The 133,690-nt window shown below is 40.9% G+C and overlaps 3 protein-coding genes across 7 annotated transcripts; 2 read left to right on the top strand and 1 right to left on the bottom strand.

Annotated features, from left to right (window-relative positions):
- Positions 1-25,213: 25,213 nt before the first annotated feature.
- Positions 25,214-82,677, top strand: ppargc1b (peroxisome proliferator-activated receptor gamma, coactivator 1 beta). Of its 4 annotated transcripts, none has more exons than XM_066716496.1 (12): positions 25,214-25,363; positions 66,655-66,840; positions 68,055-68,243; positions 71,964-72,086; positions 72,633-73,557; positions 74,014-74,059; positions 74,665-74,729; positions 75,230-75,869; positions 76,060-76,111; positions 76,563-76,681; positions 77,052-77,228; positions 77,331-78,060. In XM_066716496.1, the coding sequence occupies exons 1-11, from the start codon at positions 25,283-25,285 to the stop codon at positions 77,221-77,223; spliced, it is 2,598 nt and encodes an 865-aa protein (XP_066572593.1). In that variant the 5' UTR covers positions 25,214-25,282; the 3' UTR covers positions 77,224-77,228; positions 77,331-78,060. The 4 variants fall into 4 exon arrangements, with proteins under 4 accessions (XP_066572593.1, XP_066572592.1, XP_066572594.1 ...); XM_066716495.1 differs by lacking the exon at positions 77,331-78,060 and adding an exon at positions 78,067-82,677 and having other exon boundaries at positions 25,215-25,363; XM_066716497.1 differs by having other exon boundaries at positions 25,215-25,363; positions 77,098-77,228.
- A 3,643-nt stretch (positions 82,678-86,320) lies between these two features.
- pde6a (phosphodiesterase 6A, cGMP-specific, rod, alpha) lies at positions 86,321-110,485 on the bottom strand. Its single transcript, XM_066716493.1, has 22 exons — positions 109,760-110,485; positions 99,490-99,642; positions 99,214-99,303; positions 98,958-99,098; positions 98,525-98,599; positions 98,083-98,147; positions 97,713-97,779; positions 95,563-95,610; positions 94,747-94,896; positions 94,122-94,265; positions 93,224-93,289; positions 92,535-92,681; positions 91,970-92,077; positions 90,965-91,074; positions 90,552-90,639; positions 89,974-90,074; positions 89,349-89,456; positions 88,963-89,026; positions 88,440-88,514; positions 87,912-87,995; positions 87,619-87,787; positions 86,321-86,821 (listed from the first exon to the last, which is right to left on the bottom strand). The coding sequence occupies exons 1-22, from the start codon at positions 110,327-110,329 to the stop codon at positions 86,778-86,780; spliced, it is 2,667 nt and encodes an 888-aa protein (XP_066572590.1). The 5' UTR covers positions 110,330-110,485; the 3' UTR covers positions 86,321-86,777.
- A 3,907-nt stretch (positions 110,486-114,392) lies between these two features.
- slc26a2 (solute carrier family 26 member 2) lies at positions 114,393-125,544 on the top strand. Of its 2 annotated transcripts, none has more exons than XM_066716492.1 (4): positions 114,393-114,575; positions 119,724-120,325; positions 121,070-121,809; positions 122,237-125,544. In XM_066716492.1, the coding sequence occupies exons 1-4, from the start codon at positions 114,509-114,511 to the stop codon at positions 123,021-123,023; spliced, it is 2,196 nt and encodes a 731-aa protein (XP_066572589.1). In that variant the 5' UTR covers positions 114,393-114,508; the 3' UTR covers positions 123,024-125,544. The 2 variants fall into 2 exon arrangements, with proteins under 2 accessions (XP_066572589.1, XP_066572588.1); XM_066716491.1 differs by having other exon boundaries at positions 119,721-120,325.
- The last annotated feature ends 8,146 nt before the right edge of the window (positions 125,545-133,690 follow it).

The following is a 133,690-nucleotide window of genomic DNA, read 5'->3' as shown; positions in this document are numbered from 1 at the left end:
CACTTGACGGCATGTGTCTGCCGAGTGTCACGAGTCCTGCTTCTGACCTTGATGCTTGTCATGCAATCCTGGCCTGATATAATCCCGGAGAGCTAGGGCCCACATACATTTTTCCAGCCACATCACTGCAGAAGGTGGGTCAGCGCTTTGCCAGTGTAGTTCTGCAGTGTGGGACAGAGTGTAGATTCTCCCATAGGAATTCCTCTCTCCAGTCAGATGGAAACAAAGTAAACACATGCGTACACACACACACACAATTCCCACAGTTGAATTCCCAACAGAACACAACTGTTCTGCTTGCTATGGATGGCAGCCATCTCACGGTCTCCTTTCTGTAAAGAAGTGCATCCCTCATTAATTACTCATCTCAGTTCTACAGTTTTAAGAGGACAACAGCACCACAATTTGCCAGCTCTTTAAAGGCAGTGTCAAAGGGAATTTGTCACACTGTCTCTGAGAGGGTTCAGGGGAGCAGCACGCCTGTATTTCCCTGCTTGGAACACAACTCAAAGCAGTTCAGGCAGTGATAGAAAGACAGCGTCCAACAGCCCTTTACCAGGGAGGAGATTGAAGGCAGTCATTTAAAAATGTGATCTCCAGAACTTCATATCACAATTAACTGCTGCATCCTCTTAAATAAGCAAACGTTGGCATAAAAGTAGGCATATTGCATAATACATAAAAATTGCCACATGTGTCCGTGTAATGCCTACAGTGAAGTGATCTTTTTATAAATTTCCTTGTGTTTTTGTATATATAAGTTTTCTCTGGCCTCTCTTTAGCCTGATTGGGTAAATGGTGACTCCTGATCTGGCCTGCATCTCACTCCCAGCGCTAATCCCTGATCTTGAGTTCGTCCCGTCACGTGGTGCGCACTGTATCTCCTGAATGGATTACCAGCAGCATCTGATTTAGCAGCTCAATCTGTCTTCTGATGGCAGCGATTCCAGCTTTTAACCTTAAAAGTGGAATGCAAAACTAAACCAGTAACTAAAAAAACATCTTGTATTGGAATTAAATGGAGAAATGAACTTGGAGTGGTTTTGTTTTAGATTATTTGGGGGTAGGGGGTGGAAAATTAACCTAAATTCATAGTGTTTAATCTTGCTGTTGTTAAGGAGGGCCCTGTGCCTTCCCCAACGTCTTCAGGGAAACACAAGTGAGGGATAGTGAAAGGGGGAGGCAGAGGGGAACTGTGACAAGCTGAGAAAACACAAAACAATACCATGGAAACCGTGTTCGTCACAGCCAGCCATAGTGACAGAACTAAACAACTGAAGCGATGCAGAGGGAAAGCTAGAGAGCAGTAGAAAAAACAGGGGGAAAGAAAGACTCCATCCCTGGACTCCGAATTCAAAATGTCAAAATAAGGTGCCTCTGTGCAGCAGGCAGGGGAGAGGTGGTGGAGGTTTGCAGGTTAAGCACTAGTGGCTGCGATCAGAGTTGCAGTGGTGTATTCATTCAAGCGGGTTCGCTCCCAGCCACAAGAGGGAGATTCTGACAGCTTTTACATCTTATTCATTGACTTGCACAACAATATGTTCCAAACACCTGTTTAACTCGTGCCATAATCAGCACGGATTAATGGATTCCAGGGTGTAATCCTGCTATTTAGACTGGGCTTTGTCGGACAGGTGTTTTACTACCCCACTGTGCTGTGGATCAAGGGAATCCATTTATGACTGCAGTTTTGGAAAGAATATCTGGACTGCATTGGGGAGTCCTGAACACATCAATGTAACATTTGGTTTAATTAATTTTATAATTAAATAACTAAAGAAGATTCACTGCTGGATGAAGGCCTCCCCAAGATGTTTCCATCTGCTCCGATCTGCAGATTCCATGTCACGCCTGCAGATTTTAATCTTCCCATCTTCTGTGTGGTCTTTTCTCATCTCTTGGGATCCATTCAATAGCTTCTTTGGTCCATCTTTGATCAGTTCTTCTTGCAGTGTGTCCAGTCCGTTGCCATTTTAATCTGTTCACTCTTTCGACAATGTCACATATGTTGGTTTGTCCTCAGATCCGTTCTTGTTAATAGGTTTCACAGGCAAAAGTGAGCACTGGTAGTCTGCATTTTATAACCAAACTAGAGGAAACTGGAGCACCTGGAGAAAACCCACATGGACACATTTCTGAGCATGGGATTTCCTTTTATAGAACGGAACTTTGTCTAAGAATTGCTATCTTAGGAGTTTATCCTCTACTTACATTAGGAAGCATGACCCAGCTCTGTGGATTCTGATCCCTACTTCTCAGCAAATACCTATCTTATATGATCTCTTAAATGCATCTTATTTAATGTGGAATGCTCTGATGGGGAAAAGGCAACAATGGCAGTTTGCTGTGCACAATTAACATATTTGCCATTCTAAATATAATGATATATCTTGCAGAGCAGTGTGAAGACGCTGTACGATTAATTGGAAGCCAGTGATGACATGCGGCGGCTCTCTGTCTCCCCTGCTTTCCATTACAATTTGCCAAGTCTGCAAGGAAATAAATACATTTAGAAGATTGCTACGATCCAAAGAATGCTCGTCCTACCTGGTGAATATTGCAGTTCAAAGCTTTCACCAGTAGAGGGAGCTTAACGCCTTTTTTTCCCCACCCTTTGCCGATACTGATAACCAATGCACATGCTGCCACTAATGTGCCAAATTAGGCTTTACAATAATCTGTACTTCAGAGCATGACAAGTTGTGAACATTTCACAGGCCCCTGTTCAGCAACATTGCAAGTACACAGATACACAGTTCTTCACGCAGCTGCTGGAGAAATGCAACTGCTGTCATTGAAATCCTTATTAAGTACTGTGCAAGCTGGTCGGACTTGATGTTTTCTTACTGGAAGAGGGGTTTTGCCCCCAGTAACAGGAAAATCTCTTCTCTGTGCTTATTGCATGTGGGTGTATCTAAATTTGAATGCAGCTGGTTGAACTATACTTCCTTCCAACTGTCAGGAGAGCATGGTGCCACAGCAAATTACTAGAATCTTTTTTTAATTAAAATGTTTGATGCTACAGATCAAATGTATCCTGCATCATTTGTGTAATGAGTCTGATGGTGTATGAACATGTTGCGGTGATGTCATTTCTCTCCGGCATCAGGGGACCAGAGCGTGCATGGCCGCTGCACACAGTAATGCAGTATTGTAGCCTTTTTACTGCATCGCCCTTTTAAATGATTTATACGGAGGGTATTGCGCTCTTTCTGCTATCGACCCCTGTGTGGTACACTGCAGGTCTGCTACTGTACTACTGCCTTTGTTTTTCTTAAATGGATTGGGGGAAAAAATCTCTTTTCCTTAACAAACATACGCCTCTTTACCATGAGCAAATACAGAACCCAGTTAGCAGATGTGAATTTAACTGTTTTTTATTTCTTTATTCATGTCTAAAAACCTCACTGGCAATTTGAAGTAAATGTGTAGCAACAGCCCCCTCAAATACTGGGATTTAGCACAGATTACGTCCTACTTAGGTCCTTCTGTCTTCTGCTCTGTGCCAGGTATTAGTGTTAATTTAATACTCGCCCAACCCTTGGGGTCTGAATGCAGCCCAGCTTCTCGGATTAAGACCCAACGGTTCGGGCTAAATCCAGGTAGGCACAGTCAACGAGGGGAAGAGGTCTAGTACGAAGCCTGGCTGAGGACCCATAATCCTGATTTGATAACATCATGACAATTCTGGTTTTGGAAGGCAGGGTTCAAACTTTGTGTGTGTGTGTGTGTGTTTAAGTGAATTTATTTAACAATCACCTTTAATAACCAGCTGCATTTCTAGTATATGCTGGCTTTGAACCACAGCCGACTGCACAGGGAGGCGAGAGGCTAATGTCTGAAAAGGCTATAATAAATAATAGACATCTATTTTAGGCCCACACTTGATTTCACTACAGAGCTTCAATCAGATGTCCCCAGCAAACATCAGACAGACTTGCACACCAAACTGGCTGTAATTGAAAGGCTCTGTTCTGTTCAAAGGCCCATGTGATACATTTTGTAGCTAAATTTAGGCTTCAGTCTGCTTTATTAAACATGAGCCTGTGTCTTTTAGCTTTCAAAGCCCCACACCAGCCCTCATAGCTATTGAAAACTGGCACAGACAGGTTTATCCTCATAGCAGGTAAATGAAATGTGTGTGAAATCGGTCCCTGGCACAGAAAGCCATTGCTTACAATTAATGACTGGATGGGGACACTTCTTCTTCTTACCAAACCTGAGATATTGTAGCTCTTGTGTCAAAACGAAAGGCAGACAATGTGTTCAGTGTGATCAGAGGAAACACACTGCATCTTCCCATCCTGTCAGAGCCAGGATGGATTAATTGTATTAACTGGTGTATGGGGTCAAACCTTGCCGGCATTCGAACCACCTGCTCAAGGAACCTCCCCCCATGCCAAAAGACCAACCGCCTGACACGAGGGGTGGGGACTGGAAACCTCCTCCGAGTAATGGGCGTAAATCACTGTAGCAGGCGTATGTACACAATGCACCCTGTTCCACATGGTCTATCGATCGACGCTGCTGGACAAAGAGTGCAAGATGATTTATTGTCATATCTGCTACACCGCCCTACCTTTTTAACTCATTCAGCCTTGACAATGTGCTGACACAAGCGCAGATAGGAGAACGCCTGCTATGCAACATGCAGGGCCTGGCACAGACTGGTCACACAGGAGGGCATAAGCATACGAAACAGGTGATGTTAATATTGCTCTTCTGCTGACATCCTTACAACAGCTGTCATGGTGACCTTCAAAAAGCATCCGTAAATAGCCCCATTTAGCTGAAATTAAAACGGCAGTGTAAGCCTACAGGTACTCCAGGAGTGAGACTGGAGCCCTTTCTGTAACATTCAGAGCCCCCCCCACACACCAGTGCCATGGTTGTGTGTAGCCGTGCTCTCCAGAACTGGCATGCTCCTGCCATCAGACGAGTATTAATCCTCTAAGATGCAGCCCTCAGGATGTGAATAATGGATGTGAGGCCTCGTCAATCCCACAGCCTGTTAGTCACAGGGCTGCGCCGGCTCTCGCCCAGCCTGCTGCCGCGAGATCAAATCATCATTATTAACTGCTGTCCTCAGGTGAAATGAAATCTTGCCTAATTTATTTTTATTTTTATTATTATTATTATTATTATTATTATTATTATTATTATTATTATTATTATTATTTTACAGCGGCTTATATTGAGCATTTAAATGAAATGTCGAATTTACGGAGATACGGATAAGGGTGTTAAGCTACGGAACCCTGACTTCGTCAAATTAGCAGCCTTTTGACACAACAGATATGAAGTGTGCAACACTATGCCTGGCACCAAACCGAATACAACATTGTCTAGTCGCTTACCCATAATGCACCTTAAAAGACAATGACTATACAGTGACATTTTCACCACAGGGGAGGAAGTTTTGTAGGAAAACAGGACAATCAGGGCTGTTATAAGATAGTGTCATTTCAGCGGCTTTTGAAAATTGTTCTCATGTGAAAGTACCAAGAGCGTCATAGGAAGTGACATTTAATCCTCTAACACAGACAGGTTTAGATTACAATTTCCTTGTTGACTTTTCCTTCAACTTCCATAATAATAATACTAATAATTATACCACTACTAATAATAATTATAATAGAAATAATAGACCATGTATACTTTTATAAAGGGCTGAATGGTTGCAGGGTCACATCTTATGACTTTTTGGTTATCTTTTCAGTACGTTTCCCGAATAACAGGTGCATTACACTGATAAATCATTTCTAATGGCTAAACGGAATGCACATTTAAAAAAAATAATTTAACCATATTCAATCATTTGGAGTCCTGATAAGTTAGCAAAAGGTTTTTTATCAGTATTTCTTATAGACTGATGTCTATAAGACACCCATGTGGTAATGACAAGACCAAATTCTGCATTTTCCCCTTTTGATAAAGGAATTTGTTTGCCATTTTGACACATGCTAGTCATCTGACACTGATGTAAACTAAACTAAATGTAAATATAGTAGATTAAGATTATATAAAAATCTGCAAAATTAAACAATGTAACACATTTTATTTAAATGTTCCCTTTGTGCTAATGGCTTTCTGTTCCAATAAACTATTTACTTTCCACAGCACACAATGATACTCGGTGATACTACAATACTATTATCAAGATGTGTTGTTTTGTTTTCTAGATTAGTCCTATAATCTGTGCAAAAAGTTTGTAAATCATTGCGCCTTAAAAGGAGGAAGCGATAAGAAATATTGCATTATTCTGAGTACAGTGACTTTATCTTTACTATTACTTCTGTAATGATTTACCACCAGAACAATAATACATTGATTATGGAAGCATTAACATAAAAATAATAAACAAAAAATCATGTCCCTTTACCCAAGGTGACCTACATGAATATGCAAACACTGACATTCAACGCACTACAAATACACAAGCTGAATTAGGTCCAGCGCTGTGTTCTGCAGCTCAGTGTTAGTGTATTGGGCTGTTTTACTTGAGACATGGATGTGGGTTGGAGAAGCTGTTCGTATTATGCAACAGGAAGCCAAAATCAATTGCTAAAGAAGCTATATGACCATAGTGAAGAAAGATTAATATTCGAGAATGAGGAGTGAAGTGGTACCATGACTGTATATTTCATAATACATTTTTGGTTGATCAAGATTGAAAAAAAATATCTTGTTCATGGACTGCAGGACCTTATAGTAGGGAAGGCCAGATAGTAAATATTCAAAGCTTGAAGGTGTATTGTGAACAAGGCATGTGAAGTCTCCATAATGTTCAAAACCATAGACTTCTCAGTTAGTCTAGCAATGTATACAGAAGTCTGAATCTCGTAAAATCTGTAACCTTACAAATTTACAAACAGGGGGAGTCATGTACGTCTCAGTGCTGTGCATTCTGTAAATACTCTCCCTTTTGTCTTTTTATATAGGCGCTTCTTCGTGTTTCTCTACTGAGTCACAATCATGCAACTACCGCCCACCGTTCAAACAACACAAGACGGCTGTGAGGACTGTTGGGCGTTGAGTGGAAATTAGTGAATCATGTGTTGCAAAGCAGAACCAAAAAGCCACAATCATCCTTTGAATGTCTGTTGTAACTGGAATATATATATATATATATATATATATATATATATATATATATATATATATATACAGTATACATATTAGAAAACAAGGGTTCTAGATCCAGAAAACAAATGAAAAATATCTGTATCTGTGGCATATGACAATTACATCACCATGATATGGTGTTAGAATGTTGAATTCTGTCTCCATTTCTCAATTCACTTTCTCTAAGCTTGTGTCTGGTCGTTGTATATTATCACTGTGCGTTACTCTACTGTAGTATGCTAATACCCTGATATGCCACAGCCAATATCCAAACGAGGAGCCCTGCAGCGGTACCATACAGAGCCTTCTGCCCTGGCTCTGTGGCTGCCACTTTGGAATTTTAAGCCTGTTCTGGAACGCTGTTTTTCAGACCCTGGCTGTTCCAATTAAATGAACAAGGCACAGTGGGAGTCAGGTGTCTCGGTTTGTCAATAGACTTTCAGCAGGGGAAGCGCACAGGCCTGGGGTGCAGCTGAAATGAAATCGGTATCTAGGCCTCTGATAGGTTCAAGTGGAATCCAGGGCACGTGTTACCTTTCCATCCTTATTAAACCCGCCACATTATGCATTTCGGGAACTATTTTGCTCCTCCGTTTCAGCTCGTATGCCATGGAGAAATGCTGCTGGTATTTCACTACATACATAGTGTGTCCCATTAACTACTATTGACTGCTTAGGTTGTCATTATCTGGTATGTATTGTGAGACCCTCAAATAGTTTATTGTTTCTTTTGCTGATTTAAGAATATGTTCGATACAGAGAAATAGGGAACTTTAGGAAAAAGCAATCTTGCTAATATGGGGAACCAGACTATTGCCATATACAGCATGTAGCTGAACGCTATATAAACTGCATGAATACTGCATGACTTTTTAACTGTCATAAAGAATTCAGCAGCAATTCATTATGGTTAACTTTTCCTACACCTAATTGATTCTACATCTCTTTTTTTCTGTATTTGTGCCGCATTGGGATTTCCTATTCTAGCCCTTTGTAAGGTAGTTTAGTAAGCGTATGTAATGCAGTCACATGAACTGTTCTTGGGTCCAGTCAGTGTACATGCTCAGGGCGTTGACAGCTTCACGAAATTGAATGTTTTTTTTTTTCAGTGTACAGCTAACACAAGTGCGATAGGCTGTGCTGTACTTGCAGAGAATCAGTGCTTTGCACAGGCCTGATGGGAAAGGATGTGAAAGGCTAATAAATCATTTAGAGGCAACATCTATTCTTATCCCATCTCTCACCTTCTACCTACCACTGCCTGCCTTCCTACCAGCTGCAGCACAGAGATTTATTCCACCAGATCTTTAACAGGCCCAGGAATGGTGCAGAACTAAACACAAGATCACACTTCAAACCTCGTGGCGGAGTTGGCATCAGGCATCGGTTCGTAACCAAAGCAGCACCTAACGTATTGTATCTAGGTTGCTGTCTGACAGATTGCTATTCCAAGCCTGGGTCACATGAGGATGGCTACAGCGTTCCCGGCTGTCTGTTCCCCAGCAGTCTGAGTGGAACCAAGCCGCCCTCACACACCTCAGAGGCCTTCAGCAGATATTGCTGTGTGTTCGGGTCTGCGCTACGTCACGGCAGCCTGCCAATTGCAAACACGGTGTCTCACTCCATCAGCATTTCTGATTCGCTTGTGAATTGTTTTTCCTTCCCAAAACAGGAAAAAGAGAAACTCATCAAAAGCCTGTTCAGACTACACAGGCTATGTCTCAGATCACTTTATATATTCCCTTTCACTCGTGGATTCCACCACTGGGATGTGTTTCTCAAGATCAGTCAAAACTCCTGACCACCTGAGGTTCCCGACAGGGGGGAAATCAAATCAGTTAAAATTCCTATTTTTCGTTGATAGAAAAAAGAAAAAGACAAAAAGACACAATGTTAACACAGATATCCCTCTGGCTAAAACACGGCTCTGCTCTTCGTTAAGTGTTTCAAATACTAAAGAATGAAATTGCACTAGATTGGAAATTATAAACAAGCTGGTGCTGATGTAAATGTAGATATTTTCTCAGCCAGCTCAGTTAAGGCATTTCCACATATTAAAATATATATAAAAAGGTGACTGGGAACTAGGCCTGGGGCTGGACGTTTGCCTGAATTTTTAATTTGTTCTGATTGGATGTTGTAACAGGACTGTGATTGGTGCAAATCTGGTTTCTTTGCAATGTCTAATAAGTTGTCTCCAATCCTTGTCCTGGAGGGTTGGGTGAGTGTCTTCAATCTTCAAATGGGATCATTGGAATGACTAATTTTGACAAAAACTGGTTAATTGGAAAAGTACAGCAGAAGGGTAAGAGATGACATTGTTGTGCATCAACTGTCTGTCTGGTTTACCCTTAAAAAAAAGGTAATTCAGTATCGTAATCCTTCATTATTAGAACTATTCAACAATAAAACAACATTTGACCACAGTGTTCCTCTGCATTTCATGCTTTTACCAGACTGTGACATTACTACAACTTGCTTACAAGGAGGAGTAATCCTGGTGAGGGTTTAACATGGTTATTGTAAGAAAGTAGAGAAGATAGTTCCCTTGCTCCCTTTCCCGTAGCCCTTGTCTGTAACCCTACATCTTGACAGCACTTAGCTTTCACCGTCCAGGATGTAGGAAGTCTCTTACTGTACTTGTGTAAATTGTAAATTGGAATTTTTAAAATGTATTATTTTGAATTGCTATGTTTTAGCTAAGTTTAATTTGTAATGATTGATGCCTTGTACTTCTCTGTATTTTTGCACTTTGTTTGCACTTATGTTGTAAGTCGCCCTGGATAAGGGCGTCTGCCAAGAAATAAAAATTATAATAATAATAATAGTGCCAGCCAAGCGAATGGGTATAAAATGCAGCTGGTAAGAGTGCACAATTGCCATGCAGATTTATGGGGGTAAACGTCCTCAAGAGTTGGATGATTTGGGGAGTTGCCTTATTGACTGAAAAGATAAGGCCCTTGCTCAATTCAGAGCCTGTCTCGCAGTGCCCTTGAGGTCTGTTGGTTGGCTGTGTGCTGGGCCGATAAGAATAGCATTCATTTCTCTTCCTGCCGTTTGTTGTTTCTTTTTTGCCAGCTAAAATAAAGCCTGCCTTGGATTGTAACTGTGCCTCCTCCTGTCTCACACACCCGATGCCTGAGCTACAGTCTTCTGTCCCCATTTACTGTTGATATGATTATTATAATGATTAGTATTATATGTATTAGCAGAGGTTTAGACTTCCTCTCATTGGTGGGCGAAGCTATCCGCCTTTAAATACCTCAAATGTGCTTCTTGCTTGCTTGACAATTCATGATGGATCGAGAGGAGATAGCGTGCTCTCTGGCTCACTCCTTGGTCTCTGCTCATATTTTAAGCAGACAAGCATTTTGCCTGGCGCGGATTACGCATGTGAATGATGTTGACCTTCTTAGACACTGTACTGTGAAACAATTATCCTTAAATCAAATTGACCAAGGTGGTAGTCCGATGATAATCTAAACTTTCATCTATATATGTACATCTATCTCCATCTCCATCTCCATCTCCATCTCCATCTCCATCTCCATCTCTATCTCATAGTCCAAGTTCATGAGCAAAGTCCGTCACCATAATCACTCCAATTGTCTTCCGTACAGCTCTTCTCTCTCCCAACTTCTCTGGTACTCCTGCCTGCCTCTCCTCAACAGAAAGCTGACTGATTCCTGTTTTATTGTGTCCAGGAACCACTCACAGGGAGTCCTCCCAAAATATTCTCCCCCTGCTCGTTTGCCTCCCCCAGAGTCAGGAAGAGGACCACCCGCACGGCCGCACAATATAGATCAAGTTCCATGCAGAAAGAATTTAGCTACCCTTGTAATACACAAACACTGTATCTATGATATGCAGTTGCGTCTTGTAATAAACCCACAGGAACCACAGGAATGACACCTGGGTATCTCTGATACTTCCTCCTGAGCTACGGTTGGATAGGGTGGGGTTTTAAGGCTTGTGCATGTGACTAGCATCAGAGCTCACAGGATGTGCCGATTTCACCCAACTCAAACTTTATTTCGAATTGTATTGTTTTATGAATTGTCTGGACAGCTTGCAAGAGTCACCGTTGTCTGCATTATCTGCCTGCCCTGTAAGTTATGCCTTGACAATCGTTCATCTTTCCACTGTTGCTCAACACAGACCATGCTTGGACAATGATGCTAATCGACTGTGGACGATTTTGTGTTTGTTTGTTTAGCCCATGGGAACAGAGCATACAATGTATTACTCCCTGGGGGTCCAGAGTCAAGCTAAACGACTATCGTGACTCTGGCAGCCACCCAAGATCTCCAGAGGATTCATTCGATGCTCAGGGCTAACAAGGTATGACATAGACCATATTGCATTATTCCTGTAGGTGCCACGGCTAAGGCCAAGCAAAAGAAGCATGTTACCCTGAAGCTGAGGAACTATTTAGACATCCGTTGACCACTAAAAATAGAGGAGGAGGAGGAAAACAAATTAAAAAAGCTTTTAAACTTTGATTTTCTTCAGCAGTTCCGATCTTAGATCCTTTGGGATGTTGTTTCGCCGATGTTCTTTTGTAGATTTACAGCACGAAGGGGGTTGGGGAGGGGGCGGGGTGGCGGTCATCATCAATGGCTTGACATCTTTGGTGTATTGATTGATCGCTCCTGGGGTTAAACTTCAAAGAGGCATGTAAAGCATCATCGATCAGCTTCTGTAACGTCTTCCCCCTCCTTTAGTGAATGGATCCATCTTCAAATTGCTTGACTGTACAGGAGAATGGAATGTGCATACTTCCTCCAGCTGGGCTTTCACTGCTAACTATAGCAGGAAATAAAGGTTTATCAACCCCTCTCTCTGGCGATGGCATATTTATTCAATAACTCAACTTAATCTAGACTTCAGACATCCCTAGGATATCAATGAACATCTAGTGCAATAACAGGTAACTGCAGTCTTGGAGGGGTTGTAGGATCTTCAAATCAGATCCTGCTTACTATCTGGGATCGATACTAACTTTCTTCAAATTAGCAAACATCTGTTTCAATTATTTAGCATAGGGCTCCTACACAACCAGGAAATGTACTGTTCTGCCCAAATTAGTCAAGGTCATTGAACACTCAATTCCTCATTTTTCCTCAATTCAACACAATAGCCTCTGTGTGTTCATTTCAGATCTGTACCTTTCTTTAAGTATTTTACTATTAAGAGTTATTAAATATTATATATATATATATATATATATATATATATATATGTGTGTGTCAGGAAGAGGTCTGCTGTATTGGTATAATTGTTGTTGAACCTGTTAAATGTTTGTGACATATACATCATACTTGATTCTTAAGGGTTAATCCAAGCAATATATTTAAATTGCTTTGACATGCTTTCAGATCCACTGTTTTAACAGGAGAGCAAGCGCTGGTCAGTGTGAGAGAGACCCTCACCCCCCACACCATACATGTGAATGATCTGAGTGGCAAGGTTGCAGTGTATTTAAATGTAAATGGTGTTTCAAGGTCATCTTCCTAGCGGCTGCAGACTCCTGGCTTTTCTTTGAGAGAAAGAAAGAGAGAGAGAGAAGGAATGTCAGGTCACTCAGGTGGAACTAATCTAAATGCTGGCAGTACTTCCCCTCAACACAAAAACAGGTGCACACAAGCCACGACAGCACGGGCGTCCACAACGGCACGCTCCGTAAGAACCGTCTGCTTAACCTTCGAACTCCCAGAGCCTGTAGAGATTACACGATGCACGTAAGCTGCAGTAAAAACTGGTCCATGTTCTCAGATGCCTGGAATACGTAGTTGGGATTTGAAAAAACACAACAGCAGCAACAATATAATAATATAACAATATATAATCAAGTGTGGCCATGAATGGGACGCTTGTGATACCTGGTACAATACAAGGCATGGGACTGGTTTATATTAGGGGCTGAAAATGAAGGGGCTGATGCATTTGAATACTTAGCAGAAGACAGAGTTTTTAATTAAATAAAAGTCAATAGCATAGGAGGCTCAGTGACTGATGGGGTTTGTTCTGATATATTCTCTTCACAGGCCTGTATTTTATAATCCTCCTACTTTTACATTTGAATTTAGATGGTTTGGTAGGAGGCCCTTCTCTGGCTTGTCTCCTGAGCTCCCCTAGCAACAAGTCAATAAATAACCTAACCCTTGCAGGGGAAGGGTTAACAGTGCCTAATAATTAATTCCTTCTTAGAAGAATTAAATGCAACCACAAATCATCAGTTCTGTATTCAGCCTTTTGGGTGAATATATATTTAAGTCGTAAATGTCTCCAATATGTAGAGTAAAAGCTCTGTCTAGAACATATTTGAATACAACTAATGTTACAAGAGATACAACTACCTCCATTGTTACCATACAAGCAGTTTCTTTCTGTTTATGCTGCTTTGTTACTAATGCTACAGTTTTGGAGGGTGACCCATAGCAACCCAAGTTGGAGAGTTGGAACTGTTACTACTAGTTTCAGGAGCGGTAAAAGAATACTACTGCATTCTAAAGAACAGATTGAGAGATATAAACTGTGTTTAAACTGAGGTTTGTCACAAGGAAGTATAGAATCAAGGAAGAAGATGGAAAAAAACCAGTATTACGTAATATTGGATAGATTGCCTGAAACCGTCACTTATTTCCATAAATCCTTTAAAAATCTGTTACAGTTGGGCTCAGAAAGTGTAATGCAAATGTTATTCTCCATATCTCCTTGATCTGATATTTCAGCTACAGGCCAGTGTCTGTATTCTCTTCTATGGGATCATTCTCCATGCAGTTATATATGTGTTGAAGTCAGATAAAGAGTTCACTGTTGTGTGTTTTAGCAAAGCTCATGTTTTTTGTATTCGTTTAAGCTAGTTCTGCTGTCAACAGTCTGTACTAGGAACCAGCATAGGGACCCAAAGAGCTAGCTCATTTTCCCAGGACACGTGGACGTTTCTGCCTGCATGACACACCAGACCAAGTTTCACATGTGAGAACTGGTAGTATGCAAATAAGGTTCTCTTCAGGCAAATGGGTAGATTTCCTTTCAACAGCATGCTGTTTCTTTCAAATGCGCTCCATCCCATTTGTACTCCGTGACTCTCTGTCTGCTCTGATTTGTGAGATAAACTTTTAACTGCTTCGAGTATCTGTTGATCTACTTCAATTTCCTTAGATTTAACAAAAGTGTTAAACATGACTGTTGTTTTACTCAGGTTCTTTTGAAGTCCAGTTTTCTTGCCTGCATCTGTGAGTTTCAATTTCCTTGCTACCCATTCCTTTTTATTTTTTACCATGGTATACAGGAAACCATTTATAAGGGTACAGGGTTTGCCCCAGCTTCCTTTGTGGCAAGTGTTTCCACTCCTGTTTGTGACGATCCCCTTTCCCTTTATCCAACCCCTCTGATTAAAAAAAAATCAGTGTAAAATACTCAGAGAACCAGAGCACTCCAGTTGTCAAAATCAGGAACTGCTTAAAAATGCTCCTTACTGTGATGAAGAAAAGTGGTTATGAAATTGGACAGGGGGAAGCATTAGTCCATTGCCTGGGGTCCAGATATGGATTGAACTTGAATATAAATTGATAGATCTTGGTGTTATTATCTGCAAAACAGCTGAACCACATAGCTGCTGCTACAGATACCACTGTTACTCTTTATACTAATATTAAGACTGTTATTTCATTGGCTGGTGCCTTTGTCCAAGGTTACATAATGCTAACACTGCACTTTGCATTATAGAACAACAGAAAAATCCAAAAGAAGATATATTTACAATATAAATATTTGTTTTCATTAATTTGTAACATATATTCATATGTAACATATATTTTCACATATATTATAAGTATATGAATCCCCCAAATGGGAAAACATTGAATATTTCAAAAATCCAAATCAGGACAATAAGCTCTGAGAATAAATAATTCTCTGATTCTGATTTTCTACAGTTGGTTGTGATTGCTCTATACAAAGGAAGAAAAATAACAGAGCAAAGGGTATTTCCCTGTGTTTACTATATCAACACCTTTTCCTGCACTGACTTTGAAACTCTCAACAGACTGGTTTCTCAGCATCAGGAACTTGATTAGTGAACACCTCATTAAAATGCCAGATTCCACCTAGTTTGCTAACTCTCCTCTCTTTAACACAGCCATGCCATCCTCACGACAGCATCTTAGTAAATCCTCAGTTAGTCACCAACCCTTTTTTTCACATTGTATACAATCAATGCAAAATTAAACTAATGCTGATGGACTAACAAAAACAGCTTGGAAATGTGGCACACACAGTAGGTAAACAGACATAGACATATTTCTTTTTTTTTAGGTGGAAATCAGATGTATAGTCTAACAGTAGCATTCTTCCCAAGTGAAAATACATCAGTCTTTGAAAGAGATTTAATTCTCTGTAGTAAGGGTCACACTTCCTATGCTAGATTACTTTCCAAGCTTATTGCTTGAACATTTGCTAATTAATTGAATGGTATGCATTTTACGCCAGTCCACAATTTGGTTTGCATTTTCATTTTATTCAATGGTAACACTTTATAATAAGGTACCATCATTTCTCATGCATTAATATATGAATACCATAGGATTTAAACATCAATACATCATGAACACCATCTGAGTTCTGATGTTGAGCACATGAACCCTAACCCTAAAACCTAACCTTAACCCTGTTATACATGTGAGGCATATTCATGTGTTTATCCTGTGGTATTCATATATTAATTCATAAGGAATCATGGTACCTTATTGTAAAGTGTGACCTATTCAACGTAAAAAAAAAAATCTATGTAAAAATGATAACAAAGGACCACAGCTAAGACAAATAAGATAATAAAATAATAATAAGGTTGTTTTGTGCAATGCTTCTAGCTGCTTCAACATCTCCTCTTGGGTTCACCAGAAAACAGATCCAAACTTAATAGTGAACTCTGCATGGAAAGAGCACACGACCCTCTTGAGAATGAGATGGTGCAACTCCACTGTAGCTGTACTCCGACATCACGTGTCGGCTTACTTTCAACTTGTGCCTTTCAACTAAAAAAGTGCTGACCTTCCATAAGAAAAGCCCCTCCTCTCCTCCTATCGCTCTCTCTCTGAAATAGGAGCTGAGGGTCAGTGGGCTGACCTTGGGAGATTAGCGTGTGCATATTAATTGTGTCAGGAGAGCGGGCACTTCCACTGAGAGGAGAGCGAACGGGCACCGCAGTGTTACCCGTGCCCTCTCCTCTCAGTGGAAGTCAGTGTGGAGGGTGGCACTCCAATAACATGAGCAGAGACCATGAAACAGTGTCTCTTGTCTTGAAGTGTTTTACAGGTTTGGGCCTGTTGATTAAAAATCAATTGGCTCCCCCATGGCCCTCTGAAAGATTAATTGTCACAGGGACGAGCAATTTTTCCCACTCTTACCCTTGGTGGTGCTTTCTAACCATCAATAAGCCTACCATAAATTAAAAAGAAATAAACAACAATCTATATATTATATTACATATTATACCTTTTATCCAGCCATGCACAACTGTTTTGTTCATTTCTGGCCGCGGTAACTCTTCCCTTTGCCCTTTCCCTGCAATACAGGGAAGATATTATGGTGCAGGCATGTATATTTAGCTCCTGTTTTTCCTCCCCTACCACGAGTTGGAATCCAGTAAGACACAACTGTTGTATAATCCCCATATGACTAACAACTGCACTGCAGCAAAGCCACACTTCACAAGCAGCACTAGAGTCAGAGAGGTGTTTTCTGTGTTTTATTTTCCTTTTTATTTTTTGTATTATTTGTATTGTATCACAATTCAGCACAGGGGTGATTTAATAATAGACGGGTAAGATGGTAAAAGAACAATGCCCCACTTGTAATATTGTATGTGCTTTTAGTGGTGAGGCAGGGCATTTATATTCACATTTTTCTCATGGATTGGAACCATGGAACCTGTTTTTTCTTCCCTACCTGATAGCAGTTTTTTTGTCATAGAGCATGCACAGGGTAACACACACTGTGCCAGCAGCTGAGGTAAAGCTTGGACCTGCCCCCTCCCTGTCACAAGGCCTTTATTTTAACCACTGGCATCCATTACAGGACAAAGGAGCTATTAATGTAACTGTTACAGAAATACTACGTCACGTTTCATTGCAAATCTGGAAAGCTGACCCGAAGGAAAAGAGGAAAAGACTGAGAGGACACACAAACATTAAGAATAATCAAAATGCTATTGAATGCTATGTTTTAATTTAATTTTAAAGGGCTATCTGGATCCACATAAATATGACAATAATCACAGTGAAATCATGAGCGTTAAGAATGTTAAGGGTAAAAAATTGTAGAATCTATAAAAAAGGCAAAGCAATGCACAGTCTATGGACAAAGGATGAACATCTGTGAACTGCACAATTACTGTGTTGCTATACTACAGATTTAGAACCGAAAACCCCAGGTTATGAGGCTCACTGTTCACCACATGTGTCAGTCTGAAAATATCACCCATCTGGCTGCATGCCATCCGTGATGCCGACGCTGGTATTGTAGTGCAGTGCTTCTCAACACAACCTAATTTCAATGGTTTCCATCTCTGATCCATTCAGTGCCTGACCATTTAATTTGAAATCTTCATAAATCCTAATCATGTAGAACACGGGAGAGACGGATGTGCATTGTAAAGTAGTGTAAAGTCTGAAATGAACGAGAAAGCTGTTGGTTGCATCAACAATTGCAGTTGTGAAGGGCTGAAGGACTGGACCTTCTCCTGCTGCAGTGTGCTTTACATATTGCTTCCAATCACTGGGATGTGAATTGTGAAATGGTGCCATGGAAAAGTGAGCCATATGGCACCCTTGGTAATAGTTTTCTCCACAAATCTGTCCCTCTCAGCAGAGAAGCCTGACAGAAGTGTGTGGTATTGAAAATGAGTAGCACAGCTCTGCTTAAACTATTAATCTGGCTTAGTTTTTTGTATTTATTTGTTACCACATCTGGCAGTGTATTCTGTTTATCGGCAGGTGGATACTAAACACAAGGTCCTCTGCCCCAGCTGTACTAATTCCCAGTTCCTGGAATTGTTCTCCAGATACTATTAGGTTTCAGCCAGCAAGAGATAATATTGACTCCTATTATATACCCAAAGATGTATCCATAATTTATGTACTCTTTCTGTTTTTGTTTTTTTTCCAAGTCCTAAGCCTGCAGGGTTCTTTAAAGACAGATTCACTATAAATAAATAGATAGATAGCAAACAATATATATTTATTATCAAACATTGTTTAAGAAAAATCTAAACTACAGTATGTTCTATAAATTATGTCACATATTTTGGTTTATTCTTGGATCCATTTATTTATTTTTATATCTCTTCTTGTTACTCAAAGCAAACATCTTTCCATGCTTCTCTGCATTGTCCATAGTTTCTGTAATATTTTGGTTTATAGGGGTGAGGTTTCAGAGTGAGCACTGGTCATATATATAGATCAAATTTCTCATCAAGCAAATGGGTAGATTTATTTTAATTAGCATTAAGTTTCTTCCAAATGTACTCATGTACTAGGGTTAATGTGCTCAAATGTACTCCCATTTGCTCTCCTGTTTTTGTCTTGTTCAAGGCATCATGATATATGAATAGCAGAATATTATGGTGTATGGTAATAAGGTGTATGGTAATATTCTACATGATGCATTGCATTCTCACATGTCTTTCAATCGTTTATGCTATAAGGAGTTAGCACTGAATCATAAGTGTTACTTTAATTTTGTTCTGGGGCTTTTGGTTGATGATGTATTTGAATTCATGGATGGGTTCATTTGTCTTCTTAAAAAACAGATAGGATGTTTTGTGTACTGAAGCACAACAGCATACAACATCAGAACACATTCATTTTCCCAGCACACTTTTCAAAGGTTTACCTGCACCTGGAATGCAAATCTAAGCCCAGAGTACCGAGCTTCCAGGATGGCGTGGGAAGGCTCATTTGCACATTGTGGTATCCGCTGGGGCAGCAGCATTGTGTGTGGCTGTTTTGAACTCATCATTCACCTATCAGAACCACCTTATCTTCTTTCCTAGGTCTATTGCAGATGATAATTACAAGGAGCATGATGGATTGTGCTGCTCAAGGTCTGAATTGAAAGAACCACTGCCTTAGACCACTGCAAGAACTCTTGGGAACATGCTTTGGTTCTTCTTAAAGCAATTAACTAGTCCGTGTTAACATTGTTCCGGGGGTGCTTTGCAAGATACCAATGAACTAGTACCTATCTATCTGTGAAGCAGTGGATATATCTCTAAGAGTGCAGTGAAGACGAACACTGATAGAGAAAGCAAACATGTAAATACACACAAATTACCAGTTGCTTAATAAAATGAAAAGTAGATTATGGTAGGCATAACTAGGATACATTTTAGCAGGGAAAGGCTTATGACTGATGATATGGACTAAGAAAGGCTGAACTCAGTATTTTCCAGGAGGGGGATTTGTTAAAGTAACAACGGGATCTTGTTTTGCAGCAATTATCTCAGATCAATATAGGTTTTTTCTTTTTGTTTTTTTAGGAAATTCTTGCCTTTTATTTTGCAACATACAGAGACTAGACATAAGTAAATATGTGCACAGTTTATGATAATACCTGTTTTTTTGGAACCATACCCAGCTTTGGCAGAAACAGGAGGTTGGTAGTTTACTGAGGGATGACCCCACAAGCTCAGCAGGTTCCTGCAGATTGGCCAGGATGTGGTCGTTCTGTGATGTTGATCCCTGACTGTAAGGTGGTGTCATGTTAAAAATTTGCTAACTGGGGCCTCAGTCATCGAAAGAGCTTTGAACGTCTGCCCAAGACATCCAGACTCTCGATGAGGGACTTTCGAACTTGTACCCTCTTCCGACACATAGTTAACATTTATGCCTGATAGAGGTTGGTGTACACAATTGTATCCACAGTGACCGAAGGGGGTTATACAGCAATGTTTTAGTTTTTTTATAGAAGGTTTAAGTAAACATGCTCAAATAATGTTGAACAGTATTATAAAAATCATGTGTTCTGTGTCGATAATACCGAGACGCTGAGACCCGGTGTGATGGTAAACACCCCAGACAGACAGCGCAGACTTACAGGGGATTGTGCAAAAAAATGTCCGGCATGCAGCAAGAGTAAACTTTGCTCCATGCCCGGAGTGTTTGTGTAAGATCTGATGACTTTAAACCCTTTAGTACCTGAACGATTCAGTGCACTAGTTTGTTTAGCTAGCACAACAATCAAATTAGTTCTGCATAATTGAGCAGCCTGTACACAGAGCCTAGGTCATGTGACCGAAAGGCACGTGTCCATTAAGGGTTTGGGTCTTGCGGTGAGAGAAGGCCTACTCTTTTCTGGACTCATAGAGCACAGGAGCAAGTTGGTTTTGGATTAGATATAAGCAAAGTCTCTTTTCTTTCGTTAAAACTGAAGCACATTGTTTGGGGAGTTTATATCATGCTGCTGTGTGTCTGTAATAGGGTTCACAGGAGATCACTGCTGTGAAAGTGGAAGTGGAAGAAAATGGTAGTATCCGCAATTTACATGCTGGTGGCTGTGATGAAATCCCTAAACCTGCGATTTACACACTTCCTAATGACTTCAAACTAGCCCTTTCATGATCTGCACACAGCAATTGATGTTTGAATGCACGTGTACTCTAACGCTACTGTTATCTCAAATTGTTATCATCCGCTGGGATGCAACCACTTCCAAGACCAAAAAGGGTTAAATTATTTTACGTCTTTGTGGAGGTAGGTGTTGGGGAAGAAACCAACCATCTCCATTACTATAAAAGTAAAATAATAAAGAAAAGCAAAATGATCTACAGGAAGCAGGAATGCATCTGTGTGAGCCAGAAGATACCCCAATAATAAAGCCTTGACAAGCATAATCCTCAAAGGAAAACGTGCAGATTAATTCTGAGTTTGAACTGTGATCACAGAGAGCAGACTCACGTTTCAGCGATCAATGTAGCGGAGAAAAAAAGCAATTGTTATTTTATTTTTAATGTCTACTGTTGATAGTCGATTGGTGACATTTAGGATACCCCTGCGGTATGCATGTACACATGTTGCCTCTTAAAATGTGTTTTTTTAATTCTCACATGCCAAAAGAGGGAGAAGTCTAGAGTCCATCCTCATGAACACTGAGCTGTTTTTTAAGCAAAGAGAACAAGATTATTCACACAACAACCAAGTTGAAGATTACCAATCGACAACGAAACTGGAGCGAAGCCTTGCAGCAGGATTTGGGGGAATTTCTAGCTCTGATTTTCCTTCCTTACTCAACTAGTTTTGAGGTTTATGAATCAGAAGCCCAGACTGCTTTTCTTCTTCCTCTTTCCAAGTTGTGTAGTAACTAATTCAGACATATCCTTCAGAAGAGGAAAACACAATTCACTCTTGTTTTGGCATGACTCAATGACTTCATCTCTCACATGGCCAACTACTCGCTATAGCCAACACCTGAACTGGAAAACGATGCCCCTCCACACAATACTACACAACTGATACTGGTGGAAAGCAGAACAGGGAAGTAAAACTGCTTCTAGCCCCATACCATTGACCCAGTTTCCATCAATGCTTCCTGTACTCTGTTGTTAATATTCCCGCGGTTCATTGAGAAAGATACATTTAAAGAAACAGAGCCTGAGGTCTGACTTAACAGCTTCAGAAGACAGATGGCGAAATATTTGACAGCAGACTTCAATACTATTAGCATTACTTAAGGGGAGACTTTGGGATTGCTGTGTATTTTTTCCTTAGGTGGAAGGGGAGGGAGGTGGTGGTTGTGGGGGCCCAAAACTTGACATTTGTGCCCCGCGAGGGAAAAATTATTGAAAAGCAAATGTTCAGTACATTGCTCTAATTTAGAGGCCTACGGCTCAGGGAACCAAGTGGGACTTTGAATGAAAGGGGGTGTGGCTGTGCGAATGTGCACACAGGGTCTAATTGAAAGGGATGGGACCGCAGACAGGAAACACATTGGATTCATTATCACAGCATTGATCATTCCCAGAAAAATGCCTCCCGTCCCCCTGCCAAAAACTGTGCGTGATCCTTTGAAAAGTGTGAATCACATCGATCGCTGTCCCGTTATGACTGGGGCTGTGTGTGGCAGCAAAATTGAACCCCTTCCAGTCGGATCAATGTTGACACATGACTGATGTCAAAAGATGTCCCACTGCTGGGCAATCAATGGCTGCGCCAAAGCACTTTCCACGGCCGGCCTAAGGAAACGTTCCTCTCCGTGACATTAATGGATCTCGGTCACTCCGGTAGGTGTGCTCCTGTAGGTGGGATTGGGTGTGTCTGATCTAATCCAGTCCAACCAGTCAGTGTTTGACATCAGAAGACCCTTGGCGATCCCAGGGTAGGCAAATGAAATGAACACTTGAAAATCGGTATTTTATATAGTGCCACACTGCTTTTGAGAAGTTGTTTTCAACGTCACTATTATTTCAACTATGTTTCAGCATGTGCATAAAGTCAAGTCATTATTGATGAATGAAACAAATGCTATATCATAATTCTTGAAATCTTTAAATCTCAGATGATTTTCTGGGAGCACTAACCAGCCCTTAAACTTAAATAGCATGGTTGGCTCCTCCTTGTCTGTTAAGATAGGTAAGTTTGGGGAGAACATCAAACTGAATAGACTAATGAATATCACACTACATCTTTTCATTGTACAGCTGTGTTTATTACTTTTTCCTAAGGACAGGTCCGTTTCTAATTATGGTGTGCCTGATTTATAGATATCTCAATGAAATGCTTGACTGTTATATTCCCCAAAGGGCTATTGCACATTGATAGCAGTGAATTCAATCAGAGAGTGGCGTTTGAATTCTGTCATACTGCTTCACACGCAAAGAAAATACAAATAAAAAAGACTTGGACAGCTTGAAGACATTGACCTTAGAATGTCTGACTTTTTAATTGTCATTTATGTTTTTTAGATTGCTGCCAACCAAAAATGAAACTAAGCCCACAAGATTTGAATTGACATCTTCAAACCCACTTCTCAGTTCCAGTCTGAGTCTGGGAAAAGGAACAGCATGCACATTGTCGAACACTGCCATCCCCTGTAACCTGTAAAAGAGGTTTGTGATGTTATTCTCCATATTAAAAGAATGAACCTCTACCTTGGCACCCTTTAGATCTTAATCTAATATGTATCCTAATTAACAAAGCAATATACAAGCCCGGGAGAAAGGCTTTTAGGTTTGACAAATAGGACTTCGATCTCACAGTACATTTCTTCTTTCTACAACCCGCATGTATACAAGCCAGCAGCAGGGGTTGGATATTCTTGCCTTGTTTGTCACCTTATATTGAGTAACAATTTAAATCTATACCTATATACACATATGTGGCAAGGTGATCCAGTGAGTAAGGAAAAAGCCTTGCCAGGACATTCCCTTTTTGTTATACAGTTCTGCCACTGACTCTGAGAAAGTTGTCCTTTGCCTGAGACATCAGCTGCTGTTCATGCATAACTCACCCACCTTTCCTCTGTAAGTCTCTTTGGATAAAAGCATCTGCTAAATTATTGATTGTCATTATTATTGGCTTTCTTCCCCCTGCTTCATAGGGACAGTTTGAAAGGGATCTACTACAGCCTTAATTCCAGCTGAGCACTCAACAGACCTGTCGGCAGAAATATGATCTCTGTGTTTCAGGCTCCTCTTCCATGTCTAGGCTCCCAGACAGAACCGTACACCAGTTCCCGTCTAAGTGGGTCATGTTTGGAAGATCCTACAATGCTCAAGAAGCAGTGGCCATTCTAGCTTTGGCAAGAGTAGGGCTTCTGGGTAAAGAATAAGTCCCAAGTGCGCTGCTCTTCCTGACAAATCCTATAATTCAGATCCCAGCTGTGGGCATTTCCTATTGTGGCTTTAGAGAAAACGCTTGACATGTGATCAGCGAACAATAGATTGAGATGTGACTCAGGGCATAGGTGAGCTCTTGGCACGTGAGGTCAGTCTCCTCACTCAGACTGCATCCATCAACAGGAAACGAGAAGAGAGATGATTGTGATCGCTCTTGTGCCTGCCCTCAGGTGTGGGTTACAGCTGGGTGATGCAATTAAGCCGGAGAATTTGAAAGCAGCAGTTGAAAGCTGATTACCAAGCAGAGTTGTTTTTTAGTCAATTTGGGTGGAGTCTGTGGCTTGCTTTACCTTTGACCTCCAATTTAAACACCAACTCAAATCAAGTTGCATCACCTACAAGAACTACAGCCTCTGTGGAGAAGTGTAATAAAAGTAAGGCAGAGGGCCAACAGTTGTAGGCGGTTGATTACTTTGACACTGTGTTGTGACCGGTTCCAGGCTGTCTGCTGCCTTACTTTTAACAGCATGCAATAAACACACTCGTGGTTTGCATATCACCTGTCATATTTAGGGTCACCTGCTTGAAGCGGGACTGAAATCATACGGAGAGTGAGTATCAAGGCTTCGGCTCTTGAGAGGGGCCACAGTGGGTTTGCCTTTATATTGGAATTGAGTCTGAATGAAATGATACCCTCATCCATCTCTCACTGCCCCACGATGGCAGAGGACCTACTGGGAAAGTGCAAAGTGTGCAAAGTCATTAACCCAGAAAGCCTGAATGCCATAGGAAATTATAATCATTATTATAATTATAATAACCCCTCTAAAATACAAAAAGGAACACACCAGTCAACAAAAAGACCGAAAATAAATATAGCTTTTCTATGTCCCATTTGATGAAACACGATCTTCTCATTATTCCTGTGTTATTAGCTCCCCTGAATCCATGTGGAGTAATGGATATATGACATGGTAGTGGTGCTCTGTGCATTGCTTGCTGTATAAATGAGTCATCAGCACAGGCAGCACTCTGCAGCAGACACCATCGCTTCTCCTCTTGGGTCTGTGATGCTACAGACATACAGCAGCAGAAGACAGTAGTGTGAGGCAGAAAGCGTCCTTTACCATTCCCTTAATGCAAGACTTTCACCTGCGCCGCACGTCCAAGTGTACGAGCCATTATCACACCAGTGAACCGTCTCTTGCTTTCCAGCCGGTTAGACGTGGCTGCGCCCTCTGCCGGTCAGACCTGCCCATTTGCCAACTGTACTCTCTGTATAGTCCGCTCTCTGGCTGCTCGGCGCTCATTCGCTAGAAGATGGCGGACTGCACATCGCTGTTGGATGAGGAGCTCTCTTCCTTCGTCTTCAATTACCTGACAGAAAACACCGGGAGCCAGGTAAGATGAGCCCCGGATCTGGCCCGTGCGTCGCCCAGCCTTGCAGGAGGTGGCCGGTGCTCTCCCGCTTTAGAGCCGGTGCAAAGCCGGGACGTGAGCTGTACAATGCAGGTGACAGCCGGTGTGTCCCGCTGAGCGCCGCGCAGCCAGCCGGCTTCCTTACGGGCTCCTTGACGTCGCTCTTCACGTGGAGACCAAGACGTGTGATCTGTGCTTTTTTGCACCGATTTACAGTTGTTTTCTCCCCCCTGTCGGCTTCCCAATTGATGCGGCCGTGTGCGATCGATTACCCGGGCGAATGTGAAGGTGGCAAATATTAATAACGGGAAACAACCCTGTGCAGCGGCGTGATCGGTGCAATGTGCAGTTACTACTCGTACTGCTGGGGACTGTAGACACGTGGGTAGATTTGAGTAAGAACTTGCGGATGATATACTTCATTGTGCGCCTTATAATAGTGCTGTGCACACGCCGGGCTATGGTAAATGATTATGCAGAATACGTTGAAGGCAGAATCTGGGTATTTAGCTTGTGTGCATGCGGTCGTATTCCGGGTTGTGTAGGGTGCTGGAGCAGGGGGAAGTTGTGTGCATTTGTGTTTCTGCTGCTCCCTAAAGTGTCCCCTGTGCCACGCTAGCCGGAGCCGGGGCTAATGCCGTGCTGTCCAGGTACACCTGAGGTCTGTGCGGGTGTCTTTGCTTCACAGACGCCCCGGACTGAGTTGTGGTTTCGCTGTGGTGCAATTGCGCACACGGTACTCCGGCAATGTGTTACACAAACGTGTTCGGGGGATGATGACATGATTCATTGTGTTATTACATGATGTGTGTGTGTGTTTTACAACTGCTTTTATAATAACGTCTGCGTAAGCACGGCATGGTGTTACAGAACCTGGCGCACGGTCATGTATGTAACACACTTATTTCCACGGATTGGATTTCGTAACGTTTGTATAAGCGTATGAATGGGAGAGCTGACTTTTACTTTGTCATGTGAACAATGGCACACATATTCGTTATGGGAGGTGTTGGCAGTTATTTACAGACACGCTTTTATCAGAAGTAGGTTTGTGCACGGTTTAATTTGCAGTGTGGGGGGTGTATTTGATTGAGCTGGTTGCAGAATTCGTTTTCTGATATTTCAATGTTCAGAAGCCCCTGTCTTTTCTCCCCCTTCACAGACCGTTGTGGGTGCATTCATTTGAAAAGGCTTTACGTTCGTGAGCACACTTCCTCTGTGCAGTAGAGTTCAAATGTGCATAGATTTGCCAGCCCATCATTAAGCGCTTCCCGATTCAAGTCACATGCTGGCATGATCGAAGTTGGCATGGTGAGCTTATAATGTGCTTCCGATTTGTACTTCAAGCGCACACACACAGTCTAATAACCGATACTGCGATTGTGCTCGGGAATCATGCTGCTGATTGAAACGGATATATACACGCTTTTGCATGTGTAATAACGCTGGGGTGGGACCGGGCAAGTCAGTGCACACGGAGGAAGTTGCAGTGTGTTGTCTTGAGTGCAGTTGCCGGGCTGCTGGCTGCTCTTTCCACGCACTGCCACACACACCCGTGACTCGGGCGCTGCTGCAGTCATGTGCTCTGGAGTACGGAAGGGGGCGGCTCCTGTGACGCGGGCGTGACGTCAGCCGCACTCCCCTTCTTGGACTGCATGTTGCTGCTGCTCTTGCGCTTTTGCTCTAATTACTACTAATACACTATGTGCTCCAGTCTAGCTCGGCCAGAGAGATCCAGGAATCAATCCTTCCTGCACTGACGCTCTGCCAACGAGAGATTTGCTGACCTCGGACGCTCAGCAGTCTAAGCTGTCATAAGATGCTAGCTGGAGCTTAGCAGATGTACAATTTTGCATTGCATTAAAAAAAAACAAAAAAAAAAAACACTACCCTCACCACTTTGTCCACTGAAGTTGTGCCTTATATTTACCTGCATTACACAGTTGCCTTTGTTTAATTCATGCACATGGATTTGATGGTGGATATGTCTAGTTTGCATATTTTCTATGCTCTTGATCTATCCCTGCCAGCCAAGGTCTGTGTGGATGACTTCTGAGCTGTACTGTTAATGACGAAGTGCAAAAAAAAAAAGAAAAAAAAAAAGAAAAGAAACAACACACTTGGGAGCTGACATCTGTGCTGGAAAAGGCAGCTGTTCATTTGCCAGCGCATGGGTAGAGCAGATCCTGTTGCTTTGCATTTGGATTTCAGTTTTCCAAGTCCAGTGGTGGACATGGAAACAATGTGGTAGATTTGAGTGTAGTAGCCCTTCTATAAGTGTGCTTCTCCGGTGAGAGAGAGAGTAAGCGCTGTCTGCTGCAGTGCTATGTGTTTCGTTTCCATGATATGGTCTGAGTCACCTGGCTGCCAAATGTGCTATCCAGGCATCTTCGTGGTATTAGTGGGTCACGTGCTGGCCTTGTGGTACTAAAACAATGTGAACGGTTTGCTTGGCAGCTTTTGATGGATGCTTTTTCTGACTTTGATTATAAATAACATTTTTGTATCAACTCTTCTTCTGGATTGATCTGCCTGCCTGTCTGTCTATATATGTGTTTGTGTGTGTGTGTTGGATCATGACAATTAAGGTAATTTTAGAAAAGAAAAATAACCAGATTGTCCCACCTTTCATATTGAAACAACAGTTAATTGCAGAGGTGAACAGGAAAACGACTGCAGTGCATTTATGGGAGTTTTAATTTGTTTCAGCTTATAAATAGATCTATCTGCGCATTCAGCTGGCAGTTGGTGTGTGTTTCAATAGCAGTATCTGCCCCTTGTTTTGAATTTGTCTGTACTTGTGTTAGCGCAGTGTTCAAACTGAAAAAGCTGTAGCTCTTCCAATATAAAAGATTTACACTGAGACTGGCTGTGAGATTTGACATTTTTAAAATCAGGCAGAAGTAAGTTGTCAAAAGCATGGGTATAAAGTTATTTTTAACATTAATCATCAGAGTGTATTGTTTGTAGATTTTTTTTTATTCCCGTCAAACTCCAGAGGCTTGATGCCATTCTGTTTGTTTCCCAGTCACATTGACATGAGATACACAATTTTGTAGATCTGTGGTTACTTAATTAGGGAGAGGTTGTGATTATGAAAATGCGTTCTTCCTTGAACAAACCTCTGGAGATCTAGCTAACAGGCTGATCTCATGGGGAAAAGCTAGCATGTGAAAAAAAATATTACTTACAGGATCCTCAGCTTTAGTTTCCAACTAAACTGTATGGGGGAAAAAAATTGTTACCTAGGAACTGGATATCAATAATTGAAGGGAAATAATCCATTGCATGTTCTAGAAAGGATTGAACCAAAGGATTAGCCCACAGCTGGATTTTCTGCAGTATTTAATTAAACTGCTGTTTATCTTCAGGCAATTTAGCCCTGAAGATCTGTATTTGTGAGTCCCCTTTCTTTAATGGGTTCATGCTTTCTTGTTCTGAGTTTTGAGCTGAAGCATTAAATCAGTTGTAGCTGCACTGGTTCTGCCACTGAGTCTATTGACAGCAATCTCTTTCCAGATGTTTGCTATAAAAAAAATCTAATCAAATCTAGTAAATCAAGTTTAAGTGGCTAGATGGTGCCTGATGCCTTTTCAGCAACATTCAAGTTGACGGGACCCAAACAAAGCAAAACAAAAGCATGAAATCAATAGACAAGCAGGCCTAGCACTTTGTCATCAGTCTTGTACGATCGTAGTTGTTATTTTCTGCCCACTTTCTGAACTTGTCCTGTCAAAGCTACAATACCAATCTCTTTTGATATCGCTCCAGGGGTCTTTGGAAATAAACGAAGCTAAGTGAAATTCTCTTCAGCTTTACTCTTAAGTAGCATCATGAAACCTGGTTGCTATCTTTGTTTTCTTTCATGGAAAAGGTAGTGAATTTTTTTCTTCTTCTTTTAAGTGCTGTTGTTAATAGGTATTTGGCTATAACATCAAGGTAATTGTAGTCCTAATCAATTTCCAGGAACAGCCTCCTTCACAAGCTCAGATAGACATTGGTCCTCAAAATTCCTGAAGACTAACCATGTGCTGTAGATAGTGGCCTTCTCACTGCCATCTCCCAGGTGTCACACACACATGTTCCAAACAGCACTTTTTTTGGCCAGTCACCTATTTGCGTTGATTCAAATCTCCATTCATTATACAAATGGTTTGGTTAGAATCTCTGGTGGCTGTAATAGCAACCAGGAAGATTAACTGGATTGCTATCTGACAGGAGTGAATAACATACAGAACAATTTGCAAAAAGAACTCGTAAACATTCAGATGGCACACTTTTATGTTTTTGTTTGTTTGGTTTCGTCACAATTCAATGTGAAATGCACACATAAGCAGGATTTTTTTTCTTCTTCTTCTTCTCCCCCCTGGTCCCCAAGACGTAACTGGAAGCTCATGATTTCCAAAGCCAGATAACACAGCTTAACACGCAAGGTCAAGTAGATGACCTGTATTGTCCATTGGTCGTGTTTCTCTGCCTCCCTGCTTTGAGCTCTGCCTCTGCTCAGCAGAAACAGTTTGATGTCTCCTGTCCTTGACACTCTCCATTACCATTAGAACGCAGTTGTAAAGCTTTTACACTTGAAAGCTATTCGTTTTGCATAGCCATTTTTTTTTTCACCTGCATTTGTATGACCTAGTGGGTTTTCATGGAAGCACAGGTGTGTTGGGCATTCAGCGGCTTGTATTTTGTCAACTTCAAAGACTACCAACACCTGAGAAGTCTTCAGAATTATTAATGTGAAGGGAAATAGGGTGAGACCATGGCCTAGTCATGTGCAACAAAGCAGGTTTTTTGATTAGCAAAGTTAGTCCCATTTTGTAATAACTGTAGCCATCCATCTATATGTCAGCATTAAATCCTATGGAATTTATGATAATACAGACTTTACAGAATTATGTAGGCCTGCATCTGCTTCATCTCTGCTTTTTGAGTTAGGAACCAAAACATGAGCTAACCGAGTCATAATACTGCTAAATGGATTCTCCTGTCCATTCATGACAAGAGTTTACTGGTGTTATCATCGTGGTTTGATTTTGGGATTTGAATTATTTATTAAGTGCTCGTAGCAGGAGAAATAATGGTACATTTTGGTACAACCAGTAGTAGTTGGATAAAGTCTCTTTGGGGGAGGACGCTCTTTTCAATATGATGTTTTAATCCTGGCACACAGCAAGCCACAAGGAATACTATGCTCAGGAGGGGGGGAGGACTTCACACTTCTGTAGAAAGTGTGAAGCCTTTTCCCCACTCTTTCGATTTCTGTCTGGTGTGATAGGAAGCTTGCTTCCCACAGCCGGATGTGTCTGGAGTCCACCTGCTGTTTTCATTACGTCACGTCCACAGCCCCGCTTGCAACCATCAGTAAGCAAAGTCCTCTGCATAGGACTGCAGAAGATCGGAAGAAATTAATAAAGGAGAATACAAGAAAAATCTGGATTCCTCACAACATTTTCCATACCTGCCCAACACAAAAATATTCCACTTCTGTGCAATATAATAGTATGGAAGCTAACAATTACAACATCCCGTTATACTTTGTTTGCCAATTTTGTACTGTTTTTGTATTCTATGTTGCAAGTAGTCATTTATTGTGAGTATAGATTGGTTTCTTTGTGCACCCTATAGTCTTGTTTGTTAACAGTGTATTCATGAGTTGTGTTGTGTTCAGTAATGCTTTTCAGACAAATCCCCAAGCTTCAGAGACTCGCCTGAGACCTGTAGGTGCTCACCCTTCTGAGAGTCAGTCTAAACGACCAGTGGGGGTGGTGAGGTCCTTTTCAGTGTATGTGGGCATTGTGACCAGGCCAACCATGTGGGAAGTCCTCTTTTAAAATCTGAAGTATCCTAAAGCTGAGCAACCTCATTTCGATGTGTTGGCTACATTATTTGTGCATCAACAGTGCATCTGAACTCAGTTTAATCTATGGTACTAATTCTATAGAAGTCCTATTTAATTATAAGTTTCCTTTTTTGGGGGAATCTGTTTTCTTTTGTAGACTACAATGCAAATCACCTCTATTTCTAGGTAGCATTGCACGAAACTGATCAATACATGACATGAATAACTACAGGGCTTTTTGTGGACAAAAGAGGAAGACGGTTAGGACTGGGTGAGGTTTGGTTTCAACACCTTTTCTACAGTTTGGTGAAGAAAGCATTCCAAATGTTTATTATCTATCATAAAGGACATCGGTGAATGTCAATGCAATTCCTTAAAGCTGTAATCTAAGGTCCTCAGGCAATGTAAGGTCCTTATGTGTTTAGCAGCCATACTCCATTTCAAAACCTGGACAAACAGTTGGAGTCTGTCCCCAATGTTTATTTTTAATATCTGTTTATACAATACAGCTTTTTTTATCTTGTTTTTTTTGTATGCATTACCACTGGTGTGGTATCAAAAAACGGCCATACTTTAATTATAAACATAAACAAATGAACCATTTTTGATAGTAGCGTTCACCGGACAACCTGTCTAACAAGATCTCAAGGTCACAACTGTCCTCAAGAAAACGAAAACATAATTTTTGTCCTTCCAAAAAGAGACAACAGGGTTTGTTGAAATGAGGAAATACAGAAAGAGACCTGAATACTACTGACTACTACTACTACTATTAATACTAATTATTAAATGAAGAAGAAGAACAAAGGTAACAAAAGTCAAATGAATCCATAAATATGATGTATAAGATGAGCAAGTCCCCAAGTCCTGGAGTGGCAAAGTGTCTTGGTGTGGGATGCAGGGATTTCATAAGCATTGGCAGAAGAGCCTGGGGAAGCCATCTGTGAGAATGAAGGCAAGTCGTTACCCGTGTGTTTGTGTAACTTCCAGTCACTCTTCCCGAGTCTGCACCCTCGCAGCGTGGGGTGGAGACACTGGAAGACAGTTGGAAGTATTTGGGGGAGGAATGCAGCCCCCGCCTTCTCGAGAAACAAAAACAACATATTACCTTTTGCCAGAAGGAGTGACTTGACTGTTTATTTCCAAGTTAGTCATATTAACTCCTGTCTTTCTTGGCATACCGCCAGCCCATGTACACTTGTAAATTTCCATTATCACCAGCAGCATGGTGTGGCAAGGAAATTAGGTGCATTGACAATAAACCGCCACTGCGAGTAAGCAGCTTCACTTCCTCTTAAGTGTGGGTTTCATCCCTCACAGGCAGGGCTTCTCAACCCTACCCTGTACCTCCCCAGGCTTTGGATGCAGACTCTACCTCGTCATTTACTTGAGTATTCTTTAGGCAACATAAACAGTGTCTATTACAGTGACCCTTCACTCCAGTACTCCAGTGGTTAAGGAAGAGGGCTTTGCACCAGGAGGTTCCTAACTAAAGACCCAGCTGTATGCAGTGTCACTGTGTGTACCCCTGAGCCACCATGGCACCTTTTTGTTCCCTGTCCTTTTCCTCATGATGGATCCTGTGATCGGTGACTCCATGATTGTCTCTACAAAGTCCAGCCCCCGGTCTCTGCAATGCAAACGTGTTTGAAATATTTTGACACATGACGATGTGCTGATGCTTGTATCAGATGTATGAAGCTTGAGCAGGCCTGTGGTGCTGGGATAGAGGCAGCCCTGAGCTACAGTCATTGACCTACTTGAGCATTAAAACTCTGCAGACTTGGGCCCTGATATCCACGCAACAGTTCCATGGCTTTGCACGCTCCTGCCCAGCAATGACTGGCTTTATTCACAACTCACTGCCTTCCCTCCCTATAGTTCAGCTATTTAGGTCACAGTTTAGTGAGTCCATCTTATTGCCTGCCACTCAGCGGTCCAGTGGGCTTCGGCTTCACCCTTTGCCGAATGCTGTTTGGAAATCATTGCTTGTTTTCAGCCTGCCGTTGGGATAATTCTTTTTTTATTTTTAAGTCTGCCCTATTGCTTACTCCTAACCCCCAGAAACGAATAGGAGGTGTTGTCCTTCACACTACAGCATTATGAGAGGTAGAAAATTGTATAGTTTTGGTGCAGGGAGACGTGACTAAGTTCCGAAGGCAGGCCTGTGTGTTACCTTTATGTAACTGAGCAACAAAATAATTTTAATTAATTACCAAGTGTGCTTTACAAAAATCACAAGTGTTCTAGAACTGTTTCACCCACTAGTTCAAGTTGAATGTACAGGGCTTGTGCGCCCATGATGCTGCTCACTCCAAGCTCCCTCCTCTGCAGAAAATGTTGATGAAAGAATCCGAGATACCCTTCTGCTCATTGATTTGCCTTCCTTAGTTAAATTCCTCCGTGGCGTGTTCAAAATGGTGCTAGTTAAAAATACAGTACTGTGATTGTGGAAATTAAGTCTTGCGTGACTGTGTCCTTATATAGGCAAGCTTATATGGCCAGGAAGACAACCCTATGACTTACCCTTAAATAGGGTTTCATCAATGGCTTTCCCTTTCATTATAGATCCCTACTCTGTCTGTTCCACGCTAGCGGAAATATAAGGAACTATTAAGTGGCTCCACTCCAGCTGACTCACTACTAACGACGATGCAAAGCAATACACAAGAGCAGGGGTGTATTTTTGGCTTTAGTTATTTTTGTTTTTGTTGAAAAGTTACCATCTCTTACCTCTATGTACCCGATTTCTGATAAAATCAATTATATATGCTCCTTTTATACAGCTATGTAATGCAGTCCCCTCCATTAGAATAAAATGATCTGATTCATGTCACCCTCATTCACATGCACCGTGCGGCCTTCTCATCAAAATTAATATGATTTCCAATCTGCCTTCAGTTACACTTGTACATCTTTGAGCACAGCAGGGGATAGCTTGGATTGGAAATCGAGGCCAGCGAAGATTTACCCTAAGAAATTAGATAGTTTTTCTCAAGTCAGTGTGGAATTAATGCGTTTTCAGCACACACACCAAACATAAAGTTTCAATCCACAAGATTGAAGGTGGCGAGGGTAAGAAATAAAATGTCAAAAAACAAAAATCCCTCATTAGAGTTAAATTCTGGGTAGATTATCAGAGTTTATTTGTCAGGTATCTGATAAAAGTGTCAGTGTGTACAGTCAGGTAAACACTGGGATGAAGAACAAACATTAGGAGCAAGTTAAGAAGGCTCACAGCTATGCTGCTGATTACTTATTGATTTCTATGGTGTTTGTCTAGAGAAGGCGCTTTCAGTGGTAGGGGAAAAAAAGCATACAGAGAAATGCTATCTTTGCAGTGAGGCTGAAGAGGACTGAGAGTTTAAAAAGGAAACCCCCAGTTTCATGTGCAAGCTGAGAGCATGACAACCAGCACGTCAACATAGCTGAAGCGTGTTCAGTATTAAAAAAAAAAAAACTACCTCGGCTTGTGGTGAACTGAAGGCTGTTCTTGTTCAGTGACACTGAGCCTTTGCACCAATTAAAATGCTGCATCTGTACAATAGTCCAGTAGCTTCAAGTGCCACTAGATTGGCAATGATCAGCTTATTTTTATATTTAGACTCAGTCCAGCTCTTTGATATTTGTACATTGACAACACATTGGGAGTACATTGTGTGAGTAGAGAATACTTTTATATAGTTACATTAGAACAGAGTTGTCAGCCCTCCATGGTCATGTGCCAGATGTGTAGGAGGTGTCCATTGGAGTAATTAAGACTGCGACAGACACTGACTACTGTTACTTTCTGCTAGTAGCTTAGGGTTCAGAGTTGGTGGTGATAAAGAGCTCCAGGAAACTCCTCCAGAAGGAGAGGATGGCAGAAGGCCACAAATGCAGAGTTTTGGAGGAGCACCAGACCTCACTTTAAGATAGTAAATGCACAACAATAAACAAATCATTGATTTATGGACCATGTAATGGCTGTGGCTGCTGTAAAACATGAGCTAAATCCAGGTGAAATTGAATATCTGTATCAAAATCCTGGGTGTTTTTAGTTTTTTCTCCCCAACATGTTCTTTCAGCACATTTCAACCAATCTCCTACTATACGAAGTCTCTTTTGAATAATGTTTCCCACCAATTATGGATAAAGCCATTGTTTTCTTCCTCCTTTTCACTTGATCCACATTTAAATACTCTGCAGGTCATCTGACTAAACCCAGAAGCATTTGGTTGGATGCCCTCTTCCTTTAGCTCTTATCTAGGACTTCACTGCATCATGTCTGCACCTTTTACCTCTTTGAACTAGGATGTATACGTTGTATTTTTTATTAACTGTACTTCTGCACTTTTGGAAATTCCTAAATTGTACTTAATATTAATGCTTAATTTGAGTTGTATTGAATTGTATTGCTACACGTTTGTATTGCTTCTGTGACCTGGATTAGGGCATCTGCCTATAAATACATAATACTAATACTAATAAAAGGCAGTCTGGCAAATGATGGCCAAATGTGATAGCCAGTGCATTTTCTGACAATTGTTTCTCTAGTTACATTAGTCCATTACACACCTCCAGACAGACTCCCACACACACACAGAGAGACATAAACCCTGGCACACACAGGATCGGCAGACACCCACGGTCGTCCACAAATAGGCTCAAGAGGCTTTGCCATTATATGTCAAGTGGAAAACGAAAGAGGGAGCGTTCTGGTACGGCAAGGCACACACATGTGATTGACTGTTTCTTTTGGCTGTCCCAAGAGAGAAGTCACAGCTGTAGAATCTTCCTTAATTCCGAATTCCAGGCATTTATCAAAATCGGGGGAGGATGTGTTAATTTGGGGTTCTGAGTTCATCAGTAAGACTCCAGTTTCAAGTTTGATTTTAGGTTCTTGCCCAACAACTGATATGAATGTGTGCACTAACTTACCAAAGGAAATGGTGGGAAAAATAAGCACCCAACCGGTCATGTGCTTTATAGAGGTTATATTTCATGAATAGTGACACGAGCGCCAGAATGTATTTTGATATTCTGCACAATCGTGTACCGCTAGCATTGATGGGATTTTATAAGGAGAACCCATGCATCTACCAGCACAATAACATTCCATGTCACAAAGCAGGGCATTGTAATACAGTTCAAGGAGAAGAGAGTTGAAAACATTTCGGGGGGCCTATTGCGAGTCCTGACCTCAATCTCGTAGAACACCTCTCGCATGAGCAGGGATGATGAATCTAGAAGGGACCACAAAGACCCAACTTCTCTCACTGCACCTGAAAGTGAAGTATGGGAAAAATGGAACAGTATTGCTCCTGCCCTCTGCAGCCTATTAAACACACCGCCGAATAGCTATCATTCGTATCTCTCTAGTCCGCTGGTCCATACTTTTCAGTGCAGTCCCGTGCTTTTCTGCTTCAGCTGTATAGTGTGCACAGAAACCTTGACACCTTGAATTGGATTGAATCGCTATGCAATCAAAACCTTTTCCTTGTACAGGCTGAAACACACACACACACACACACACACACACACACACACATTTTAAGAAGTGTTGTAAGCAGAAAATTGCTGGGGTCTTTTAACACTTGTGTGGAGCCTAGCTGTTGAGAGCCAAACGGCACTGTTGGTTCCAGTGAGGAGCCAAGTTGAGTTAGCATGGTGAAGGACACTAACGTTGTGCGACTTTTTATGAAGAGAGATGTGAATTTGCCTCTGACTGCCGTCTGTAGGGATTTGTGAAACCGTGCTCTTGGGCTGTAGTAGTTGTGCAAGGATTCTTGCTGCAATATGGGAGAGAGCCCTGGAGAAGGCAGATTGCCTCAGTGATTTGCAGAGGGCTTTGTCTTGGCTCTAGGGAACTTGGCACAAGGTCCATTTTTAGTGCTTCATCACAATGTTCCTCCTCTCCTTATCATTTATTCAAAGATAAAATACAAAACTAACTTGTACAGTATGCAGTATGCACAGTAGAGAAAATCTATGTATGTTATGTGTGCTAATTGGTTTGAAGAAAGTAATTGTACTGAAAGACAATACAGTAATGTCCTTTTCTTAATAGATTCTTACCATCCACAGAATGTGAGGTTTCTATACTGATGTAAGGGGCCTTTTTGTGTCACTGAAAAGGTTACGCTGTGTGCTGTTTTGACTGGAAGTGTGGCCGTGTGTGTGTTTGTCAGTGTCTCCTCCTCTTTTGTGTGTGATTCTGTATTTGGCAGTTAGCCTGGTTATAAAAGTGTCTCTGGTATCTCACAGAGATTTTATACCCTCCATTTTAGGTCAGCTATCTGTTTCCTTGAAGGGACAGTTTTCACAATGATATTTCTATTGTGGGCATTTTCATCCCAGGTGTGGTGATGCTCATACAGATTTTGATTCAAATTAAATCTTTAAGCCATAACAAATTTCTTTTACTTTCAGATTGTGGTAAAATGCAGTAACATATGATAACTGGATGATGGCTTTAGGTCTTACGTTTGTAGCTGCCGGTACAAACTGTTGTTGCATTTGAGAAAACATTAAGTTCATTAAATCCTATCATGTAACAATAAAAATCTAGTACTTAGCGTGTCTAAGCACAATTAATTCTATGGCTTGTAACCTATATTGGGGATTTAAAGGAAGACAACCTCTTTTAGGTCAAATCGAACTGCAACAGGGTGAGCTAGTAAAATTCCCACTTCTCAGCAGTTTGATCCATTTCGACTTTTGCAAGCTACAGACTTTCATATACGCAAATGCCAGGTGCTCGATATGTCATGCCTGCTGCCTCATTTTTTGTGCATAATGCATTGCATTGAAAATGTATCCGGTTAAAGAGTGCGAAACACACCTGCTGCTAAAGTGCAATTCGTACAAGAGCCAGGAGCTTGTTTACCTTGAAATGGGTTAAACTCATATGTGATGGGAGTCTTTCGTGCCTTGGTTTTAAGAACACAGAACATAAAACTCCCGATGGTTTTGCTACTTCGTACAATAAGTGCTTTGCTGCTCAGCAGGGGTTGACAGGTCTGTGCAAAAGCCTGAGAGGGAGAGCAGGAGAGAGAGCTAGTATTCTATTGACCATTACGGGTCTGACTTTGGAAATGGGGATGTTGTGGTGCCTTTCCAGCCCACAAAATTACAAAAAACATTGAGTCACTCCCACTGACTGGACACACAGGGTCACAGTTGTACAGACTGTTGTACTCTGCTTTGGCTTATTTACTGCGGCTCAACTAACTGGCTTTTACTGCACAGTACTTCATTCAAGGGGACTTGATCCTGTTTTGACTTGATTGAAATTGGTTGATGCGTTGGAAATGTAAAAATAAAAGAAAAGAAAAAACAGTCAGAAATGCTTACCTGATTTGGGGAGAGTGGCGGACAATAGTCTGAGCCAAGTGCTCTTTTAAAAAAATGAAAAATAAATAAATAATTTCTTCTGCAGGTCAATTGATTTGAAGGGCTGTATAATTGCTATCTGGTTAATGGCATTTTTATACTGAGCATTCATAGCACAGAGGAACATGCTTCCCATTTAATGACCTAATTAACAATTGCCTTAACAAGAGCATTAGATTGTGTAGCCCAGTCTCGGGATTCCTTCCCAATGTCTATAACTTATCATTTTTTAATCAAGGATTGATTTTCACAATCAATTTCTTAGCTCCAAATATTTTAGACAGAGTTAGCCTTGGCCAAAGGTAGAGCATGCATAGGAATACATGAAGGTCTCTTTGTGTAGATGTCGATAGTGAGTGTGTGTGTGTGTGCGTGGGTTGTGTGAGTACTTGTAAAGAACATAGATTTCTGATCAAGGTAAGATAAAAGTAGAATAGCTTTTGGAAAGGCACGGAATTGCTGTGATGAAAACACCAATATCTATATTTAACACACACACTTCACTTCCCAAGAAAGGGCTTGGCAGTCACTCCTATAATCCTGTTTTTCTCTTTCCTTCCTCCCTCAAAGATAGTGTTCTTTTTTGCAGAGACCAAAACACTTTTTTTTTTTAATCAAAAAAGGTTTATCATTTTCCAGGAGATATGTGTTTGTTTGTAATCCGCTGGAGGAATACAACAAAATCAATATTCTCTTAAACACTTCGCCATAGAACTCCGCTAGAGTGTGTGGTATACAAATCAAAGGGAAGACAGGGTTAGTACTCCAAGCTGTTTTACAGATTTACTGTGATTTTTGAACTAGGGGCAGAGATTGCACTAGTTCATTTTTCTACCTAAAAAACATATATAGGTACCCTTAAAGAGTTGGGTAGGTAGTGATATCTAGAAAATAAGAAAAGGCAGCTGTGTGGGATGCTTTGAAACAGATCCTATGACCAAAACATAGGCTTCTAAATGGCTCTGCATTAAACATCATTCAACACCATGGTGCACTGATCTGTATTGCCATTTTATACTGGTGATTCTACAGTTGGAGTTTACCATTTCACTGCTCCGTTTCTAATCCCTTCCTCCGATGTCTCGGAAAAAGCGAACCTCATGATAGTGCTTCTATATTTACTATAAGATCTCCAAGTTCTGACCTACTACAGCTCCCTTATTTGCAGTCACGATATCACCACTCAAGAGCATTGTCATTCAGTGCACAGCTTCATTCGGCCCCTTTATTGGCTGTCTTTGAGTTTGAGCGCTGAAATGCATTAACCATTTCAGTGCACTCCCTGCAAATCAGCACCGTGTGCAGTTTCAGATGCCTCTTTCCTCACAGAGCTTTAAAATCGTTTCTTTTCTCCTCCTCACGTTCTGACATCATTTGCTTTTGAACAATTTGGAGATGTGTAATGTTTTGACCTGATATAACCCCTTACGGACATTTACATTTTGCATGCAATGTGTTCACCTTAGCTGATGAATAAATACTATACATATAAGGTGTAGCTAGACTGGTTAGGGAGAGACACGAATACATAATCCGTACATGTACATGACACAAGTATTCAGAATGTCAAGTATTTTTTATTTCTTATTTTGAATGTTCTGTTTAATCAGAATTATTGATATTCCACTTAAACATGGCACTATGCTATAGTAGGAATGCACAGCTTGTGGCAGTGTCCAGATCTGATCTATGGTGTATTTTTCACAATCGTGTTGCGTATTGTGTTTATGTTGTGTGGGTCTCAATTCAGTGCGATGCATTGATGTAGACCTTAGTTGTCACTCAGTGCACCTTTTTTTCCATCTAACTGCTTTGCAATTTTCATTTTTCAGTCCTTAACAAAACTGGAGTTTCATCATCTGTCCAAAAGGAGCTGCTCTTAGTTGTCCTCATGTTTTAATTAATGCCTGCGTTTTTGTCTTTTAGTATTCACAAAACTAGAGGAATATTCCACCCTCAATATTCGAGGTTTCAGGGCTATCATATTTGAAGTGTTCTGATACTTTCTGAGTGGGGATGTGGGTGTTTGCCTGCGTAAATGATTGAAGCCTTCTTAATGTGCCTGTACCATAGCTGCGGGACATGGGACATGTTGGCCACGAGCATGATTACTGTATAGCAACGTTTCCCCAAATTCATAGTGATTGGGTTTATAAAGCAGTTTTTCCTTGTATTTTCCTCTCTGTGTTGTGTGCACTGGTATAACTCCTACCTGCCCTTTCACCCAGTTCCCATAGGGAGCTCGGATAGGGCGGTGGGCAAAGGAGCATTCTGGAAATCCCAACATTGTGCGGTCGGACTCCGGTGTCTTGGTATAATGAGGCACCAGTTGGGAATTATTCCTGGAATCCTATAGGCTGAACAGGTGCCAGCCACACATGGGCCTCTGAAATAGGAGACCTGCAAACACATACCTCCCTGACCCCACCCCAGACTGAGGTTTTATTCTCGATCCTGAGGATGGCGATAACCCCATGCACTGGTGACCCCTGTTCAGCTGAGCACAAGCTACTTGCAGTCTTGGCAAAGCACACACTCTTAGATTTCCCCTTAGAAGTCAATCATGAAGTACAGTTGTCATTTCACAACTTCTGCTTCCATTTCTTGGTATGTGTGTTATCCATAATACTGTGCATTTATACAACCACCTGGCTTTGTTCAAATGAAACTTAAGGAAAGCATAGATGCCCTTAAAATAAGCTCAAACTAGCTCTCCACCTGACATTAAAGCATTAACATGGCAGCCACGTGAAAAAGCCAAAGTAAGGCAATGCAATTTATTAACAACCGAAATGGACAACCCCCTCCTAAGAAAAAACTGCAAACAAACCAAAAAAAAAAATCAGGTGCAATATCTACTGCCTTCAGTGTGCTGGGAAATAAAGCAGATATAGTGCGTTTGTGAGCGTGTTGTTTGCACATGGGGGTGTGTAGTGTAGAGCAGCTGTCTGTGTATGATTTAAAGGGGAAATGGCTGATGGGAGCAGTTGAAGGAGACTTGAATGATGCTAGGCCAAAGTGGCTGTGATGTGTCGGTGAGGCATCCCTCACTCGGTGTTTGGCTCTCAAGGACAGTACTACTGATTGGATTGGCAAAGACCCAGGGAGGGAGGGAGTGAGAGAGAGTGTAGTATTGTCACAGTGAGTGCAGTTTGAATGTGATATGTTTGCAGTTGTGTTTGCGACCCAAACTGTAGGCAGTACAGCTATGCCCGGATTTTATGGGTATTGATGTTTTACTTGTCCAAACACATTTAATGCACTTCTTATAAGGTGCGTGCTAAATGTAGTATTGTGACATTGTATCAACCACCCTTTCCCTAAAATGAAGTCTATTCTTACTAGATTTATATCCTGGAAATGTAGCACCCAAACATATTTGGCACACTGTGGTAGGTATGACTCATTATTGTATGAGTAAGTATGTTAAAAATGATCGCAATTCATATTCACAGTTCAGAAGTGAATTATGCAGAGTTGTGTAGGCTCTACCAAGAACAGGGTAGATTCTAATGTCTGGTCTGAATATAAGTACATCTTTGCAAAGTGTGGTCAGGCCCATTTGGGAGTAAAATTCAGAGAAACACTGTTCGTTTGAGACAGAAGGTGGTTTTAGGAAAGACAAACACTCCAGGTTGTCAAGTTCAAAATGTTGTTATGACGTAAGGAACCCATCCATTCAACTGGAAATGACACACACACACACACACACACACACACACACACACACACACACACACACACAAAATCCTCAAAACATGAAGTAGGCCTACTTTGTAAGTATGCTTACTTGAAAACAAAACTAGTCAGTTGACTGTGATGGTGGTGGGAAAAATATCAGATATATAATCACAGAAAAATAAGCCCGTAATTATGCAGCTGGTAACCATAGAAAGTAAAAAATAACACATTTTGTTAAGGAACCCCCCCCAAGGGAAAGCTATGATAAGAACCTTAATGCTCTCAATTATACAATTCATCCAACATAGTATTATGGTGGGGGGGGTTACAATCCTGCTATGTGATTCAAGCAGCTAACTGTCAGTTTTGCTGGGAAGTGTGGCCTTGCCTGAGGTGAGTTATAGGAAACACACGTGAAGTGGGGTCATTCCCTGTGTCCTGTGTACCGACTGAACCCATTAAAACGTTGCCACGACATGCTTCATTGCTTCCCGGGAGCAAGCACGCACAGAGCCATTGTAATTCTCTTTGCAATATAAAATATGCCTCTGAAGAGCCCTCAGAGGTGCCTATACAGTACAGGCCACACCCTAGGGCCACAAACCCTTATTTGCATATAGGTCTTGGCTTGGACCTTGTATTGTTTTTAATTTTTTTATAAATGGCGTGATTGACTAGATTCCACACTTAGTTGAGCCAGGGCAAAGTTTGCTTAAGATAAAGTTGTGTAAAAGGGGAGAAAGTGAAAGCATACTGTAGCGTGTACAAAATGCCTTAGAGCTTCGTCTGGAAAGGAGGGGATGTTTCTATCTGGAATGCCGTCCGTCCAAAGTCGTTCACAGACAGAATCCCTTAATCCTATCAAGCAGGGATATATATTTTTTGTTTTGTAGCACATGTGCATGGCTGTGTCATCACAGGAACGTTTCCCAACAGCACCCCGCTGCACCAACTATCAGCCTTTCTGAATAAGTATGCCTCAGTGTCTGCACAGTGCTACTACTAGGGTGTGTGCATGCTCCTTTTTTGTGCATGGTTCTGTGCCACAGGCAAATAATCTGTATTTTAATATAAGCAAGCAAGCAAGCAAGCAAGCAAGCAAGAGAGTATAAATTCAAAGAGGGCACTGAAGTGGAAATGTATTTTTAAAAATGCTTTGTAATGTTTTCTTTTTGTTTGCCCTTTGAAATTGTCTTAATAATAATAAAATCAAAGCAAATAAATAAAAAATACCACTATATAAAACACAATTTGCTGCTTAAATGGTCAGTGAAATACAGTTGTGAGAGTGATGAAGTAAGCTAGATCCCTGCAGACCTTCTGGGAACATGCAGGACGGGGAATAGAAAGCTGTAAAACACAAGTGAACGATAAGGAAGAGCAAAGTAAGCTGCAGGGCCCGGCACAGCACTTAATTAACTTAATTCAATTAATACCTGAATGCTAACTCTTGCAGACTGCGAGCTGAGCTGAAGGGAGTCAGTGTACCGCCATGTCTGGACTATGGAACACATACGAGATTTCATCCAATTTGGTTCAATCAGCCCTTATTTTGGGACAATTCCTTGAATGTATTCGTTTTTCCCCATAGTGCAAACAAAGAACTGTAGGCGATAAAAGCACGGCATGATGTAAAACAATGGAAATCAGCCCATGTCACATGACCACCAGGATCAGTCGTTTTCTAGAATATTCTCTGGAGCTATATGATATTACTGTGCACTGTAATTGCTGCATAAGAAGGGGTTGTACATACTCTAAATCACTTTAATAAGGACGCACCCCCCAAAAAACTGTTATTAAGGACATGGAAAATGACAAAATAGATCTTAAAGGCATTTGCTCTATTTTAGAATTTAAAAAGCTATTGTTTTGAAGTATATAATTTTGAAAATGTTTGGCTCATCCCATTACGATTCTGTTGTGCAGTAATTTGTGAGAAGCAACACTTTAACCTCAATGAGGCTTAGCCTACGATTGAATGAATACACAAGGTTTGCTATTACAATGGTCGATTTTATTTGTCCCCATAGCAAGTATGACTCATGAAATTACATCTTTTTTGGGGGGTTTTCCACAACTATTGAAAGCTAAGGTGGGTTGTGAATATTGTAGATGGTTCGGCAGGGTACCATAGAGGGAGGTGAGGACATTTAAAAGGGGCAATTATCTTGTCTGGAAGAGGACTGGCAATACATTCAAAATAAAGCCACACTCTCCGCTGATTTAAACCATGAACAAGGTGCACGAAAGCCTAACTTGACCGAATCTGGGTCATGCAAGTGTAATAGGCCTTGGGGGACGAGGAATACTTTCCTAGCATTTCAATTACTTCCCCAGGAGGGTCGGTGTCATTGGCAACACTGCTTTGCGGAGCCCAAGGCAACCAAATCTGTCCTTGTGCTCTGAATGGCCTTGATGAAGATTGTGTCAGCATTTTTGCAGCCAAAGTGACAAGGTGTATGTGTGTGTATGTGTGTGTGAGTGTGTGCGCACGTTCATGTGGTTATATTCAAATGTCAATTAAGTACGCAAAGGCCTCAATGTGTCTTGCTTAGCCCAAGCTGAGCTGTCTGGTTTAAACCCTGCCTCCCCTTTCCTAACTTATACCCAACCTTCCTCGTCTTCCCCTGCAGACAGCAATGGCAACGTAGCTGAAATGGAAAGAGAGAGAGAGAGAGAGAGAGAGAGAGAGAGAGAGAGAGAGGGAGGGAGGTGGGAAGAGAAAACGGCCCCTTTGCACTGCACAGCAGATCAGAAACACAGCGAGGGTGCACTGAGCCACGAAAAGAACAAACATGACGCACTTATACTCATGCAGAAAGAGGAGAGAGAGAGAGAAAATGCAGGCTGGCTTCTTTGCAGCAGTAAGCAATTGCATTTGAGAGAGAAAATAAAAAAAGCAAAGCTAGCAGCAGTGGCCACCGCAGAGCAGAAATCAGTCTTGTGCTCATGGGCTGAAGTCACAAGCAGGGTCATTCCAGGGCAAGTATTTTGAGTTGTTTATGTATTTATTTATTTTATTTTTTGTTGTAAGCAGTGAAATTTAAGGAATGAGAGACACATTGGATTACTGCCAGAGGGCTGATTGATTAATGGCGCTTTTCAGTTCAGCAACGTCACTCCTCCGTAACGCTGTCACAAGCTGATGCAGCCCGTCGATGGAAGGATTGAGCAGTCGACAGGAAAAGCCTGCCCATCTCTCACACAATGCAACCGGCTCTAGAAAAGAAGGAGGGTTTTTGGTTAAAAGACACTGGCATGGATAAAAATATATAATTTCTATTCCACCAATTTGTGTTTTTTTTTTTTATAACATTGCACTTCATTTACAATACTTCAGCAATCTGACTTCCACATATTGTTCCCATGCTGTGCCAATGACTCACAAGGCTAGGTGGAGGGACGACAATGAAAATCACATTTGTCTTCAGCAATAAAACAATTAGGGTTTACAATTTGATGTTTTTATTGTTTGTTAATCTATTTTCATGTACATGTTCAACTGCCATGGCTTTATTATTGTTTTATTATGAATGCCAGTTAAATCGGAGGAAATCGGAGGCTACCTATCATAGATGTTACAACAAGCAAATCAGACACAGTCTTGCATACAGCCTTTATTTATCTTCCGAATCTCTCATGTATTGTTACGTTACATTTAAAAGACATTTATATTAAACTTCTTGCCTTTTTAGCTCCTATGTCATTAACCTCGTAATGGATTCCATTGAAATACAGTCTGTGGTATTTGGCTCTCGTACTATCAGTGCTGAGTACACAACGGTATTGGGAGCCGTCAGAGAAAGGAGGTGTTTTCTTGCCAACCGAAAGGCGAGGCTCCTCACACTCTGCACTCTTCTGTTTAGAAGTTCAATTTCATAGTCTGCCAATTCACACCTAATCACTGCCAGTTATTACCATTGACCAGCGCCCTTTGCACTGCTACTCTCTAATTTCAGGACCAGCAACAGAGTGTGAAATTAGTGCCGTGGTCCTCTTTTAGGTTGTCATTTTGCTTTATGACACCAAGCACAAGTTTAAATCTGGGGAGGGCACAGGCTGCAGTAGCTAAGTGTTTCAAAACAACGCCTGGCACCCAATAAATGTAAGGCTCTGATAAATAAAACAGACTTGCTCTGTTTTTTTTGCAATGCAGCCTGAAGTCCTGAATCGATATGTCTAAGACGTGGGTGATGGTTCCCAAGAAAGGACTTTTCTAAAAAGACTCGGACTACGACTGAGGTTTGACAGCCCAATTTGTTATCTGAAGCACTGTTCTCCAGCGGATTTGTGTGTCATTACTGCGAACCTGCTGTCCAGGTCCCTAAAGTTCAAGTTAACACTCCAGGGTCTTTGCTCATCGGGCACTTCAAAACACCTGCAAAAGATCCAGCCAATGAGAGCTGATTCAGGGAGGGACCCAGCGTGGGACTTCTCAGTAGTTGGAGATGAGATGAGGAGATATTTAGAGCTGAGCAACAGAATGGCCGGGTCACACGGGGGCGGAGGGGTGTGGAATAGGAAAAAAACAAAGGCATTTTCCCATTTGAGTTGAGAAACTGAGCTGCAGGTGCAGTTTGTATATAATCCCTTTAATAGATCTATTGAAAGGTTAGCTTCACCTTCCCTGCGTGAAACGGCTGTTACAGATAATGATTTTCCTGCGTCTCGTCCATCCCGGTGCTTGGTGTTGTTGAATACATTATCTCAGTCTCAGTTCGCTCATTTTATTGTCTGTCAATTATCGATGGCGGGAGAAGATCGTGTGCATGAAGAGCCAAAGCTTGACAGTGTTCCCGAAAGGCCGCGAGGTAGCTGTTCTTGGAGGTGTCACTCTCCTGCCTGAGGGCACCTGTTTTTTGGAGGCGTTTCTTTTAATTTTTTTGTTGCTGTGGCGTACGGGCTGCTCTGGGAATTGCACAGCCCTCCTGCTTAGGATGCCAGCAGCGTGCCAGGATTGAAGATCCTGATATTTACCCCTTTTCTATGAAAACAAAAACGCCTGACCTTTAGGAGACAGAGACGCATGCTGGGAGACGGAAACACAGGCCTCCTTAGAGAGGTGCGCAACCTTTTCCAAAACAGAGATGTGCCACACTAAAGCTCAGTGGTACATCTTGATAACATGGTGAAGAGACAGCATCTCTTCATTGGCAGCTGTGGCAGTATTCAGGAGTACGTTTCATGTGGCATAACCATACAGGCACCGCTGCAATGTCTGCTATCTGTTTGCTCCCATTAATCCAAGGAGAATTACAGCGTTGTTGAGCGTGGTTATGCAGTGTAAGCAAAATGCAGCTCTGACCTAATTCAATAAATCAAGAGGAAAGAACCTGCATTTTTTGAGGCATCATCCTGTGTGCAGTATATGTGCAGTCCTCTCCATGGCTCTTCATTGATTTAAGTGCATTTCAATTGTGGAATTTAATTAAAACAATTCACCCGTGGCAGAACCATTGCAAAATTTACTTTGACGTCAAAGGTCAAAGTCCTTCTTGTACCTATGAAGTTAATATGTACATAGCTTATCCCAGTTTCTGTAGCATTGAATGAACTGAGTTAAAAAAGAAAAAAGAAAAACGTAAATCTCGGGTTAACCCTTCAAGCAAATGCTGGTATGAAAAAGCAATTTGGGGGAAAGGATGAAACAATGAAACAATTGCAATATATGAATTAGGGATTTTAACTTCTCGTCAATGGATGCCAAGCCTTTATCTCAGTTCCACACTGACCATTTACTCCATGAATGCTTAAATGACTATTAAATTGCTATTCCTCAATATTATACACATATCTGTAGGGTCAGGTAATGTGTTTGGATTGGTGATGTTTTATTGAAATGAATAGGAAAGGATTTCTACTGAAACTCAGATCTGAATCCAGAAGAGATAATGTTTAAATCAGATTAAAATATCACACCTGATCTTGTCACTGTTGGCACCAATATAGATCTGAATGTAACGCAACATGAAAACATCAAGATGAGCACCACAACTGTAAAAAGTTGATCTGCTTCTGCTTTCTCTTTTGTCTACCACTGGGAGACAATGGTGCTGAGATGAGGTCTAGACCGATTAGTTGCTGTTAATGTTGCTTTTTGGAAAGTAAAACATACTGCCAGAGACCAGAATGCAATTGATTTGATTTGTATTTATTGCTGTTGTGTTAGCTGAGATGTACAGGAATCTGTGAAGAGGCTGGAAGTCAAGTAAAGGATTTATATTTGGTTCCCTATCCTGAATGCAGAATGAATGAATCATCTTCTTAGGCAGGATGTTGAGTTCATTGTGTTTGAATTAGTGGCGATCTGGACTGCTTTGGTTTACAGGAGGAGCAGACAGAAATGACAGTATGCATGAAGGAGTTTGTTTTCTATTGACCTTACTCATAATGTCCAGGTAATACAGTCAAATATTTATTGGAAATGTATCTTGGAGTTGTTATCTGTCTAGAATGTGAACCTTTGGCCAGTCACCTCCTTCTTCTATGGAACTGCATAATGATTAAAAACAGATGGTCTTGCATATGCTAATTTTGAAAGGTGACCAATTTCAGGCTATCAATCTTAAGTAAAGTTTACTGTAATATATCTTAGGCAAGCAAAGAGAAATCACGGTAAACATGGTAACTTTAATAAGTGACGATCTACCTTTTTCACACAAAAAAATCCAGGAAGTGCACCAGTTACATAATCAATTTATTGATATCATCAGACAATTGGTTGCCTGTTTTCTAGGACTGTCAGTCACACTGGCAGTGGGGCATTTTAATAGATTTGCATAGCCCTGTATCACTGTACATATGCTCAGAAGGGGAAATTTAAATGATGCAAGGTGCGAAAGACAAGTTTGGCGTGAGAGAAATGTGTTTTTTCGCCAAGTGTGTTACGTGGATCAGAGATTTTCACATCCCCCTGTCCCACTGCTGTCAGCACCTTGGAATGGTATGTGTAATTGGATTTCAGGTGGCTTTAAGAGCATGCTTAACCGTCCATCACTGTTGGTGTCCAATAGGGGCAACATGTCACCCAACATGAAGGAGGGGAAAAAATGCCCCAAGGGGGCATTTGATAAACGACCCTGAGCCCCCCCAAGCTGCATCTGCGCTGCACTTTACACTTGCATTACGTAGGTGTGTTTGTCCTTGAGGAGACAGTCAGTCACCTTGCATAGACATGGAGCAAAAACTGAAGTGGGGGGGAAAAAAAGCCCTGGTTTAATTACCCTTAACGACCTTAACTGATGGCTTATCCTGGCAGATTCATTAGGGCCTCAGAGCTGCACTGGTTGAGTAACCCTTTCTTGGCACGAGAGAGGATTCAGTGGAGACAGACTGAGTGGTCACTGAGGCTTGTGGCCAGGTTTTTTGTGTGTCTACCAAAATATTGTGCTGCTGCCAAAGGCTAGTTGACTGTAAACTGTTTTGTAGGGATCTGATGTGAAACCAAACAATGCAAAAATGTAAAAGCTACCAAAAACGAATAGTCATAAGATCGATATTCCTTTGCCAGCCTGAAATGATTACAGTGCTGTTTTTCAGCTCCCAAGTATCATCCAATAGCAGTGAGTGCTGAAGGTTCTTGTCATTAAGGCTAATGCCAGATTTAAGTGCTTTTCTGACTTCAACCTTATCTAAATTATACCATGTACAGTTCCTGTGTTGTAACAAGCAAAAGTGTCTTTCTCTCTCTCTCTCTCTCTCTCTCTCTCTCTCTCTCTCTCTCTCTCTCTCGCTCTCTCTGTTTTGATATAAAGAATTAAAGGGGTCTGCCAACTCTCAACCAAAATAGAGAACCTGCACTGTGTGGCATCTGTAACTTATCTGTGTGGCATCTGTAATGTATTGGACCTGCTTTGCTTTAACTGTTCTGCTGATATTGCCTAATGACTGAGTGCAACACAGGATCCAAGAACTGGCATTAGTTGTATGACCTGGAGGGAGTGTGGTTAGTGCTAAACCTGAAGGTATGCAGTTGGCAAGGTTGAGAGAAGAAGGTAATTAGTGTATCTAGAGAGATTTCAGAATCTAAAATCATATTCGTGCTAAACTGACTTTGACCTAATAAACGTAACCAATACTGAAACCAAGAGTGGCCTATGCAGCGTGCAAGGTGGGGCTTCTTCAATTATTATTCTAAATATTTAAAGTGGAGTTAAAGAGCTATAATTAATTCATGGTAGTGTTTATCAGCGGGAGGAATGCCGTTTTGCCTGCTGGTTTTTCTTTGTCTAAGAGTGAGATCGGGTTGCTCTTAATCTTATTAAGACCTCCAAGTGAATTCTGCGGGAATTCATTAGGCTGCGTTTTGAGACGTGAAGTGTCCTCTGCATTGGTGAAACGCCGTTCTGGAGACTTGGGGCATCTCGTAGCTCTGGCACAGGGCCCATGGCAACTGTCCAGCTTTCCAACCGACCACCAAGCTTAGGAAGTTTGAATGGCTTTAGCTTGTGTTGTTGTTGTATTTGTTGTGTCTTGCTTTCTGCTTCACAACAGATCCGAATTTTTTGTGGTTGTTTAAGAATTCGTGCTCATTGTTATGTACCAATCCGGGTGAGCAGACCTTGTACCTTTTTGCAGAATTGTGGCCCCCGAATCCCTGAAGTTCTTTTCAATACGTTCTCACCCTGGATAGTTTGCATAAACATTATTGCACACAGTTATTCCATTTTGTGTGGTCGTTAATTACCTGTACAGCATTGCAAGGGTTTAATGGTTACAGTTGCTCGTTTGCAAGTGTCTGAACGGTATGGGGATTTACCAGCTAGTTCATATTGCGGGAGTCAGTATTGAGGAGAATCTGACTGGTTCAAATCTATTAGGTTTGCGTTTTATTAAATTTTTTATGTGTGCGTGTCAATGAGGTCGCAAAACCACACTTCGCACTACAATCAATCACTCTCGTCCGTGGACTCTGTAAGACTTCAAACAGCTGTTGTCCACAGATGCCGTTTTAACTTTTGAGAATCCCAGCAAAGGTCAGCATGACACTTGGGTCATGTTTTAGGTTTCAAAACAAACCCCGCTCACACGCCGGCAACCCAGAATAGACTGGGAAAAATATACCTTGTTTAACAATTTCCCAGCCCTTATCAAACCAGCTGAAACCCTAAATCAAGGGCATGAGACAGTAGGTGTCATGTTGTGAAGGACTGGCTTTTGTATCCCTCTTCTCCACCAGCCCACAATAAATCTGTCTCTTTTTAGAAATCAGTGCAAATGCTGCTGCTGGATTTTTTTCTTTTTCTTTTTTACAGCACAGAGGAAATATTTCCTCAGAGACCGCTTGAGAGCAAGCACGAGATCAGTGCTTCGAAAACTGTGACCGTATTAGGACTGAGGCAGGCAGGCAGTGTTGAACTGGGCTGGGCCCGAAGAAGACTGCTTGTATCTGATTAGAAAGGACTTGGAAAAGGAATGAGAGGACCCCCTGGGACCTAGCCCTGTGTTAATTCAATACATGCTGGAGTCAACGTCCCTCAGTTTAAACACATTACACATGCAGTCTGGCCATGTAAAAGTTGCCAACAAGCAAAACATGACAGACAGAAATACGAGAACGGCACAACTCCAAGCCAGAAAAGGAGCAACCTCAAACTCTTAACCTTGTGCATCACTCCCATACTTTCTCAAGATAGAAGATGATGGTGTTTGTGTACCCTCCCTTTTATGCAAGGTGTTGTGCGATATGATATCTATATCCAGGCACCCCAGTTTAACATGACTCTGTAAGTGTTGCACTCTGTGAGCTGAAGTGCTGTAGGGAATGTTGTTGGTCATTTTAATATAAGAGAGCTCTGTATACATTAGAAAATATGTATTTATGTATACATAGTGCATGCAAGTGTCCGCCACCCCAGTTTCTATAGGAGAAGCTGTGCAAAAAGACTGAGATGCCTATTGCCCTCTTGTGGCCCTCCACAGGGCTGAATGTGGGTGCAGAAGGGTGACTAACCAGTAACTAACTGCTGTCTGGGTACAAGTAGTTTCTTGAAGCCCCATTGACAGATGGGAAGTGAGGGGTCTCTAATCCTATTGCTCCAATCTGCACTAAAGGTTCTTTCAAGTCTGAACTCTTTTATTATCCCTTCAGGTTACCTAAGGTTACTCAGACCACCTGCTTTCCAGAACTGCAGAGGGTAATATGACTTCAATCAAGGGGCCTGAAATTTGAAATTGCGTGATCTCTTATGAGCTGAAGGTCTTATACCTTCCCTACTAACCCCAGTGCCAACAGTTTGTGTTGCAGACACACAACACTGGGACACAGACTTGCCAGGGATGGATGATTTTGCTTACACTGCTGTTTTTTTGGTTTGTTGGTTGGTTCTTTTTTATTTATTTACTTTAAATAAGGGTACAGGTTGTTTGTTGTTATGTTTATTTTGATGCCCAATTAGGAGTGTTGGATGTTCTGTTAACAATCAGATCTTATCATGGATGGACAGAGAAAAGCAAACCACCTGTGTTTAAATATTTATTTATTTCAAAAGCACTGTAAGGCAATAAAGTGAAATTGGGCATTCCAAGGTGTCTTATTTAGATTCCTGCCTTATATCAGTTTGCATTTGGAGGAAAGAAAAGGACAATCGATCCATTATTTTAAGAAGCAAAAGGACACTGGATATTTTTTTCTTCCCCGTAATGATGTACTAACCAGCCTTATGTGCTCCTCCTGAGCACGTACAGTCAAGTTTTTCAGGTTAGGGTGAACTTTATATGTCCCACGCCGGAGCTGAGACAGTGTGAACAACAGTAGAGCAACTACCCAGAGGAATTTTAATTATCTGCAATGACAGATTCGGACAGCTCCCAGCTCCGAATCCAGTTAGTGTGGTGTCAGAAAATGAAACTAACATCAAACAGGTGCCTCAAACTTTTCGCATCGTTTTCTTTGTCACATTAGGCTGTCTGAATTTCTTGCAGGATCCAGGGCTATTGATTTAATGGGTTTGAATAGGGCTTTTGATTGCAAGTGAATTATTGAATTTTTTCCTGTGGTGTTATTACAGAAGCTAGCCTACCTCTAGACCCGTTTTAATTCTTAATGCCCTCTGATCTTTTTTGAATCCCACATGAGAGTTACGCCAATGTCCATCTGGTCTGCATTTGCTTCACTGTAGTCAAAGTCTTGGGCTGGCAGAAGAAAGTGTATCCTTGTTTTGTTGTGAAAAAACAAGCAATTGGTTTCTGATTGGCAAAGCAGCAAATCAGCACTGACCACAAAAAACTTCCTGTTAACTTATTTTTTAGACCCACGCTGTGTGCAAAAGCTGGTCTGATACTGGGGTATAAATAAAGAGCATGCAGATGACATTAACACTGGGGTCATAACCAAAATAGTTTAGAATCAGTAGAAGTTGAAACCAGTGCTGCATGTGGACAAAGCAAGTGGACTGTTGTACTTTCAAATGGCCCTCATTTCTCCGATGAGAGAGTGCTTATGCAAGAATTATGTGAAGAGGCAACTTGTGCCTGAAAGCGCTCTTGTGGATGATGCAATCTCAGAGCATTCTCACCGTGACGTTGCATTTCTGATGCACAGCCCAGCTCCACGCAGAGACAAGCACAAACACTGACTAGCTAGGGGATCTTTTGACTTTTTCATTATGTCTTGCCTGTTTATGCGATCAGGACGTGTCTGTGTGCTTAGAAGGGCTGGGAAGCAGTGTGTAAAACCCACCTCACTTCCTTGTCCTTTTGTTTGAATACCAGACAATGAAGAAAAAAAAATCATCATATCTCATCTACACAAGGTGTGCTCGCTCTAGTAACCTTTTACCATTATCTTGGCAGATTGCATATTCAGTGATATATATATATATATATATATATATATATATATATATATATATATTATTATTATTTTTTTTTTTGCAAGCTTAGGGCACTTGGGTTTCTGTCTGAGTGAGCAGCCTGCATTTCCCTGGAACTGATAACATTTCTTTAAGAGGCATTCAGGAAACGGCACAATTGATTAGAGCAGAAGGAGTAGGGAGGAGATGAGCTCCTGTGACCTAGGGAAGGCAGCTGTAGTCCTTAGTAACCAAAGCCGAACAGCTCACTGAAAGTATACAAAATGGATATTCAACACCAATCTATGAGACCAACAGTGAATTAATTGCTCACTTAAGGTACTGGATAATTGTGGAGCATTAATCTTTAAAGAGCAACATACAGTCTTCCATAAGTCTAGTGTAATATGTATCTGCGTGATGCTTCAGGTGGTTACGTATCAGGCTTCTGATTATATGCTTTTCCCATCAACTTCTTTTTACAATTAAAAGTTAAAGCTTTTAAAGTCGGTGTTGTGGAATGGGGGTGTGACAAAATGATGTTAAAACACACACACACACACACACACACACACACACACACACACACATATACAAAAGCAAACAAGAAGTGATTTGATTTATTACCGTCACCCACACCCCCCATAACTGTTAAAACAACAATAATGACCCATGATGCAATAGGGAAGGGGTCTGCCAAAACACTTGCTCTATTATTATGATTGATTCGGTTAATCATTCTTCCTGAAGCAATTAATACACTCCATAGAGCCTTGCATGTACTGACAACACAGGAGACAACAAACACTAAATTTGAAGCTTGTACTCTAAGAAATATTTTGTCAGCATGTGGCTATGGAAAGCAAAATGACAGGTATTTGAGTTTGTGGGGAAATTCTAATACAATTTGTAGACAACCAACAACTTGCTTATTAAAACGCAGAGTACAAACCATTCCTTAAATAGCCTGCTTGCCCAAAACGATGCTCAAGCCCTTGACTGCCCAACTGGATTTATTCTGAGAGATTCATAACTCCTCTGAAGAAAACATACAGTATGCTCCGCCTGAACGCAGACTGACAGAATAATAATAACAAATAAGCCAAATGAAATCCAACCTTCTGCGGCTTTTGAATTAAAGTCAGGATTTCTATTTTATTAAAGGATCCCCCCACCCCACTCCCCCTGAGAAGTTCTGCTTTATATTGCCGTCGCATCATTCTCTCATATCGTGCCCTCTGTCAGACTGGATTAATTGGCTTTTTTCATCTATCTGTTATATCATCGTCACCTCTTTTTTTCAGCGAGATACAACAAATATTTTAATGTATATCCCTTAATTCGTTCCTTGAATGCATATCCCTTAGTGTGGCTTAGATGGCTAAGTCCGTGTACTTCCTGCTCCACGCAATTGATGGTCCTGTGCTGAGGCAATTCCAAATGTGACTGAATGTGATGAATCTTCAAGTGTACTTCATACAGAATGCTGACCTTTAAAATAAAATATATTACAGTAATGGCTTCATGAATGGTAGGAAAGTATAGTAGTGGGGTTCTGGAACATATTGCCTTCCATTGTGTTGTTTTGATCCTATGCGTATACTTAAGGAAAATGTAAAATACCAAACCATACCAAGAATACCATATCATAAATATTTTTCTGAGCTGAAATATCATTGGTAGTGTTAAGTCTATAAAGCCGAAACATATTAAGAGGGATTGGGTATATAATCCTGTTTGAAACAAAAATAAAAGAGTATTTTAAAAAATGAGGGGGTAGGGGACATAAAAACAGGTTATTATGCATCAGCAGAGTAATTTATTGTCCCATCAATTGGGCTTTCACTGTATTTGCAAAGAGCCCAGACTCTTGTCTCAGTTTGCACAATAGTAGCCTTGGGTTGTACAATAGCAGCATTGTGCATGACTCTTTATTGTGGAACGAATATATGCTTTCTCTCTTTTTTTTTTTTTTTTCCTTTTTTGTTTTATTGAAAGTGCCAACCGTGTTGCTAGTTTTACCTGAAAGTAATTACCTGTCAGCCGGTACACGATTTTTCACTATCGCAGAGTCGCTCAGGTGCCTTTTGCAGAGGTCGCAACCCCTCCTGGCCTCCTTCCCAGTTTTAAACTGAGACCTCCTTTCCTTTCATTCTGCCCCTCGTCCTTGTCTTTAATTTCCACCCCGTTTCTCAATTCTCTCATGTGTCTGTCTTCTTATTGTAATATCCAGCAACAGACTGCGATAATAACTTGGGTATCTGCTGCCTTCCTGCTTTTGTCCTGTTATAGGCAATGTAATTAATCAGCTGTCATCCCAACACAGAGCAGAGAGAGAGAAAAAAATATACATATCGGGCCAGGACATGGATATAGCTTTCTAGAGTTTTGTGCTTACGTTGGTGAAAATTGTTTTTGCTCCTCAGTCACACAGATTTGAAATTGGAGTGCGTTTGTAATTTGTATTCTTTTAAGGTTGGCGTATAGGCACCGAGACAGCTCAAAAGATGCTAACGGAGAGTGGAGCCCTTATCATAGTTCGCTGAGCTAAACACGTCTGTGTACTTTTTCTCACGGCTCCAACTGCCGAGTGTGTTTTGCTTTTGTAACGCAGTGAATAAATGAATAAAAATAATGTACACATAGTTTGCCAAAGCTGATTGTATGCAAATGCTCCAATGGTGCGCTTGGCTTTTCTCAGTGCAGGTAGGTCTGCTATTCAGTGCTCTATACTTCAGACAATTCGTGTCTTATCAGGGTTTTACAATGCTTTCTGCTAAACCTGCAACATAGCATAAACTTTTGACAGCTGGTTATGATATGTGATGCTTCTTTTTTTATGAAAGATCATCAGGTTTTTGAGGCACCATCTGGGTGCCAGTGTTATTCATGTCTCTTACAAAAAAAGCCTGCAGTAGCTCTCTTTCCAATGCAAGAATGGTGAATGGTGAACTTTTTTTTGTGGGTTTCGCTCCGTATTGTATTTTAGTATCCTTGGTAATGCTGAGAGTGTTGTGTTTTCACAAAAATCCTCCATGATGTGGGGGAATAGGAACCCAGCCTAGGGAATTCCTTGAATTTGTAATTTGAATTAAAAAATGTAGCAGTTGGGAAAGATGATCTGACACAAGCACTCGATTTTCCATTTCCCCACCCTTCAACTTTCATCTGTTTTACCAGTATAATCCCTGGGCCACCCCCACAAGCAAAACAAAAAGAACAAAACCCTTGTAACCTTCTTAAATCTTGTTAGGAGCTCACATCTTGTCATATCTTAAGATCCTGTAGGCATTCAAGTGATAGCAATTAGAGACAATTAGGAGATTAGGAGTCATATCTGGGAACAACACATGTGAAAGGTTGGGAGCAAAATGCAAGAAGACCAATATAAAACAAACGTAATGACTCCATTCTGTTATAATGCACCCTGACTGCCACATGGTTAATAAATGATAATAGAAATAAGATTACTCATAGTAGTCGTAGTAGTAGTAGTAGTAGTAGTAGTAGTAGTAGTAGAAGTAGCAGTATTAGTAGAACAGGTTGAGCATCTCTCCAATATTGCTAAATTATTGATTACTTTCACACATTTACCAGACCACTCTGATGTTTCAGGTCAAAATCTTTCTTAGGCAGAGGTAGCAAACTAAAATAGCAAATGCTGCAGCTAACTAGGGCTGTCCCGAAGGGTCAGTTTTTACCTTTGAAGGTTCGGAACACATTACTGAACGAAGATTCAAAGCTTCGTTGGTGGTAATTTGCATAATTTATGGATGATGTCACATTTGCAACCCGTGGATAGATTTGAATGACAATCCTACTTTTATATTTTTACAGGTAACTCATATAAACAAGATAAAACATCCCCATGAATTTTAAAATACGTTATCCCAAACAGTAATCATGTTTTTATATATTGTTTTACAAGCACATGGTTTATTAATTGCTTTTACTTCCATGAAACATGTAAAAGCACTACTCGTAATAAACTGTACGCGCGGTGACATATGTATGTTAACTTTAATTTGTATTTCATTCAATACAGAAAATGTGTTGGAAATTGTGATTTGGTGTAAACCCCTTGGCCTATAATCTGCTGTTCAGTAACACTACTGAAATTAGTAAATACTAAAGATACCGGAACACAGAAACCTTAACATTTGGGTTGACTATAATACAAATACTCCCTTCTACAGTTCAGAGTTTGTGTCAACATTATATATTGTTTGGTATATTATTATAGTGTTTTATTATGCTGTAGCCCCATGATCCCTAGTAATTCCAGTGAACAGATCTCTGCATAATTAATGGGTAGGTGCTCAAAGCCCCTTTTCTCTCAATTGAATCCTCTTTTTTATCAGATCCCATTATGTCTATACTCTGTGTTTATAACACAGGGGTGGGGATATTGCAGGAACCAGCACCATAGTCTAATTTACACCCCTCCTGTGCAGTCCTTGACACGCACTTGTCTCATCCTCCAAGACACAAACCACTTTTGACCACTAATCTGTCGTTATTTAGTGGGAGGATTACAATCAGGCTTCATGTTTGGCTACTGCCCCTATTTTTTGGTGGATCCTTTACGCAGGGTCCAGTTATTTCCCCACTTGGTCCAGTCACAACAGCCATCAGTGTTAAATCCACAAACCTGTCCCTATGCTGTTCGAGCAAAATCAACAACCTCTGGACTAATTTCAGGCTTAAGCATATTCCATTCGGGATGCGGATTAAATACAGTAACATGGGAATTAATTTCTGCAGCGTGTGATTATAGATTATATGACATGTATTTAAACCAACCCACTGTCTGACAGCAGGGTTAAGACAGAGTGTATCCAAGTGCAAGCTTTATGGTATGTTGGCAGGGTCAGATGGAGGTCACTGAGAGAGGGCTCTACACCTAAGAGTGGATTAATGGTCAATCACAGGCTTAGTAGATTTATATATACGTGTTTTTATAGTAAAAACTGAAGTGTACCATAAAAAAGCTAATATGAACATGCACGATCATGAATGAATCACATTGTGTTATTCAGCTTCTCAAACCAAGTCATTGCTTTTGAGGTACTCTTTATGAGCAGATCCACAAAAAAACGTGTCCTGCTGTCAGAGTCCTCTATCGCCTGACAGCAGGGTTGGTAAATCAGGCTCCTCTTGAATCTCCAGGGATATATTACATGGCGAGAGATGTGTTAATTTTGTCATCTGACCTTTACTGCATGACTAATGCCAGGGTCCATTTTCCGAAGGCGAAATTGCGGACCAAGAAAAGGAGACATCCTTGACATCGCGGCGGCCGAACGCGCAAAAGATTTGAAAACGACACGATTTTAATAACGACCTGGTCTCTCCGGCTGCCCAGAGAAATGCTTTTGTTCCATTGTGATAATTGTGCATGCGAGGTCCCAGCGTTGAAGACACAATCGATTGAAGATAGTCAAATCAAAACAAAAACAAAAACAAAACAATCCAAACCAAACCTGATTTTAACGCGTTTCTTACCCTTCCAAAAGTTAGAGCACTGAGAGAAATTGGAATGCCCTCCTCTTTTTTCTTTTTTATGGACTTGTAGTATTTAAGCACTTAATAATTGTTAGTATTTCCGTTACACTGCTTGGGAATGCTAGACTTTGCCCAAGCAATGGAAAATTCCCACCAAAACACCAGGCTGTTAGGTGTCTGTTTTGTAAACTCAAGGACTCCTGAGGTTGAGCTCGTCAATGGGGCACTGTGGGAATCTGGAGGCAGTGTGAGGTTTGTGTGTGCACTTGTTTCTGGTTTTCTCAGTACAGGTTCTTTTCCCCTCTGTCAGCATGTGGTTTAACATGTCAAGCATTTTCAATTATTTTACCAGTTCCATTGTTTTGTAGATGAATCAACCTTTTTTTTTTTCTTCCAGCTTTTTTGGGTGGGGGGATGGTTGGGGCTCAAAGCATTAATGTAATGAAGGATTGATCCTATTATCCATTTCCACCAGTACAGCAGTACTTCACACTGATACTTACTTACTATTGCTTACTATTTATTGTATTTTAATCCTTCACCTCAATTGTAGTGGCTGTTTCTTATGCTTTATTTTGCTTGGCCTGTATACAATTATTGTATTCTGACATGCTCATCATTTATCATTTGTTTCCTTTTACATTGTTTTATGGTGTTTTTTTATTCAAGGCAGGCAGACAGATAAAGAGAGTGATTAAATTGCATGTATAATATACTTTACCTCTGTATTTTCTGGTCTCAGAATGAAAGACATGACTGCACTTGACAGTGTACCCCCGATTTAACCATGTTTTTGTACTCCAGAAATGTATCAATTATATGATATGATATTAAATCATGCTTAGCATTTATTGCTGACTTCTGAAATTTCCTCTGCTTTCCTTGCTGTAATATTGAGCCAAATCTTGTCTGTACTAAATTGTGGACCTTTCCATTTTTGTAGTCACTGTCAGTAATGTGGCAGCAATTTTTGCTCTGGAGCTCAGGAGCTTAGGAAAATCACCCCTTGCATCTTAAAGGATTTAGCCACAATTGCAGCTATGCACATGCAAAATGTGAATTTTTTTCTGCAGTTCACGGGGTCTGTATCTCATGTTCTTGGACTGCCTTATATCAGGAAAGATTAAAACTTCTATACTTCTGAAATGGAATGGACACAAGTAAAGAGACATCATATTTCACACTGAGGTGATGTGTCACAGGGTACAGTGAGCGTAAGTGGGCTGCTGTAACTTGACTTTAAACTGTCCTGTCTATATTAACTGTCTAACTACTCAGTCCCTCTAGTTTGAGCTAAAGACTAATACCTCAGGTGGACAACCATCAGTGTCCCAGTTCCTACATTAAGTGTCCTACTTCTTCAGTGACATTTTTTCCTGATATGAAAATAAAATGGAAACCAATCGCACAGCCTCTTTTGTAAATTACATTGTAAATAACCATTAATTATTTAGTGACAGAGATGGGTTATCAAAAATGTGAATGTTTAGGAACGGTTTCATTTTGTTGGGATTGGTTCTGTTCCGTCCACCAAGAACCAACTTGGGTGTGCTGTGGTGTTCTCTTGAGCCCATTAAACCCAAAACAGGAATCATTTGCCTCACTTCCTTGGGGGGAAGGTAACGTTGTAATAGACCCAGACTTGTGATTTAACTGTCAGAAACACAAACCAGAATAAAGCCGACCTCACAAGGAAAACGATCACATATCTGCAGACCCCACACAGAGTTAAGTACAATACCTGGCACAGCCATCGTCAGCTGGTTATGCCTAAATCCTCCAATGATTTGAATTGGGAGTGGGTGCGCTACAGTGTTTAGTGGATTGTCAAGATTATCAGAGTTGCCTGGAATAGCCTGTACCCTTCAGTGTTCAGCTGGTCACCCAATACCCACTGCAGCTCTGTTTTAACTCTGTTTGGAGTAATCCAGTTACTACTGGATGCAGGTCAGTGTGCTTTATAACTAGCCTGCCTTATCGAGGCCTGAAAAGTGAGGGCCCATCTGTAATTGGCATTGCCAGTGTTTGAAAAGCCAGCCCTGTCACAAGCAGCTTGTATAAGAGCCGGTCATAAGACCCAGGGATAACAGCTATATATAACATACCTTAGATAGCAGTGAGCTCAAAGGGAGCAGGGCGCCCAGATAAGAACCTATTAACTGGCAAGTGCCTGAGATAAATGAGAATGCTGGAAGCTTATAAAATCTGAGACTTCAGTTGAACTTGCGAGGCTTGGAGGTTTTGAAGTGTGTGGTTAAGATTCCCGGGGCTGCCGTTCAATCTTCCCCACCTACCCCAATTGTCAGGACTCCCTCTCCCACACACTCATCTCACTGGACCTCCGAGCCTAAATGGGAGTCTGTGTCTCCCACCGAACACTTTGTCGTAATCTTAACTGGCAGGCAACTGTGTCCAACTGTGTTCTTCAGTAAGTCTTGCTTAAATTCATTGCTGTGTCTCCTAATTCGAAGCGGAATCTAATATTCCCTCACGGACTGATCTCTTTATTGGGATTGAAATTGTTTTGGCGGGCGCTTTCAGGCCGTGCCAAAAGCTGAAAGAAGTGAATGTGCAACTTACCCTTACAGCCTAAGGTTGACCGTGTATGGTGTTTTTCCTTTGGCAGATAACAAAAGACCCTCCACCTCTGTCACAAGGCTGTGTTCAGTGATGCTATAGCACATGACTGGACCTCTGGCAGAATTTTATGTAACATATAGTAATCAACATATGTAGGATATAATTAGAGTATTTTTAGCAGACATCTCAGCACTTAGCCTTTGTGTCGTGGAGACAGGAAGGCCTGGGTTAGCTGAGCAGCAATGGAAAGTGCTTTTAGCTGGGACAGCAATTGTCAATCCTTTTTATTATTTTTATTTTTACATTCCTTCCCGAACGTAGTAGCAAAGTCCCTCAGGGTACCTTGTACGCACAAAGCATTTCCTAATTGATTTGTGCTACAGTTTTCATGCCATGATATAAAGGTGGACAGAAAGTGTACCAGAAAAGCCGATTTCTTTTCTTTTCTTTTCAGAATTTACGTAATTTAGTTTTTATTTCGGTACCTGTCCCTCCTTGCAATTTCTGTTTAATAGGCTGCTTAGCTTTGCATTCCCAGCGATTTGTGTTTATGTTTCTATTAAAGAGCTACTGGCATGCCCGGGACAGACCCTAAAAGGTTCTTGAAAGCCCTGTGTACAGAACATGGCACTCAAAAAATAAATAAACCAATCTCATGAAAAATTTACATTCTAACCTATTACAAAATACACAGCCTATTTGCCACAGGAACATAAGCCATCTGTATTTTGTGCCTGGATTGGCAAATATGTCGTCTAGCTTTATCATTTAGTCATGCTCCCTTTTTTTATAGGCCTGGGAATTGTCAGATTGAAATATGGTTTGGCGTATTTGAGTGACTAGCCTGAATTTCTGTGGGGGAGGGGTGGGGGAGATATTTTCTTTTCGATACAAATTAAAAGTGGATTTTATCTGAAGTAGTTAAGATATCCTTATGCCCGTTTCATACCTGTGTTTAAATTGTGACGCTAACACTGGGCAAAACACTTACTCTCTCACTCTCTTGGCCTACAAACTCCATTGACCAGAGTGATCGCTTATTGCTCGTTCCCTCAAAAGTCCACATTCAAAGTCTAGGTCTCATTTGGAGATAAAGCCAGATAAGATAATGTAATAAAGTAATTCACGGTTTTCCTTGAAGGCAGCCATTTAAGCATTTAAGCGCTTAATGGAGCTGTTGTTGGGATCAATATTGCATATTGCTATGATAAATAACAACGACAGGGCCAAGACGGGAAAAGACAAATACCCTGCAGACTGTGTGAGTCAAAAAGCTCGAGTGTGAGTCAGGACAGTAGCAGCAGTATTGCTCAGCTGTCATACATTGCATTTGTTTATAGTAGTTTCGGTGGTATTGTCACTGCAGACTTGGCTGAAGACATGATAAGGTGCTTCTTTGATTCATTTCCGGTTTTGCGAGCTGTTATCTCATGCACAGTTTGGAAAGTGCAATGGGCCTCATAGAGTATAAAATATTACTGCACTCATGTAGTGGGAGGACCCCTTGGTTTCCCTTGAAGTAAACCTTCAGTCTCTGTGATAATGGTTCTACATTTTGTTGGCGATTGTGGTAGGTGGGGGCTGCGAATTTTCCAGTCTGGCCCACCTGAACTTAGACCTTCAGGACTCAAGGATGTTTTATCGATTCAACATGGAGAACCGTAACAGAAGAGAGGGCGAAAAAAAAAAAAAAGGCAGAGTCTGGAAATGAAAGCAAACCGGAAGAATTCATTGGAATTGATTTTTGCTCGGTGCTGGTTGCCTGATAGTGTAAGCAGAGAAATGAAGGAATAAGGTGGAGGGATTGAGGAGGGAGATATGTGTGTGTGGGGGGGGGGAGCTGTGATGAGTCACTCAGGCACATGAGGGAGATGTGAGGGGAGTACTAACGCCAACCCAGTTTGGCAGTGTATACCTACATTAGCACTGCATTTCACTGCACAACTGTGGAAAACTGAGCCAACATAGCCTGAAACGAAGGGAGGTCATAACAGGCCATCCTGTTATCTCAGAGTTCAGTGAGTCGGGGCTATATAGAAATAAAACTCCCATGATAACCTGTTTAGTTTGCTTTTATCCTAGTCCTGCTTTATAATGCTGATGACAATGATATTTGAAGCCTGTTGCTGCAATAAATTAGCCCTGGTAAACAATCTGTATCTGTAGAAGCGTACACCAATTACTTGTGTACTAATATCAGCTTAAATAAATTTCAGATTAAATTCCTCACCACTGGTTTCTGTTTGATTTGCCGTGCTGTGTTTCAGTTGTCATCTCCTGCTGCGAAAAGAGTGAGGAGTTATAGTTGTGTATTTTAGTTAATTTAACGAGCAGATATTCGCAGACGAAATCCGCTTTCGACTCGCCATGCTGTATGATTAAGTGATTATTAGAAACCAGCAGTCTCTGCTCTCGAAGGACTGTTCATCTTTGTGAAGAGCTGACCTTTGGTAGTTGAATGAAATAGACCAGACTAGATGGCAGGAGATGTGTAATAGAGATGGGGTATTTCATGGGGTTTTCTCATCAAAGATACATAGCCAGAGCTCTAGGATATCCATGTCCTCTGTCACTGAGAACTCGAGTATTTGAGTCACCAGTTTACAGGGCTGTGTGAACAATAGAATTCATTAGTATTAGTTTTAAACATGTTTAGTTTCATAATTTTTTCTGGGCAGAACTTGCATTTTGTACAAGGTTGTGTATTGGAGCAGTCCTTGGTTGTTCTAGGATTATAGTACTTCTGATTACAATTACTTCTACTAAAAATAGTGTAATTCTATGTTCACAATTTTGAAATAATACATCAGCATAATTTTCATAATAATAACAGCACTGACAAAACACCTGGCACCAAACTGAGGAAACCTTGTCAACACCGAACTGGAAGCTTGCCTTTGCATATCACGCACGTAGAGGACTGTGGAAAATGGTTCTTTTCTGTTCTTTTTTTAGGATTATAATGATACTAATATATCATTATCATCATCATGATCATGACCAGGAATCCCCAGCTGTTACTTGTTTTGTACATGAGAATGAAGCTATAGATCAAACAATTAAAATATGGCACATGATGCTGCCACAAACAGTTGTACAAACGTTCTGTCCGGTTCTCCAGTTGTCTGTGCTGATACGATGGTTTGTGGTCCACCATAACGCTGCCCCCACTTCTGCACAACTGTCTACCTACTCCTGCAGAAGCGGCTGGCTACATGAAAGCCAAAGCAGGCGAGACACTTTAACGGAACTGGAGTTTACACTTAAAAGCATAACACCAAGAGTAACAGAGTGTCATTTCTGCATTTGTTATTTTATGAAACACGACTTCCTCTTATCCCCCCCTTTGATGATCAGTCCCGCTTCCTCTCGAGTGTGTTGCTCCTCGTTTCTCACCAGCTGAGCTTCTTCGAGAACAGAAAATAAATGATGTTACCTAGGAGCCAAGGAGCAGTTGAGAATGAAGTGCAAATGACGCTCAGGGCCGGTGACTGAGCTCTGTCAGAGACACTTGTTTTAGGATGGTGCCATCCTAAAACAAGTGTCTCTGACCGAGATGCAAAACACTAAGCACAAAACGGAGCAGACACTTACCTACAAACAAAATCAGGTAGCATGGCTACGTACATCATTCCACTCGACTTAGACATGCTGAGTATTTATTTTGTATCAAGAGTGCTTGAATCAAGTAGCAAATGCATTTTAAAGTGGCCCAAATGTGGGATGTGGATTTGTTTGGTTTAATTATAATTGGGGGGAGGAGTACTCGTGTCATATAATTAACACCAATATTCTAATATCCCGTAAGCCTGCTTGACTTTGTGTTGCATTGTGACTGTTAATGTCCCGAGCAAGGCTTGGTAAATTCGTTCCTGGTTTGTCCTCTAAACCGCTAAGTGATTCCCACTACACAGCACTATAGAATTCCTCTGTCACTCAGGGTTATCCTTGAGGGATGACCTAAAACATGCACACACCATCTTCCTTTGGGCCGCCGTTTGGCGCAGTGTGTCTTCTGATGCGTGGGCTTTTCTGTGCCTTAATAAATAGAGCTCTGCCCTATTTACATGGATAACCTTGACACTAGATAATATGTATGCAGAGTAACACCAAGCCTAAAACAGAGTAGACAAACCCAGCTATAGTGACTGGACTGGGGTCATTTTAATATGGCAGGGCTATAGGACTTTGCTGGTCTGCATTTTCTTTCCCACCATTAGTTTTTTTCTCATTTATTCTCTCCAGTTTAGTACTTAAGGCTGTTTTCTGGAGCAATGCTGAAGGTAATAGGGTTGTGAAACCTTTCGGAAGAAAAGATTGAATTGCTTTTTGCAGTCTGCAAGATTTCTTAAGCCAGGGCTGGCAGATTTTTTGGTCTCTGGTGGGGTCCACTAATTTTGATGTCTTCAGCCTGTTCTGACCTTTCACTCACTCACACTCTCTCTCTCTCTCTCTCTCTCTCTCTCTCTCTCTCTCTCTTCCCATGTGTATTACAGTACGAGGAGGAGGAAGTCTGCTCTGACCGGCTGGACACTGACTTTCCAGACATCGACTTGTCTCAGCTGGACGCCAGCGATTTCGATTCTGTCAACTGCCTCAGCGAGCTGCAATGGTGCAACGACCACTCAGACACCTCCCCTGCCTCCAACCAGTACAGCACAGGAGACCCCGAGCTTTTCGGGGTGAGTCTTCCTCACACTGTCCGCCTGGCACCCGGCTACTGCTCTTTTTCACTTGAATCTGTTGCGTGCGTCGATTCAGAAACCGCACAGCTCCGCAAATCCATGTTCTAATCCCTTCCCTTGTTAAGCAGTTCGTCTCTTCCACTGACGTCATCCTTGTTCCGAGACTGTATTTTTTTTTTGGTCCTCTTCGTAATGTTAATCTCCCATTATTATAGATCTGCCTTTATGGATTGAATCAGGAATGTTCCCTGAGGTGTTCATTAGGAGATGACTTTAGAAGGCATTGATCTCAGGGCTCAATGCAAGTCACCTGTAGCTGACAAAACAGCTTAGGGTCTGTCCCTTTTGTGGTGGACACATTAAGCCGCAGTTAAAGATCTCTATCTGCTCTAATTTAACAAGGGAAAGCAGAAAAAGAGCAATGCCCTCAGCCACCACTCTAACTACTGTACTAGTAGGGCCTGTGTATGTATTTTGTATTCTCCTATGTGGCATTTAAGCTGCAGTCCATTAGTATAAATTCATTCTTTTTCACACCTGGCCATGACTGCTAATTGCAAAAGGAATTGAAGTTCTTCTGCCACTTCTTGCTGCATTTTACTCTTCATGTCATTGACTAAATGAGAAAATGATGTGGCACTGATACAAGGGAATTAATTTCCAGCCAAAGACAAATGAAAAATATTGTTTTGGAAGATGCAGGCAATTGCAGCAGTGGTTTTGTTTAAAGCAGGCACACTCACGAATGCCTACTTTACTGCAGCACCACATTGTAAATAAGAGGGCTATCGTGGCAGAAAAATAATAATAAAAAAAAAATTGCTTTCTCTCACATTTTAATTAAGACACTGCCTTGGCTGAGGACGCATTAAAAAGTCTACATGGAATAGATGGGCAAAAAAAAAATCTAAAATGAAGTGCCCCGCTTCCAAGCGGCTAATTTTCCTTGCAGTTATAGCGCTCTATACAGTCTGTAGAGGTCAGTAAAAGCACTTAAGCACACTGCTGCTCTACTTGTTGTCAGATTGAGTGTGTGGAAGAGATGGCCATTGGGAATCGCAGTCATTTTAAGGGACGGCATTTTATGTGGCCAAGGGAAGTTGGCAGAACCAAACGGTGCCATTATATATCTTGGGAGAACAGCTACTGAATATCTCTCTCTCTCTCTCTCTCTCTCTCTCTCTCTCTCTCTCTCTCACTCACTCTCACAGATAGAAGAGGAGAATGCGGCACTTCTGGCCGCTCTCACAGACAGCTTGGACGGGATGGTGGAGGACGAGGTGGGGGGGCTGTCTGTGTTCCCCTCGTTGGGGGAGGGGGCTGAGGGGGAGGAGGACCCCTCCCTGTTAAATGACCCCTTCCCAGCCCCCCCCAGCCCAGAGACTGAAGACCCGTCTCTAGTAAGAACCCTTCCTTCCTGTTTAAGGTGGATTTGGATGGGCCTCTGACTACCCCACAGCATGGGTATGATAGGCAACAAAGGTCTGAATTTTTCTCATTTTGGGCTTTTCGATTTTAATGGCTACGGCTCTAACCCACCCCCCTTTTTCAGGCATGCTTAGTGGACGACCCTGGCCCTCTGTCGCCGAGGGGCCTGCGCTTGTGACAGTCAGCCGTCACCTTTATTGTGAATGTGTCTTGTCTCTACCTCCCTCTCTGTCTGTCCGAGGGAGTAATTCATTGCCTTCTCAGCGTCTACCTGCGAGGTTCCTGATTCCCTGGTTATAGCCTTGGACTCCAGAAGCCAGGGGCCTGTCACACAATACTCAGGGCCACCCTTCGGGGCCCCTGGCAGCTTTCACACTGCTATGCAGGAATTCTTACCTCCCCTCCCCCTCCCTTCTCCCCATTTCTCAGTCCCTTGCTTCCATGACCAAAAAAAATGATTTTTCCAGGCCACTGTTACCCATTTACACATGTCTGCTGCACATCTCCACTGACAAGTGTATCATTAACAATATTCCTCAGAATTTTCACACTTATTTTGAAAACGCTGAGAGCTGCTGTTCCCCTTAGACTGTTTGATCTGATTAAAAGGAAAAAATATCAATTTAAACACGGTTTACATTCCAAAATGGCAAGAATAGTGTTTACAATTCCAGCAGTTGATGCCCAAGCCATTTTTGATTAACAATATACATTATGGATGTATCTGGTTTTACAGATCAAATTTTGAATCATGTTGATCGATTCTTTCCTTTAAATTTTGGCAGCTTTCGAAAGACAAGTGTAAATGGGATAAAACTGGCACGGATGTTTATTATCGTCATTATTATTATTTACTAGATATTTATGATTTAAGGAGTTTGTGTTAAATGTTGTAATTTCTATGACTCGAGAGACAGACAGCAATTTCAAGGGGGGTTAAGACAAACTAAAGGATTAAAGAAAGGTCGTTATGAGGTTCAATTTCTTCTAGTGAATCGGCTTTCTTACAAAATGGACTAAAACGCACTGCAGTGTGATTGACTGAGTGAAAACAGATACCCTTTTCACTCAGAGGCTGCGAATCTTCTGGTTGAGCAGAATTACGCATTGTAATTATAAGACACATAACGGTATTCATGCTTAATTTGAAGCATAAGGTGCATTTTCTGGTTTATTATTTCCCATCCTTGTCTTACTCATTTGTTTTCAGTCAGCCTAGATCCTAATCTGATTAATTTTGAAAGCTCCCTGAAATTTTCCTTAACCATCACATGATAAATATCCTGTCAGTCCCGACACTGATATTGCACTCAAGCTGTTCCGTGTAAACAACACGACGGCTGATGTAAACACAGGGACCCTTTTCATTTTATTTCATGGCGACAACCAGTTCTGAAGTTGGCCTTTATAGAGTCAGGCACAAAGGGTTTAGCAGTCCTTGCCAGATTTCTTTCGCCAAGTGTAATTGCATCAGCTGGTTTTGACACGTGCAACATTTCCAATAAGTTGCTTCATTGATATTTTCTGTCAAGAAGACATTTTTACTTCCTTTTCTTAATATGTATACTATTTTCCAAGGTTGTGCACGGCTGTATAAGCTGTGACAAGAATCATATTGTATTACTAGATTTTCTGCTTCCTTAAATAACTGTCTGTCAGAGGCTTGGATATAATATTACAACTGGTTCATGCAGGAGAGTCTATTGAACGCCTTAGTGATAATGCAGTATTATTCTGTTCATGGAGCAGATGAAACATGTAGGAACATATAAAATCAATCTAACCTATATATCGTTATATATTGATTATCGTGCCATTCCTGTTTGAAAAATGCAAGCAGCATGGAAAAACATTTTCTTTCCCCATACACGCTTTTTCTGTAAAAGAACAGTTACTCTTCTATTCTCTCACTCGCCGGCTTCACTGCAAACAGGTTTTCAAACAACAGGTGTTAAGATTTGTGATTTCTTGCAAAGGCTTGTAGCAAATCATGAAAAATAAATGAGCATGGATGCATGAATTTGTTCCAATAAGAAAGCAGCCATTATCTTTAGCAGTGAGTCTAAATAAGTTGTCACTATATAAAAATATTACAAAAAATTAAAAACATGATTCTCTTTAAAGAAAATGTAGAACAGTTGCAGTTGTATGCTGTTAATACGTGTAAGAATTCTTTTTAAGGTCCTGCTGTTTGGCTGTTAGACAGATCAACTGGTCTTATGTGCTATGCTTAAGTGTAAGCTTAAGTTATGTCACTCAACTAAACCCTTCTTTACACCAGTGCTTGGATGCCTAACAGTTTTAGCACAGTGCTATTTTAGCAGGTTATTTGTTCCAAAATAAAAACTGCTCATTTTTGCTGATCTGAAAGTCTTTTATTTTGCGGCAAAGCTAGTACTGTGCTTAAGGTTGGGATCATTCAAACCAGACACTAATTGGGTGGTCAATTTGTGTGAATACATACTGTCAGGGATGGGGGAAGTTAAAACCGGTGTGAAACCCTCTAAGACTACCCAGAAAATGATTTAGATAGAAGAGATCATAGGAAATTACTCATTTTGCTTTCTGTTATGTACAACCATGCTCAACGCCCCCTCTCCTCCAAAACACACCATAAGATAATGTTCCAGTTTCTAATGCCAGCATCCGAATGTGTAGCCCTGATCGCCATCTAGTGTTATTTGAGCATATGTGCAGCTCGGCCCAGTGCGGTTAGCAGAGCATAAGGCTGTTGTAGTGAGAACAAGGAGAGTATTGAGGAGGGAAAGCCAGGAAACAAGACACTGAAACGCAGTCTTTCATCACAGAAGTGCCTTTCTGTGCCAGACCAGTTTGTAAACCGAGTCGGAAACTTTGAAACACCCTTCAGATTGTACAATGGCTGCTTGCGAGGCATCATTAACCAGATTGCCAAATTGGCACATGCGCAAGATGTTATTTTTTTTTTTAGGTTTTTTTTTTTGGCGTTAACCAAGATCTCATTTAAAAAAAATAAAAATAAATGTAGTGCCCGCAGCAAAGCTGTTAAGACCCACCAAGTTGGAGTCGGGTTGACAAAATCCCATAAGCAGATCTGATTGAGCTATATCTGTGCCAGGCTGGGAGAGTGTTGTCCTCAACATATTACTGATTAATCTCCAGGAGAAGATATTCTTGCTGAGCTCTCCCAAACAGGGTTGATTTGCTGGGAAGTGGGAGGGATTCTAATTACATAGTAGGCTCTTTAAAAGCAATAGAACTTCACCTCTCTTTAAAAGCAATATAATAATTTAATTTACTGTAGTTTGTTTGTTGATTCTTGGAGGGAGGGTATAAAAATGTATATATATATTTCCCTAAACAGGAGGGTAATAACATGTTTTCATGGTGTACATGCAAAACTGATCAAATACATATACATATATATGTATATATTATGTATGTATACAATGTCTACTGATTTTGGAGAGAATATAAATGAATGTGGACCAATGGGAAAGCTAAATCAGAAGAAGCAAAAGCCTTGTTTGTAGGACTCCTTGTGTTATGAATGACTTTGACTTTGAGTTCTCATGTGGGGTTAATTTAGGCTTGTAGTTTCTGGTGAAGGTGGGGTGTAGGGGGGTGGGTGTAAATTGTGCTGTTGTGGTGTGTCTGTGAGGCCCGAGAGCTTTATTTGTGAATTACAGTTGTTCCCAAACTTCTCCCCACAGCTAAAGAAGCTCCTCCTCTCACCTGCCAACGTGCCTGTCAGCTATGAAACGCACAAACAAGGCAGCACGCATCGCCATAGCAATGGGAACCCAAACCTCAAGCCCCAGAGGCCTTCAGTAAAGGTACAGAAAGAACATCAGTCAATGAATAGCACAACAAATGTTGTCAAACTTTAGAAACCAGAAACAGAACCTCATTTATATGACTATGCTATCAAACATTTATGCTCTTCTGGGACTTTTACTACAGTGTAAAATGTTTCCTTTTTTGTCTTAATCCAAATACTATAGATCTGAAGGAAGATGTCAAGAAAAAAAAAACACATGTATGTGGTGGTATTCAGTTTATTTCCCCTCCAGCAGTTAATGAGATTGAATAAAGTTGAACATCTACCAGCAAGGGAATAAGGCAGAGAATTATGTTCCTGGGCTTTTAAAAATCATCCTACAAGAGAAACGTAGACAAGACTGTAGCTGACAGGGTTTTCAGAGTAAAAACCATGCCAGTTTGGAGATTCACAGAATACCAATCCACCCCAGTGCCTCAGCAAGGTCAATAATTCCTTATTGAAAGCATTATCAAAACTGTTTTTAGCTGTGCTGTTTAGTACAGAGATAATGCTGTTCCTCTCTCTCTCTCTCTCTCTCTCTCTCTCTCTCGGACCGCAGTCTGATAGCGCACAAGACCACAAGCCCAGATTCTCACGACCGAAGGGCCGCACCTGCACCGAACTGCACCGGCACCTGACCACAACCCAAGCGGCCGAGGACGCCCCCTCCCCGGACACAGAGGGTGACAGCGAGTCGGAGGAGGACTCGGACAGTGAGGGCGAGTCCCCCGCCGTGGCGTCTGCCCTCCCGCAGTTCAGCTCCGAGGCAGAGCTGCATTCAGTCGTGGAGCTCATCAAATACATGCACACGTACTGCCTCCCCACTCGCAAGCACCCTGGCCTGGACCGGAGGGACCGCGAGGGCCCAGGCTCTGTCCGCAGGGCAAGGCCTGAGTGCGTTCCCACCAGGCTGCCCCCGCAGTCTTGCCCCAAGCCGATGTCACAGACAGACAGCTGTGGCCGCCCTCGCTCAGTCTTCGTCCGCAAGAGAGAGGTGAAGGGGCACTCGCTACTCAGGGAGCTTTTAGAGACAGTCACCACCTTTGACGTGAGCAAGCCTTACCGACTGCACAGCCCTCCCTACTCCCACTGTAAAGTTGCCGTCTCTCCCGCTTCCCCCAAGCAGATACGGGAAGATAAGGCCCCTCCAGCCAAACCGGAGCTCAAAGACTCCATTTCCAAAGGCCTCGCGAGAGACAAAATTCTGAGTAGTGGCCCTCCCCAGCCCAAAACATCAAAGTCCCCTAAGAAACCAGAGGAAGCCTCCTTCTCCGTGAGGCGGTCCAGGAGGCTCGCTTCTTTCCCCGGACGCTTTGGCAAAAAGACATGGGTGGGGGCAGGGACAGGGAGGGGTAAGGCTGGTTCGACCAACCCAGGGCAGGGGAAGGAGGAGGCGGGAACAGCAGACAGCGCCCTGCAGGAAACGCCCAAGCACCACACTTCCTGCGTGACAGGCATGCGAAAGTCAGCCTGCGGTCAGAACGGTAAGGGAGAAGCTTTGAAAAGCTGTTGCTTGCATGTTTATAAAAGGATTTTAAGTTTAAAAGTGCATACACATCATTTTCTTATTATCTTGAAGGGTACAGTTGCTTCTAATATTAAATCAAGAGTTCAGGGAAACAGCTGCACGCAATCTCTCAACACTGTATTTAATATTTGTTTTGATACAAAAGATCAGGCCGACGAGGTGTCGTGAATCATCTGCCTCGGCACTTCTGCAGTTCAGCTGCAGCCCGTGATCAGGTGGCTAATCCACACCTTCAGACACTCGCACATGATTTCTGATTAATATCAATAAATTACTAAATTCACCCCGAAGGAGAGCGACGCCAAGTGGTTTGTCAACCTGGCTTCGTCTCGCAGGGGAGTGCTGCAGGGGAAACATGTTTTTTCGATGGAACGATTTTAATTATTCCTTGTCGATTTTGTTCTTCTTCCAGAGAAACGCGCCTGCCTGTGTCTGCCGCTGACTCCTAAATCCACAGGGTGCGTGTCTAGGGCACGGAATCGCTTTACGTTTTTTTTTTTTTTTTGGAGGGCATCCACAAGCAAACAAACAAAGCTTTTGATGTAAATGTCTGGATTCCTTCTACTGACCAAAAATTACACTGTTAAAGCTTTAACAAATGTGGCTGCTGAAACTTTTATTGGAAGATCTTGGATTTTCATTCTTCCAGAGGGCTCTTAACTGTTCACAATCATTTGATTCTCAATGTTAGACCAAACAAGGGGGGAACTTAATAACAGAGCACTTATTACTGTTGTGTTGCACCCTGGTGCCAAACTAACTTTAAAAGTTCTCTTAGATTGGAAGGAATGCATGTTTCCATTTGTTACTACAACTTTGCTTTATAAGTGGCAACCCGCAGCACACGAGTCACTTCACAAACAATATTATTGTAAATGCCTAAATAACTATATAAATTATGTATTGCTCTCCATATAGACAATTTGATCTCTTGATGTGGTACACTGCCATCAAAACTTAATTCTAGATACTGCATCTGGAAAATATGCAGATTAAACTGTTACTTTTCACCACATTCAAAAAGATGCGATTGTGACATTTACTTTTTCTCCCACATATTCAGAGACAGTCATGAAGCCAACAAGTCCTTTGAACAGACACTAAGTGTGGAGCTCTGTGGAACAGCAGGTGAGATATATTGGATCGTTTTACGGGTTATAAAACTACGTCTTTTTGATGCTTTTAATGTAGGGGTGATTTGTTCCTGGCATTGTTTGTTTAGCACAATGTTTGTTTCCTCTTGATGGTGGAAAATCTAAAAGAAATGCATACACTGGCTGTGGGGACACCTCAGTTAGCATCCTGGAATATAACTGAACTTTCTAACTTTATAGAAAGTTTATATTTAATATTTATGTTTATATTTAAATAAAAACATGTTTTTAGCTACATCCACTGATAATGGATGAATTGGTGCAATTTTGTTGATTGTTTCCCTAAAATGCTTTTGGTCAGGAAGTGTGGAATTGCAGACACATTGTTTATTTACATTCTCTTGAATTACCTCCCTTAACCATCTTTGATATGCTTATACTTTTTTACTTATTAAATAGTAGTTTAATAGTAATTACTTTAAAACTCAATCATAGGCTGAGATTAACTGTGTGTTGGACTGGTATTGCTTGCAGGTCTCACTCCTCCAACTACACCGCCACACAAACCAGTGGAGGACGACCTGTTCAAGCCAGAGGTGAAAGGGGAGTCTCCTCCGAAGAGCCCCTGGCTGCCGGCTGGGGGGGGGAGGCTGCATTCTCGGAAGTTACCGGAACAGACAGAGCTGTATGCCCATCTGCGCAAATCGGGCCAGGGGTCCAGTGAGGAGCGGTTGGGCAAGCGTACGTTCGGGGACCACGATTACTGCCTGCTGAGCTCTGGGGAAAGCCGCAAGAGGACAGCTGTCGTGCTGTCGCCCTGTAGCAGTGTGGAGGAGGAGAAGGACGAGGAAGAGGAGGATGAAGAGGATGAGGAAGGGATGGAGGAGGAGGCGGAGTGGGACGGGAGGGACCACGTAGAGGCAGGGACCTGGGTGGGGAGCAGGTTGGCAAGCCAGCAGCTCCTCTCCTCCAAAGACCCTGAGCCCATGCCCAAGTCCGACGGAGACGGGGAATTGGGCAGCTCGCTGTCCCGGTCCGGATCACTCCAAGCCTTATCCCCCCGCAATGCTGGGGAGACCTCAGAGCGATCCTCCCGCCCCCCGACCCCAAACCACCACACCCCCCGCACCCCCTGCTGCCAGCCACGCCCTGCCAGTGGGAGGCAGAGCTTCAGGTGCCAGTTGCTCTTCTTTTGATGTTCTTCCTGTGCCCTTCTCTCTGCTGCATAAAGACTAGTTGATTTGGTTCTACTTTTGAGTTTATGTCAGGGTGTTGTAGTCAGAAATGTGAGATTGGTGTGAGATTTTCATTTTAGTGTGATTAGTGGGAATGCGCTCTACAATCTTTGTCTTCTCTCCCTACAGCTGTGAGAATTCAGAAACATGCCATGGGGAGAAACAGAGAAATAAAGTCAACGTAAGTTGCTGGCACAAACTGGATCATTGAGCATTGCAGATAAAGAAGAGCAAACTTGTTCAAGCCTTGTTTTTCTCTTAAATAATTCAATTTAACTCGCAGAACCCTGCCATTATTTAAACATGTAGCCTTGACTCGATGACGATAAGAATGCAGCACAACACGCAGCAGGAAACAAACACAGCCATATCTTGTGTGTTAGGGGCTGGTCACAGACGCTCATGCAAGCTGCTATCTTATACCATGGAATTAGGAATCAGGAATGTAATTTAATACTGCAGGAAGCTGTATATTTTATAACACACTCTGTAGCACCAGACAATATGAGTGTGCAGAATAGTGAAATGGAAGACTCACCTAAGAGACCAATGGTTGCCAACTCTTTTGCAGGCATTTTCACGCCCGTAGTCAGTCAGTAAGTGACCGTTTCTCTCCCTGTGTCTCCTCTCAGGATGACTGCCGTGTTTTCTACATTCACAACCTGCCAAGCAGTGTTACCCAGACGATGCTTCGCCGCCGCTTTGAGGCGTTCGGAGAGCCAGAGGAATGCAAAGTCATAGTGAAAAACAAGTACGTTCTCCTCAAACAATCCCCTTCCCTCCTCTACTGGTGCGGACCAGGTCTTTAAAGGCTCTGTGGAAGGTGGTGTAGACTCTTAATCTACTGCTCCTCCTTCGCATCTCATAAAATAAGATGACCAGCCATGACGGTACCTGGGTAACACAACCCTAAGCATGCAACACAGACTACACAAACATAGTGTACACATCACTCAAGGTCCAAGTTGGGCTTTTCTAGTCTCTCTCTCAAGTGTGTGGCCCCTCTTTCTTATTTCAGACAGTCTTCCGGTAAGCACTCACCCACATTCGCATGTAATCCAAGGCAACAGCACAGCGCCTCATTGTTTGAGCATGACACAGATCAAAACCTGTCCTTTCAGATCTTGTGCCGTCCCTTTCAAACCCTGTCTGCTTGTGTCTGTCCAGCGAGCGGTGTGGAGTCATTACCTATCGGCAGGTGGAGAGCGGGCCGGGGCAGCGCAAAAGGAGGGAGCCTCCATTCCAGATCAGTTTCGGGGGGCTGCGGAGGTTCTGCAGGAAGCGCTACATTGATCTCGGTAAGAGGACAACGGTACAGAGGCAAATTCTCTGACTTGTGTTCTGAAGAAAGCAGCAGGACGTACTCTGATCTTGATTGTGTCTTTCTTTCTTTGTAACAGGTGTCTATGTTTATATATGAGCAGTCGAAAGCTTGTTTTGACAGTATACTGCTATGCTTCCCTTAACTGGAGCTCAGAGACCCCCAGGGGCATCCCCAGAGAAGCCTGAATGTATTTGACCGCCAGATAAACAGCGTGTCAAGCCAACACCATAATCAGTCTGGCACTCATTCACGGAAATGTTTGTTGATGATATGCAGCACTGTTTTGATTGTTTTCCTCCTCCCATGACCAGGCTCGTTAGCATGTAATAATTAGCCTGGGGAACTTGATATTGACTTTGGAATATGCCCACAAAATCAAATGCACGGTCCTACTGGACTGTCATGTCATTTATTTAACCGTTGACCCACTGGTTAGTCGTAGCCCTCTTCAATGGGTGGATTTGTGTAAAATGTATCCATCACAGAGTTGATTACTAATAGAAAGCTGATGAGCCCTGATATACCCTGTCTATTGAACATTCCTTCCCTAGGGCTGATGGGAGTAGTCAGTGTTAAATACAGAAGGCTGAACAAAATGACTAACTGATTATTGCATGATTACCTTTCAGTACAGTTGCCCAGTTTAAATGGAGAGGGGGCGCTTATTAAAAGCGATGGCAGGAAACAGGGGGTCACCCAGCCAAAAGAGCTTGGGAGCTCCTGTTCTGATATTTCAATAACAGAAGATCAGTAAAGGATGTGCTTGTTTGCTTTACTACACCTTCAATGTGTGGTTGAATGTCTCCCTTCAGATGAAGCGGGACCAGGGCCAGTGAAGAGCAAATATGATGCCATGGACTTTGACACCCTGCTGAAAGAAGCACAGAAGAGTCTGCATCGTTGATAAAGCCTTAAACCCAAAGGAGACACGCCTCAGTACCTCAACCAAGGCACCTCCTGATGTTTACGTTTTTAACGGGGAAAAAACTAAGGAAATAAAAAGACCATGTCTCTTTAAAGTGAGGAGAGAGGGTAATAATAATAAAAAAAGAGAAAACAAGTTTACACTGAACACAAGCTGCTTCCTGTGTGGGTGTCCATTACAGACTTTGCGCCAGCCCCGGCCATTAGGGAAAAAAAAAAGAAGAAGAAAAAGAGGGGTTCCTTAGTGTGTGTGTGCGTGTCATTCTTTTTGTATTCTCGATTTTACTATTGGTGGAACCGCAGTTGCATTCCGCCATTTATCTGTCTTCGTATGTGACTAAACCGCTTTAACGTTTATCGTGGATGTTACAAAAATAATAAAATAAAATAAACTACGTTTGTGCTACGTTATGAGGAAATTAAAAATATAATAATTAAAAGAAGCATAAATGACAACTTAGAGTTTACAACAAAATAACTTTCTTGTTTTGTAATTTTAGTGCTTCCTTAATTTCATCTATGCACTCGTAACGAGGTAATTGTCTTCTCTTTTATTTCTCCCACCCCCAAGCCTGCGTGTATCAACCCTTGTGCACTGTGCTGCTGGTTAACTTCAGCCAAGACTTTCAGAGGGATCTGGCAATTTTTAGAGCACTTCTCGGATCTGTGTCTCCTGTTGAAGAGAAATAGAACCGATCCTACTTGAGCACTTAATTGAAGCAAAGTCAAACTGAACCAACGACTTATTCATCGATGCAATAATTAGGCTGCAGAGGTTTATTGACATTGATTAAATACAACCTGGCTGCTTAGAAATCCTGTACCTGAGAAAAACACCAGGACAATCTCACATCACAATTTCTGAACAAGAAAATTGCATTAATTTGCTTTAGACTGTGAGGCCATACTTTTTGTGTGACCCTCGTACATGAAACCTGTACGTCTATCATGCAGTGAGTTTGCAGAGATTTTCTTTATCTTTAACTGGGCTTTTCCAGCAGCACTGCCACACGAAAGCGTTGGACTCGTCGGCCTTTGGCGCAGTATGTCGTTAGGCGTTAACACGAAAATAAAAATGAGCAGGCCAAGTATCGTTCACCTGCCAATTGCCGCCTTTTCAGAGAAGAAGAATGTTTCATTATTCAGTGGCGAAACTGGGAATGTCAGAGATTCTAAAATCCCCTTCTCATTGATGAATCAGAGGGATTTCTCTACCTCGTTTACATCCTCTCTCTTCCTCTCTCTCTCTCTCTTTTCTGGTGGGCGCAGGGAAGACACCTTTGCCATCCCCAAAAGCACTTGCCTTGTGGCTGAATATATTTGTCTCTGTGTCGATTTTCAAGTCTTTCTATCCGGTATACCAGTATATATGCGTGTTGTCTGTCTCTTGTCTTGTGGCGATGTGTCTAGGCACTATGATTGCAGGGGGATCTACGAAATGTTGGGCACGCCCTGCGCATTTTGAGAGATCGAGACTGGATTTACAGCCCTGTCTCTCCTCCTCTCCGACTTTCTCACTCTTCCTATCTCTTCCTCTTCCCCTTTTCTAATCCCGCCCCCCTAGGTAGTGTGCAAGTTTATCCCTGTGTGTGTTGTCCTCTCCTGAACTGCCTAGCTTCCAAGTTTCTCTCGTCCGTCTCTCTTCCTCTTTCCTATCTCTTCTTCCACGAGAACAAAATGTTTACATCAATAGATTCTCCATCTACTTTACTAGAACGCACACTAAGTACAAAGACGCCTTATTCAGTGTTAGTGGTTCCCTACAAGGATGTTCCTTTCTGGCTTACCTTAGTAGGTTACCCATAAAGAAGAACTATATATATATATATATATATATATATATATATATATATATATATATTTAGTGTTATACATACTTCAAAATGTTGTAGCGTCCATGTTAACTTATGGATTACATGCAGTCCTGAGTGAGTATTTGTACTTAGTATGTATACTACTAAATAGAGAGAGAACGTGCAGGTTTACATAACTAACCAAGTTATAATGGCTATCTATGATGTATATATGGTACCATGCCTAGACTTAACATGGTGTATTGTTGTGTGCTCTATGGCTCTGTGTAGATGTGAGTAATAATGGTGGTGGGTAACAGTTGTATTAAAGTTCATGAGAAGACTGAGTTAAAATAACAAAACAAACAAAAAACTAAGTAAGAAAAGACAAAAAATATATATATGTTGGGTAATACAGTTTGATCCAGGAGGTAAATGAAGGGAATTTCTTTTTGAATCGCAATCTCGAACACGGGCATAATCACATTTTTTCTTAGAGTACTGTAGGGTATAATTCACCAGTCAATCAAGTTAGTGATGCAAAGATTAACAAACAGGGTTACTCCCAGATGGCACATTCAGTTCGGTTTCTTCCACTTCAAAGTTGGCCATTTCAACTTCAAAGGAAGGAATGGTTTTTTAAAAAGTAATGGTTAGTTTCTTCACAGAACCAGCTGTTTCTGTTTGTATTGATATATCCACCGAATGTTCAGAAGATAAAGATAGCAATATTAATTTCAGTCTGGGTCATAGAATTCACATTTTTATTACAATGATTTTTTTTATTTATTTTTTGGTTTAAAAGTTGTGAGTTCTCCAGCTGGAACAAAATAATAATGGTTTGTCTATTGTTGTGATCAGTTACAATATTAATACCAATATATGTATTCCTTTGGTTGAAATTCAATTGGATACTAGTGTCTGCATTGGTTTCTAGGTTTTCATTTGTATTAATCTGTCTTCAAAGCCATCTAGAACCAATCTTTTTTTTTATATTCACCACATGGAGGCTATAAATGTTTGAAACTCATGTGGTATTAATGTACATCACATAGAAACTGATTCAAGTGGGCAAAGCAAAATGTCATAAGGAGAGCCTTAAAACAGTGGGGGAAAACAGCAAAGCTTTTAAAGCCTTGTACTAATGTCTCCTTTCAAAATCCTTTGTGTTTATAAATCACAGAGTAATTAAAACTTTTTGAAGCAGCCATATTATAAACAATATATATATACATATATATAAATATATATTTGTGTGTGTGTAGATAGATATATAGATAAGTATATAATTTCGTACTGAGAGCTTTAATGTTGACCATTTTCTTCATTTAGGAACACTGCATCATTTTGACAATTCACGGATCGTCACGTGTGTGAAAAAGCAAAACAAAATCAAAAACACTTCCACTCACCATTCAAGAATGTATTAATTAGTTAAAAATAATAATAATAATAATAATAATAATAATAATAATAATAATAATACACTTGGTTCATCAGTAAACTTGCAGCCAAGTGGCTAAAGTGTCTTTGCTAAGTTTGCAGGCAGTCTTCACCGGCCCCAGAATTACAACCACATTTCGAGCAACTTCTCTCCAGCCCTCTCCAACAAACTGGCTTTGTTTTTGTTGAGTTTTTGTTGTTTCCTCTTATTTTTCTCCAGTAGCCAGAGTTGTAGGGAATCTTCATTAAGACTTCAGTCTAGATGTGCTAATTTGATTTTGTGTGCCGTGTGAACTGCCTTCAAAGAGGCACATTGATTTCCCGATTGTTCCCAGTTTACTGCCGAACGAAGAGACATTTTGAGGCACTTGAAAGCTCATTCTTTGCATTTTTGAGCGGTCGCCCCTGGAAGTGTTTAGAAAACATCACCATATTGGAACAGAAGTCCCCCACACACACACACACACACACGCACACAAACGCGCACACAAACACACCACCCTCCCGTGAAAATCGTCATCAATCATTATTTTCAAATGTGAATCACTGTGCTACTTTGATGTAGCGTAGGTTTCCTCATGCTGTAGGGTGCACATTCTGTTGAGATGACATAAAAATGTCCATTGCTCCAATCCAAGGTGATATAATTGATCAACCTTCAAATTGCTGAAGTCCATGTACGGTGTATGTTGTTTCTGTATAAAGACTTGTAAGAAGAAAAAAGGGCATATTTTGTTTTCAATCTGTTTTGTTTCTTTTCTTGTCTATTTACATCTAATAACTATCAAATTCACAACCTGATTTTACTTTTTTAACATTTGTTTTGGTATACAGTATTTGGCTAGTAAAATTTTATATTTTTTACATATGTTGGTTTTGTTTTATTTTATTTTTTATTTATAAGGCACTTAGCTTGAATGTCTTTTAATCGTGTTTCCTATCCGTATTGTGTGATTTCATACATCTTGAGAGTATGGAGACGAAATGCATTTTCTGTATTTTTGAATCGTTAAAATGCTCTAGTTTCATAGATAATTTTACCAAAATAGCTGAAATTATCTGATGTTATAAATTCTATTTTAAGTCATGTAAATAGTTTTAAAAGAAGACGAAGAAAAAAAAATGGCTTCCTTTTAAACTAAAGAAAATTTCTCTGGAGAGATTGTTTACATTATTAAACTGTAGAAATGTTGCTCATATACTGTAAAAAATAAATATATTCCATTGATTTGCCTCAAAAAAATAAAACTCCTAATGAACAAACTAATGGCTCTTATATTGATTAAGAATAAGTGCATGTTTCTGGTATTTTATTGGTAGACAAGTCCTGCAAGTCCTCTGTGCTTAAACCACGGAGACAAATCTGTAAAGATTTTTTTTTTCGATCTACTGTACTTTATTTTCCTTCATTGTTTCACAAGTGCCATATATATATATCGTAACACAGTCTACAGAAGCAGTGATGCAGTGAGCAGCTCAACTGTTCAAAACCACCACTAATAATATATATCGCTTAACAGCACTGTGGCTGTCAAGTAGTACGTAAGTAAGGGAAAATGACTGTTTTGAGTCTCCTCTACTCCTTTCATGTCTTATTCTGACAGTGTGTAGTGTACTTTAAGTATTCCCTGCAGGATTGGAAATAAATCATGGAACCATTATTCTGAAAGAAACTTTGGATATGTCACAAGAAACAAAACCCAAAATCTCTGTGCTAAGTACTCATCGCTCAGCGCAAACGACGCCATTGAAGTGGCTAAAATTGTCAGCACGCATTAGATCATATTTAGTACTGAAGTTAAACCAAAAAAATACAGAGATATAAGCCTTTATTTAAATGTAATCCCAATGCTTGACAGAATTTAAGCACCATTATTTCTCGAGTTGCTGCGCGATAGCTAATATTAGCTCTGCCCTGATCCAACTGAAGTCAGGTTTAAAGCTCTTCGGGGAGGTAAAGCCGCGTGGCACCTTGCACTTGAGAGTGGAAACCGTGATTAAGATTTCATTCTCCCAGGTGAAAGAAGTCTCATAAGGGACTCGGAGCAGATTGCATGCTCTTGAAGGATCCGGCTGTTAGTGGGAGCATTGCTAACCTGGGAAATGTGATCAGCGGTTCACCCACGGCTTTATCTGTAAACCTGCAGATGCAAACTTCACTGGCGGAGGCCATTTTCTCAATCTTTCCCAATGCTGGCTTTCAGAAGACATCACAAGTGACAGGATAACAAAGACCACTGGTTATTATAAAGCCATCCTTAGAGGCTCAGTCCTCCTGCAGTCTTTTCTTAATTAGAAAGCTTATTGCTTTGAGAGCTGGCGTCTAATGTCCCAGAGGACACTTAAACCCAAAGGTCACTTATGTCCAGGAAGCGGATTCGTCTCCATCTTTCCTTTTTAAAGGGAAGATCAATGAGTCATTTTCTTTGTGGCTCCGCAGGCTGTGACCATCAATAGGATTAAATCTCCAGGTTTATTTATTTGTGTTAAAAGGACATTGACTAATGAAATGTATGAGAATTAAATAATCATAAGGAAATAACATCCTGGTGTTTGTTTTCACCCATTTGTACCAGTTATATTATTCTTTGTGATTAATTTAGCTGATCATTTCAAAAGCCCTCTGTAAGACCTGTTTTAATGTAAATTTAAGGTGATGTTTGACTAAAATTGCTTTCAACAAGAAGGCTGAATGGAGAATGAAGACATGTTGGTGCAATTGTCAGTTACAGAGTATGTACACACTTCTAGTCAGGAGTCTCTTGAGTTCAGCTGAGTTTTATTTTAGTTTTAAAGAGTGCAGTCATCATTTTTGTTTGATCTTAATCTCAAAATGGCTAGCTGCTTCTGTCTGAAGCTACACATCTGGTAAAGCAAAGAAAAGTGAAAAGTGACAGATTTGGATTTATTACAAGCATGTCATTTGAATGGAGAAAAGGGACATTTGCGAGGAGTTTCACAGAATTTTGTGTCCGTGTCAAAGGGGCTGAAAAACATGATGCCAATGTTAGCTTGCCCATAACCTATATGGCCATTCATTAACCCAATGCTTGGATCTGTCACATGAACAAACAGTCATTAGTATAAAATGAAAAATGCTACACTGCACAGTTTTGTAGCTTAGAAGAAGGTATGGTTACTTTGCTACAAAATAAACAGTTTGAGCATCAGGCATTTACCCATTGTCATCAGTACTTTTAGGTTTAATGTATTATACGCTGTACCTTCATTCATCATACTGAATGTCGCAAGCTTGTTACTGAAATGCCAGTGGTAGATGGCAATGTTTGGCTGATTTATTGTCTGTCTCTTGAAATTAGTGTATAAAAAACTATTTAGAAATATTGTATATGGATGTTCTTTCTTCAATTCTAAGTATGTTGATTTCTCACTATCTCTATATATATATGAAAACCTCAACATTAAGCATTTCTACATAGTGTTTCAACTGAGGTTACTCAAAAACAAAGGTTTATCTGTTAGGATCTGTATAGCTTACAATGAAGGATAGGAGCTATTGCCATTGTGTGACTTCAGCCAATTCCCAGACTGTCAATCTGTCAAAATGTCCACTCCACGTTCTGCTTGTACAGAATGTAGTTTCTGGAGGCAGGTATCTGGGTATTGTTTATTTACTCATGTGTGCTGATAGACCTGATGATACTTGCCAAACTGGGTCGTGTTTAGTTTACAAAAACAAAAAACAAAACTTGTCCAATGTTAAAACCCTATTATTCACATTTCTTCGGCAATTACATACAAGGCTACACATGCATCACATCCTCTAAATATAGTCTTACCCGGATAAGTCATTCAAGGAAATAATCAAATGCACCACACTGTGATGGCATCACTCACTGTAATGCAGTGTTTATGCCTTACTAGTCAAATGGAAGAAACGCCTCATGTTGCTACAGCCACTTCAGAACTACTTATTCAGTGAGGGAAAAAAAGTATTTGATCCCCTGCTGATTTTGTACGTTTGCCCACTGACAAAGAAATGATCAGTCTATAATTTTAATGGTAGGTGTATTTTAACAGTGAGAGACATCGCCAAGCAGTTTGGTGAGAAGGTGACAACGATGGTGCGATTATTCGCAAATGGAAGAAACACAAAATAACTGTCAGTCTCCCTCGGTCTGGGGCTCAATGCATGATCATGAGAACGGTGAGGAATCAGCCCAGAACTACACGGGAGGATCTTGTTAATTATCTCAAGGCAGCTGGGACCATAGTCACCAAGAAAACAATTGGTAACACAGTACGCCATGAAGGACTGAAATCCTGCAGCGCCTGCAAGGTCCCCCTGCTCAAGAAAGCACATGTACAGGCCCGTCTGCAGTTTGCCAATGAACATCTGAATGATTCAGAGGAGAACTGGGTGAAAGTGTTGTGGTCAGATGAGACCAAAATCGAGCTCTTTGGCATCAACTCAACTCACTGTGTTTGGAGGAGGAGGAATGACCCCAAGAACACCATCCCCACCGTAAAACATGGAGGTGGAAACATTATGCTTTGGGGGTGTTTTTCTGCTGAGGGGACAGGACAACTGCACCGCATCAAGGGGACGATGGACGGGGCCATATACCGTCAAATCTTGGGTGAGAACCTCCTTCCCTCAGCCAGGGCAATGAAAATGGGTCGTGGATGGGTATTCCAGCTTGACAATGACCCAAAACACACAGCCAAGGCAACAAAGGAGTGTCTCAAGAAGAAGCACATTAAGGTCCTGGAGTGGCCTAGCCAGTCTCCAGACCTTAATCCCATAGAAAATCTGTGGAGGGAGCTGAAGGTTCGAGTTGCCAAACGTCAGCCTCGAAACCTTAATGACTGGGAGAGGATCTGCAAAGAGGAGTGGGACAAAATCCCTCCTGAGATGTGTGCAAACCTGGTGGCCAACTACAAAAAACGTCTGACCTCTGTGATTGCCAACAAGGGTTTTGCCACCAAGTACTAAGTCGAAGGGGTCAAATACTTATTTCCCTCATTAACATGCAAATCAATTTATAACTTTTTTGAAATGTGTTTTTCTGGATTTTTTTGTTGTTATTCTGTCTCTCACTGTTAAAATACACCTACCATTAAAATTATAGATTGATCATTTCTTTGTCAGTGGGCAAACGTACAAAATCAGCAGGGGATCAAATACTTTTTTCTCTCACTGTATATTATCCTGCTTGACATTCTTTTAACAACAACAACAACCAAACAGAAAAATGGGTGGAATGCAGTGCAGTTCGATACATGTAAGAAATGTTCTTGTCCATGGACACCAAAGTCTTTGGTACAATGTGCTGACATGGACATCGCTCTGGGCACCGACTGCCAGACTAAAATGGATGCGATTCTGCTGGTCGTCTTCTCTAATTGATGACGCAGGTCTTGGTCTGAGTCTGAGCTTTGCTTGCTGTAAGAGATAACAAAAATCAGGAGAAGGACTAAGACCAGGACAGGAGGCCTGCTGAATGGACCAGATCTTCAGGTGCAATGAGCTAATTATGTGGGATCTCTAGTAACTTTGCCCTCTTGTGTCTGTGCAGCTATATGAGCTCAGGTAATTTTTTATTTTTATCTATTTAGTTTCTATTCTATTTGGTGGTTTCTATTTTTTTGGGGGGCAGGGGTGTTGTCTTGGTTAATTTTATTTCACAAAAGCAACATCACATGTACTTCAACTGACAACAATATTTTGCATAATGTAAGAGTTATTCCTTTTTAATCATTTGTTAAGATTTTTTTTTACGTCCCAATTCATATCAAATGTGATGTTTGCTTGTGGCCAACCCCCATTACTGAACAGACTATATTCCCCTTATTTATTTATTTTCCCCACGCTTTCTTTGCCATTGTTTTCCTTTACATTGCCTACCCTTTCCCCATTCAGAGTTTCTTATAGTTTACATTCTGAATACAAAAAATGCTCACTTATACAACATTTATAAACCCACACCTATTCCATTCCCAGTCTTGGTTTCAATTGGCTCTCTAATTATCTAATTTCACCTCTCTTGATTACCACATGGCTCATCCCAGCAGATTACGAGCTCCGCTGAAATTGAGCCAGCCAGCCGAATTGGCCACCTGTTGAGTAGCCTTGATAAACCCTCCCCCCCGGATTTTGTGAGAGGTGCTTCATCCTTAGCAGGCAGACGATCCCATTTCTGTTCCTTTCTCCCTCAGGTCCCCATGGGCCGCGGCCCTTACCTTCCTTGGCTGCCGCTGCGGCCGCTGCCTGCTCCTCCTTCTTCTTCTTCTCCTCTTCGATCTTGGCCACCTTGGCTTCATGTATCTCCTGCAGAGCCTTCCACTCCTTCCTGTTGTTCAGGAGTCTTTCCAGCATTGGTGTGATCTCCGTATGGAAGCGAGAGAACTCCTGATGACAATGGAACACAGATGACGTATTTTGACGTATTTTCCACAGGTACAGTGTGGACGTTTTTGGCGGGAAATTGAATGTGATACATTTCAGACATTTCAGAGCAGGGTGGCAAACTCACCTTGTACACAAATGAACATACAAAATCGATGAAACCGCACTGCAATTTGGGCAGGTCATCTGCTTTATTTCTGTCCATCATTGGCTGGGATAGAAAGAGAGGGAGTCCCATTAGTAAAAGCAAGCACACTGGGGAGCATTAGATGTAACAGTAAAATAAAACAAATAAACTTTCTAGAAAATCCCAAAAGGATTCCATTTTAATGCTGTGTGCTTGTGCCAAATTCCAGGTTAGTTAATCTTAATTCCCACACAAGTACTCTACGGTAGGTTCAATTAGATGCCTCATAAAGTAGCCATGCAGCACAGCAGAAAGAAAGCATGCAATGGACCAAGCTCAATCCAGCTGGTCTTTTCTTGTGATGAAAAGACTGTCGGGACATAAAAGGCTGCAAGCTTACTTTATGATTCAGTGCACGGCGGAGGTAATTAATTTAAGGGCTGCTGTGCAGGAACATTTTGTTCCCTGTTCAGCTGTGATTCTTATTGGCAGGGGCAAAACTCAGCTCTGCTCTGTTGGCCATCTTACAATGGGGTTTTGCTCCAGCACAGTCCTCTCCAGGTCACCCTGCTCCCAGAACTCCGCAGCCACAGACAACGCCACCTACAGGACGAGGCACATCTGTTAAGCAGTTTATCAATCTGGCCTGCTTGAGTTTAATTAGCTCAGTAATTTATGCATCTCCATATCTTCTCTACAGTAAAATACTGTGTGACACCCCAGAGTGTACTACACTTAGAGATCAAATCCCTTCTTACCAGTACAAGACTTTGGGAATGGGTTCAATTAGCTAATTAAGAGCTGTGGTTGAATGAAACCCACAAAGCCCCGTGGCTCTTAAGGACTGGATTTGAACAGTGTAGCTAGTCTATATGGGCTTCTGAATGTCACTTTCCTTATTCACAGTCTTCAAGGTATTTAACCAATGTGATTGATGTAATCAATGTGAAACCATCCAAGGCACATATTTGGCACTGTGCACCTCCAGTAGAAAAAGGCAAGACTGAGAAGATGGCATGCAAAGCAAACACAGTTGAGAGAACATTTTTACCTTGCTCTGTATCTCCCAGGGTTTGGCGATAGCTGACAAGTCACAGGCAGTCATCATCATTGCCCTAAAAGAAAGACCCAACACTTACCATCTCCTCAACTCCATTTCAACTCATCCTATGAACATGACTTACCCCTTAATAACCTGTAAGTCTGTGTCTTAAATTGTGCCATAGTTTGTTCTAGTAACAGAGTCATCACCTGTGATGTAAAGAACTGAATTCACTGCCACAATTTGTCCAACCATCTGCTCAAATTGGTCTTGAATCAAGGCTGTGTCCTGATACAGTTACCAATAATCTATGCAGTCTTATTGGAGGGTTTATTTCCTTCCTTTTTAAATCATTATATCCTACAGAGGAAAAGGATATATTTCTGTCCACCTACATGACAATCTCTTTTCGGGTAGTCTCCAGCTTCATGTAATCTGTCCACTCAGTCCAGCTCTCGTAGGTTTTGGACTGGTCCACAATCTTCTGAAACATTGCCCTCTTCCTGCCAAACCACCACGAAAACACAGTGATCAAGAGTCTTGCTGTACACATGCCTACAGAAAAACATATTTTTTGTCCTGTGCTGAGGACTGCTTTGTTTCCAGTTTCTACTTGCAGGTGAGCATATGGGGGGTGAAGTGGAGAGGAGATTTCAAAGTCATTAAAAATCTCTCACTGGGTAGGATTTCCTGATGTAATTAGACTATGAGGAGAACTATCTGCAGGGAAGGTCCTTAATGGAAGGTGTAATGCACTTATAGTGAAAATTGTACAATTGAAATCAAGGGAAGTAAGTTTAAAATGCTGGAATGCCCTAGTAAAACCTCCTTGATAATATTATGTCCAATTAATGGTTGCCACACCACAAAAAGGACATTGTTGACCTGGGGTGAGTTCCAAGAAGAGGAAGTAATGTGATCTCAGTGTATTCAGTTAGTCTAATTTATGTTTATTTTTGCGCAGACTTTTGAATGTCTATCTGTACAACCAAATACCAATCCATTGTGAAGCACACTCACTTAAAGTACAGTGCCAGGTCAGTGGCAATGATGGCAATGTCCATCAAGTGTATGACGTGATCGTGCTGCCGTCGGTTCAGATTCTGGTAAATATTTAAGTCCTGAAAGAGAACCAAAAGCTTGGATTAAGAGCATTGCAATTTTTATTTTTTATACATTGATTTCTTATATAAACAATACAGTAGATGGTTTATATCTTGAGTCATTTCAAGACAACAACATGGCCCTGTCAATTTTAGTTTACCAATGCTTTCAAAATTGTCACACTCCTTGTAATTGGTGCACCCTCCTTGCACCAAATTATTAATTGCATGGTGGTGAAGTGGGAAGTGTATGGAATGACAGCTGTGAGAGTAAATGGATAATGATCACTGTCCGAATCAGTGAGAGAAACAGATTCACCGGGCTGGAGAGGAGAGAACTTCGTCCCATGTCAACACTTTCTTCTTCAGCCAGGTAAACCAGTTCCTCTGATTCCCCACAGTGCTGATTAATTAATTGTCAAATAATTCTTAAGTGCAGCTCTAAAAACAGCTTGATCGTATCTATATGTGCATGTATCTGAAGAATGCCCTTACCTCATCCCTTAACAGAGTCTTTCCAAACTCCAGATGGTGTCTCTCCAAGATAGAAGATCCGTGAAGCTTGGCCAATGGATTTCCAGACCTGTATGGACACAAGAGGTAAGACACTCCTTTAATACACACAGCTAACAAAGGCAGACTGTATTAGGCCAACACCTTATCTGTACTTGCAATCGTTCACACACCTATCACTGTTTAAATGACTGTATTATTCAAAGTGTACTGTTCACTTTGAAATCAGTAAGACAATACAAACATGTCTGCCCAGCAAGAACATGATTTTGTGCTGTTTGTAGTAGTACTAACACTTGCTTAGGTATCACCGATTTGTGTACAATGGAAAAAGACATCATGAGACTCATATAATGAATGTGCTATTGTTCTTTCCCAGGAGAACCGCTACTTACTTCATCTGGTAGAGGTTGTTTGTCCCTCTGTGATCAATGTCATGGCAGAATCCCGCTGTCACCATAGCCATGGCCTCCAGATCAGTGAAATAACGCTTCAGGTCACCTGTCTGTTCAAAACAGTGATGGCTTATGAAGGTGAAAATAAAAAATCAGCAGACACACTAGATGTGCTTTCAGGATGACTTCTGGCTCTCTCATTCTTTTATCTGGTGTTCAGTAAGTGGAGAAAGAAGTTCAGTGGGGCTCCAGCAGTGCCCACCTACTAGAACTGCTGTTTCGATATACTCTCCAGATGAAGATAAAAATGTCCTCATTATTATGTAAATGGTCATAAGTGTATCCAATGGAAGTTATACATTAGAGCACTTTGTTTGAAGCAGTATGCCAAACTACATAGTGTAGATTTCATAGTGTTCAGGTTTTGTTAATGGTCACCCAATAACAATATTGTTCCTTACAAGTCTGTTTGTCTTTATGTGTTCCTTATGTGTTGCAAAATGCCTTTTCTGAAGATTTAAAAGCGAAACTTGGCAGGGTCATTACTCAGAGACACCAGACTTGCTCGGATTCTCTCTAAACATCGCTGCCCTGTTTGTGAGGATTATGGTTATTTCTAAAGAGACAGATTCATAAATCAATTTAAACACTAAACAATTGAGAAACTAATACTTGTAAGTAATGGTGTTGATTTTTTATTTAATTGTAAGTGGCTGGGAGACCATTAATGTGGATACTGTTTACAGTTTGGTACTGTCTGTGTACAACCACACTGTGATGACACTGAAATTCGACTGTGAGGCCAACTATATTCCTTCTCACCACAAGGTGCTGCTCTTGAGTGTAGTCTTCTATTAATGTAGGGCTGGGAGTGATCAACATCATGGCCTGGTTCAGATCAGTGGTATTCACTCACAATTCATATTAATTTTACAGACATTATAGTAAAAATACTAAACAACACTTTAATATACAATGTGCTAGTCTGAGAAAGAGGGTTCTCACCATGAGCAGCGAGAACATGGTCTGTCCCACATTGAAGCCGTGCCTCCAGTTGTGATAGGTGATCTTCCTGTAGCCCTTGCTGACAGAGTACATGAATCTCACGAGGGCCTGAAGGACACAGAGCTCCATTCAGTAGTAGCCTCAGCCTGGCTAGTAACTCTGATCAGTCTGAAGAAACCTCTGCATAAGCAAGATACAGCAAATATACACTACAGACATAGGCCTAGACCAAATCAAAACTTTGACCTAACCCCTTGAATCACAATTTATTTTAAAAGTGGGCTCTGACAATAAAATAAAATTAGAATGTTTTGATTTGGTAACTTTTGAGGTTATAGACACTAATGGATCATGTGTATACAAATATTAGAAATGTTATGTGACTGTGAGGCCTATATCTTTTAAAGAGTCATTGCAATATTTTGAGTTGTGATTTCTCAAATGAACTCATGAAGGCTGAAGCAGTTCTTTGAAGCTTTTGATAATGATTCAATTAAGCTGTGATTTACCAATCGCCGAACCCCTTCCATTTCCTGCAAATCCTATCCTTGGCATCCAGTCTTACCTCTTGGGGGATGTGAAATTTGTCTACCACACCCAGCTCATAGTACATTGCGATGCCACATTTCACCAACTCTAACTCCGAGTGGTCAAAATCACAGAAATGGAACTCAAAGATCTCTGATTCTTCAGAATCTGGAAGTTCTTCTTCCTGGGAGAGATGGCGACCCATTCCGAGAAAGAAAGAGGAGTGCATGCTTTCAAATACAGAAATATATCCCATGAATGCATGCAAATGTACCAACCTTAAATTATGTTTTACACTTTTTGTTTTTTTATTTCTTTCTCTTCTTCTAAAAGTGCTGTACTACTGGAAAAGAGTATACATTTTTTATTCCATACAAGATAAGATGTAAACTCACACACAAAAAAAAGAAACCGTTCAATAGAAAAATACTTGTGTTTTCATTGTCAAATTCTGTAAGTCCCTTCTTAAGGTTATTGACAAGCTCTGCTGATTCTTTCTGTGGCATTACTGTCCTTAGTTACAATGAATCTGATTCTTGTCAATTTTCTGTCCTCTGCTTTTTACACCTGATTTCATTTTATTTCCTTCTTCTGATATGCTGATATTCTCCACCTGTGCAATACCATATGCAATCCCTGCTTCCATTCATTTCTCACACCTCACTCGGCACTAAACATAGGGTGTCAAAACCTAAACATAGGACATGGGGAACTTCTCCAACTTACCAGGATTTCAAAGAGTTCATCTTCTTCACACTCGTGTGGTTCTCTGCCGTACACCTCTTTGGTTTTCTGTGAGCAAACCAGAAGAACTGAATCGGAGCATTCACATGCCCACTACTATTTTACAAGTATTAAAAATACGGAATATTACCAAAAAATATTCTGCCATATAAACAACACACTCTGAATATGAATCTGAATATATTTCAGCTCTGAATATTCAGAATACTAAAGGAATTAAGGGAATTCTGAGCCATGTAAACAGTCTACTTTTGGTCGGATGATAAAACTTTAGTTTTGGAAAGGATTGAAAAGTAGACTGGACTTTTTAGAGTGATGAAAGAAAATCAACACGTCACACTGAATTAAGACCCACACCTACCAACACAATCTCAAAATATTAAATTGAATATGTGAAAAATGCACACAAAAGAAAAAGAAAAGTCTGCCTATTGTTAAATATTTGCCCTTACATTTGCAGTGGAAAGCTTACATGATCGCATAAATAAAATATTCCTCAAGCCATGTAAATGTGGAATATCAATAATTCAGATGGGTGTAAACAGAACATTCTGAATATGTATTCCAACTTCTTATATTTTCCGAATACTTAAACATTCCGAATATGTGTGCCATGTAAATGTACTGAATGCCTAAGTAGTCCATCAAAATGTACAGTCAAGCCTGTTTATATATTGCAAAACAAACTCTCTATAACATTTACAGTGTTTGCTAATTTATTCTCCCTCATTTTCTCTCTACTCTATGGATTTTCATCATATATCACAAACCTTTGACAGAAGGTAACATGACTGGACTGCATCATGTTTCATAAAATGAATAACACCTACTAATTTCTCCTGAGCTGCTAACACTTTCCATTTTTAGAATATTTTCCTACCAGGATGTTCTGAATCTCATCCTTCCTGCACTTCACGTGGTAGAGGACCATGTCTTGGAAGATATCTTTCCTGTTCTCCAACTTGTTCATCCTATCGTAGGTGTCGGTGTTGAGGACAGACCAGCCCAGGAACTGGGTAAGAGACTGTGGGCGCACACAGGACAAGACATTATACAAACTCGCTGTCTCTGTACGGCACTCCAAATGGATAGATGGCAACTCTAAGAGAGAAACTCTAGGTGGCAGCTACTTCAGTCATGATGCACTAAGAACAATATAACTCACTTCTCTATTTGATAATTAACAATGGCTTGACTGATGTTTGTAGAAAGAACATCATATATTAAAATGAGAAGCATACACAGAACCCATTTTAAACCCATTGTGCCTTGACACTTCACTCATTGCAGTATTGACACTGAATACTGCTGACGAACCCAACTCTAGCTACTACTCAAGGTTGTGAGGCAATAAAAGTGATTAAATTAAAGAAAACATGAGAAACAGGGGGTAGGGTAGTAGTTCCTGGGGGCACTGACAGTCAAACAGGATTTACTGCTGTGGATATCTATATGCACTGCACAAATGAAGGCTATGAGGAGTGTTGCAGTAAACACCCAGATACCTCCATGAGTGTTTCGTCCATGTCATCGAAGGGTTTCCCATCCTTCCTGTTGTAGAAGGTAGCCACACCAACAATCTCCTCCTTCTTGTTGACAATGGGCATGGAGAGGACATTCTTTATCATCCAACCACTTTCATCCAAGGGCTCTTTCTTTGTGGAGCAGAAAACCAGCACCCAAGCAGTTCAGTCAAACACACAAGGTTGTATTCTCATGATATATACCTGGTGTGTGTGTGTGTGTGAACATGAACTCTTAACTACCTAATTCAGCTCAACACTGGCTTAACTGGAGCAATTTAACAAGTGTGTTGGGTGTAGATTCAGTGGAAAGCTTGCTGGATTTCAAAAAGCTTAGTTGTGTATCCTATATATAAACAGTATACTTGCCTGTATATGAACAAACACTTAAGACATTTAATCCTTTTCTTAAACACAACACGATATGTGATTAAAATGCCTGAGATGTTTCTGTTGTGCTTGTTTTTAAGCAGCATTCATCTGAATGGCTCCAGTGATGTCAATCTAAAGGCTATGATTTCATTTTGTTTGTTTTTTCCATTATTCATGAACTTAGTGCTTAGTAAACCTCAGTTTATTGTGCTGTTGTTCAGGCAGGGTCTCATGTGTTAAAATAATTGTATTTCTCTTGACTGGCTCTGTACATCACTGGATCTTTGGTGGGGAGGTATTTACATTAGGTAGACAACAGCAAACTGCAGGTACAATCAGCTGCTCATCAGTCATTGGTCAGAAATCCATTAATAAATCAGCACAAGACTCTGACATTATTGAAAGTTAACTGACATAAGATCTTACTTGAAACTCAAAGAAGTCATCTGCTGCCGCATTCATTATATTGCAAATCTATGAAATGGAGAAAAGAAAGAAACCTGTTTAGCAGAGGAGAGAGTGATGCCATGCATTGTTTCAGTCAGGGAGAAAATGAGATGTAGATAATATATACTAAATAAGCACCCCCCATTTGTCTAAATAAAGTATTTTTACATAGTCATCTCCCAACTTACGTCTTACGTCGTTACGCACTTACATTGGCAACATTGCTCTAAGCAGGCGCATGGGAGAAGCCCCCCTGAGCTTCATTCTGCAGTCAGCTATTGAATTGAAATAATCTCTCTGCTCTCTAATAAGTTTTTTACGGTTCATTTACAGTGAGGGAAAAAAGTATTTGATCCCCTGCTGATTTTGTACGTTTGCCCACTGACAAAGAAATGATCAGTCTATAATTTTAATGATAGGTGTATTTTAACAGTGAGAGACAGAATAACAACAAAAAAATCCAGAAAAACGCATTTCAAAAAAGTTATAAATTGATTTGCATGTTAATGAGGGAAATAAGTATTTGACCCCTTCGACTTAGTACTTGGTGGCAAAACCCTTGTTGGGTCAGAGGTCAGATGTTTCTTGTAGTTGGCCACCATGAGGGATTTTGTCCCACTCCTCTTTGCAGATCCTCTCCAAGTCATTAAGGTTTTGAGGCTGATGTTTGGCAACTCGAACCTTCAGCTCCTTCCACAGATTTTCTATGGGATTAAGGTCTGGAGACTGGCTAGGCCACTCCAGGACCTTAATGTGCTTCTTCTTGAGCCACTCCTTTGTTGCCTTGGCTGTGTGTTTTGGGTCATTGTCATGCTGGAATACCCATCCACGACCCATTTTCAATGCCCTGGCTGAGGGAAGGAGGTTCTCACCCAAGATTTGATGGTACATGGCCCCGTCCATCGTCCCTTTGATGCGGTGCAGTTGTCCTGTCCCCTTAGCAGAAAAACACCCCCAAAGCATAATGTTTCCACTTCCATGTTTGACGGTGGGGATGGTGTTCTTGGGGTCATAGGCAGCATTCCTCCTCCTCCAAAGACGGCGAGTTGAGCTCGATTTTGGTCTCATCTGACCACAACACTTTCACCCAGTTCTCCTCTGAATCATTCAGATGTTCATTGGCAAACTTCAGACGCGCCTGAACATGTGCTTTCTTGAGCAGGGGCACTATGCGGGCACTGCAGGATTTCAGTCCTTCACGGCGTAGTGTGTTACCAATTGTTTTCTTGGTGACTATGGTCCCAGCTGCCTTGAGATCCTCCCGTGTAGTTCTGATTCCTCACCGTTCTCATGATCATTGAAAGTCCACAAGGTGAGATCTTGCATGGAGCCCCAGACCAAGGGAGATTGACAATTATTTTGTGTTTCTTCCATTTGCGAATAATCACACCAACTGTTGTCACCTTCTCACCAAGCTGCTTGGCGATGGTCTTGTAGCCCATTCCAGCCTTGTGTAGGTCTACAATCTTGTCCCTGACATCCTTGGACAGCTCTTTGGTCTTGGCCATGGTGGAGAGTTTGGAATCTGATTGATTGATTGCTTCTGTGGACAGGTGTCTTTTATACAGGTAACGAGCTGAGATTAGGAGCACTCCCTTTAAGAGAGTGCTCCTAATCTCAGCTCGTTACCTGTATAAAAGACACCTGGGAGCCAGAAATCTTGCTGATTGATAGGAGATCAAATACTTATTTCCCTCATTAACATGCAAATCAATTTATAACTTTTTTGAAATGCGTTTTTCTGGATTTTTTTGTTGTTATTCTGTCTCTTACTGTTAAAATACACCTACCATTAAAATTATAGACTGATCATTTCTTTGTCAGTGGGCAAACATACAAAATCAGCAGGGGATCAAATACTTTTTTCCCTCACTGTAAGTAGCCCTTGCATCTTAAAAATGTGAAACCTACAAAACCTGCATTTCAATAGTACATCCTTCATCTCCTGTTTTAAGCAGACTTGAAAGGGATGCTCATTCCTCATTCTGCACAGAGAGCAAAAGCAGTCACATCTGTCTATATGAGCCAATATATGAGTCCCCACCGACATAAACTGTGAGCAGCTGTTACAAATATGAGATAATGTATCCAGAATTAAATCACTTTGTTAATTATAATTGAGTCCTTACCAGTCCATTCTCAGCCACGTAGGTGGGTAAACCACTAACTAATGCCCAGTGATCGGCAGGAGGGTTCCTGTGAAAAAATCAACCTTATAATGGAGTCTGACATGACTGGTTGGCATTCACTGTTCTCACAATGGCTCAGATTTTTGAGACTGCATATGGTGAATAACCCAGTCTCCCATACTGATGTTGAGCTCAGAATCGATGGAAAACTTTCTTGAAGAAATATATTTATTCCCGATGGACACAATTAACTCACAGGGCCATATGATAATAACATGGCTGAAGACACTCTTGTCATAAGTTTATCAAATTAAAGTGGATCACTTGTCTATGTATGAAAAAATGCCAATATATATATTTTTCTACTTACGGAATTACTTTAATGTCTTCTTTTCCATGTAATATATAGTCGATGACTTTGTAGAAGATGATTTCCTAAAAACAGATTAAATTTAGGTTGTGCAAAAGTTTCATGCCTGTATCCCTTTACTGTATTTTGAAGAATACAATGTCCACTTACAAAGAATATATTTTTTCACTCATGCCCAAGTGTTTTAAACCCATACTGTATAAATAACAATATAAATTCAGTTACATCTCCTGTACTTTAATTCATTCCCAGCCACATCATGTAATCCTTTGGAATAAAGACAAAGCAGTTCACTCAACAATTAATTTGATTCATTAAAATAATATATTTTGTAAATATTTGTCAGCTCACCTCAAAACCGATATGAAAACATGCACATAAAACAGGCTATATACATTGAAATGTATAGATCCATAGCCATAATATTCTCTGCAATACTCACTCTGCCATCTGGAGTCTTGGGTCCATCGTATGGAGCCACTTCGCCCATCAGGATAGGCCACAGATCAAAGAATTCCTGCAGTCACATTTAGACGTCAATTTCTAACTGTAGCATCCCTCCTTTCACTACCCCAATGATAAATCTAGGTATAAAGACCACTACAGGATCCCAGCGACATAACACTACTAGATAAACAAAACCAAAAAAGCTATTGGCATAACATACACAAAAGGTTTCCTGTAAAGACAATATTGTATATAAATGCAGTATCCAGGATCCGTAATGGAATTTCCTGTTCTGTTAGAGTTTGGCTACAGTTGCATATATAATTTAATCATTATGTTTTATTTCTACACAGTCATCCACCTTTTTTAATTGTTTTCGAGTACTGATGTGCATTTTTTCAGCATTTTTAGATGTCTGGATAGCATACCTTTGTTTTGGTCATATCAAGGAGGCCCACAGAGTAGCGGTCACAGTTGAGGAAGGCTCGCACTGTGTAAAGCGCTTTGTGGAATTGCCGTTCGATGTCTGTAAGCTCCTCGAAAACCTTGCTCGCTGACCAAAGCAATACCTGTTAAACACAGGTAAATGATGAAGAGTTTAGATCAGGGGTCAAGGCAAATTGTGTGCTCAGAATGCTCAGATGAATGAAAACCTATTCTACAGCTGTACTGATTTATCCTTACCTGTCCTCTTCTGGTTTCACAGTTGTGCAGATAGCTGAGGTGGAAAACTCTCAAAATCAAATTGGCAAAGTTGAGGTACTTCATCAGAGTCTGCAAGACATGACGGAGGTGTCAGATGGAGTGATGCACACAGTCAACAGCTAAGTAATACCTCATTTCTATTACCAAAGACACTGTCCAAGTGTTGGCCTGGACCACATCTGTACCCTGATAAATCCCAAATTACAAACCTGTACCCATTTAATATATTTTCAGAAGTCACGCAGGAAGCAGTACCTGTTCATCCTTGGCATCGAAGTGTGGCGCCCCAATTTTGTTAACTGCCATCATAACGGCCACCATGTCTTTGCCATTCAGGATGGGTGTGGCAAGGATGCTCTTGGTCTTATAGTCCGTGAGCTGGTCTACAAAGTCACTGAAATAGCTGTTCTATGGAAGAGCAAAGAGAAAGCATGTGTCATTGACCAAACCAAACCAAACTAAAGCTGAAACACAGGGTGGCTTACGAAATGTGACATACAGTGGGATGTTGAATGTGTGTGTAACACGTTAGACAAGACTTTTTAACAACAAACAACAAAAATATATATTATCCTGGATGGTACTTTTGGGCTTAGAAATCAAATTTAAAGTGACTAAAAACTGTCTAATTAAGAAGGAAACAATGTAGGAATGGATAATATAAAGCTCTCCCCCCCCTAATTCATCATAGGTTGTAAATGTAATCAGGATTTATTTGAAGTTATACAAAATACAGCACATTTTCGTCTGCAGAAAATAGGTATTATTATTTGGTAGTGCCCCACCAATATTAAAATAATCAGGGAATTACATTTCCTTTCTGAATTGTGGATGTGTAGTTGAGTTTAAAACATACATTTCTGAATTATTAATATTATTAACTTAGTGTTAATGATATGATGGAATGAGGTAATCTGTGTAAGATATTGTGTTACAGAGTGGAACGGTGTGTGTACTAGAATGAACACCAGGTTTACTGGTACTTAAATAGAATAAGGCTTAGGTCTGGATGGAGAACACCAAACGGCCTGTTGAATGAAGTTGTATTAAACAGTTTTGCTGACAGGAGCCACAGGTTCTCGGGCATGACCTCCAAACTAATCCTGGATCGTTCTAATTAGATTAATATTAAAGGAATGTTAATCCATTTCCAATCCAACATTCGCCGGCTTGTCTGAAGGGCCCTGTGTGGGAAAGGTTGTGATTCTGTCAGAAAGAAGGGATGGGGAATGAATAGCAGGGGAAAAGTGAAGGAAATTATGAAGGTTGAGGAGTGTAATTAAAAGGGAGATTGAGAAATAGAGATGAGACAGAGAGGGAAGCATCATAATTTTCAAGTTTGACAGTGTCCTCACTGATACTCACTGCTGGGCGTAGTCCCTAAGATCAAGTCAGTCAATTCAATTAAGCCATGAAGGCCAGAACAGAAAACAGAAGACCCTTTGTCTCTGAAGAGCAAATGTAGCATGATACCGTGCTGCACGGAGTAACACATCGGTCATTTTTCTATCCATAGTTAACATTGCTGACACATTGAGTAAAAAGGTCTCCCTCTATTTCAAGGGTATGGTGTGCCCTATAACCATCTCCAAAACAATCATTAAAACAATAAGCCTTCTACAAGTGATCTGATTTATTACTATTGCTTACATACCTGAAATGGAAATGCCACACAAAAAGACACTCACACTCAGCCCTACACTGTAAAAACACATAGCATTCAATTTAATTTCATTTAGTAAAAAGTTATCAGGACAGTAACCTATACAGGTATGTTACTGCAACAGCAGTTGTAACAGGTGGAAAGGTGTAATGCTGTCCATCTCAGAATCCCACCACTAATGCCTTTCTGGAATCCCCTACACCAGTGACCTCCATCTCTGGTCATGTAGAAGTCACATCCAGGTGGATTGATAGGTCTTTCTAAAGGTCTTCTCACAATGGACGTGTCAAGTGAAGGTCCAGCATCAATATTCTTTTATTATTTTATAATACAGCACCTCCTATTAAAAAAACCTTGTGTAAAACCGATTGCATCCAAAAAACCTTGATGTAAAGGTTTTGACGTGACCAGTCCAGTGTGAAATGACCTTAAATTACCAATGTCTCCAGCTTGTCTCAGACTCTAAATTACTGATTTTGTCAAAACACTTTGCTAAGTTGATCTGAATGTCTGTATACATTGTTGATTTAGGGTTCAATCTCTCAAACCTGATGGACTGGGCATTTCCACGATCACGGTTAGAAAACCTTACCTTTAGTCATTGGTTGTACATTAATCATGCAGCCATCTTTAGCTGTTTGCTAGAGTTCCAATGTGTGTTGTGCTGAGACTTCCCAGCTGTAAAGTCTCTTGCTCATTTGGAGCTGGTATGTGGCTAGAATAGATATCCAAAATAGACAATGATACTCTAAGTATTCTTGAACGTGGCAAAAATCTGATCTGGTTTGCAAGTTTTAACCAAGGAATGTATAGAAGACAATTTCCACAATCTATCATTCTAAACAACATGACTTCTCTCACCTAATATAACTGTTTTTGAATATATAAAACTATAGATTGAATTCTCACATGATGGTTCTAGGCAAAGACACGACTCACTTTAGGGGAGAAGAAGCCAGAGGTGTGCAGAAAAAAATACTGTTGAAATATTTAGTCTGACTAGATTTTTGGACCCATCCTTGTGTCTATAATCTTCCCAAATTAATTGCTCTCCTGTGCAAGGCCGGCTCCTGGCACAGGCGGATAAGGCGGTCACCTAGGGTGCCATCTGTTGTAGGGGCGCAGACTGGCAATAAATAATAATAAATGGTGAGGGTCCTCCATAGGCACTCCCTCTCTCCCTTCCTTGCTAGTCATGCACTCACCTCTACAGTAACTCACTGATGGTAGTGTGGGATGAGCGGTGAACCCAGTCTGCTTCTGGGTTGCGCATCATTAGCCCCTTTTACACTCAAATTCCAGCAAAAGGCACTCAGCATTTGCTTTCTTTTTTCTATTGCACCCCCGTTCACACTGGCAAAATGTACCCTTTCACACACAAAACACAAAATGCTGGAAAGATGCATCACAGGATGTAGCTTAACATGTTTCATGCTTTATTTGTTTACACTAAGGTGGCGCGTGAGATGGAAGAACTTTGTTTGCTGCTTTGTCTCTTTTTCAAAGTGATAGAGATTTGCAATTAATTATGTGTTTTGAGATGCAAACCAAAATGGGTGGGCTAGCAAAAAACTAAGTTTGCAATATGAAGCTAAACAGGATGCTTCGAAACCATTATCTGCGCCTATGATCCATGGCAGTCTACGGATACATGGCTGAAGTTGTAGTCTATTCTGATTGGTTATGCAAGTTAGTTAATGTACTGTTCCAGGACAACGCAAGGATGTGATGTCATATGCCGGCATTCTTATTCCTGCTCCAGTCACACAGACGCATTGCCACATATTTGCTACCATTTTGTATAGGTTTCAAGGTGGAAAATTCCTGGTGGCTTAGGCCCTGTCACACAGACCTTGCTGGCAACACAATGCCACAAAAAACGCTGCATAAGTTTCTGTTTGAATGGGGCTATTGACATTTGACAGTAATCTCACAAGTAATCATAGACAATGACATCATGAAAGATAATCAGAACTGTCAGGTGCACAGGGGACAAAAAGAAAGATAGGAGGAGGAAAACAAATCTCTAATAACTAATAATAGTGCTACTGTTGCTAATTTAGTAACTTTAGATTCATGTTAAAAGTAGGTAGTGTGTAGTACTGTATTGTCACTGCAGTAGCCAATACCAGGGTTAAGTTTAGAAAAGTTATGCTTAGGTTTATTATGGCTGCCTCTGCCTACCTGTGTTGATACGCCCAAACCATTTAATTTGTAATATTGTTAACTGTTCACTAGTTCTGTTAGTGTAATTACATGTGGCACTGCAGTAGCACTTTAGTTTATACACGCTGTATATGCTACTGATATACCATAGTATACATAAGTCATTAAATTAATCTGTTCTATAATTTATCATTTTATATGTATCCATACTGTGTGCAATAATGGTACATTATTTTATTACATGCTGCCCATCTCTACTTACTAGCAACAAACAAAGCAAATTGTAAATATAAGAAATGTAATATTGAAATTATTTTGTCGAGGGGGAGCCGGCCCTGCTCTTGTGAAAGTTGAACCAGTTTGTGAATGTCTCACCATGAACTTCCTGGAATCACCACCAGAGGTAGCTGATGCCCCAGGAATTGCCATTCAACTTCACCTTGATCATCCCTAAATCAGCCTTGTTTCCCCAGCTTCCTACACACCTGTTCCTTGTTACTTCTTCCCTCTCCATCACTATATAAACCCCTCAATTCCCAGACATCTTTGCCAAGTCTTGATCACTCATGAGTATCATTACCAAGCATTCTCCAAATTGTTCTGACCACCCCTCCCACAGCAGCATCAGTCGGTAATGCTGCTGCCACTGTGGTTCCTGCTGTGGATACGAGATTGATATGGCTCGCAACGCCAGATAAGTATGACGGCTCTCAAGAACTCTGTGAGGGATTTTTACTACATTATTCCCTCTACTTTTCACACCAGCCATCCATCATTGTCACCGTGCTCACGGAAAAGGCTCTGCAGGGGGCATCAATGGTCTGAGAGCAACAGGGGGAAGTCACTTGCTCTCTACACGCATTCTTGCTACAATTTAAAGATGTATTTAATCACCCTGCGGATGGAAAGGATGTAGGAGAACAACTACTGATCCTCTGTCAGGGCAATGCATCTGCAACTGATTACGCCCTAAAATGTCGAACCCTAGCTGCTAGTAGTAGATGGGATGAGCAAGCGCTACTTATCGTTTTCCTAAGGGGACTCAATTCTGATGTAAAATAAGAGCTCGCTTGCTGAGATGAGAACTTAGGACTTGGAAAACTCATCCAGCTCACCGTCCATCTGGATAATTTACTGCAGACCAGGAGAAGACGCCCCAAATTGGACCGTCCTCGCCAGCCTGCCAAACTTTGCCCTATGCCCAGTCCCTGATAGGAACCACCAGAGCCCATGCAGATTGGACAAACTCGACTTACATCCGAGGAAAAACAGAGGAGGTTACAACAGCGCTTCTGCCTTTATTGTGGACAAGCCTGACACTACTATGAATCCTGCATCTTGAATTCACCCCAGTTCGTCCCATGATACCACTGTGAGTATTGGACAGTGTCAGCTTCTGTCTTATTCACCGGGTCTCGTCACTGCTTAAATCTTGTGGGATGCTAAAAGGGCATTTGTGTCTATATTATTGGATTCAAGTTCAACTGGGAACTTTATTTACCGGGTGTCGGCAATGAAACTTGGAATTCCCCTCCTGTCCTGTGTTCCTTTGCTTCAAATCAAACCAATAGACAATCAACCCATTGGTTCTGGTACAGTTTTTCAGAGGACAATTCCCATTCGCCTACAGTACGGTTGTCTTCACACAGAGGAAGTCATCAACTCTCCTGCAGCTGACATCATTTTGGGTCTCCCTTGGTTGGCATACCATAATCCCACTGTTTCCTGGAAGGATGGAGAAATCCTGACTTAGGGTCCTCAATGCCTCTCTCTCCCTTGCTGATCAAGAGCCCTCTCCTGTCCACTCCCCTTGAAATACCCTCCGAGTACAAGGATCTGGCTGCAGTTTTCAACAAGTCCCAGGCTTCCTGTCCTGTCTTGACCATGGGATTACTCTATAGATCTGCATTCAGGGACATCTCCTCCTAGGGTCGTATTTATCCCTTGTCCCTTCCAGAATCCCAGGCCATTTAGGAGTATATGTGAGAAGCCCTGGAACAGGGAATCATCTGCCCCCCGACTTCCCCAGCTGCCACAAGTTTTTTTTATTGCCAAAAAGGATGGTGGACTCTGGCCATCCATTGATTATCAGGGACTTAATGACATTGCAATCAAGAATCTACCCCTTGTGCCGGCGGCAATGGAGCGGGTTTGGGGGGCACACTTCTTCATGAAACTCGACTTACAAAGTGCCTATAATTTAATTTGCATCTGTGAGGGGGATGACTGTAAAACCGTTTTTATCACCACTAGTGGTCATTATGAGTACTTAGTGATGCCCTTTGATCTGGTAAATGCTCCTTCTGTTTTCCAGGTTTTCATGCACCGTCAAAGAACTACAAAAATTCCTGGGATTTGGACATTTCTATCGTTGATTCATTCGCCACTTTAGCTCTGTAGCCTCTACTTTAACTTCCCTTCTTAGGGGGACTCCTCCAATACTCTGTTCTGGACTGACAGAGCATGCACGCTTTTTGTCAGTTGAAGACTTTATTCACCACAGCTCCCATACTGAAGCACCCTGATCCCTCTCTTCCTTTCGGTGTTGAGGTGGATGCATCGGAATCAGGAGTAGGGGTGGTGCTTTCTCAATGTCATGACACACCTGCTAAACTGTATCCTTGCGCATTCTTTTCCCTGCAGAGAGAAATTACAACATCGGCAACCGTGAACTTCTCATTATGAAACTAGCACTGGAAGAATGGCGACATTGGATAGAAGGCGCCCAACACCCCTAACAGACCACCACAACCTTGAGTATATACGTGCTGCCAAAATAATGAATCCTCACCAAGCCAAATAGGCTTTATTCTTCACCTGGTTTGCATTCATCTTGTCTTAAAAACACTGAAGCAGATGCCCTCTCTTGTCAATTTGGCTCCTCGGCTCCTCCAATCCCCACGGAATCTATACTGACACCTTCCTGCATCATCGCTCCCATCAGACAGGATATTATAGCTCAAATTCACAATACCTCCTCCAATACCTTTGTTCCGCCCTCCATGCACACCTGACTCCTCCACTGGCTACATTCCACTCCAGCTTCTGGGCATCCTGAAATCCACATTGTCACTGATCGAGGGCCACAGTTCACCTCCAGAGTCTGGGCAGAGTTCTTTAAAGCTCTTAACATCTCTATTAGTCTTTCGTCAGGATACTATCCCCAGTCCAATGGACAGACGGAGCGACTAAATCAGGAAATCGGGAGGTTTCTGCGCATGTACATAGCAACCAACTGGAGTAGGTATTTGCTTTGGGTGGAATATACCCAGAATCCATTAATCAGTGAATCCACAGATCTGTCTCCCTTGCAGTGTGTCCTTGGTTATCAGCCGCCCCTGTTTTCTTGGTCTGACGAACCCACAGATGTCCCGGCAGTGTATGCATGGCTTCACCGAAGTGCAGAGGTCTGGCAGGCAGCACACACCCACCTCCAGCGAGCCATACACAGGCAGTGAACACAGGCAGATTGACATCGACACCCAGCCCCACAGTATCAACCTGGGCAGGAAGTGTGTCTTTGCATAAGAGATATACATCTACAGCTCCTCTAGAAAAAACTGAGTCCTCACTTCATTGGACCTTCCAAGATACTGTGCCGTATTAATCCCTTCGCCTATCACCTGCAACTGCCCCTCACTACAAGATCTCACCTACATTTCACGTGTCGCTCTTAAAACCAGTAGTGTTAGACCCTACCCAGTCCATCCACTTGACCACTGCCTGTCTCCTCCTCGCCCTTTGGATCTGGAAGATGGTCCTGCTTATGTAGTTAAGTCCTTGCTCCAGTCCAGTCGCAGAAAGGGGTGCTTACAATACTTGGTGGATTGGGAGGGGTATGGACTTGATGACCACTCCTGGGTCCCAGCGTCCAGTATCGTGGACCCTTCCCTAATCCAGTAGTTTCACAGGACACATCTGAAGAATCCTGCACCTCCCCCCAACCTCGACGTGCTGTGGCGCCGGCCTGTGAGGGGGGTACTGCAATGGCTGCAATGAAGAGAGTGGTGAATGCAACCCCACATGGGTATATTTTATTTAAAGATGTTGAATTGATTATATTATCTCAGGGCTTCCAAAGGGATTAGCCGTGAGAAAAGGATAATGCAACGTTTACTCAACACAAAGCACAAAATAGAGCATCTGATTAATTTATATCGTATGACAATGATTTAAGTAATCTGGCTGACAGTGAGCTTTCAGCTATTACAGAACTGTTTAAACTGCACATGTATGTGCTGTAATGAATGCAAATCCCTGACTTATCTGCCAGAACAATACGTTTTATAGTAACATTTAATTACAAATGACCAAATCTTTAAGATGAACTGTACATTTTTTCCTAAGGTTGAATAATACTGAAAGTAGCTGATAATTTTAAACATCTGATCTCAGATCCTCTTGGTAAATACATTGATTGATGTTGCTTTGTAAGCTATTTTGGATAAAAAAATTATAAAGCAGAAATAATGACGTGAAGGAGGTTAATTACAGGAAATTTAGCATAATCTCAGTACAATGTGCTTATCTGATAGCTCGAGATGTGCATGAAAATGAGGGGGTTTCATATGGCAGCCATGAAAGTAGAAGTAAAAAAGTGATAAAAGCTTTGATGCATAAACATTACAATGTAAATGAAAATTGTGCATTCATCATGAAAATCTGATAACATAAATAATTTGATCTATACAGTGAACTCTATTGGATGAGACATCTCTGGTGCTTTCAGAACTACATTACATAGCAGTTTGATCATTGATGTTGGTACTTTTCAAACTAAAGACTGGTCACAGTATCATTGTGGTTATATAATTTGAGCCATAAATAATGTCCAAAATCCTGTCTTATATTTGAAATTGGATTTTGATTGAATTATAGTACCTGCATCATGTAAATCAAAGGTTTTAAACAATTTACATAATCTGTTGCCAATTTGAGACAGAACAAAATATATCGGTGGTGACTCAGAATACTCCGGGTCACACATCCATTGAAAACCCTAATCCTAAGTGACCGGCCTGGGTTGTGTTGGTTTAATCTAACACAATTCAGACGTGTGACCCTGTCATTTAGGAAAGATCACTGATAAGAACATAAGAAAGTTTACAGATGAGAGGAGGCCATTCGCCCCATCGTGCTTGTTTTGTGTCCATTCATAACTAAGTGATCCAAGGATCATGTCCAGTCTATTTTTAAATGTTTTATTTCTTGCCAGATGTTCCCAAATTGTCTCTTCAACCACATCGCTGGGGAGTTTGTTCCAGATTGTGACAACTCTCTGTGTGAAGAATTGTCTCCTGTTTTCCGTCTTGAAGCCTTGAAGCCCAATTTCCATTGGGGCCCCAGGTGCGTGTGTCCCTGCTAATCTGGAAAAGCTCCTCTGGTTTGATGTGGTCGATGCCTTTCATGATTTTGAAGACTTGAATCAAGTCCCAACGCAGTCTCCTCTGTTCCAGGGTGAAAAGGTTCAGGTCCCTCAGTCTCTCAGTAGGACATTCCCTTCAAACCTGGAATTAGTCTGATAAAGCTGTCTGATTACAAATCCTGTGATAATCTTTTCCCTGAGTCACAGGGGAAACCCTTAATAAGAAGAGGTTCTTACTATCTTAACTCCTTTGTTTATTAATATGCTTGTTTCCTCTTTAAGACCACAACACACTGTGCAGTTGTGATTTGTGCTTGTTAATAGTTGTGAGTGTGAATGCTAATAAAATAGTCCCCTACTGACAGATGTGACCTCTGAAACAATTTTCTGGAACAGGATAGTATATGGATTGGCTGTGAAACTACTGTATACTGTATTTTATCAAGAAAAACAGTTTTAACAGTGAAGAAACATGTTGACCCTGTAGGCCAGTGACAGTTTAAAAGTAGATTGCATTGTGGCACTGGTTGGTAATTATCCATATTGGGTATATCCAGCAACACACACAAATCTGTACACATCTTTCTCAGGTATTTGGTTTTTGTGTGGCCAGTCAGATTGAGCAGGGTTCCTTTAACTTTCACATGGCCCTGAGGACACAAATAAAAGCTTGTAATTCCAAGGTCACATTTTATGGCCACGGTATTGAACTAGACAGAGCTCGCACTCATACACTCAAATATTCTAGGAGTACAGGGAGGTGGCGTAACAACTCGGATTTACTTATAATAAACAATAATTCAATAATAAATACCACCGCATATGACAGAACATTGAGAAATTGCTCATTATAGAACATTATAGAATTCATTTCAATAGTAATAGCAGAGAAGTGCATTAAGATTATGATTGGACTGCATCCTTATTTTGTGAACAGCAGTCTCCTTTGGCCCATAAATGTTTTATTCAGGAGCATTCATCAGTACTTTTGTTCAATATCATGTAGATGGGGAAAAAAACGTTTTTCATGATAAGTAGTGAATTACTTTTCCCTGGTCCCATTTTGCAACAGGATGCTTGTGACTTTGCCAGTGAGCAGCAGATATTATGAAGAAGCACATATTTTAATTGGTGATTGGAATAAAAATACTCATTCAGGACACTGGAAGTGACTTGACAATTCCAAGCAAATTTTTGTATTCTTGCTTAGACATCGGAGCTAACTTAATCCCACCGAGTAAATGAACGCAGACAGGCAGGGTTGGGCGTTTGGTTGGGACGCCTGAATGGAAACAATTCAACACGCTATACAAGGAATTCAAAGCAGTTACCTGAGTGACATCGGGAACGTTGACGGTCCTCTTCGAGGTCGCCACATGGCCAACGATCCCAGTGTCCAGGGGGTAGACGATCTCGCTGTCCGGCTGTACGAGGCATTCCTCCAGCACTGCGTCCTTGTGCACATTGAAAATGCGTGTCGCCAGCTCGGCTGTGCCGTTGCGCATCCTGTACATGAAGAGGCTCATGCGATCAGCTCTGAGCAGGAAGCTGAGGTTCTTCATGAGGTTGAAAATTGACTTCTCCATCTGCAAGTTCTCATGGATGTCCCGAATCAGGTCGAACATGATCTCGCTCTCCTCCACGCTGTTCAGGTCGTGGAAGCTGCTGAAGTCCACCTCGGTCTTCCTGCTGGACAGCAGCTTGGCAATAACTGCTGGCCGGAATTTGCTGTCATAGTACTGCTTGGCGAAGGCAGGGTTGCTGTCCAAAAACTTCTCTGCCACATCGGGATTCACCACCGCCATTGCGATTTTTCCAACTGAACAAAAACAGATATTTTCCAGCGCCAAAGAGGCAATGTCAGTTAAATCAACATACACACCAGTTTCTTTCCAGAGCATTTACTGCCAGTTGCATTTGAAGAGGAAAATAGACTGAAAATTCTGAGAAGCACAGTTCAAAATCAGCTATATCCCTCTCTACACAGGGCTAGGGAATAGGCATGCAGGACAATGTCCATTCCATGTTGTTGAGTCCAGTTGTGTCTCACTGCTGGCTGTAGGTAGCTGATGGAGAATAAAAGATTAACAGGATTGTTTTAAATGGTCACATGGCCTCCTCTTTATTGGGATTATTGGGATTACTGGATTCATACTATTTACCTGGTCGTATCTCAGAGAGCTGGATGTGCAGCAAAGTGGGCTGTGTGATTTCAAAATTACGAAAGCGAGAAAAAGTAGAAAGATAAAAGGACTAAAACTAAAATAATAGTTAAAGAAATATACATTATTAACATGTGATCATGTTCTGTAACGTCTGTAGAAGACCTGTATATATCAGCTAGATCATTGTGTTAATCTTGTCATACTATGCAGGATTTGTAGAGAAACAGTACTTTTACTATTTGTTTACAGCAGCATTACCATTTTTCTTTAATAGATTCAAGTAATGAAAAGATTAGTTACCAGTGTGAACTAGCACAGTGTGGTTTAAAGCAATACCCAGCTCCTGAGATCTGTCCTTCATGGTCTATCATTGTAAGACTCCTAAGATGGAATCGGCTTAAAATGATTTATCTGGAACTCAGCTTTTGTATGTCACCAAAGGAGAAGACATAACAAAAGCTTAGGTTAAGCAAGAGGACGGAGACACGGGACCTGTTTTGTAATGGGTCAAGGTATGGACTGACAGTGTAGCTTGAAAAGAGTGGAGAACATTAATTGAAATGTTAAGAGATGGGGGTCTCCACTGTGCCCACCCACTGTGGTGTGGTCAGATTACCACAGCATTCCTGCAGGGGTATTAGGATGAAAAACATTTGAAAAAAGAGGTTCCCCAACATGATCCCATTCACCCCAGTGCCCTCAGGGGCCAGGCTTTATACTAGCTGAGTTCTCATGTATGTTGAAATATGTTATCAGCTTATAGTAAAAGCTTCAGTAGTGAACTGTGAAGTCATAGGTAACAAAAGAGGCAACACACTTGTAAACCTTGAGGAACTGCACATTGAAAAGTAACAGGAGATGCCTTAATAATAGATTAAGATACACAAACAACTGACATGTCTAGCGTAGCTGAATAAAATGACACTGGCATCCAATCCAATGGGTGAGGCTGCTACTATTTATGTGAAGACCCTGATGTAAATACTTGCTTTACTGTATTATGTTATGTTAAGCTGGAGCACAGAACTGAGGTAACATGAACAGGGATATACATCCTGTATATGAAAAAAGTGAGTATATTGTCAATAGAGGGTGCTATATGTCCACTCAGTTTATTCCCTACCTGATGAATTGTGCTGCTTTATCCCTGGCAGCATTTTCACAAGGTAGAGACAGAGAGGCATGCAAAGTAAAGTTACAAAGACAGTTTTTCTATTTCTAGAATTAGAAATTGCATAATTGTCATAGCATAGGTCCAGCCTCCAGGTGAATACATCAGGATAGAAGGGTAGACAAGGAAACAATGACAATTGTCATGGCCTATTGAATATAAAATCACCACGGCACCACTGGGCCATACTGTACATAAGTAGGAGGTAGGAGAAAGTCAGTGTACACAACCCAGGTGGCCACTTCATTCATTGTTGTGAAAGAACTAGGTTTTTCACTGGTAGAACTTCCATGAAGGAACTCAATCTGCCCTGGAGAAAGAGGTGTCACATAGGACATCTCTGTAAGCTTACATACAGTATAATAAACACCAGCCTCTCATACACAGTGTACTAATGAATCAGAGAAGGAATACACATAGTTACTTTAACTCTACCCAACCTTTCCATTTAGATTGATACATCCAGAACCTTGGCATAGGTACTGCAAGTTGGTTGAAGATTAAATGGATCTAACTAAACAGCTGTGCATTCTTTGTCCTAATTACAGGATTTTGTTACCATTCTAGTAGTAATTACCACAGCAGCAGTAAACCAGGGTGGAGATCACAGATGTGTGCTGACTGGCCAAACTAGTAATGCTGCATAGTGTACTTTTCCCGGCTGTTCTTTTCAGTAGTATTTGCTTGTGCTGAACAAGGTTTAAAATGTAGAAGTCATCCATTAAATTAGTCAAGGGGTTGGTTTTTTGGGTTGATTTGGGCATAGTAGCCTGTTTTAATGGAGTATGGCTGCTTTAATAACTCCCAGTTGCAGACAAATCAATAACCTCTCTGAATCAAGTTACACTTGCTCTGTTGCTTGCCTGCAGAATTACAGTTTTCCTCCATGTAATTTAGTTCTACTCCTATAAAAAGGCCAGATGCTGGTACTCAAGGCTAGGTCTCAGGCCTCTTGTTATTTTGAAACAGGTCATGAGGTCAGTTCCTCCACACCCACCCATTGCTACAATCCTCTTTCCTGTCTTTCCTAACACTTTCATTGTGACCACTTCTGTTAACATAACCATCATAAGTTTCTGTGCACAGCCAAGTGCATGCTGTTCAGTGGGCACAGAAATGCCAACCTGGCACCCAAACACAGGAAGAACCAATACCAATCTTTCACTGTGATACAGACAACACTGACTGATTCATATATATGTAATTGTGTTCAGTTAGGTGTGTTCTGATCAGTGGAGAGCAGTTCTGCTCTTTAGAGCCCAAATATGTATGCCATTATTGTAAAACCCAAAACAATAGGAAAAGGTGTTTATTGTGATCTATCAAACCTCATAACTGGTTCAGTGACTTAGACAAGATGAAAGCAAGAAGACTTTACTTTTTGCTAGGATTGGAATTGGTCACCACTGTACCAAACAGTAAATGTGATCGTCTCCTTTTGTAAATCAGTCTGTTCAGGTGAAAAGGATGTCTTTGGTATGCGATCTTCTTCACCTGCCAGTGTCTTTCACTTGCAAGAGTTGTTTTATTCTTTGTTTCTCGTAATCAGATAGATAATGTTGGCACTATAGTGAGCCCAATCTCAGGACCAGCTTGTTTCCTCTCCCAGACTAAGTCTTGTAATAGTTCCATCATTGCAACAGAGCTCTAACCACATACACAACTGTCTTGGATTTATTGACTAATATATTTCATCATTGTCTCTGTTTGAAGAATGTTTCGGGCAGTAACTATTGTGGAATTACTTCTTCCTCATTTTCACTCTCACATTTAATGGAAACTTTGGTTTGGAGAAAAGGCCTTTTTGTATCGCATCATAGCTGCTAAATGCGAAATAAACCATGTAGGATGTATTTCATGCCATTTTTGGAATCTCTCACCCTTTTCTGCTTTTGCAGGGACAGTTTTTTTCCCCCATTAATTATCTTCAAACCCAAAACATCAAAAATACGGTCTGTCCCTCTGTTACTGAATGTAAGAAGCTAATGTACCTTATTTAACTTTGTCCTTACTTTATTTTCAAAATCTTTATTATATTCTGAGACAATTGTAACAGTTATGGTTCACTTAGTTGGGCTTATATATGTATTAAGCCACTGGTAATTAAGAGAATCATACAAATAATGTATATTTAAGATACATGAAAAACAGTCTCTTACCACATTATTGTTGAAATGACCAAGATATACACTTAGGAATAGTTTGTAGGTTGAAAAAGTACTTCTACAGAGAGGGTAGGTTGTCTGGAAAACGGAGCTGCACATGTAAAGTTAGTTAACATTATTATCTGCATTGTATTAACATAATTATATTTAATCTGGAAAGTCCCAAGAGCTTTTTTTTTTTTTTTTGTCCCAAGAGAAACTTGAAAATCTTGTAATTTCTAAATGCATTAGGTTGTTAAATCCAAGTGTTATATGCGTATACAGTTTGTAAAAACTTGTGATGTGTAAAGCGCTCTGCGTCAACTCAGCGACGGGCGTTATACGAAATAAAGATGGACTGATCAAGATTATATATTGATCTGTCACTATAGGCATTAATCTTGTGCTCAGGCCAAATGCAGGGTAGCAACGCACACACCAGTGAGCAATGTTACTCAGTACAGCAAGCATGTAGGCTGATATTCAGCGGGGCTCTCATGTCACATGACAGGGGTTATATGGCTGCCTTCAGCTGTCCCATCCGTGTTCCCGTTTGCTGAAGTTGAAAATGCAAAGTTACCTCCGCGGTGATCCTAGGTAATGAGCAATGAACCACCCTGCACCCAGATCCCCTACTCGCCAATAAACGGACACGGTGGCACTTCAGGTAAGTGTCTCTGTAGTGATGTTCGCCTGTGCTCTTTGAAAGTTGAGTTACTTGCAAAAGAAATGTGCTGGTGTAACAGGTTTAGTCTCCTCGCTGGCAGTAGTACCCTTTATAACTACAAACATGAACGCAGTACGACACGTAGCCACATCCAACAAGCTCCGGGTGAAATGAAATCAAATGGATGAAATGAGAAACACCACTCATCATCAGTCTTATAACAACCCATCAGTGTTATCGCCACTGGGGGTACTTTTGTTTTGCCGGTGTGGTGGGAGCACTTTGAACACATGCACACACAACACACGCGATCCTCATCACTTTATGGAGACTACTGGATTTCACACAGAACATAGAAAGTTTTTCATGTCGTTTCGTGTTTTTTTTTTCCTTCATTCTTTTCCTTTCATTTGTACGATCGTAAAGTATGATTGGTGAGCATCGACGGTCGATCGGGTGATGGTTTCTAATAAATTGATCGTGAAGTGTGACTCTCCTGTTCTGAGCACAGGAGCAGGCTTGTTCTGGACGCACTGTAGTGAACAGAGCGCGGTTGTGTGGGATCAGTAAGTCAGTCTCTGGATGCAGACTACACATAGTTCCCAAAAACTCATGCATGTCAAGTTATCTGGTGTTGTATAGAAATCCACAGTTTATGCACAGTGTATAATTTGATTGCATTTAGTAGTCATAATTATTTAATTGACTTATGAGTGACCTGTAATGCAGCTAGTTATTTTTTAAGTAGTTAACTGATGTTGACGCCTTTCATTTTGTAAGGTGACGTAATAGGAAAATTGCCTGTGTGTATGAGTGTATGAGTGATCAGTCTAGTTAAAAAAAATACAATTAAATGTCCCTTGCTCCTAATCTGACTTAAGTCTTCGCTGTTGATTTATAACAGCAGTCCCACTATAATAATAGACAAACCTGTTACTTCATTCATAATGCTTTCCAGTGTAAAATATATCTTCCCGTTTTAGTAGCTGTTTTCCCACTGTCTTCAGTGATTCTAGTGTGCATTTGAATAGATTACAGTGTCCTGGGGTGTAGGTAAGGCAGGGGCAACCCTGGGCCTGGTCACCCTCAATCATTCTGTAGGAATGCCTACAAATGTTGCAACATGTGCATTTTGAGGGTTTTACTAAGTGACTTTTTGAATGAAGTAACTTATATATAATTTGAAATATGTATACAAACTAAAACTCTACAACCTGCTAAGGCCAGAATAAGGCACTGCCACAATTAACAACAGATCTAAAAACGTTACTGCTCATTATATTCAATATATTTATAGCACCCTGGTTGGCTCTATACTAGCCAGCATTAGACCTTAGAAGATTGTGTGCTATGTAGGCAGCAGTTTATGAAGGTCTTCTTCAGCTGAAACTATTTTGTGACTATCTGGTGACAGGGGTTCTGGCACCTACCATGCTGTTTGCTTAGTACTTTTATCTTCTGCAGTCTAGTGTAGAGAACTAGTTAAAAGATGTTGTGTTTGATAAATGAGGTTTCCCTGCGGGAGAGCTTGATACAGTGTGCACTGCAGAGCACACGTGCTGCTTTGTAGGATACAGAATTGATAACATGACTTATGTCACTATATTCCAGTAAAACCTAACCTATTGGACAGACCTATCACCCACATGTCTGGGCCGTTGCTCTGTGTCTAGAAGTTTTATGATTTTGCGTCCTGTAGAAAATATTTCCAGAGATCCCTTAATCCTCTTTGCATGGCTTGTGAGGTCATTGCTGGAAAAGCGTGCAAACACAGTGAGTACAGTATAGTGAGAGACTGCATTGACATACAAGTCTCTGGGCCAAAATTAACCACAGTCTGCAGGCCCCCAGTTATGTGTGCATTCATTGCAATTGCAAGGATGGATCATTCCTGACAGTTAAGAAATGGTGTTTAATATGATATTAATGATTTTATATGAACCCTTTAAAGAGTTATACATACATTTGTTAAGGTTGTGGCTTTCCAGGAACACGGGGTTGTAACGCTGCTTCAGAGCTGTATTTCCCAAGAGTTTAAAGTAAGACCACATCTTTGTAGGAGATTCTGTGAGTTGTGGTGCACACTCTCCTGTGAGACCTTTTGGTGGGACCTTAAAAAAGCTTTACATACCTCTCAGACCTTTTGAAAAAAAAAATAAAAAAAAAATAAAGAGAAGCTATACCTGAAATTTCCAAAGGCATTGGAAATTTCCATTCCTCAAAACATAGTGCTCTTTTTGAAATACCCATAATGCTTCAGTGTGTATGGGATTTGGATTAACAGAGAACAATTTAATTAAGTGGATACATAATAAGAGTCTGTTTAGAGCTGAAGTACAATAAGATATTAAGTTCAACGTGCTTAATACTAAAAGTGCTTTTGAATAGAATCTGTAATTATGTCATTAATAAAATTCTCGTTTTTTATTTATGTAAAGACCTGCAAATACTGAAACACAAGGTAATCACCTTTTTTAATTTAGAGAGACTTAACTTGAAATGATGAGAAACATAAGAAAGCAAGCAGATTAATTCTGGACACTCTTTTCACTGTACAAAAGCAGACTTTGTAAAATAATAATGTCTTTGAATGCTTAGTATAATTGTGAGAACTGAGCTCTTAAACCTCACCCTCATGCTATATCAAATGTGTGTTTGGAACTGGAGAATGACTGTGATGGAGAGAACACTTCTTAAAAGTTTCCTTAAAACTTAAAGCTTTATGTGAAAAAGATGGCAATATTTGATTGGAAGAACATTTTTCTTTTTCTTCTTCAATTCAGGAACAATACATTAGCTCATAAATCCTTCAGGACATAACTGATAATGGGGTGGTGCTATTGATAATCTTAGTCTATGACTAGTTTCATAATCAATACCATTGAGTCAGGCGTAAAGGATGTCGACCTCTAAATAAGAGCTTTTGGCCTTGTTTTTGTGTTCGTCTCATTTTGGTCCATGATTTTACTCTCTTCTCGTAAATTGGCTAGGGGATAAAAATGTGGTTAAAAATCTGATCTGAATGTATATTTGTGCAGTTATGCCTGCCCTAATTCGGAAAGCAAGATTTTCAAGGACTTCCAAGGACTTCCAAGCTTGTAGGCAGCTCAGAAAGTTCATAATCACAAAGCCTGTTTGGACCCATTTTGTACTCCTTGGTTTATATTTTATTGATTAAGAAATGCACTTTGATATTTTATGGAGCAACAGGAGTCCCAAGAGTTTTTCATACAGTCCAGAAATATGTCCTAGTCTATCTCACCCTGCTCCACCCAACCCAATATTACTGATTGGCTGAGACTCCCTACCATCCCTCCAGGATGTACAAAGGCTTTGACTACAGGAAACAGGTTTACCTTGCCTTGTGAGTTTCATCTCCCTTGTCACTTTAGAAAAATATTGTTCTGTAGAGCAAGTTGTGAATGATTTTTAAAGACGTAGATGTGCCTCTGTAGAGAACGGCCACCAGCACAATCCCTACTGGAAGATGTCTGTTAAATGGAAAGATCTCTTGCAGCTTCTTAAAATGTCACAGGTACTGCAAAGCACAGCCGAAATGCCCCGTTGTTGTACTGCTATCTCCCAGTAGCAGCCTTGATGAATGTTTTTCTCAGGACAGATGCTTTTGCATTTTTCAAAGTCATTCAAAACTCTGCCCCAGAATGCACAGCATTTAAAAAGCAACCTTTAAGATGTTATCACTCATGTAAAATAAGTAATGCTTTTTTTTTCTTTTTTTTTTTTTCTTTTGTTTTGCCATTCTGCAATCAAAGCTTGAATATGTTACAAGCATCTGTAGTTCATAAGTAATCATGTTAATTCATAAGTATCTCAGTAAATCTCCACCAAATTGAATGTTTTCAATGCTAATAAAAAGATATAATAGCACAGCCTTTCACAGTAACAGGCACTCTATAATTTAAATTTAAAATAACCCCCATTTGTTTAAAGACCTCCAGTTTGGAGTTCAATACTCAACGTTGAACACCATATTTGTACTTCATCATTGTGTAGTAGCGGTCTTTTCCTACAATGTACACGTCACACCGAGTATTATGTTGCATGACTAAACACTAAAGAACAAACCTTTTCTCCAGTGCTTAGATAATGCTATTGAACTTTTGCACACACTGATAGACATTGTTTCTCAACATTCCAAGGTTAAAGGTCTAATTGTTCTCACTGTATCTGATTTACGTGAGACAACAAACGTGCGGTTTACTGTTTGATTCCGACTCCTCCAGTTGTTATGGTACAGTTTTTAGTGTTTGGGTTTGAGCATCACATTTCCTATCCCAATAGTGTCTGCATTGCCATGGATACCCCTGATGTAGACTACTTGAAGAGTAGATTGCACCCTGCAAAACGAATATATATAATGACCATCACCTATATATTTCAACACACACTTCCATCATGTACAGACATATACGAAGTTGTACCCAAGACAATAATCATGATTGTTGCAGAGTCAGTGGCTGGTGTTGATATGCTGGTTTTGGACAGACAACCTTAAGTAGGTATATGTTTATGCAACATTTGGAAAAAAATACAATATAAATACTTATATTTATAACCATTTACCATTTACCATTTTCATAAGGGGATGGACAGACAGGCAAACAGACTGATAGTAATTGAAAGGGGGTTTTACAGAAAGCAAAAGCAGAGCTTTTTTTTTTTTTTTTTTTTTTTAGTGCTCAGAAGTACAGATTACTGAACTTTTATCTCAAAATGTGTGTCATTTGCACATATTTCCCCCCCAGTGTCACCTGTTTTATTAAACTGATTCAGCTGTTTTATTACAACTTCTGATTTAAAAAAAAAAAAAAAAAAAAAGCTTCTGATCTGGGACTTTTCTTCACCATCCAAGATCCATCCACTTCCTGTTTAGTTGTGGTGGAGCTCTTGTAATCACAACCCATCCCAAGCATGACAAGTAGAAAATGCAGTTGCCTGTGTGGGAGATTGCCGTCAGTTCCTTGCCACAGAGTTGCCTAATGCCCCCCCGATTGCAACAGGTACTAGTTATTCTTCTGCCTGTGCTGCCTGGCTCTTGCTGATAAATAGCAAGGAACTGCGCCGAGAGTGGCATTGCACTCCGAATTGCTTTGGCAGTCTTTTTTAACTTCATTCCCCCTCAAGGAGAGATGGGAGCCGAGATGAACCCAGATGAAGAGCAGGAGGCCCTGACGGGAGACGAGATGGAGGAGAAACGGTACCGCCCATTGGTTTTGGAGGAGTGGGAGAAGGAGACTGCGAACTGGAATGCCATCTTGACCCAGAAGCTTAAGAAACAATGTGCTTGTGGACCAGCTCGGCTCAAACGGCAGATTTTGGGGTTCTTCCCCATTTTGAGCTGGCTTCCTAATTACCAGTTCAAGGAGTGGATCATAGGGGATGTCATGTCCGGCTTGATCGTGGGCATCCTGTTAGTGCCTCAGTCCATTGCCTACTCCCTTCTGGCTGGTCAGGACCCCATCTACGGTCTCTATACCTCCTTCTTCTCCTGCATTATCTACACATTGCTGGGCTCCTCACACCACATCTCTGTAGGCATCTTTGGGGTGCTGTGCCTGCTGGTGGGGCAGGTGGTGGATAAAGAACTCATGGCTGCAGGCTACCTTACTGTGAGCAACCGGACGGCCATGGTGGGAGAGGGCAACTTCACCGTGCCAATAGACTGCGACCGGAGCTGCTATGCCATCATGGTGGGCACCACCGTGACATTCATGGCAGGAGTGTATCAGGTAAAAGCTTTGTTGGAGAAATACTGTTTTATTGGGTTTAGTATTTTACATTTCAAAATTTGTTGGAGAAAGGTGGTGGTGGTGTAATGCAGGGTTAATGATGTCTCTGCTAAGGTTTAGGCTCAGCAACTGTGCTAATGTGAGCAAATCAGAGATGCCGGCCCTTCATGGGGTGAAATTGGATATTTGCAGGGAACTATGGGAAGGTTATGCTTCCCAGCCTAGGGAAGTGAGAGGCATGACCACTGTTTTGCATATTGCACTTTAAAATGATGCTCACCACTACCCCACAGCCACTAAGTGGTATAAAAGAAGCAGTTGTTGCATTGCTGCTCTTGGCCAGTCTCAGTGTGGTTCAGATGGTTCAGTAACAGGCACTCTCTGAACAGCTCTTTTACAATAAAGTAAAAATTGTATTCAATAAAAAATAAAGAACCATACATGTAGGAAAGGCTTGCCATCTCTGGTTGTATAGAGTAAACTAATAGAGAGTGGGAACTGCAAGAGTATTTGTAATGTGCTGATAGTTAATTAATATATGGTCAGCTGCCAAAAAAGCTTTGAAAAATCTGTTCTATAACAAAACAAGCTATATTACAGCTATTTGTGGTTCATCTTCATTCTGAAATCAGTAATCTTTCATTCTAAAGTGCCATTTATTTTTTGTTAAAGATTTTATTTTTGAGAAGTTTCAATGTTTGTCAGTTGAAAACAATCTTCTCTTCCTGGGCCCTCTCTATACAGGTGCTCATGGGTGTGTTCCAGGTTGGCTTTGTCTCGGTGTACCTTTCAGACGCTCTCTTGAGTGGTTTTGCCACTGGGGCCTCCATTACTATCCTCACCTCCCAAGTCAAGTACCTGCTGGGAATAACACTGCCAAGGACTCGCGGTCTGGGCTCTCTGGTCAAGACCTGGTTCTACCTCTTCCAGAACATTAAGCAGACCAATGTGTGCGACCTCATCACCAGTCTCCTGTGCCTGCTGGTTCTGGTGCCCACCAAGGAGCTGAATGACCGCTTCAAGTCCAAGCTCAAGGCACCCATCCCCATGGAGCTGATTGTGGTTATCGTGGCCACTCTGGCATCCCATTTTGGCCGCTTCCAGGAACTCTATGGTTCTGACATAGCCGGGGCCATCCCCACCGGCTTCCAGGCCCCCATGCTCCCTGCCTGGTCACTGATCCCCAACGTGGCTGTGGATGCCCTCTCCATCGCCATCATTGGCTTTGCCATCACCGTCTCTCTGTCAGAGATGTTCGCCAAGAAGCACGGCTACGAGGTGGATGCCAACCAGGAGATGTACGCCATTGGTTTTTGCAACATCTTGCCGGCCTTCTTCCGCTGCTTCACCACCAGCGCTGCCCTCACCAAAACCCTGGTGAAAGAGTCTACTGGCTGCCATACACAGCTGTCCGGCCTGGTGACAGCACTGGTGCTGCTCTTGGTGCTGCTGGTCATCGCACCCTTGTTCTTCTCCCTGCAAAAGTAAGTGAACCCAATCCACTACAGCAGTGTTCTTCAAATCTGGTCACTAGCAGGCAGGCTTCATGGCAACCTTTCTATCATTACCTGTGTTAGGTCTGGAGAAAGAGCACTGCGGCCTGTATTTGAAAAGCACTGTTCTGGAAAACATCCTTTCTTATATCATGTGTTCTTATTTGTAACATTTTTGTAATATATTGATGTTAAAACCTTGAAGACATTAATACGCAGTTGAGGATCACAGAAAACTTAAAAACACACAAGATGAGGAGGCTAGAACTATGTACAACGTTTTTTAAATTGGCCTCTTCCCGCAAGCTGAAAAATGGTCTATGAATTTTGTATCAATTTTGTGTGTTTGTGTTTGTGAGTGTGAGTATGTTGGTTATTTCCCTTGAATCCTGTCACTAAGCTTCTGGTTTGTCTTCAGGTGTGTGCTGGCCGTCATTATCGTAGTCAACCTCAAAGGGGCGCTGCGCAAGTTTGCCGACGTGCCCCGCATGTGGCGCGTCAACCACGTGGACGCCAGCATCTGGCTGGTCACCATGGCCACCTCGGCCCTTCTCAACACCGAGCTGGGGCTGCTGGTGGGTGTGCTGTTCTCGGCGCTGTGCGTCCTGGCGCGCACCCAGAGGGCGACGGCTACAGAGCTAGGCCGGGCGGGAAAGGAGGAGCTGTACGAGGACCTGGGCACCTACAAAGGGCTGAAGACGCAGGCCGGGGTCACAGTCTTCCGTTTTGAGGCGCCCATCTACTACGCCAACCAAGCGCTCTTCAAGAAGGCTCTGTACCAGCGCTTGGGCCTGGACCCTGTCAAGGAGAAGTCTCTGCACCAGAAGCTGGAGAAGAAGAAGAGGAAGCAGCAGCGAGAGGCCAAACTGGAAGCCGGGGAAGAGGATGGGCAGAGCAGGGCCAAAGATGGGGCGATCGCTGTTTCTCGCCCCAGCTTCCACACCCTGGTTATAGACTGCGGCCCGGTGCTATTTCTGGACACACCTGGAGTGAACGCTTTAAAGGAGGTGCGCAAGGACTACGCAGAGCTGGGCGTGCGGGTCCTCCTGGCCCGGTGCAACCCGACCGTGCTGGACTCACTGCGCAGAGCCAGCTACCTGGAGGAGGACAGCGCTGTGGAGAGCGTGTTCCTCACCATCAGCGACGCAGTCAACTACTCCTGCAGCCTCTGCTCTCAGAATGGGGGGTGCGAGACTTTGTGCTGATAGACATTTCTTCATTGTTATGGTGCCTTAATGAGCAGATCTATGCATATTTTGGAGCTGCTCTGTTTCTTAAGTCATACTTAATTTTTAGAGAAATTGAAATTCTTTAGGGCTGTTTTTTTGTTTGTTTGTTTCTTAAACAAGTTGTTCTTTTTTTTATTGGCGTTTTATAAAGAGCATCCCTGAGAAAACTAATGGCTTTGGGAAGTTTTGATTTAAAGTCACCCTAAATCTAGGGTTTCAAACTAGACCTTTCAAGCACGTAAGTTTGGAGCTGGGATATCTGCAGCACAAATGCAAATATGAATAACAACATTAGTAATATATTCAAGTTCAGTAAGTTGAATTATTTTTACATATATTTATTTTACATATAAGTATGTACACCATTTTACCCCAATGTCATCAGAATTTATTAATTAATATAAAGGTGTATTTTATTGTTATTACATCAGTTTTATTACTTTAAAACACTGTTAAATCTATCCCATGACAAGCCACGGTATTGCTTGACTGCACATCGTGTTTCTCAACATACAACAATTTTTAATTATTGGAAGGAAACAGGGAAACATACATTTCTTTATTTTAGTATTTGTTTCTCTCTCTGCCTGTTTTGGCAACCTAATGTAGTCTGGATTTGATTGTTATCACATGTGAACTATATTTTTTACATGTAATTGACAGGAGGCTCAGTTAATTTTAAAGCCTTAAATGAATGTATTCACACTTTGTATATATATTTTGTTTCTGAGATAATCAAACTGTGAGGTTTGTCTTGAAGCTGGAACTGTCAAATAACCTCCCTGCCTTAAATGTGGCTTTCTTTCGCATTGTCCAAAGAAGGTCATGTGTATATGCACTAGTTACATAAAGTAGTTAGATGATCACTCCATATCTTTTTGTGGTGATCTGACATTATATTATTATATTATATTATATTCAAACCCCTCAGGCAAGTTACCTTGATAAACTGAAGCCAATGTCTTCACATCCCAAAACCATGCCATAGTTGTGCCAGTTGGATAAATCATTTTTTGGAGCAGGGGTGTGTATACCTAATTTTATTGTTCCAAAGAGGATCTATGAAGGAGAATCACAATTGTAACAAAGTTACAAAAAACCAAAAAAAGGTTGTGAAGCCCCCGTTTCACAGGGTGCCAGTGTGCATATTTGTACAATGTTTCAAAATCAGATTGAATTGGTTCTGATGGGTGATGTCAGAAGTCCTGCATTTTAGTGCTAGGGCTCACCCAGAGGTTTTGAGAGCCACAAGCTTGTGCTGCTTTTTTTGGAAATTGTGAAATTCAAATACAGAAATGAAATGTTGGAAAAAGGGGAATAGGTTTTTCTAAAGCAAATGAAACCTTTGCCATAGAAGGCATAACACAGAATTATGGACTGGATTGCTAATCCAGGTGTATTTTATATTGGAACTTCAGCCTGTAAAAAAAAGGTGTGCCTAATGACAATGTTTACTAAAGCAAACACAATTGCACAATTTTGTTCCCCCTGGCTGGTTTTCATTACTGTTATGGGGCAAATTTAAATATAACTTCCTCAACCAGCCAACCGCACAAACCAAATCGAGCTTTAAGAATTGTCCATATCAGGCATGATAAACATTTCAAATGTTTATGCTGCTCTTAAAGATATAATGTATTGTTTATATTGATCATATGTCTATAATGTATGTATGTACTTATGTATGTATAAGTATATGTGGCAACGCTGCCCTCTTTCTGATCTTTGAGGAACTGTTTTTGAAAGCTATCATGATGCATTAAATGTGTACATTGAATGTAAATGTAGTAATGACTTAAATGACTGTATTCAAATAATCTATTCATTCTTCTATCCATTTAATCTTCTATCTGTAATATTGGGTTTTAACTAGGATATTATTTATGACCAGTTGGAAACTTTATGAACATGGCAAAGCATTAGCAAGCCTTTCTGAGCCTTTATACATTGCTTTTGATACAAAATAAGTATCATTATTATCATGTATTTCTTAATTTTTTCAGATTTTCAGAATGTTTTTTTTAGAACTCTTGCTTTCATAGCTCTAATGTTTTTAATTTTATTTAAGTTAAATTCATATCAGCCTCTTCACTGAAGTACACCCTTCATTAAGCTAAACACTGTAATAGTCATGTTCTCCAATATTAAAAACAAACTAAATCAACCAGACTGGGAATACTGTAGTATAGTATAATAGTCTCTAAAACTAAAATTATGTCACAATCCCATCATTTACCATACACAGCCAGGATGGGAAAATGTGCAATGTTTTGTTTTTTGAATTATGTTGTGTTTTAATCTGTTTGACAACATTTTTTTGTTTTACCGTGCTCTTACGCATTGTATTATGCTTTGCTTATATACTTTTATTCCCATTTTGCTGTTAACATTCGAAAATGGAGAACTGGATTCTTCCATTGTATCGTTTGTCTTGATTACAGTACAACAGTGAGAACCCTGCTATCTTAAAAAAAGAATAAAAATATTTTACAAAGAACACACATTTGGTGAACACTGTTTAATTAACTAACATCTCGGGTGGATTGAAATGACAGAACACCAGTGTGAGCTGGTTCACATATTCACATAACATGATTGTTTTTATGTTTGTTTTTTGTAGTATTTAACATTACAATATACCTTTCAACACCAGACCCCTAAAAAACAAACAAACAAAAAAACCTTCTCAGGAAAGCATAATGTGTTTACATTGTTGGCAGTAGATTCAATTAAGAGAGAAAACATCTGATAAAAGTGAATGAATTCCACTACTGAGTCACTGAAGCCATTTATAATCATTAGGAACAATAACCAAAAGCATTCTTGTATCACAAAGATGCAAAAGTGCCTTTCAGTCAAACATAATATGAAATCATATTGGTTTCCTTCCAAAAGCAGCTGGTAGCTTTTGCTTAAAGATTAATTAAAATGTCTCGTTACGTGTGGGATTGTAAGTGGTTTTAATTAAATAGTATGGATTGCATTAAAAATGTATGTATCTGAAAGGATATTTTAATAGATAATTGATATTTCTTTAGGTCTTGCTTCCATCTCTGGATATATCTGAAACGAAGGAGTAGACGTTCAGTTACATAGCAGATGTCTTAATCCAAGGCAATTGAAATAACAATAACAAAACATAGTGTTCTGTATATGCAGATGTTTACAAGGGTAAAAATGTCACTATAAAATCATTGCAGTGAATTAATTCAATGCAGGTCTAAGAGAAGATAAGAATTGTGTGATCTGAACAGCTGCATTGTATGGAGACCTTGAAAAGTGAAACAATGTAATTATAATCTATCTAATCTGTTTTAAATCCTACTATGTTCTGAAATGTCATTGTCTTGGAGCAAAATTCTAATTAAAACTTTCAAACCGGTCTTTCCTCTGCAGGTATTCACTGGTGAATGGCATCATTAAAGTACAGTGCAGTATAGTACAGCACTGGTGAATCATAAACAGTCATGCTTAAAACATGTAAATGAACATGTATAATTAGGATTATATTAGGATGTATAATTAGGGAATCATGGCTGAATCATGGCTGATTTTCAATATTGGATCTCAATTTGTGTAATTATTTGTGTGTGTCCATTGTGACTTTTTTGAGTGAGGGCAATTGTGTAAAGGGGTTAATATTCTACATGCAGTTGGTGATTTTGATATTAGAAATCTTTTTGTGTCTCCATGAATCTGCTACCAAACTGCGTGACTCACTGGGTCGCAATTAATGTCAAAATGAGTTGCTTCAAGGCCAGGCTAGTGCAGAACGACGCAATGCGCAGGCCATTTGGTTCATACTGTCTCGTGCTGTGTCTGCATGTCAAATGGTTTCCAGGATAATGTGGAAAATATTGACCCAGACCAACTGGTCTGAAATCCTATTTATAGGCCGTTTGCTGCGCTCTCAAGTAATATGATTTACATTGAGTCGAATGTAAGTTGGCAGTTGGTTTTTGCTGGGTTATTGGATTCAGTGGAAACTTGCTATGTTAGGTAAAGCCAGCCATCTATTAAACAATCTTAGGCAAATAAATGTCCTTGATTATATGTATTTTATAAAGCATTATTATTATTAATGTTGATAGAAAATCAGAGATGGCTATATGACATCCCCTACTGACACTGAATAAAAAAAGTGAAGTAAGTGTAGGATTTTGAATTGCAAATTGTATTGATTATATTCTGAAGTGGTTCCTGTAATATGACAGTAATTAAAGGAGTAACTAATCTAATATAAATGTTCTTCCTTCTTAATGTTCTTAATACAATTACATGCATGCGCTTCTGCTTAGTGTGGTAATTTTCTGTAATTCAGAAATAAATCCCCACATTTATTAACATAGTAAATTAATAAATAGTGATTCATTGCATCAAGAAAATCAAATCCAGGCTGATGGAAGTGCCTCTGAAGCTTGGCTGTAATTATGTTATTTTACCACTCGAGGGAACTCTTGGTTTATGGACAAGACAGCATTTATCTCCAAGAGCTGGAAATCGAGATTATTAAATATAAGAATAGGAAAACAAAGAATACATGCAATAAAGGAATGTATGCTTTGGTGTAGTGTTACTGCTACTAATTAATGTTAAAGTGTTAATGACTTAGTCAACTTAGTCTTTTTCTATTTTTAAGGTTTCTCAATGATATATCCTAAAATGTGATCATTGTGCAATGACCAATATGTTCCGCATATATGGAAAATTAGACACAAATATTTTAAAAACTCAATTTTTATAAGGGCCACCTAAGTACATTAACAAAATCTGGCAGTTAAGAGTAAACCTGCTATATTTAACACTTTATTTAATATTTAAGTTGTTATAGTGTTTTTGACCTGCCCTGTTAAATATGTTCATGGAGTGAACAAGATCTGATGCCCAAGAGCTAAGCAGTTATTTCATTCTCACACACACATTGATTTTCTTAATGGGTGGCACAGTACTACTGAGAGCCTTTTCATTTTACAGTGCATGCACCACAATTACAATATCTTTGTTGCGGGGAATGTATTTTTATTATAGTTCAATCCTAACTCGGCTGACACTCTCCACACAGAGCCAAATGCATGTTGTCTTAAGACTCTTTAATGAGTCTGTTAATAATCAAAGGAAGGCTTTATATCGTCTGCACATGGTTCTCTCTTTTTCTTTTTCTAGTGTTCCAGCAAAGCAGCATTTCCGAGATGTTAGGAGGCAATGGGATGGGAGAATACAGGAGGCCTTGAAAGAGAGAGGATGCAAATGGGACAAAACACAGAGCACAAAACTGAGCCGGCTGAAGCTCAGCTGTATTGGGTATGCATCGAATGGCCTTTGGGTTTCATTTAGGGGCATGACCCACAAGGATGATTTCAAACAGCAGCAATGAAAAAGGTGAACAAACGATACATATTGGGCTTTGGATCTGTATAAATCACTTTTTTTCTATTCCTTTTCTGTATCTCTATAGAAAATGCTGCCACAGTTCATAGCAGCCTCATCGGGCTGATTCTAACATGGCATTCATGCCTAGTTGGTAGCTGTTTTCTGCTACAAAAGCTGTAGAAATGAGAGATAGATATTGTATAAGGCATTTAGAAGAGATTACGGTTCCACTTAGTGCAGATGAGCTCATTTGGGTACAGTTACTGTGTGTAGAATATGATTGACACTGCAGTATCATTTAATAGCCATTGTAGTCCATTGAAAACTTCTTGGGCTCCGTGATCAGGCCACAGCAAGAAGCACTCACTCTTAAAGCTTTTAAAAAAATGTAAAGGGAGACGTGCTGGGCCTGTTTTAATTCAGGAACATGTCAGAGCTCATTAACATCAACCGTACTTAACTTGCATAAGAGCAGAATCAGAACAGAGCTGTAGGGGGTAGCAGATGAGCTCTCAGTATGAAAGAAAAAGGCCAGTCTGGGGGTTATCAAAAGTTGCCTGCTTTGGGGATTGTTGTATCTCCACAAGATAACGGTATAAAGTCTGTAAATCTTACCCCCTAGGCAGTGGTGTAGCCTTGTCCATCCAAGATTCACTACAAGAGTGACACATGTTCTTTGATTCTGTCAAAGCGTATTTGGCTGCATGCTGCCTCTGACAGGGAAGAAAGATTAATCCTCACTCCACCAATATGTTCTGCTTTTTTCATTCATGATCGTTACTATTATCTGCATTTAGAATCTTTTATAGAACACCTTCCACCTTGAAGGGAGCCTCCTGGATGTATAGAGAATATGGGGAGTGGCACAACACCAAGCACATAAGGGGAAAGCACAAACACAGCCATTTTTATGGAAAGCATGAGTGGAGGAGTGTTGGGCGATAATCGAACAGTTTGGGGTGTTCATTGTATTAGGTCAGGGATATTCCACTACACTCCTCGATGGGCATTATTTCTACTGCATGGATGTAGTTTCAGTAGACCATTGCTTCTGTGAGAGAAATTTGCATTGGATCCAAGTGGCATTCTAGGTGCGTTCGGGTTGAGAAGGGGAGGCACTACCATATACAAACAGTCGTGATGGTCTAGAACGGGGGTACTCAATAGGCGGACCACGGTCCGGATCCGGACCCAGACGCAATACAATTTGGACCGAAGCCAAAATCAACATTATATAATTTAGTCATGATCCAAGCGAGTTTTCATTGGTGCGTGATTTCACGCCTATATTGTTTTCCTACTAGATGTGGTTTATCTATCTTCTGTGTCTGTCCAATCCAAAGATCCAATCAGGAGCTGTAATAACTGTAATCACCAGGACAACTCACTCGTTGGCCGCGCTGTGTGTGTGTGTGTGTGTGTCATTCGCAACGCAGGCGCTAATCCATCTGCGGTACTTCCTTGCTAGCGAAAATCATGGCATGCTCAAAACCTGACAAAAAGAGAAAAGTCGATTCTGAAAATCGCGAATTTAAGACAGAGTGGACTGACAGTTATGCATTTGTGCTGCCGGTGGGGAGCACAAAACCAATGTGTTTAATTTGCAACGAGACGGTTGCCATTGTCAAGAGTGGTAACGTGAAACGTCATTATCGTCATCAAAGCACGGACATTTTGACCACAATTACCCGCTTAAATCTGAGGTAAGAGCCAGAACAATCAAACAACTGCAATCATCATACCATGCAACATGCAGTGTAATAGTTAGATCAGCCACCCAACAAGAATGTGCAACTGAAGCTTCATTAAGAGTGGCATGGGTCTTAGGAAAGCACAAGAAACCATTCTCTGACTCGGAGATTGTGAAGGAATGCATGAATGAAATAGCAATTGCCCTGTTTGAGGGAACTCAAAAAGATGACATCATACAAAAAATAAACCAAATATCTTTGTCTGACTCCACTGCTGTAAAGCGAACTGAAGTCCTTGCTGAGGATTTGCTTGACCAAATGAAGTCTGCAATAAAAAAGGCTAAATGCATTTCATTGGCTTTGGATGAATCCACAGACAACACAGACAACGCACAACTTCTGGTGTTTGTCAGATTTTTTGATGAAGAGAAGGGAGAATTCTGTGAAGATGTGTTAGGCCTCACAGCCCTCCATGGACACACAAGAGGGGATGAAGCACTGATACAGATGTTGAGAGACAGAGAGATAGACCTGAAGCATGTTATTTCCATTGCTACTGATGGAGCTCCATGTATGACTGGAAGAGAGAGGGGATTAGTGGCACACTTGAGAGCTCATCACCCTGACCTAATAGCATATCATTGCATAATTCATCAGATGGTTTTGTGTGCCAGTCTTGAAGAAAAGTATGCAGAGGTCATGACAACAGTAATGAGACTTGTGAACTTTTTGAGGGCATCATCTGCTCTGCAGCATCGCTTGTTGCGCTCATTCCTAACAGAGGTGAATGCAGAATTTGATGATTTGCTTCTTCACAACAATGTCCGGTGGCTTAGTAAAGGCAAGGTACTGGAGCACTTTTGGACATTATGGAAAGAGTTGGAAACCTTTCTGTTGGATCAGAAGAGTGCAAAAGCAAAACAATTTGTGGAATTTATGCAGAATGAAGAAAAAATGGAAATTGTTGCATTTTTATCTGACATTACCTCCAATCTCAATGATCTGAACATGAAGCTCCAGGGCAAAAATAACACAGTGTGTAACCTCACATCAGCTGTCTGTGCCTTTCAGAAGAAACTGGAGCTGTTCAAGTGTGACTTACAGCAGGACCTGCTTCACTTCCCAAAGCTTTTAAATCAAACAGCAGGAACACATCATCATCACAATCATGCTCAATTCCTGGACAAGCTGATAAAAAATTTCCAAACTCGAATTGGAGATTTCCCTCTGGGAAAACAAGTCTTACTATGCATGGAAAATCCATTCCTTGTCAAAAACATCGCAGAATTTTCAACTGAAGCCCTGAAAATCTGCCCATGGGCTAGTGCTGCTTCTCTTCAATCAGAGCTAATTGAGCTTCAGGAAAACCTTGCACTGCAGGAGTCTCTCTGTGACCCTACCACCTTCTGGACTAAGATGGTCCCTGCAGCAGGTGTCCCTTCCTTGCAGAAGGTGGCCCTTCAAATTCACACCATGTTTCCCTCAACATATTGTTGTGAGTCTGCCTTTTCAACCATGAATATGGTGAAAAACAAATACAGGAGCACCCTCAGTAATGAACACTTACATCAGTGCCTCCGCCTGGCCTTCACACCTTTTATGCCCAAGTTTAAAGAGCTGGTGGCACAAAAAAGGTGTCACTTTTCACACTAATAAGGCCAGACCACATCACCTTTTGTACATAGTTTGAACGTTTTGTGGGATTTACCACCTTTTTTGTTGGAGTTCTGTTTTTGGATTTTGACTATCACTGTTCCGGAACCTGGACACAAGGAAAATTTGGTGAGTGGACCTTTTAGGTTTCTAATTGAGAACCCCTGGTCTAGAACAAGCCACCCAGCCATGTGGATGAAGATGGTACATTTAAGAAACAACTGGTTGAAACTCTGGGATTGTGATGGGCTGAATTGCTTTCTTATAGGAGTATCCCACATAGATGATCTGGTATACTGTAGCACCGCACAAAAAACAAGCACCATATATGAGCTGTGACCAATCGCACTGCATTCTCTGAACCATGTAGACTTGAGAGTGAATCTAGGTTGGATACATCCACAATTTGTGTTTTAACTTTGATTAGTCTGAGTTCAGGATGCATTGATTGCTTAAATGCATGTTTAATCAAAAAACAGGGGGGTGTTAAGCCCTTTCTGCTCTGAGTACAATCCAGGGCTCTCGGGGGTGGTCTTCCTCTGTGAACTTTAAATACAGCAGTACCCTTATGCAAGATTACCCAGGTCAATTTATCCCAGGATTTGTACATACGTGACATGTTTTATTATTTTATTATTTATTATTTTCTATGGTTTTAACATGCCTTCACTGTACTGTAATACACTCTACCATGAATACACTATGGTTTACTATTCTATTGATTTTATACCATGGCATAACATGGTACTCCCATGGTCCAGTGTAGTAAAGCACAGCAAAGGCATCATTTTAAGTCTGGAAAGTGTTGTTTCTGTTTTTTTGTGAAGTGTATTTGTATTACTCCCACTAGGAGATGTCAGTAAAAGCCTGTTATTTGTCTTTCCATATCAGTGAGTTCAAATGGGCAGAGGAAGAGCCAGAGACCATACCATATGGTCCTAAAGGTCAGACGTCCTCTCACAGATCTCTTATGCACTCTGGATGCTTATCTAAAACCATGTTGAAGTGAAAGACAAACAAATAAAAGTTAGTGGGAGCATATGGCTGTGTGGTCAACCGGGACTATAAAGACATTAAAATGTAAATTAAGCATTATTCTTTTGCTGAGATATTGAGTAGTAATTGAGTAAGTACTGTGCACAACTAATAATTCTGCTCAGGCAGTTTGCTCAGCATTGTAAAGAAATAAAGTACATTACTGTACTTAAGTATGTTTTTCAAGTATTTGTACTCTACTTAAGTATTTATTATGTGTGCCTACTTTTACATTTATGTTTCCCACAGACTCCCTTACCCGCATTGTGAAAACAGATGGCCTGATGAAGGGTGTAGCTGATTTACAACTGAAGAGTTTACATTGTATTTGATATGTATTTAAAAATCATATACTATCAATTTTCAAGTATTCATTTGTCTTGGTCTCATATGCTTGTGCTATGCAGGCCAATTCCTAGAGCAAGCCATCTCAGAATGATTTGGGTAACATTTTACATTACAGGGCTATTTAAAGCTGTTGCACACAATGCATCTATGAAATTAGGCCCTTAATTTAAATGTATTAAACTACTGGAAAATATTGTTATGTTGAAAAAATGTAATTTAATTTCTCAAATTATACATTTATTTCCCAAAACACGAATGGCCGGATTAAATCAAAATTTGAATAGAAAACTACTAACCTGTACATCATAGCAGTTACAGTTCTGATTAGAATAAAGTGGCATTTTACTGAAAATGAAGCTGCAACTGAGTACAATTCTATAGTTTTCTATTAGCAGGTGGGTCAAAGTTTTGATTTAATCAAAGCCAATGTGTCACGATTAATGACAGCCTTGTTTTCATTACTTTGTGCACCCTACCTTTGCAAGGATAACAGCACTGAGCCTTTTTCTATGATTTTTTTAAGAGATTGGAAAACACATTGGAAGG

Source organism: Amia ocellicauda, chromosome 11 (assembly GCF_036373705.1).
Source record: "Amia ocellicauda isolate fAmiCal2 chromosome 11, fAmiCal2.hap1, whole genome shotgun sequence".
NCBI classification, from domain to species: Eukaryota; Metazoa; Chordata; class Actinopteri; order Amiiformes; family Amiidae; genus Amia; species Amia ocellicauda.
The sequence above is the reverse complement of the archived record's forward strand: the minus strand, read 5'-3'. Positions and strand labels throughout refer to the sequence as shown.

Bases quoted from the DNA above. Each gene is read 5' to 3' on its own strand.
- pde6a (XM_066716493.1), bottom strand. From the start codon at position 110,329: ATGCTCTGGAAAGAAACTGGTGTGTATGTTGATTTAACTGACATTGCC. The intron at 97,780-98,082 runs GTAAGTAGAAAA...ATTTTTTCACAG, and splicing joins GAAGACATTAAAGTAATTCC to GAACCCTCCTGCCGATCACT. The intron at 88,515-88,962 runs GTAAAAATGTTC...CTCGTCCTGTAG, and splicing joins CCTGGGAGATACAGAGCAAG to GTGGCGTTGTCTGTGGCTGC.
- ppargc1b (XM_066716494.1), top strand. From the start codon at position 25,283: ATGGCGGACTGCACATCGCTGTTGGATGAGGAGCTCTCTTCCTTCGTC. The intron at 25,364-66,654 runs GTAAGATGAGCC...TGTGTATTACAG, and splicing joins CAGAAAACACCGGGAGCCAG to TACGAGGAGGAGGAAGTCTG. The intron at 76,682-77,097 runs GTACGTTCTCCT...GTGTCTGTCCAG, and splicing joins AAAGTCATAGTGAAAAACAA to CGAGCGGTGTGGAGTCATTA.
- slc26a2 (XM_066716491.1), top strand. From the start codon at position 114,509: ATGAGCAATGAACCACCCTGCACCCAGATCCCCTACTCGCCAATAAAC. The intron at 114,576-119,720 runs GTAAGTGTCTCT...TTCCCCCTCAAG, and splicing joins CGGACACGGTGGCACTTCAG to GAGAGATGGGAGCCGAGATG. The intron at 121,810-122,236 runs GTAAGTGAACCC...GTTTGTCTTCAG, and splicing joins TTGTTCTTCTCCCTGCAAAA to GTGTGTGCTGGCCGTCATTA.